At 44.6% G+C, this 138,520-nt stretch overlaps 3 protein-coding genes and 1 long non-coding RNA gene across 9 annotated transcripts in view; 3 read left to right on the top strand and 1 right to left on the bottom strand.

Annotated features, from left to right (window-relative positions):
* Positions 1 to 25,772: 25,772 nt before the first annotated feature.
* On the top strand, positions 25,773 to 26,668 carry LOC116482609 (CBY1-interacting BAR domain-containing protein 1). The gene is given in 2 exon segments (XM_032176233.3): positions 25,773 to 26,184; positions 26,187 to 26,668. Coding segments are annotated over 2 exon segments (864 nt in total). The 5' UTR covers positions 25,773 to 25,802.
* Positions 26,669 to 34,982: 8,314 nt separating this feature from the next.
* Positions 34,983 to 79,267, bottom strand: EXD1 (exonuclease 3'-5' domain containing 1). Of its 6 annotated transcripts, XM_058427885.1 has the most exons (13): positions 79,181 to 79,267; positions 78,978 to 79,093; positions 74,298 to 74,483; positions 72,139 to 72,207; positions 68,830 to 68,887; positions 68,401 to 68,528; positions 65,695 to 65,753; positions 61,623 to 61,709; positions 49,628 to 49,732; positions 49,470 to 49,550; positions 45,147 to 45,290; positions 43,329 to 43,520; positions 35,695 to 36,857 (listed from the first exon to the last, which is right to left on the bottom strand). In XM_058427885.1, exons 3-13 carry the CDS (start codon positions 74,428 to 74,430, stop codon positions 36,195 to 36,197), a joined length of 1,719 nt encoding a protein of 572 aa, XP_058283868.1. In that variant the 5' UTR covers positions 74,431 to 74,483; positions 78,978 to 79,093; positions 79,181 to 79,267; the 3' UTR covers positions 35,695 to 36,194. The 6 variants fall into 6 exon arrangements, with proteins under 6 accessions (XP_032032122.1, XP_058283869.1, XP_058283868.1 ...); XM_032176231.2 differs by having other exon boundaries at positions 34,983 to 36,857; positions 78,978 to 79,257; XM_058427886.1 differs by lacking the exon at positions 72,139 to 72,207 and having other exon boundaries at positions 34,983 to 36,857; positions 78,978 to 79,257.
* Positions 79,268 to 79,646: 379 nt separating this feature from the next.
* CHP1 (calcineurin like EF-hand protein 1) lies at positions 79,647 to 127,754 on the top strand. Its single transcript, XM_032175756.2, has 7 exons — positions 79,647 to 79,945; positions 92,216 to 92,288; positions 105,436 to 105,516; positions 111,224 to 111,351; positions 118,419 to 118,480; positions 126,639 to 126,761; positions 127,490 to 127,754. The coding sequence occupies exons 1-7, from the start codon at positions 79,879 to 79,881 to the stop codon at positions 127,541 to 127,543; spliced, it is 588 nt and encodes a 195-aa protein (XP_032031647.1). The 5' UTR covers positions 79,647 to 79,878; the 3' UTR covers positions 127,544 to 127,754.
* A 4,396-nt stretch (positions 127,755 to 132,150) lies between these two features.
* Positions 132,151 to 138,520, top strand: part of LOC116482376 (uncharacterized) — a 17,374-nt gene continuing 11,004 nt past the window's right edge. Inside the window, exons 1-3 of the long non-coding RNA XR_004251850.2 lie at positions 132,151 to 132,299; positions 133,415 to 133,554; positions 134,515 to 134,604. This is a non-coding gene — a long non-coding RNA (uncharacterized LOC116482376). The remainder of the gene's footprint in view (positions 132,300 to 133,414; positions 133,555 to 134,514; positions 134,605 to 138,520) is intronic.

Here is a 138,520-nt window from a genome sequence, read left to right as displayed (position 1 = left end):
CTTTTTTTTTTTTTTTTTTTTGAGATAGAGTCTCACCCTATTGCCCAGGCTGGATTGCAATGAATGGCACTATCTTGGCTCACTACAATCTCCGCCTCTTGGTTTAAGCAATTCTTCTGCCTCACCCTTCCGAGAAATTGGGATTACAGGCATGCGCCACCATGCTAGACTAATTTTGTATTTTGAGTACTCCCATTATGTATTTTTTTGTACGCTCAGTGGTGTCCAGTGAGTCTCTGAGGCTCTGTTCATTTTTCTGCATTCACTTTTCTGTCTGTTCCCTGGATTGCGTAAAACCTGTCAATCTATTTTCATGTCCGCTAACTCATTCTTCTGATAATTCATATCAAAAATTGAGTCCTACTAGTGACTTTTTCACTTCAGTTACTGTATTTTTCAATATTAGAATTCCTTTTTTCTGTTTTTTGTTTGTTTGTTTGTTTTTGAGACAGGGTCTAACTCTGTCATCCAAGCTGGAGTACAGTGGTGCAATCACAGCTCACTGCATCCTTGACCTTCTGGACTCAAGCGATCCTCCCACCTCAGCCTCCCAAGTAGCTGGGACAAGGGACATACACCACCATGCCCAGCTAGTTTTTGTATTTATGTTTTACCATGTTGTCCAGGCTGGTCTCAAACTCCTGGGCTCGAGACATCCACCTGCCTCAGCCTCCCAAGTGCTGGGATTATATAGGTGTGAGCCACCGAGCTCAGCCAACATCAGAATTTCTATGTAGTTTTTTTTTAGAATTTCTGTGTCTTCAGCCTGGTGCAGTGGCTCACGCCTGTAATCCCAGCACTTTGGGAGGCTGAGGCAGGCGTATCACCTGAGGTCAGGAGTTCGAGACCAGCCTGGCCAACGTGGCGAAATCCCGTCTCCACCAAAAATACAAAAATTAGCCGGGCATGGTGGCAGACGCCTATAATACCAGCTGCTCAGGAAGCTGAAGCAGAAGAATCACTTGAACCTGGGAGGCAGAGGTTGCAGTGATCGGAGATCATGCCACTGCACTTCAGCCTGGGCAACAGAGCGAGACTCTGTCTCAAAAAAAAAAAAGAATTTTTATGTCTTCATTGATAACAATCTCTATTTCATAAGGCATTGTTATCATACCTTCCTTCATAAACCATGTTTTCCTTTAGTTCTTTGAAAGTATTATAATGGGTACTATGAAGCCTTTTATTTTTTTTTTTATTTTTATTTTTTTTTTGCGATCTCGGCTCACTGCAAGCTCCGCCTCCCGGGTTCACGCCATTCTCCTGCCTCAGCCTCTCCGAGTAGCTGGGACTACAGGCGCCCGCCACCACGGCCGGCTAATTTTTTGTATTTTTAATAGAGACGGGGTTTCACCGTGGTCTCGATCTCCTGACCTCGTGATCCGCCCGCCTCGGCCTCCCAAAGTGCTGGGATTACAAGCGTGAGCCACCGCGCCCGGCCTATGAAGCCTTTTAAATGGAACATGCTTTCAATTGCAGGCAGTGTATGTTTCCTGCTTTTTTCCAGTGTATGGGTCATAGTTCCCTATTTTTTCATAAGTCTCATAATTTGTTTATGGGAAACTGGCATATTTAAAATAATTTATTAGGCCAAGTACAGTGGCACACACCTGTAATCCCAGAACTTTGGGAGGCTGAGGCGAGCAAGCTGCTTGAGCTCTGGAGTTCAAGACCAGTTTGGGCAACATGGTGAAACCCCATCTCTACGAAAAATATAAAAATTAGCTGGGCATGGTGGTGCATGCCTGTAGTCTCAGCTTCTTGGGAGGCTGAGGTGGGAGGATTGCTTGAGCCCAGGAGATCAAGGATACAGTGAGCCATGATCATGCCTTTGCACTCCAGCCTGGCCCACAGAGTGAGACCCTGTCAAAATAAATAAATAATAAATAAGTAATCTAGTAACTCTGGGTACTGATCTTCTATTAAAGGGCTGGTCCTGTTATTTGCTTGTTTGTTTAGTGACTAGGTGGAATGCTTTAGTGCAACCTATTCCCTACTCCCAACAGTTCTTTTTTTTTTTTTTTTTTGAGACAGAGTCTCACTCTGTTGCCCAGGCTGGGGTGCAGTGCCGCCGTCTTGCCTCACTGCAACCTCTGCCTCCAGGTTCAAGCGATTCTCCTGCCTCAGCCTGCCAAGTTACTGGGATTACAGGCACACACAACAATGCCCAGCTAATTTTTGTATTTTTAGTAGAGACAGGGTTCACCATGTTGGCCAGGCTGGACTTGAACTCCTGACCTCAGGTGATCTGCCCACCTCAGCCTCCCAAAGTGCTGGGATTATAGGCATGAGCCACTGCACCTGGCTTCCTACTCCCAACAGTTCTAAGCCTCTGATGTTGACTGCTCAGGACCATCCCACAATCTGGGATGACAGATTTTGGCAGGGATCTCTTTGACAGTGTCTTTTCCCTGAACACACCCAGTTATTAAATTCCATTCACTACTGATTGCTCTATTCCTTTCAATAATGCCCTTGGTCACAAATTGCTTCACAAAATAATCCAATCGAATTCAGGATCCTTTAAGGAGATGGTTGTCAAGGTCAATTTTTAAGATTCGAGATTTGTTGAGTCCCAAGGCAGGTTTCTCACAAATGTCTACCTTCCCGGTTCTCTTGGGCACATTAGCTAACCTACATTTTAGTCTATATATCCAATGACTCCTCCCAATTGCCTCATCACAACCTCCACTATTTTTGAGAGAACCCTTAGGCTCAAATTCTCCCACACTCTGTTGCAAATTAAGTCAGTTCTTCTGGGAAGAGATTAGGAGCTACTTGCTTTTTTTTTTTTTTTTTCATTTCTTCTAGGAGCTACTTGCTTTAAAACCCACTTCTCCTGCTGGGCAAAATCTCTAGGCCAAGTCTCTGGAGTGTGGGAGAGACAATGACATAATTCCCTCCAAATGATCTTTCTGCCTGGGAGCTGAGAGCTCAGCGGATGCGGTGTAGAAGCCACAGGTGTTGGTTTACCTCGGTGTGGAACCACCACCTTCAGAGCCACTACTAGAGCAGTGAATGGCTCAGTGTTCTCAGCACAGCCACACCCAAGGTACAGCTTCTGTCCCACAGCAGGGGCTAGGCAGAAGAAAGGATCCCTGCACATTTGCCCAGAATTTGGTGTCAGCAACAGGTAGCTGGGAGCTGGATGAGAACTGCTGACATCCTGCCTTTACCAGGAAGATGGCTCTCCAACTGGAAGCTGGGGAGAGAGGAAGCCTTGTGCTCTTGGCTGCACCACCCTGTAGTGGAGTCTCCACTTGATTAAACTGGAAGGGGAGAGGAGGGAAATGAATCCTGGTTCAAACACCACACTGTTCATTAAGTGGAAGTGGAGCATCATAAAGGTCTTCATCCTCATTGCCTTCACACTGAGTAGGCGGAGGAGGAGGAGGAAGAGAAGGGTCTTACTGTCTCAGGGGTGGCAGACCTGAAGAAAATTCGTAGATATGTGGATCTGTGCAGATCAAACCCGTGTTGGTCTCAACTGTGTACAAAAATCAATTATATTTTCATATAATAGAAACAAACAATTGAAAGTTAAAATATTGAAAATACAATTTATAATAACAAAAAAGCCATGAAATACTTTGGTTTGGATGTTTTTCCCTACCAAATCTCATGTTGAAATGTGACTCCCGCGGCCAGGCACGGTGGCTCATGCCTGTAATCCCAGCGCTTTGGGAGGCCAAGGAAGACGGATAACGAGGTCAGGAGATCGAGACCAGCTTGGCCAAGATGGCAAAACCCCATCTCTACTAAAAATACAAAAATTAGCTGGGTGTGGTGGCGGGCGCCTGTAATCCCAGCTACTTGGAAAGCTGAGGCAGGAGAATTGTTTGAACCCGGGAGTCGGAGGTTGCAGTGAGCCGAGATCATGCCACTGCACTCCTGCCTGGCAACAGAGCAAGACTCCATCTCAAAAAAAAAAAAAAGAAAAGAAATGTGAGTCCCAGTGTTGGAGGTGGGGCCTGATGAGAGGTGATTCGATCATGGGGGTGGATCCCTCACACATGGCATAGCACCATCCCCTTGGTGATAAGTGAGTTCCCCCTTTGAGTTCATATGCGATCTGGTTGTTTAAAACTGTATGGCACAGGCCAGGAACGGTGGCTCACGGCTGTAATCCCAGCACTTTGGGAGGCCAAGGTGGGCGGATCACTAGATCAAGAGATGAAGATCATCCCAGCCAACATGGTGAAATCCCATCTCTACTAAAAATACAAAAAATTAGCTGGGCGTAGTGGCACGCGACTGTAGTCCCAGCTACACAGGAGGCTGAGGCAGGAGGATGACTTGAACCTGGGAGGTGGAGGTTGCAGTGAGCCGAGATCATGCCATCGCACTCCAGCCTGGCCACAGAGCAAGACTCCGTCTTAAAAAAAAAAAAAAATAGCTGGGCGCAGTGGCTCACGCCTGTAATCCCAGCACTTTCGGAGGCCAAGGCGGGCAGTTCACCTGAGGTCAGGAGTTCAAGACCAGCCTGACCAACATAAAGAAACCCAGTCTCTACTAAAAATACAAAATTAGCCACGCATGGTGGCACGTGCCTGTAATCCCAGCTACTTGGGAGGCTGAGGCAGGAGAATCGCTTGAACCCAGGTGGCAGAGGTTGCTGTGAGCCGAGATTCTGCCATTGCACTCCAGCCTAAGCAACAAGAGCAAAACCCCATCTCAAAAAAAAAAAAAAAATTAATGAATAATGAATGAACGAATGATAGAGAAGAAAAATTCCTTTTTTTTTTTTTTGAGACAGAATCTAGCTCTGTCACCCAGGCTGGAGGGCAGTGGAGCGATCTCAGCTCGCTACAACCTCCACCTCCCGGGTTCAAGCGATTCTCCTGCCTCAGCCTCCCATGTAGCTGGGATTACAGGCATGCACCACCACGCCTAGCTATTTTTTTTGCATTTTTAGTAGAGACAAGGTTTCTCCTTGTTGGTAAGTCTGGTCTTGAACTCCTGACCTCAAGTAATTGGCCCGACTCGGCCTCCCAAAGTGCTGGGATTAAAGGCATGAGCCACTGCTCCTGGTCAGAAAGTTCTTTCAGGATAATGCAAAATAGTAAGTGAAGAAGGAATAATGGAATTGGAAAATCACCATTTGATAACCATCATAATAATTGATTCAGTTATCAATGCATCACTGTACACTGTACAATGCTAAAACTGTGAGTAAAAGTTTAAGGAGCAAGAGGATGTTTACACAATCTCAACTATCTGCCTGCAAGATACTTATTAACTATAAAAGGTAAAATAGTAACTTCACAGTGGAGAAGCCTGGCAAACATCACCTTTACCAAGTGATCAAAGCTAACAAAGTTAACATCACTGATAATGATATTAATTGATAACATGTGCTTTCTGATATGACGTACTGAAAAGAACTCGGCATCACTTCTGCGGAATTACTGCTAAATTAATCTAAACCAAATCTAATTATGAGGGATTATCAGAGAAACAAATTGAGATACACTAACTTGCAAAATAACAGGGTTTGGAGGAAGACACAGTAGACAAATTTTTCCCTAGTCCTCCCACTAAATACAACTAACACTCCTAGACATTATATTTAAATTCAACATAAGACTCTGAAAAGTAGAAAACAAAGAGACCAGCAAGGACCCTCAGGGCTCAAGGAACAACACTGTGGTGATCTCCTTGTGTTTCCTTTTTTTTTCTTTTTCTTTTCTTTTTTTTTTTTAAGACAGAGTTTCACTCTCGTTGCCCAGGCTGGAGTACAATGGCGCAATCTTGGTTCACTGCAACCTCTGCCTCCCGGGTTCAAGCTATTCTCCTGCCTCGGCCTCCTGAGTAGCTGGGATTATAGACGCCCACCACCATGCCCAGCTAATTTTTGAATTTTTTGTAGAGGCAGGTTTTCTCCATGTTGGTCAGGCTGGTCTCGATCTCCGGACCTCAGGTGATCCACCCACCTCGGCCTCCCAAAGTGCTGGGATTACAGGCGTGAGTCACCGCGCCTGGCCTTCGTTGTGTTTTCTTTTTGTCTCATATCTCAGAGTCGGATCTAAAGAAGTTAGCAACTATGGGTCAGGCACCATGGCTCACACCTGTAATCCCAGTACTTTGGGATGCTGAGGGGGGCAGATCACCTGAGGTCAGGAGTTCGAGACCAGCCTAGCTAACATTGTGAAACCCCATCTCTACTAAAAATACAAAAATTAGCCCACTGAAACCAATGCATATAACAAAAAGGCCCCAATGAAAGTCGGCTGTCTTGCCAAACAACCAGGAAAGGTGCAGCCTAGTAAGAAAGAACATTTTTACACAGTAACTACTTTACTCTAAATACCACAGTAAAAAGTGGCCCAGTCAATATTCTTGTCATCAAGGGCTGAGTGAGGAGCCTAGACTTCTACTATTGAAGACTATACCAAGGTGTCTAACACCCCTGCTAAGCAGGGAAAGGCCGAGGGAGCCAGAACTTTCATTAACATCTGGGTATAACAAGGGCCCCTACCCCATAGCATCAGTGAAGACCATGTGGTTATCTGGAACTCCAACCCTTGTGTCAATGTAGAGCAAGTGAGGAATCTGGACTTCTCCCTCTACATGGCAGTAGTGAGATTGTATCCTCCGCTTCCCTGGCTGGAATAGTGTCAGAGAAAGCCAACTAAAATAGATTTAAGACGGGCATGGTGGCTTACGCCTGTAATCCCAGCACTTTGGGAGGCCGAGGCAGGTGGATTACGAGGTCAGGAGTTCAAGACCAGCCTGGTCAATATGGTGAAACCCCATCTCTACTAAAAAATACCAAAATTAGCCTGGCGTGGTGATGGGTGCCTATAGTCCCAGCTACTCGGGAGGCTGAGGCAGGAGAATCTCTGGAACCCAGGAGCGGAGGTTGCAGTGAGCCAAAATCACACCACTGCACTCCAGCCTGGGTGACAGAGCGAGACTCTATCTCAAAAAAAAAAATGTAAATAAGACTAGAGTCTTATTTTAAGATATAATGTGAAAATATTCAAGTTTCCATGCAGAATCACCAAGAACCAGGAAAATCTTAAACTAAATGAAAAAAGAAATCACTAGAAGTCAACACCAAGAAGACAGATATAATACATTACTTATAGAAGAAAAACAATTCAAATGACAGTGAATTTCTTACCAGAAACCATAGAAGTCAGAAAAAAGTAGCAAAATATTTTTCTAGTGATGGAAGAACTGACAACTCAGAATCTTATACCCAGTGAAAATGTCCTTCAAGCGTAAATGGAAAATCACGATATTGTCAGATGAAGGAACACACTGTCTGATGAAGAGAGTTGATAGTCATCAAACCTATCTTGAAAGAACAGGCCAGGCACTGTGGCTTATGCCAGTAATCTCAGCACTTTGGGAGGCTGAGGCAGGTGGATCACTTGAGGTCAGAAGTTCAAGACCAACCTGGCCAACATAGTGAAACCCCATCTCTACTAAAAATACAAAAATTTGCTGGGCATGGTGGCAGGCACTTGTAATCTCAGCTACTTGGGAGGCTGAGGCGGGAGAATTCCTTGAACCCAGGAGGCAGAGTTTGCAGTGAGCCGAGATTACACCATTGCACGCCAGCCTGGGCAACTGAGTGAGACTCCCTCACAAAACGAAACAAAACAAAACAAAATCCCAGCAATTTGGCAGGCTGAGGTGGGTGGATAACATGAGGTCAGGAGTTTGAGACAAGCCTGGCCAACGTGGTAAAACCCAATCTCTACTAAAAATACAAAAATTAGCTGGGCATGGTGGTGCACACCTGTAACTACAGCTACTCAGGAGGGTGAGGCAGGAGAATCGCTTGAACCTGGTGGACAGAGGTTGCAGTTGTCAGGCCTCTGAGCCCAAGCTAAGCTATCATATCCCCTGTGACCTGCACGTATACATCCAGATGGCCTGAAGCAACTGAAGATCCACAAAAGAAGAGAAAATAGGCAGTTCCTGCCTTAACTGATGATATTCCAACATTGTGATTTGTTCCTGCCCCACCCTAACTGATCAGCTGACTTTGTGACAATACACCCTCCCTGCCCTTGCGATAATGTACTTTGTGATATTCCCCTGCCCTTTTTTTTTTTTTTTTTTTTTTTTTGAGACGGAGTCTCGCTCTATCACCCAGGCTGGAGTGCAGTGGCGCAATCTCGGCTCACTGCAAGCTCCGCCTCCCGGGTTCACGCCATTCTCCTGCCTCAGCCTCTCCGAGTAGCTGGGACTACAGGCGCCCGCCACCACGCCCGGCTAATTTTTTTTTGTATTTTTAGTAGAGACGGGGTTTCACCGTGGTCTCGATCTCCTGACCTCGTGATCCGCCCGCCTCGGCCTCCCAAAGTGCTGGGATTACAAGCGTGAGCCACCGCGCCCGGCTCCCCTGCCCTTGTGAATGTACTTTGTATGATACATCCTCCCCACCCTTAAGAAGGTACATCATAATATTCCCCTCTGCCCTTGAGAATGTACTTTGTAAGATCCAACCCCTGCCCACAAAAAAATTGCTCTGAACTCCACCGCCTATCCCAAACCTATAAGAACTAATGATAATCCACCACCCTTTGCTGACTCTCTTTTCAGACTCAGCCCATCTGCACTCAGTTGATTAAACAGCTTTATTCCTCACACAAAGCCTGTTTGGTCGTCTCTTCACACGGACTCACATGACATTTGGTGCCGAAGACCCGGGACAGGGGGAGTCCTTCAGGAGACTGGTCCCGTCCTCGCCCTCACTCCATGAGGAGCTCCACCTATGACCTTGGGTCCTCAGACCAACCAGCCCAAGGAACATTTAACATCTCACCAATTTCAAATCAGGTAAGCAGTCTTTTCACTCTCTTCTCCAACCTCTCTCACTATCCCTCCACCCTTCAATCTCTCCCTTCCTTAATTTCAGTTCCTTTCCCTTTCTGGTAGAGACAGAAGAGACACATTTTATCCGTGAACTCAAAACTCTGGTGCCAGTCACAGACTCAGGAAGACAGTCTTCCCTTGGTGTTTAATCACTGCAGGGACACCTGCCTGATTATTAACCCACATTTCAGAAGTTTCTGATCACCACAGGATGCCTGCCTTGATCCTTCACCTTGGTAGCAAGCACCACCTCCCCTGGGTGGCAAGTACCACCCCCTGCCTCTGGTGTCCCTACCCTCTCTTTCTTCTGGGCTTGCCTCCTTCACTATGGGCAACCTTCCACCCTCCATTCCTCCTTCTTCTCCTTTAGCCTATGTTCTCAAGAACTTAAAACCTCTTCAACTCTCGCCTGACCTAAAACCTAAGCATCTTACTTTCTTCTGCAACACCACTTGGCCCCACTACAAACTTGATAATGGCTCTAAATGGCCAGAAAATGGCACTTTCAATTCCTCCATCCTACAAGACCTAGATAATTTTTGTCAAAAAATGGGCAAATGGTCTGAGGTGCCTTACATCCAGGCATTTGTCACACTTCGTTCCCTCCCTAGTCTCTGTTCTTAATGCGACTCGTCCCAAATCCTCTTTCTTTCCCTCCCGCCTGTCCCTTCAGTCCCAACCCCAAGCGTCTCTGAGTCCTTTGAATCTTCCTTTTCAACTGATCCATCTGACCTCTCCTCTCCTCCCCAGACTACTCCCCCTCAGGTCACTCCCCACCAGGCTGAATCAGGCTCCAACTCTTCTTCAGCCTCCACTCCCCAACCCTATAACCCTCCCGTTACCTCCCCTCCTCACACCCGGTCTGGCTGACAGTTTTGTTCTGCAACTAGCTCTCCCCCACTTGCCCAACAATTTCCTCTAAGAGCAGTGGCTGGAGCTGAAGGCATAGTCAGGGTACATGTGCCTTTTTCTCTATCAGACCTTTCCCAAATCAGCCAGAGTTTAGGCTCTTTCTCGTCAGACCCCACTAAATATATACAGGAATTCCAATATCTAACTATGCCCTACAATTTAACCTGGAGAGACTTAAATGTCATCCTAACTTCTACCCTCTCCCCAGATGAATGGGGAAGAGTTTTTTCTCTAGCCCAATCTCACGTGGCCAACTGTCGGCTTCATGAGCCAGTACTCCAGGAAGGCATTAGAGCAGTTCCCTGAGAGGATCCCCAGTGGAACTATCAGGCAGATTCCCCAGGTATAGCTCAGTGAGATTACATGATTTCTTGCCTAGTTGAAGGGCTTTAAAAGGCAGCATACAAATCTGTTAATTATGACAAACTTGAAGAAACCACCCAAGGAAAGGTTGAAAACCCAGCCAGTTCATGGCTCATTTAGCAGCAACCCTGAGACGCTTTACAGCCTTGGACAGAGAAGGGCCAGAAGGCTGTCTTATTCTCAATATGCATTTTATCACTTAGTCTACTCCTGACATTTGAAAGAAACTCCAAAAGCTAGACTCCGGCCCTCAAACCCCACAAGAGGACTTGATTAAACTCACCTTCAAGGTGTACAATAATAGAGAAGAGGCAGCCAAGCGGCAACATATTTCTGAGTTGCAATTAGTTGCCTCCACTGTGAGAGAAACCCCAGCCACATCTCCAGCACACAAGAACTTCAAAATGCCTAAACTGCAGCAGCCAGGCATCCCTCCAGGGCCTCCTCCCCCAGGATTTTGCTTCAAGTGCCAGAAATCTGGCCACTGGGCCAAGGAATGCCCACAGCCCGGGATTCGTCCTAAGCTGTGTCCCATCTGTGCAGGACCCCACTGGAAATTGGACTGTCCAGCTTGCCTGGCAGCCACTCCCAGAGCCCCCAGAGCTCTGGCCCAAGGCTCTCTGACTGACTCCTTCCTAGATCTGCTTGGCTTAGCGGCTGAAGACTGATGCTGCCCAATCGCCTCAGGGGCCCCCTGGACCATCACAGACGCCGAGCTTCAGGTAACTCTCACAGTGGATGGTAAGTCCATCCTCTTTTTAATCAATACAGGGGCTACCCACTCCACATCATCTTCTTTTCAAGGGCCTGTTTCCCTTGCCCCCATAACTATTGTGGGTATTGACGACCAGTCTTCTAAACCTCTTAAAACTCCCAAACTTTGGTGCCAACTTGGACAATATTCTTTTCTGCATTCCTTTTTAGTTATCCCCACCTGCCCATTCCCTTATTAGGTCAAGACATAGTAACAGAATTATCCACTACCCTGACTATTCCTAGACTACAGCCACACCTCATTCTTGCCCTTTTCCCCAGTTCAAAGCCTCCTTTGAATCCTTCCCTTGTGTCTCCCTACCTTCATCCACAAGTATGGGACACCTCTACTCCCTCCTTAGTGACCGATCATGTACCCCTTATCATCCCATTAAAACCTAATCACCCTTACCCCCTTCAACGCCAATATCCCATCCCACAGCAGGCTTTAAAAAGGTTAAAGCCTGTTATCACCCGCCTGTTACAACATGGCCTCTTAAAGCCTACAAACTCTCCTTACAACTCTCCTATCCTACCTGTCCAAAAACTGGACAAGCCTTACAGGCTAATCCAAGATCTTCACCTTATCAACCAAATTGTCTTGTCTATCCAGCCAAACCCATATACTCTCCTATCCTCAATACCTCCCTCCACAACCCATTATTCTATTCTGGATCTCAAAAATGCTTTCTTTACTATTCCTTTACACCCTTCATCCCAGCCTCTCTTCGCTTTCACTTGGACTGACCCTGACACCCATCAGTCTCAGCAGCTTACCTGGGCTGCACTGCTGCAAGGCTTCAGGGACAGCCCCCATTACTTCAGTCAAGCCCTTTCTCATGATTTACTTTCTTTCCGTTCATCTGCTTCTCACCTTATTCAATATTTTGATGACATTCTACTTTATAACCTCCCTTACAAATCTTCTCAACGGGACACCCTCCTGCTCCTTCAACATCTAGTCTCAAAGGGATATCACGTATCCCCCTCCAAAGCCCAAATTTCTTCCTCATCCGTTACCTATCTCGGCATAATTCTTCATAAAAACACATGTGCTCTTGGGCCAGGCATGGTGGCTCACACCTGTAATTCCAGCACTTTGGGAGGCTGAAGCAGGTGGATCATGAGGTCAGGAGATCGAGACCATCCTGGCTAACATGGTGAAACCCCGTCTCTACGAAAAATAAAAATAAAAAAAAAATTAGCCAGTCATGGTGGCATGCGCCTGTAGTCCCAGCTACTCAGGAGGCTGAGGTAGGAGAATCCCTTGAACCCGGAGGCAGAGGTTGCAGTGAGCTGAGATCATGCCACTGCACTCCAGCCTGAGCAACAGAGCGAGACTCTGTCAAAACAAAACAAAACAACAACGAAAAAACACACGTGCTTTCCCTGCTGATCATGTCCGGCTAATCTCCCAAATTCCAACCCCTTCTACAAAGCAACAACTCCTTTCCTTCCTAGGCATGATTGAGTACTTTTGTCTCTGGATACCTGGTTTTGCCATCCTGACTAAACCATTATATATACTCACAAAAGCAAACCTAGCTGACCCCATAGATCCTAAATCCTTTCACCGCTTAGGATTCCATTCCTTAAAACCGCCCTAGAAGCTGCTCCCACACTAGCTCTCCCTAACTCATCCCAACACTTTTCATGACACACAGCGAAAGTACAGGGCTGTGCAGTCAGAATTCTTTTTTTTTTTTTTTTTTTTTTAGGCCGGGGGTTCCCCCCTGCCCCCCGGGCGGGGGCGGGGGGGCAATCTCGGGTCACTGCAAGCTCCGCCTCCCGGGTTCACGCCATTCTCCTGACTCAGCCTCTCCGAGTAGCTGGGACTACAGGCACCCGCCACCACGCCCGGCTAATTTTTTGTATTTTTAGTAGAGACGGGGTTTCACTGTGGTCTCGATCTCCTGACCTCGTGATCTGCCCGCCTCGGCCTCCCAAAGTGCTGGGATTACAAGCGTGAGCCACCGCGCCCGGCCACAGTCAGAATTCTTACACAAGAGCCGGGACCATGCCCTGTAGTCTTTGTGTTCAAACAACTTTACCTTACTGTTTTAGCCTAGCCCTCATGTCTGCATGCAGCAGCTGCCACTGCTTTAATATTTAGAGGCCCTGAAAATCACAAACTATGTTCAACTCACTCTACACTTCTCATAACTTCTAAAATCTATTTTCGTCCTCACACCTGACACATATACTTTCTGTCCCCCAGCTCCTTCAGCTATACTCACTCTTTGTTGAGTCTCCCACAATTACCATTGTTCCTGGCCGGGACTTCAATCTGGCCTCCCACATTATTCCTGATACCACACCTGACTCCCATGACTGTATCTCTCTGATCCACCTGACATTCACTCCATTTCCCCACGCTTCTTTTCTGTTCCTCACCCTAATTGCACTTGGTTTATTGACAGCAGTTCCACCAGGCCTAATTGCCACTCACCAGCAAAGGCAGGCTATGCTATAGTGGCTTCCACATCTATCCTTGAGGCTACCACTCTGCCCCCCTCCACTACCTCTAAGCAAGCCGAACTCATTGCCTTAACTTAGTCCCTCACTCTTGCAAAGGGACTATGCGTCAATATTTATACTGACTCTAAATATGCCTTCCATATCCTGCACCACCATGCTGTTATATGGGCAGAAAGAAATTTCCTCTGGCCGGGCGCGGTGGCTCACGCTTGTAATCCCAGCACTTTGGGAGGCCGAGGCGGGCAGATCACGAGGTCAGGAGATCGAGACCACAGTGAAACCCCGTCTCTACTAAAAATACAAAAAATTAGCGGGGCGTGGTGGCGGGCGCCTGTAGTCCCAGCTACTCGGAGAGGCTGAGGCAGGAGAATGGCGTGAACCCTGGAGGCGGAGCTTGCAGTGAGCCGAGATTGCGCCACTGCACTCCAGCCTGGGCGACAGAGCGAGACTCCGTCTCAAAAAAAAAAAAAAAAAAAAAAAGAAATCTCCTCACTACACAAGGGTTCTCCATCATTAATGCCTCCTTAATAAAAAGGAGGCATTAAAGCTGCTCAACTTCCAAGGAAGCTAGGGTCATTCACTGCAAGGGCCATCAAAAGGCATCAGATCCCATCGCTCAAGGCTATGCTTATGCTAATAAGGTAACTAAAGAAGTAGCTAGCCTTCCAGATTCTGTCCCTCATGGCCAGTTTTTCTCCTTCTCATCTTTTCACTTTACAATTCCAATTTTGCCTTACAAAAGGTCTCTTCTTCCTCTGTGGCTCCTCCACCTACATGTGTTTACCTGCTAATTGGACAGGCACATGCACACTAGTTTTCCTTCCTCCCAAAATTCAATTTGCAAATAGGACCGAACAGCTTCCTCTTCCCCTCATGACACCAACACTTCACCACTATTTTGTTTTATTTTTCTTATTAACATAAAAATACAGGAATAGGCCTTGAGTTACTGACTGCTGAAAAAGGAGGACTCTGTATATTTTTAAATGAAGAGTGTTGTTTTACCTAAATCAATCTGGCCTGGTATATGACAACATTAAAAAAAAAAAAAAAAACTCAAGGATAGAGCCCAAAAACTTGCCAACCAAACAGGTAATTACACTGAACCCCCTTGGGCACTCTCTAATTGAATGTCCTGGGTCCTCCCAATTCTTAGCCCTTTAATACCTGTTTTTCTCGTTCTCTTATTTGGACCTTGTGCCTTCCGCTTAGTTTCTCAATTCATACAAAAACGCATCCAGGCCATCACCAGTCATTCTACACGACAAATGCTCCTTCTAACAACCCCACAATATCACCCCCTACCCCAAAAGCTTTCCTCAGTTTAATCTCTCCCACTGTACGTTCCCACGCCACCCCTAATATCGCTTGAAGCAGCCCTGAGAAACATCGCCCATTATCTCTCCATATCACCCCCAAAAATTTTCACCACCCCAACACTTCACCACTTTAATATATTAATATAATATGAGAATCTTATATTAATATAAGAAGACAGGAATGTGAGGCCTCTGAGCCCAAGCTAAGCCATCATATCTCCTGTGACCTGCACGTATACATCCAGATGGCCTGAAGCAACTGAAGATCCACAAAAGAAGTGAAAATAGCCAGTTCCTGCCTTAACTGATGACATTACATCATTGTGATCTGTTCCTGCCCCACCCTAACTGATCAATTGACTTTGTGACACTACAGGTGTGTGCCACCATGCCCAGGTAATTTTTGTATTTTTAGTAGAGATGGGGTTTGGCCAGGCAGGTCTTGAACTCCTTTCCTCAAGTGATCTGCCCACCTCGGCTTCCCAAAGTGCTGGGATTACAAGCATGAGCAACCTCGCCTGGCCTATACCATTTAAGTTGTTCAAAAAACACTTATATATAAATCTAGCACATAGGAATTATTTGCTTAAAACCATAAAATATTGGTGAAGAAAATCAAAGAAGTTATAAGAGAGAGATATCCCATGATTATGGACTAGAAGATGCAACATAGTATAGATGTTAATTCTCCCCAAACTGCTATATACATTTATTTTTTCTAATATTTTTATTTTTTGAGACTGAGTATCACTCTATTGCCCAGGCTGGAGTGCAGTGGCTCAATCTCAGCTCACTGCAAACTCCGCCTCCTGGTTTCAGGTGATTCTTGTGCCTCAGCCTCCTCAGTAGCTAGGACTAGAGGCGCTTGCCACTACACCTGGCTAATTTTTGTATTTTTAGTAGAGATGGGGTTTCACCATGTTGGCCAGTTTGGTCTCGAACTCCTGACCTCAGGTGAGCGACCCACCTCGGCCTCCCAAAGTGCTGAGATTACAGGCTTGAGCCACCACGCCCAGCCTATTTATTATTATTTATTTATTTATTTATTTTTGAGATGAAGTTTCTCTCTTATTCCCCAGGCTGGTGTGCAATGGCAAGATCTCAGCTCACTGCAACCTCTGCCTTCCAGGTTCAAGCGATTCTCCTGCTTCGGCTTCCCAAGTAGCTGGGATTACAGGAATGTGCCACCACGCCTGGCTAATTTTTTGTAGAGACGGGCTTTCTCCATGCTGGTCAGGCTGGTCTTGAACTCCTGGCCTTAAGTGATCCACCTGCGTGGTCAGAATTTTGAGACCAGGGTGGCCAACATGGTAAAACCCTGTCTCTACTAAAAATATAAAAATTAGCCTGGGGTGGTGGCACACACCTGTACTCCCAGCTACTTGAGAGTCTGAGGCAAGAGAATCGCTTGAACCTGGGAGGTGGAGGTTGGGGTGAGCCAAAGTTGTACCACTGCACTCTGGCCTGGGTGACAGGGCAAGACTCTGTCTCAAAAGAAAAATAAAATAAAAATAAAAATTAAATTAAAATTAAAATTAAAAAACCAGCAAGATTTATATGATGATACAGGAAAACTTTTTCTAAAAGAAAAGCAAGGCAGGGCGCAGTGGCTCATGCCTGTAATCCCAGCACTTTTGGAAGCCGAGGCCAGCAGATCACTTGAGGTTAGGAATTTGAGACCAGCCTGGCCAACATGGTGAAATCCCGTCTCTACTAAAAGTACAAAAATTAGCCAGGCATGGTGGTGGGCGCCTGTAGTCCCAGCTACTCAGGAGGCTGAGGCAGGAGAATCTCTTGAACCCAGGAGGCAGAGGTTGAAGTGAGCTGAGATCGCACCACTGCACTCCAGCCTGGGAGACAAAACAAGACTCTGTTTCAAAAAAAAAAAATAAATAAATAAATAAAAGAAAAGCAAAGAAATTGTCAGAGGCATTTGAACAAGAGCGACTCCATCTTGAATACGGCCTGGATAAATAAGGCTGAGACCTGCTGGACTGCATTCCCAGGAGCTTAGGTGTTCTTAGTCACAGGATGAGATAGGAGGTTGGCACAAGATACAGGTCACAAAGGCTCTGCTGATAAAACAAGATGCGGTAAGGAAGCCAGCCAAAACCTGCCAAAACCAAGAGGGCTATGAAAGTAATCTTTGGGGGCCGGGAGCGGTGGCTTATGCCGTACTCCCAGCACTTTGGGAGGCCGAGGCGGGTGGATTACCTGAGGTCAGGAGTTCGAGGCCAGACTGGCCAAAGTAGTGAAACCCCCGTCTCCACTAACATTTTGTACTTTTAGTAAAGTACAAAAATTAGCCGGGCTTGGTGGCGGTCGCCCATAATCCCAGCTACTTGGGAGGCTGAGGCAGGAGAAACGCTTGAACCTGGGAGGTGGAGGTTGCAGTGAGCCGAGATCGCGCCATTGCACTCCAGCCTGGGAAACAAGAGCAAAACTCCATCTCAAAAAAAAAAAAAAAGTGACCTTTGGTTGTCGTCACTGCTCATTAAATACTAATTGTAACACAAGAGCATACTAAAGAACACTCCCACCAGCACCATGACAGTTTACAAATGCCATGGAAACACCCAGAAATTACCCTATATGGTCTAAAAAGGGGAGGAACCCCCAGTTGTGATTTCTGGGAAATCTCCTCCACCTGTTTTCCAGAAAAACTCATGAATAATCCACACCTTGTTTAGCATATAATCCAGAAATAACTATAAGTATACTCAGTTGAGCAGCCCATACATTGCTCCACCTATGGAGTAGCCACTCTTTATTTCTTTACTTTCTTTTTTTTTCACTTTGTAATATTTTTTTATTTTTTTATTTTTATTTATTTATTTTTTTTTGAGACGGAGTCTCGCTCTGTCACCCAGGCTGGAGTGCAGTGGCGCAATCTCGGCTCACTGCAAGCTCCGCCTCCCGGGTTCACGCCATTCTCCTGCCTCAGCCTCTCCAAGTAGCTGGGACTACAGGCGCCCGCCACCGCGCCCGGCTAATTTTTTGTATTTTTTTAGTAGAGACGGGGTTTCACCGTGGTCTCGATCTCCTGACCTCGTGATCCGCCCGCCTCGGCCTCCCAAAGTGCTGGGATTACAAGCGTGAGCCACCGCGCCCGGCCGTAATATTTTAATTTTTAACTTTTGTTGGCACATAGTAGGTGTATTATGTATTTATAGGGTACATGAGATTTTTTATTTTCACATTTAAGATATTAGAAATTAAAGGACACAGTGGCTCGTGCCTGTAATCCCAACACTTAGGGAGGCCAAGGTGGGTGGATCACCTAAAGTCACGAGTTTGAGACCAGCTTGGCCCACATGGTGAAACCCTGTTTCTACTAAAAATACAAAAATAAATGGGGCCTGGTGGCGGGCGCCTGTAATCCCAGCTACTAGGGAGGCTGAGGCAGGAGAATTGCTTGAACCCAGGAGGCAGAAGTTGCAGTGAGCCAAGTTTGCACCATTGCACTCCAGCCTGGGCAACAAGAGCAAAATTCCATTTAAAAAAAAAAAAAAAAAATTTTACAAGTTGATTTTGTGCTAAGAAAGATGAGCTTTAATTCTCTTGCCCTAACATTTTTTTCTCCTTTTTAAAAAAAATTTTTTTATTTCCATAGATTTTGGGGGAACAGTTAGTTACATGAGTAAGTTCTTTGGTGGAGATTTGTGAGATTTTGGTGCACTCATCACCCGAGCAGTATATGCCGAACTCAATTTGTAGTCTTTTATCCCTCAGCCCTTCCCTTTTTTTTTTTTTTTTTTTTTTTTTGAGATGGGATCTCTTGTGCAGTGGCACAATCTTGGCTCACTGAAACCTCGACCTCCTCGGATCAAGCGATTCTTCTGCCTCAGCCTCCCAAGTAGCTGGGATTACAAGCACACACCACCACACTCAGCTAATTTTTGTATTTTTAGTAGAGATGGGGTTTTGCCAAGTTGGCCAGGTTGTTCTCGAACTCCTGACCTCAGGTGATCTGCTTGCCTCAGCCTCCCAAAATGTGGGATTACAGGTGTGAAAAACCGCTCCCAGCCTCATACTAATAAAATTGCTTTTGCTTTTCTCTGTTGCCTTACCCCAAATTCTTTCTTGTGAGAGGTCCAAGAACTATCTCTTGGGGTCTGGATTGGGAACTGTTTCAGTAATAGAACTAGAATAGCTGAAACAATTTTGAAGATGCAGTATAAAGGGAGAGGAATCAGTCTATCTAATTTCAAAACTTACTAGATAGCTAAATGAATTAAGGCTGTATAGTATTGGTGGAGAGATAGACACACAGATCTTGAAACTGCCTTTCTAAATATTATAACAGTGAGAAAATGACCAGGGCTGGGCATGGTGGCTCACACCGGTAATCCCAGCAGTTTTGGACGCCAAGGTGGGTGGATCACCTGAGGTCAGGAGTTCGAGACCAGCCTGACAAATACGGTGAAACCCTTTCTCTACTAAAAATATAAAAATCAGCCAGCTGTGGTGGTGTGTGTCTGTAGTCCCAGCTACTGGGGAGGCTGAGACAGGAGAATTGCTTGAACCTGGGAGGCAGAGGTTACAGTGAGCCGAGATCACACCACTGCATGCCATGCCAGCCTGTGTGACAGAGCCAGACTCTGTCTCAAAAAAAAAAAAAAAGGAAGAAAGAAAATAATGACCCTGTAAGAGGTATGAACTAACCAACTCCCATCTTGCCTCTAAAGTCCAAACTGGGGGTTCTCTCTCTTGGCTTTGGAGTGCCCCCTCCCTCTGTCCCTGTACAAGGGAGTTTCTTCCTTCTTTCTTCCCCCTTCTATCTTGCCTATTAAATTCTCTGCCCCTTAAAAACACAAATAAATAAATAAAGTCCAAACTATGGCCAGGTACGGTGCCTCCCCTGGGCAGATCATGAGGTCAGGAGATGGAGACCATCCTGACCAACATGGTGAAACCCCATCTCTACTAAAAATACAAAAATTAGCTGGGCATGGTGGCGGGCGCCTGTAATCCCAGCTGCTCAGGAGGCTGACGTAGGAGAATCCCTTGAACCTGGGAGGCAGAGGTTGCAGTGAGCCGAGATCGTGCCACTGCATTCCAGCCTGAGCAACAGAGCGAGACTCCATCTCAAAAACAAAGCAAAAAAACCTACCAGGTTAGGAGGATGAGATGAATTTTACTAAGGTGTATAGATAAGTGATTACCAGCTATTATTCTGGAGATCACAAAATTTACAAGTTCCTCAATTACTCTTGCAGATAACATCACTATTACAGAACCTAAGACTGGCCTTTTGAGATATTTCTTTTAGGCTTTTGCATTTCTGAGGACCTGTAGCCCCACCCGGCTCTGTGACTCTTGACTTAACTTCTCCTGTGGCCTCACCCAGAAGCTGACTCACCACACAAGGACCGTTTTCCACACCCCTATGAATGCATCCACAACCAATCAGTAGTACCGATTCCCTTGCCTCCCAAACTATCCTTTAAAAACCCTAGCCTCAACCAGGCACAGTGGCTCACGCCTGTAATCCCAGCACTTTGGGAGGCCGAGGTGGGTGGATGGCTTGAGGCCTGGAGTTCCAGACAAGCCATGGTCAACATGGTGAAAACCCATCTCTACTAAAAATACAAAAATTAGCCAGGCCATGGTGGCACATGGCTGTAGTCCCATCTACTCAGGAGGCTGAGGATTGCTTGAACCCAGGAGGCAGAGGTTGCAGTGAGCTGGGATTGCGCAACTGCACTCCAGCCTGGGCAACAGAGCAAGATTCTGTCACAAAACAAAACACAACAAAAACCCCTAACCTCTGAATTTTCAGAGACTGATTTGATTAAGAATAAAGCTCTGGTCCCCCATTTAGCCAACTCTACGTGTATTAAACACTTTACTCCAACTCCCCTGCCTTTATAAATATACCTATGTGGCCGGGCGCGGTGGCTCACGCTTGTAATCCCAGCACTTTGGGAGGCCGAGGCGGGCGGATCATGAGGTCAGGAGATCGAGACCACGGTGAAACCCTGTCTCTACTGAAAATACAAAAAAATTAGCCGGGCGTGGTGGCGGGCGCCTGTAGTCCCAGCTACTCGGAGAGGCTGAGGCAGGAGAATGGCGTGATCCCGGGAGGCGGAGCTTGTAGTGAGCCGAGATCGCGCCACTGCACTCCAGCCTGGGCGACAGAGCGAGACTCCGTCTCAAAAAAAAAAAAAAAGGCCTGGCGAGGTGGCTTGTATCTTGACTCTTTATCAGTTTTATTGACATTTAATTCAGATAACAAAATCACCTTTTAGTGGTTTTTAGTAGATTCACATTTTAGAACATTTCATTACTCCAGAAAGACCACCCATAAAGCAAGAGCAAAACTCCATCTCAAAAAAAAAAAGAAAGAAAGAAACATCTAGGCCAGGCATAGTGGCTCACACCTGTATTCTAGCACATTGGGAGGCTGAGGTGGGCAGATCACCTGAGGTCAGGATGTTACCAGTAGAAGGTGTCCAGGGTCTTGGCATCTCAAACAAAGAATTGGACGAAACACACAAATAAAGCAAGGAAAGAATGAAGGGATTTATTGAAAATGAAAGTAGCTAGGCGAGGTGGCTTGAGCCTGTAATCCCAACACTTTAGGAGGCCAAGGCGGGGGGAACACTTGAGGCCAGGAGTTCAAGACCAGTCTGGCCAACAGGCTGAAACCCCATCTCTGCTAAAAATACAAAAATTAGCCAAACGTGGTGGGCATGCCTGAATCCCAGCTACTCGGGAGGCTGAAGCAGGAGAATGGCTTGAACCCAGGAGGTGGAGGTTGCAGTGAGTCGAGATCATGTCACTGCACTCCAGCCTGGATGATAAAGGAAGACTCTTCCTCAAAAAAAAAAAAAAAAAAAAAAGGAAAATGAAAGTACATTCTACAGTGTGGGAGGGGGCCTGAGCTTAGGGGTTCAAAGGCCCTGCTACAAAATTTTTAGGGAGTTTAAATACTCCCTAGAGGATTCCTTTGGTTATTTCAGGTACATCCTGTGTAAATGGAGAGGATGAAGTAAAGCTACAAAGTCATGTACAGCATAGGCCCTATGGAGAGGATATTTCCTGTTATAGCTGAAGTGTGAATTGGCCTTATGTTCTCTGCCTCCAGACCCTATTTTCCTGCCTCATCTCCCCGCTGAGAGATGTGATCCCCATAAATCTTTATGGGAGGCAGAGGGATCAATGGTTTTTTTGTTTGTTTGTTTGTTTTCCTCTGCTTCATGCTGGCTTGGGGCATAGTCCTTACCTATTGGGATCACAGAACTTTTGCCCTGTTCTTTCTAGTGAAGGCAGGGTAACTTCTTTTTTTTGAGACGGAGTCTCACTCTGTCGCCCAGGCTGGAGTGCAGTGGTGCAATCTCTGCTCACCACAACCTCTGCCTCCCGGGTTCAAGTGATTCTCCTGTCTCAGCCCTCCCGAGTAGCTGGGATTACAGGCACGCGATCCCACGCCCAGCTAATTTTTCTATTGTTAGTAGAGATGGGGTTTCACTATGTTGGTCAGGCTGGTTTTGAACTCCTGACCTCGTGATCCACCCGCTTCAGCCTTCCAAAGTGCTAGGATTACAGGCATGAGCCATTGTGTCAGGCCAGAAAATAATTTTTGTGTTTTTTTTTTGAGACCGAGTCTTGCCCTGTTGCCCAAGCTGGAGTGCAGTGGTGCAATTATAGCTCATTGCAGCCTCCATCCCCCCAGCTCAAGCAGTCCTCCCACCTTAGCCTCCCTACGACGTAGGACTTCAGGTGGATGCCACCACATCCGGCTAATTTTTTTAATTTAAATTTAAAATTTTAATTTTAGGCTGGGCACGGTGGCTCACACCTGTAATCCCAGCACTTTGGGAGGCTGAGGCTCCATCTCAAAAAAAATTATTTTATAATATTTAATTTTGTTTACAAAGTAATTGTATTTGCTATTCTGTTTATTTTCCTTATTATTAATTTATTTCTACTTAGACTGTATCCTCAAAAATGATTTTGACCCATACAAATTAAGTTATTTCTCTCTTCTGGCTGGGTGTGGTGCCTCACGCCTGTAATCATAGTACTTTCGGAGGCCAAGGTGGGTGGATCACCTGAGGCTAGTTCGAGACTAGCAGGGCCAATATGGTGAAACCCTGTCTCTAATAAAAATACAAAAATTAGCTGGGCGTGGTGGCACATGCCTGTAATCCCAGCTACTCAGGAGACTGAGGCAGGAGAATCGCTTGAACCTGGGAGGCGGAGGTTGCAGTGAGCCGAGATTGCACCACTGCACTCCAGCCTGGGCGACAGAGCAAGACTCCGTCTCGAAAAATAAGATAAAATAAAATAAAAAACAGTACGCCTAATGTTAGTGAGAATGTGGCATATTAGGTACTCTCATACACTGCTGTTGGGTATGTAAATCAGTAAACAGTTTGGCAGAAGGCAGCAAAGTTAAATGTATACATACGTAACAAATCCACTCCTGGAGAAATTCATGCATGTTTACACCAGGATACATATATAAGAAACCTCATAGCAACACTGTTTGCAATAACTAAACAAAGGGAACATCAATAGTGGTGGTAAGTGGTGGTAAAATGCACCCTCTTTCCTTTTTTTTTGAGACGGAGTCTCACTATGTCACTCAGGCTGGAGTGCAGTGGTGCAAAATCAGCTCACTGCAACCTCTGCCTCCTGGGTTCTAGTGATTCTCCTGCCTCAGCCTCATGAGTGCCTGGGATTACAGACATGTGCCACCACGGCTGGCTAATTTTTGTATTTTTAGTGGAGACAGGTTTCCCCATGTTCGCCAGGCTGGTCTTGAACTCCTGACCTCGGGATCCACCCATCTCAGCCTCCCAAAGTGCTGGGATTACAGGCGTGAGCCACCCTGCCTGGCCATATAATGTTTTATTTCTTGAACTGGATGTTCACTTTGGATTTTTCCGTAAACAGGACATTTTCATTTAGTTAACTTCTAAGTATATTTCACAATAAAAAAGTTTTTAAAATTTCCTGGCATTCCTCTCTTGTTCCTCTAAGTCTTCCTTGAAAGTTTCCAGTTACCACTCTCACCTGGAAATCACTACAAATTAGTTTCGTAATTGAGATTTCACACGATGCTAGATCAAAATGCTTTACCGATAGCCCAATTCTGAATATCTAACACTTCTCTTCTTCTCTCATTCCTGGAATTCTTAATCCAAAAATCCCCCAGAAAACCACTCATACCAATCTGACAAGGTCAACTATTTATAATTCATCACTGCTGTTGATTAGTCAGAATTCCTTCATCCTTTAGAGGCATACACATTTTTTCTTTTTAAATATTTATTTATTTTATTTAATTTTGAGATTAGAATCGCACTGTGGTGATTTCCAGAAACATTTTCTGAAATTCATGTATTCTTTCCTCATTCTTCCTGAATTCCTATTATTTATTCAGCACCTACAACATAAATCAGGGGGGCGGGGGGCGTAGGAATATCACAATGACACATCGTTGATATTTATAAAAATAACGGTAAATGAAAGATTTAATCTATGTCATACAATGAGAAACACAACTGATGGATGATACTTTGATTTCCCTGTTGTTTTTTAAACATTAGCAACGAGTCATACAATATTACTGGTATTTGCATTTCATCATCACCAGGCCTAATTTTTTTCTAACCGAAGGGAGGCTTTCAATATACAGTCAGCTTTTCATTCATCTGCCTGACCAAAATCTAATCCTCTGACATCTAATTCTTTCTTGGTTGTCAAGTTTCTTCTAATCTCATTTATAGGATATCACTCCAAACACCACTTCCTTTCCTACACTTATAACTCACTACTATACCATGTTCCAAAATATTATTGTAAGTTTTTTACCTCTAATTACAATGCACCTCTGAAAAGAGGGCTTTTCTCATTCCTCCAGGCATTATGTGGACAGCAGGACACAGATAAGACAACATAAATTCATGCAACATGATTTCTTGTCCCTGGAGAAATCACAGATGATTGCAGTAAGCACTACAGGTGTCCTCTTATGACATATATCTTCCTCAAAAATTATGTGGTATACCCCTGTATTTGTCAGACTCTAACCAGGAAAACAGGAAGCATTCTAAGTATTGGAAACAGAGGAAATTTAGTACAGGAAATAAATTGCATGGCTGATGGAGGAGATGAGAAGGTGAGGCAGTCTAGAGATTATCAACAGCGGGAAGACACTACTGTACCTTAGCTGAAGGAACGAAGCAAAGAAGTGGTATTACTAGGGCCTAGGAGCCAGAATGACCTTGTAGAAGCTGAAAGCATGGTAGGCCTGTCAGGCTGATAATGCTGCCATAGAGGAGATGTAGCCAGTGCTGGAAATACTGCCCAGGGCAGAATGAGGCAGGTACAATATCCTGGCGTCCTCCGGCTTCCCTCCTAGATTCCATCAGTGCTTTCCTTTAGCCAAATCCAGCTAAAAACCAACAGCAGCAGGAGAACAGGGCAAGGGCAAGAAATGAAGGGTTTGGGAAGAAAAGGAGATTTGAAGTCATGACACTCATCTCCAAGCAGTCAAAGGACTATCACTTGGGAGAGGGAATGGATTTATTCTCCATGTCACATCAAGAGATGGAAAAGTCGGCTGGGCATGGTGACTCACGCTTGCAATCCCAGCACTTTGGGAGGCCGAGGCAGGCAGATCAACGAGGTCAGGAGTTCGAGACCAGCCTGGCCAACATGGTAAAACCCCGTCTTTACTAAAAATACAAAAATTAGCCAGGTGTGGTGGTGGGCGCCTGTAATCCCAGCTACTCGGGAGCCTGAGGCAGGAGAATCACTTGAGCCCGGGAGGTGGAAGTTGCAGTGAGCCGACACCATGCCATTGCATTCCAGCCTGGGCAACAGAGCGAGACTCCGTTTCAAAAAAAAAAAAAAAAAGGCATAGAAAGATGTGAGTGGTAGAATCTAGGTAGTGGGTATGTGGGTGCTCACTGTGTAATCTTTTGACTTTATTGTATATTTTAAATGTCCAAAAAAAAAAAGAGTTAGAAAAACACCATCAAAGGCAGCAAGACACCTAGGACCACAAAGTGGGATCATCTGTTCACAGGTGCATTTGTTATCTATCACTGGGTAACAAATCACCCGAAATTTAGCAGCTTAAAGCAGCAAATACGGGGCCCCCGCAAGGTCCCCTGCCGTGAGCGAGGCAGCATGATGAGGTGCACCCTGGAAAACCGGAACGCTCAAACAAAACAACTGCAAACAGCTGTCTCAAATGTGGAGAAGCATTTTGGAGAACTGTGCCAAATATTTGCTGGCTATGTGCGGAAAACTGCCAGGCTGAGAGACAAAGCAGACCTCCTGGTGAATGAAATCAACGCGTATGCTGCTACAGAGACCCCACATTTAAAGCTGGGCCTGATGAACTTTGCTGATGAGTTTGCCAAACTTCAGGATTATCGACAAGCAGAGGTTGAAAGACTTGAAGCCAAAGTAGTTGAACCTTTGAAAGCTTATGGGACCATTGTGAAAATGAAACGGGATGATCTCGAAGCAACATTCACAGCAAGGAATCGAGAAGGTAAGCAATTAACTCAGAAAGAACACGTCAGCGAAACCCATCTGATCGACATGTTATTTCACAGGCAGAAAAGGAATTACAGAGAACCACAGTGGATGCTAGCCGAACAAGTCGTCATCTGGAGGAAACTATTAACAACTTTGAAAGGCAGAAAATGAAGGATATAAAGACTATATTTTCTGAATTTATCACAATCGAAATGTTATTTCACGGCAAAGCTTTAGAGGTCTACACTGCTGCCTACTGGACTATACAAAACATTGATGAAGATGAAGATTTAGAGGTTTTCCGAAATTCTCTGTATGCACCAGATTATTCATCTCGTTTAGATATTGTAAAAGCAAATTCAAAGTCACCTCTTCAGAGATCACTGTCAGCTAAGTGTGTATCTGGAACAGGACAGGTATCCACTTGTCGACTAAGAAAGGATCAACAAACAGAAGATGATGAGGATGAAGAGTTAGATGTTACAGAAGAAGAAAATTTTCTTGAGTAAACTACACATTTCCATTTTCATCATAAATGTACATAAAATCCACAATGACTAAATTGTAGAACTTTATACTCACTTTGATATGTTAAGCCTCAAAGTGAAGTCCAACTGGAAACAAAAATATTTAGAGGAAACTTATGCTGACCAAAAATGAAGGCTTTAAAAAATATTGCAAACCAGTCATTTCAGCATCCTGCCTAGTGTTACATGATTTTTGTGTAAGTGCCTTTTTTTAAAGACGGTGTATTTTAAAATATTTCATATTAATGTACTATATCTACTTGAAGTTCCAATAGTACATTATGACAGAAACAAAAAGATCTAAGAATTCTGCTTGGCTTTTTGGTTAAGACTCCATGCTTTCATTGCCAGAAAAGGGTCTTATGTAGTCATTCTGATTACATGTAATTCTATTCCATGAAGCCTTAAGAAAAAAAATTTTTTTTAACTTTCCCTAAAACTTTATCATTTGATAAGTAAATTTACTTTTCAAGAAGAGTATAATCAAAGAGTAAGGATAATGTGACACTAAGATATCAATGTTTTATGAATACACATAAGGCATAAATTTCAGCTGTAAAAAAGCCACATTCAATCTGACTCTGGTTTTAAAACAAAACTGCTGTCATAATTATACATGATACTGCAACTTTTGGAAGGCTAATTTGGTGGAATGTTGCCTCATCATAGAACACTATAGACCATTAAAATTCTATAAAAATTTTACCAAGCTACCATATAGTTAATAAAAGGGTATACAGTCACTTTTATTTCTGAAAATATAAAACATGGAGCCTTTCAGTGTATCTGATGCTTCTCTTTTGGTAAGGAATTATACTTTTATTTCATGGATCCCAGGCAGACATATAAAACTTACAGAATTTATAAAATCATTTGGGATAATTGGAAAATGCAATTATTCATAACAGAAAAATAAAGACTTTCTAGAAAGCAAAAAAAAAAAAAAAAAAAAAAAAGCAGCAAATACTTTTTATCTCCCAGTTTCTGGAGGGGCAGGAATGCAGGATCAGCTGAGCTGTGTGATTCTGGTTCACGGTCTCTTATAAGTTTGTGGTCAAGCTATAGGCTGGACTGTAGACACCTGAAGGCTTGACTGGGGAGGATCTACTGGAGAGGAACGACCACTGTTTGGTTGTGGGAGATGAAGACATAGTCCCTCACAGACTGTCGGCTGGAGTCCTTGGTTCTTTGTCGGGCCAAATCGTCCCAAGAGTATTCTCCCAACATGGCAACCAGAGCAAGTGATCTGACAGAGAGAGTGCACCCAAAATGGAAGCCATAGTATTAGGCCTTTTAGAAACAAGGAAAGTATATACCAAGATTCTGGGAAGATGGCAGGGTGGCATACTTTCTAGATCTTCTCAAATCCCCACATAAAAACAGAGTAATTAGAGGGCAAAACTCCAAACCCATGAACAATATTTACAACATACTGGGTGACGAAGTAACCCATAAACCTGAAATTGCAAAGAGGTGGGGACAACCCAAGAGATAATGACATCCATGTGGGAAAAACAGTAGAGGAAAGCAATAGGGTATCTGACAGACCTAAGAAGAAAATTGGTATTCACTAGAGAGTGCTAAGGGCCAATTTGAGAACAACAGCTGAAACCAAAAGGGGTTTTTTCACTCCAATAGCAATTGCATGTAAGGATCCCACAGTCTGAAGGTATACCCAGGCTTGAACAGTCTAGACCCTATAAACTGTGTATAATAACCAACCATGGATCCCTTCCAGGACAAGTTCACACACTGGGGAGAAACTTCTAGAGATGGAACAAAAACTGAGCAGGGTAGGGAAAACAGAAAGGAAAGAGAGATAAAAGTACTAGGGAAGAAGACAAAGCCAAGAAATCTCAGAAAGCAAACCACAGTGATTTTAACACTACACAAAAACACAAAATAGGAAGCTCTGTGAAGTTAAAAAATTAATTGAGCCTAGCCTGATGCGGTGGCTCACACCTGTAATGCCAGCACTTTGGGGAGCCAAGGCAGGAAAACTGATTGAAGCCAGGAGTTCTAGACCGCCTGGACAACATAGTGGGAACCTGTCTCCCCCCCGCCAAAATTTTTTTTTTTGAGACGAAGTCTAATTCTTTCACCCAGGCTGGAGTGCAGTGGTGTGATCTCAGCTCACTGCAAGCTCCACCTCCCGGGTTCATGCCATTCTCCTGCCTCAGCCTCTCCGAGTAGCTGGGACTACAGGCGCCCGCCACCACGCCCGGCTAATTTTTTGCATTTTTAGTAGAGACGGGGTTTCACCGTGGTCTCGATCTCCTAACCTCATGATCCGCCCGCCTCGGCCTCCCAAAGTGCTGGGATTACAAGCGTGAGCCACCGCGCCCGGCCATTTATGTATTTATTTATTCATTTATTTTTGAGATGGAGTCTCGCTCTGTCCCCCAGGCTGGAGTACAGTGGCACGATCTCAGCCCACTGCAAGCTCCACCTCCCAGGTTCACACCATTCTCCTATCTCAGCCTCCTGAGTAGCTGGGACTACAGGCGCCCGCCACCACACCTGGCTAATTTTTTGTATTTTTAGTAGAGATGGGATTTCACCGTGTTAGCCAGGATGGTCTCGATCTCCTGACCTCGTGATCTGCCCTCCTCGGCCTCCCAAAGTGCTAGGATTACAGGCATGAGCCACTGCACCCAGCCAATTTTTTAATTTTTAAATTTTGGATTCAGGGGGGTACATGTATAGGTTTGTTACCTGTTATATTACATAATGGTGAGGTTTGGGCTTCTATTGTACCCAACAAGTAATTTTTTTAACCCTTCTTCTCCCCTTTTGGAGGTCCCAGTGTCTATTATTTCCATCCTTATGTCCATGTGTACCTGCTGTTTAGCTCCCATTTTGAGTGAGAACATACAGTATTTGATTTTCTGTTATCTGAGTTATTTCACTTCGGAACAATGGCCTCCAGCTCCATGCATGTTGCTCCAAAGGACATTATTTCATTCAGAAAAAGAGCAAAACAAAATCGTATGTATTAAAAGCGGATGGTTCTAGGGAACAGGACTGTGGTTAGAAAAGGAGGAGCCAAGGGAACATCTACTTTCATTAATAAGCCGTTCTGTACCGTTTTTCTTTGTTTCTTTCTTTTTTTTTTTTTTTTGAGACAACGGAGTCTCGCTCTGTTGCCCAGGCTGGAGTGCAGTTGTACGATCTCGGCTCACTGCAAGCTCTGCCTCCGGGGTTCAAGCGATTCTTCTGCCTCAGCCTCCTGATTAGCTGGGACTGCAGGCACCCGCCACCACACCCAGCTAAGTTTTTGTATTTTTAGTAGAGAAGGAGTTTCGCCATGTCAGTCAGGCTGGTCTTGATCTCCTGACCTCAGGTGATCTGTCCACATCAGCCTCCCAAAGTGCTGGGATTACAGGCATGAGCCACTGCACTCAGCCTCTGTTTCTTTTATAATCATGCGAATGTATTACTGCTTCCTTTAAAATTATGTTTGAATTTTATCCAACTATAAGAGCAACACATATCTGCTCCTTCTGTTCATTGACATCATTTAACAAAAATATTGTAACCCTAATGATTATTTTCCTGACACCCACTAGACCAGCAGCTTCCAAATGTTTTTTTTTTTTTTTTTTTTTTTTTTTTTTTTTTTTTTTTGAGACGGAGTCTCGCTCTGTCGCCCAGGCTGGAGTGCAGTGGCGCAATCTCGGCTCACTGCAAGCTCCGCCTCCCGGGTTCACGCCATTCTCCTGCCTCAGCCTCTCCGAGTAGCTGGGACTACAGGCGCCCGCCACCACGCCCGGCTAATTTTTTGTATTTTTAGTAGAGACGGGGTTTCACCGTGGTCTCGATCTCCTGACCTCGTGATCCGCCCGCCTCGGCCTCCCAAAGTGCTGGGATTACAAGCGTGAGCCACCGCGCCCGGCCCCAAATGTTTTAAAGTTAATTTTCTGAGGCATAATTTACATACAATAAAAAGCACCAATTAAAGTATATTGTTCAATGAGTTTCAACAAATGTATACATCAGTGTAACTACCAGCATAATCAAGACATAGAACATTCATATCACCTGAGAAGGTTCCCATGTCCCCTTGTTACCGGAAAGGGGTCCCAATAGAGACACCAAGAAAGGGTTCTTGGACTTCGTGCAAAAAGGAATTTGGGGCGACTCCATACAGTAAAGTGAAAGCAAGTTTATTAAGAAAGTAAAGGAAGGCCGGGCGTGGTGGCTCACGCCTGTAATCCCAGCACTTTGGGAGGCCGAGGTGGGCGGATCACGAGGTCAGGAGATCGAGACCATCCTGGCTAACACGGTGAAACCCCGTTTCTACTAAAAATACAAAAATTAGCTGGGTGTGGTGGCAGGCATCTGTAATTCCAGTTACTTGGGAGGCTGTGGCAGTAGAATGGCATGAACCCGGGAGGCGGAGCTTGCAGTGAGCCGAGATCGCACCACTACACTCCAGCTCCAGCAACAGAGAGAGACTGTGTCTCAAAAAAGAAAAAAAAAAAGAAAGTAAAGGTATAAAAGAATGGCTACTCCACAGGCAGAGCAGCCCTGAGGGCTGCTGGCTACTTTTATAGTTGTTAATTATATGTATTATCCTTTTTATATATTTCAAGATGTTATTTTAAAATATTTTGTTGATGAATTTGGAGCCGGGTGCGGTGGTTCATGCGTGTAATCTCCGCACTTTGGGAGGCTGAGGCAGTTGGATCACTTGAGCCCAGGAGTTTGAGACCAGCCTGGGCAACATGGCAAAACCGTGTCTCTACAAAAAAATAGAAAAATTAGCTGGGCGTGGTGGCGGGCACCTGTAGTCCTAGCTACTCAGGAGGATGATATGGGAAGATCACCCGAGCACAGGGAGGTCGAGACTGTAGTAAGCTGTGATCACACCACTGCACTCCATCGCGACAAAGTGAGACCCAATCTCAAAAGAAAAAAAAAATGCATCTATGTTAATGAGGGATATTGGTCTATAGTTATCTTGCAATGTTGTTGTCTGGTTTTGATATCTGGGTAATGCTGGCGTCATAAACTCAGTCAGAAAATGCATCCCCTTTGTTTATTTCCTGGAAGGATTAGTATTTTTTGGTAATTTTTTGTTAAAAAAAAAAGTAATTTCTTTTTGAAACGGGGTCTCGCTCTGCCTCCCATGCTGGAGTGCAGTGGCACCATCTTGGCTCACAACAATCTCCGCTTCCTGGGCTCAAGTGATCCTCCTGCCTCAGCCTCTGGAGTAGCTGGGACCATAGGTGCGTGCCACCACACTCAGCTAATTTTTTTATATTTTTGGTGGAGGTGGGGTTTTGCCATGTTGCCCAACTGGTGTCGAACTGCTGAGCTCAAGCAATCTGCCCGACTTGGCCTCCAAAAATGCTGGGATTACAGGCAAGAGGCACCACGCCCAGCCAGGATTGGTATTATTTGTCTTAAATGTGTAATAGAAATTCACTGGTGAGGCCGGGCGTGGTGGCTCACGCTTGTAATCCCAGCACTTTGGGAGGCCGAGGCGGGCGGATCACGAGGTCGACAGATCGAGACCACGGTGAAACCCCGTCTCTACTGAAAATACAAAAAAATTAGCCGGGCGTGGTGGCGGGCGCCTGTAGTCCCAGCTACTCGGAGAGGCTGAGGCAGGAGAATGGCGTGAACCTGGGAGGCGGAGCTTGCAGTGAGCCGAGATTGCGCCACTGCACTCCAGCCTGGGCGACAGAGCAAGACTCCATCTCAAAAAACAACAACAACAACAACAACAACAACAAAAATGCCAGGAAGGATTGTATAAAGTAGGGTTGTAGTTTTTTTCTCTTATTTTCTAAATTTTCTGTAAGCTATTTGTGTTACTTTTAAAATAAATAGCCTTTTGACAAATTACCTGGCTGACTCATAGGGAGTCAGTTGCACCCAGGCACCCTAGTTTACCCCAGGCCTCATCTCGGCTTGCTGCTGGGGCATGCCTTGTCTCAAAATGATAAGATGCCTATAGGGAATTAAAGTTCTATTGTGCCATAATTTATCAAGCTCTTAGACAGACAGGGGCAAAGCCGCTGCAGTGACTTTTCATACTATAGTTGAAAGAACGCTGAATGGAACAAGAAGCCAAGAAACACTGGTTCCGTTTTCAGTGCTGCATTTTTGTCCAGGGTGGTCATTTAACCTCCTTTCCTTATTCCAATAGTAAAAGGGTCAGATTACTTGTGAGTCTCTAATTATAGGTTATGTATAGAAAAGTCAGCCGAGTAGAGGAGATATAGAAAATTAGTGGTAGACTAGAGCAAGACTCCAAGAGTTTGGGAAGCATGGTTTATGACCTCTCAGACCAGGAAAATACAGAGTAAGTAAAGAACTCAACCATGGTTGGAGACAAATATGCAGGATTTCCCAAAATGTAGACAAGAAATCTGGGTAATGGCGCACAGCACTAGCAACCGGTCTTGCATTAACAGGAATTTTTTTAGACTTTATCTAGCAAAGAACAGAAATTCATCATAAGGTGTAACCGCACACGTAGAATTTAGGTAGGCACTGCAGGCTAGAATTAAGACGTAGAGAAAAATGCTGTTTCAGGTATAGATGAGTGTTTCACTTGAGAGAATACTGTAATGAAGCCCCAACGGCTCATTTAGTTTGGGGAGTCAGTAGTTATCAAACACACTGTCAAGTAGAACTTTTTTTTTCTGAGATGTCATCTCGCTCTGTCGCCCAGGCTGGAGTCCAGTGGTGCAATGTTGGCTCACTGCAACCTCCGCCTCCCAGGTTCAAGCGATTCTCCTGCCTCCACCTCCTGAATAGCTGGGACTACAGGTGCGCGCCACCACGCTCGGCTAATTTTTTTTTTTTTTTAGATGGAGTTTCGCTCTTGTCACCCAGACTGGAGTGCAGTGGCATGATCTTGGCTCACTGCAACCTCCGCCTCCCTGGTTCAAATGATTCTCTCACCTCAGTTTCCCAAGTAGTTGGGATTACAGGCACCTGCCAGCATACCTGGCTAATTTTTGTATTTTTAGTAGACAGAGGGTTTCACCATATTGGCCAGGCTGGTCTCAAAGTCCTGACCTCAACTGATCCACCTGCCTCGGCCTCCCAAAGTGCTGGGATTACAGATGTGAGCCACTGCACCTGGCTTTTTTTTTTTTTTTTTTTTCAACAGAGTCTTACTCTGTTGCCCAGGCTGGAGTGCAGTGGTGCGATGTCAGCTCATTGCAACCTCCACCTCTCAGGTTCAAGTGATTCTCCTGCCTCAGCCTCCCAAGTAACTGGGATTACTTGTGTGCTATCACGCCTGACTAATTTTTGTATTTTTTGTAGAGACAGAGTTTCACCACGTTGGCCAGGCTGGTCTCCAACAGCTGACCTCAGGTGATTGGCCTGCCTCAGCCTCCCAAAGTGCTGGGATTACAGGCATTAGCCACCTTACCCGGCAGAAAAATCTTTTTTTTTTTTTTTTGAGATGGAGTCTCGTTCTGTCACCCAGGCTGGAGTGCAGTAAGCGTGATCTCGGCTCACTGCAACCTCTGCCTCCCGGGTTCAAGCGATTCTCCTGCCTTAGCCTCCCAAGTAGCTGGAATTACAGGCAGGTGCCACTACGTCCAGCTAATTTTTGTATTTTTAGTAGAGACAGGGTTTCACCGTCTTAGCCAGGCTGGTCTCAAACTCCTGACCTTGTGATCCACCTGCCTCGGCCTCCCAAAGTGCTGGGATTACAGGCGTGAGCCACCGCACCCAGCCTGAGGGGTACTACCTTGTACTTTCTTTTCTTTTAATTTTTTTTTTTTACATTGTACTTTATAGCATGTATGTATATATGTTATGAGTAGTAAGTGAATGGTCTTGCGGATCACCTGAGGTCAGGAGTTCAAGACCAGCAACTGAATGGTTCCATAAGAAGCTAAATGAAGTTCAAGAATTTTACAGGAATCCATGCCTTTTGCAGAGTAAACCTAGATTGACCATATTCTGGGCTCAATCTGAAGATGCATTCACCGAAGATGAACCAGTAACTACTTTGGCCCCAAGCGACTTTCTAAACTAAGTATAAGGTGAGACAAGGCAACTGCAGGGCTGAGCCGACTGCCTCAGGCCTGCCTTAATCTTAACCTCAGACTAGATCTGGGCTCTGGAGTTCGGAAAGGCAAAACAATTCTTTCAGTGGCAGTCAGAATCAACTAGTGCAGACAAGGATGTCCCTGATCTTAGATTGTTCCTAAGAGCAAAAAGAATAACAGAGTCGAATCACAGATTTAGAAACTGGACTCTGGACCTAGAAATCCAGACATTTCTTTCCATCCTGACCCAATTAAGAAAAGTGAGAGATTTTTTTTTTTAAGTAGAGTATGACAAAACAGGTTTATTGGTTATTTTACACAAAAGAATGTTAGCAATTTGCAAGCATTCAATATTTTAAAAGGCTCAATACAAGCTGCCTTCCTTTCACCCTAAGAAAGTATACTAACTCTGGGCAAATGGAATGGAGTCAGACTTCAAGTTTATATAACAGACAGACTAAAAAGAAACCCAGGGTCCCTGCTTTGTTAGGAAAATGGACAAAACTAGCTAAAAGTAAAGGAAATAAAAACAATTAAAATAAAGATATTGGCTGGGCACGGTGGCTCACCTGTAATCCCAGCATTTTGGAAGGCCAAGGCGGGTGGACCACAAGGTCAGTCAGGAGTTCGAGACCAGCCTGACGAACATGGTGAAACCCCATCTCTACTAAAAATACAAAAATTAACCGGTCGTGGTGGCAGGCACCTGTAATCCCAGCTACTCGGGAGGCTGAGGCAGGAGAATCTCTTGAACCCGGGAGGCGGAGGTTGCAGTGAGCAGAGATCACACCACTGCACTCCAGCCTGGGTGACAGAGTGAGACTCCATCAAAAAAACAAAAAACAAATAAAACAAAAATTAAATTATTGATTCCTATAACATTATTTGCCTAAGAGACAGATAAAACATTCAACATTCAAACATAAAGTTAACATTATATTTTAAAAAGGAAAAAAGTGGTTACTCTGGGCACACTGCCTATGGTGTAGCCCTGCTCCACAAGGAACGGTAAAAAAAAAAATATAAAACAAATAAATAAATAAATAGGAAAAAAATACTGGTAAAGTTATCAGGTACCAATTTTTAAAATAAATCGTTAATAGTTTTACCAGCTCTTTTCAAAGGAATCCAAAAGTCAAGAAGCAAAACAAAATTTGAAAATGATGGAGCCTTCCTGATACTAAGCCCAAGATTTTTCCTTTCTTCAAATCCTCTAAACCCAAATTATGAGAAATAACGCACTCTGGTCACTGAGGACATTTCTACACAGTGACATAATCAGAAATTATACTTCTTCCATTATTTAACTTATTCATTCTTATTCTCTGCATACCAGGAACACAGGAGTAAGCAAGAGGATATAATTTTTCCCTGTGACAGAAGCATTACTGCATTTACAACATGAGAAACCTGGGCACTGTGGAAGGCCCTGATGGCAAAGGAAATAAGCCACCTGCATGGCCTTAAGAACAAACTGCACATCTCTAGGGCAGATTTAGAAAAGGATTTATCCAGGAATCGATCTTCTCCAAGGCTGGACGGGGAGGGAGTGTGGAAACCACGGCCTTTCTGATAGGATAAAAAGTGTCACTTGGAGACACTCTGGTTTCCTGAGGAAAGGAAGACATTGAAACAGCCTGTTTTGTGCATTTTAAATCTTCCTTGTTTTCCACTATCAATAACTGTTCTATCTCCTCTTTCAAAGATAAACTTGCCTGAAACTCATGTTTGGGTGTCATAAAGTGTTCTTTCTGAGTTATTCTCTGGTCCTCTGACCCCTTTGACTCGGTGCAAATGAGTTTGTTACTGGAATCCTCACTGGTTTCCCCTTCCTCTACGGGAGGTAGATGCTGAGGCTTTGTAGCTTGTTTATTCAAAGATTCTTCTTTCAGTAAATTCACTTCCCCGTAAAAGTCTTGAGATGTAAAACTTGGAGCTTTATCTATCCTAAAATTTTTACCAAATAAGAAGCCTTTGACTTTCTCCTCTTTCCCTGCTGTCTCTATCACTAATTTCTTTGGCTGTAGCACTGTCCTTATTAGGAGTCCCTGTGCATTCATCCTATATTCTCTTGCAGCTTTCTCCCTGCGCTGCTTCTGGAAGTCCTTGAGTTGAAGCAGTTCCTCTGGCAGCTCCATACATGTAGGCTACAAAGAGAAAGCGAACACAAGTTTATTATAACTAAACTTCTGAATATGGTACTTAAAATCACTTTTTTTTTTTTTTTTGAGACGGAGTCTCGCTCTGTCGCCCAGGCTGAAGTGCAGTGGCACGATCTCGGCTCACTGCAAGCTCTGCCTCCTGGGTTCAGGCCATTCTCCTGCCTCAGCCTCCCAAGTAGCTGGGACTACAGGCGCCTGCCACCACGCCTGGCTAATTTTTTTTATATTTTTAGTAGAGATGGGGTTTCACAGCGTTAGCCAGGATGGTCTCGATCTCCTGACCTCGTGATCCACCTGCCTCGGCCTCCCAAAGTGCTGGGATTACAGGCGTGAGCCACTGCACCCGGCCATGCCCAGGTAATTTTTGTATTTTTAGTAGAGATAGGGTTTCAGCATGTTAGCAAGGATGGTCTTGATCTCCTGACCTTGTGATCAGCCTGCCTTGGCCTCCCAAAGTGCTGGGATTACAGTCGTGAGCCATCGTGCCCGGCCTGAAATCACTTCTATTGTACCAAATGGTAATTGGTAAATGAGAGTCTATTCAATTGTGTTCACATAGCACCCTCTGGTGTCTTCAATTATAGTAGTATCATTTTTCTAGTAATTTCAATATTTTGAAAAGGCGGCCGGGCGCGGTGGCTCACACTTGTAATCCCAGCACTTTGGGAGGCCGAGGCAGGCGGATCACGAGGTCAGGAGATCGAGACCACGGTGAAACCCCGTCTCTATTAAAAAAATACAAAAAATTAGCCGGGCGTGGTGGTGGGCGCCTGTAGTCCCAGCTACTCGGAGAGGCTGAGGCAGGAGAATGGCGTGAACCCGGGAGGCGGAGCTTGCAGTGAGCCGAGATCGCGCCACTGCACTCCAGCCTGGGCGACAGAGCAAGACTCCGTCTCAAAAAAAAAAAAAAAAAAAAAAAAGAAAAGGCAATGAATCCATAGGGCTGTGTGTCTGTGTGTGTATGCATGTATGTATAAAGATTATACAGGAAAGGCCTTAGCTGCCTTAGCAGGTACATCTTCTTAGAGCAGTTTCTTGTGTTATCTCCCAAAGGTAGTCTGTCTACTCATGTATGATCATATACATATTTTTTTCATTGGATTACATTTTTATTTTCCTCCAAATTTTTATTTTGTCAACTCTTTCAGGTTTTGGGAAGGTTTTTTTTTTTTTATTTTTAGACAGGGTCTTGCTCTGTTGCGTTGGCTGGAGTGCAATGGTGTGATCATGGCTCACTATAACCTGTAACTCCTGGCCTTTAGTGATCCTCCTGCCTCAGCCTCCTGAGCAGCTGGAAGCACAGGTGCATGCCACCACACCTTGCTAATTTTTGTGGGTTTTTTTTTTTTTTTGAGACAGGGCCTTGATCTGTCACCCAGGCTGAAGTACAGTGGTGTGATCATGGCTTACTGCAATATCCACCTCCTGGGCTCAAGCAATCCTCCCATGCCGGCCTCCCCCACTCACAGAAGCTACAACTTCAGGTGTGTGCCACCATGCCTGGCTAATGTTTAATTTCTTTGTAGAGACAGGGTCTCACTATGCTGGCCAGGCTGGTCTTGAACTCCCGGGCTCAAGTGATCCTCCCACCTCAGCCTCCCAAAGTGCTGGGATTATAGGCATGAGCCACTGCACCCGGCCTCCGATTATATTTTTTAGCTGCTTATATGGATATCAAAAATCTAGTAATTTTTACATTTGTACCCAGGCACTTTATAAATTGTCTTTTTGTTTGTGGTAGTCTTTTTCAGTTGTTTCTCTTCAGTTTTTAGTTGTATAACTGGCAAGTCATAATTCTGATTCCTTTTTTCAATTTCCATAGCTCATATTTTATTTTCTAATTTCACTGGCTAATAGCTTCAAAAATGCTAAAATAGTGGTGATAGTCACAATTTTTGTACTGTTCCTGATATTAGTGTTCTCAAACAAATATGTGGGCTTCTCTCTTGAGATACTTTCCATATCCATGGGTTCTGCATCCATGGATTCAACCAATTGTAGATTGCAATAGTCAGGAAAAAGTGGCTCACGCCTATAATCCCAGCACTTTGGGAGGCTGAGGGGGGTGGATCACTTGAGGTCAGGATTTCCAGACCAGCCTGAACAACATGGCCAAACCCCAACTCTACTAAAAATATAAAAATTAGCTGAGCGCGGTAGCACATGCTTTTAATCCCAGCTACCCAGGAGGCTGAGGGAGGAGAATCACTTGAACTCAGGAGGCGGAGGTTGCAATGAGCCAAGATTGCACCACTGCACTCCAGCCTGGGTGACAGAGCAAGACTCTGTCTCCAAAAAAAAAAAAAAAAAGAAATCAGAAAAAAAAAGAATGGTTGCATTTGAAATGATGATGTACAAACTTTTTTCCATGTCATTATTCCCTAAACAATGCAATATAACAACTATTTACATAGCATTCACTATGTATTAGCTATTATAAGTAATCTAAGAATGATTTAAAGTATAGGGGAGGATATGATAGTGAAAAATGAAAAAATGCTGCTGCACATTTCTGTATAACCTATACATATCCTCCACTATACTTTAAATCATCCTTAAATTTCATATAAGGGACATACATTTCATCCATAGATTTCTTTTTTTTTTTCTTTTTTTTTTTTTTGAGACGGAGTCTCGCTCTGCTGCCCAGGCTGGAGTGCAGTGGCGCAATCTCGGCTCACTGCAAGCTCCGTCTCCCAGGTTCACGCCATTCTCCTGCCTCAGCCTCTCCGAGTAGCTGGGACTACAGGCGCCCGCCACCACGCCCGGCTAATTTTTTGTATTTTTAGTAGAGACGGGGTTTCACCGTGGTCTCGATCTCCTGACCTCGTGATCCGCCCGCCTCGGCCTCCCAAAGTGCTGGGATTACAAGCGTGAGCCACCGCGCCCGGCTTTTTTTTCTTTTTTCTTTTTTTTTTTTAGGAGATGGAGTTTTGCTCTTGTCGCCCAGGCTGGAGTACAATGGTGCACTCTCGGCTCACTGCAACCTCCACCTCCTGGGTTCAAGCGATTCTTTTTTTTTTTTTTTTTGAGTAGCTGGGATTACAGGCATGCGCCACCATGCCCAGCTAATTTTGTATTTTTAGTAGAGACGGGGTTTTTCTATGTTGGTCAGGCTGGTATCGAACTCCTGGCCTCAGGTGATCCGCTTGCCTCGGCCTCCCAAAGTGCTGGGATTACAGGCGTGAGCCACCACACTCGGTCTGCTCAAGCAATTCTCCTGCCTCAGCCTCCCAAGTAGCTGGGATTACAGGCATGCACCACCATGCCCAGCTAAATTTTGTATTATTAGTAGAGACAGGGTTTCACCGTGTTGGCCAGGCTGGTCTTGAACTCCTGACCTCAGGTGAACCACCTGCCTTGGCCTCCCAAAGTGCTGGGATTACAGGCGTGAGCCAGCACACCGGTCTGTTCAAGTAATTCTCCTGCCTCAGCCTCCCAAGTAGCTGGGATTACGGGCATGCACCACCATGCCCAGCTAATTTTTGTATTATTAGTAGAGACGGTTTCACCATGTTGGCCAGGCTGGTCTTGAATTCCTGACCTCAGGTGAACCACCCACCGTGGCCTCCCAAAGTGCTGGGATTACAGGCGTAAGCCACCACGCCCGGCTCATCCATGCGTTTCATATAATCATCTATACATTTCACATAACGGACTTGAGCTTTATAGGTTTTGGTATCCATGGGGGGGGATCCTGGAACCAATCCCCCACAGATACTGAGAGATGACTGTATATGTTTTATTATATTAGAAAAGTTACCATCTATTCCAACTTTGACCAATAATGCATGTAGAATATTATAATTTTTTCAGCATTTATAAGATAATCATAAGACTTTCTTGGCTCTACTGAAATGTACGATTTTGTCACACTGAACCATGCTTGCAACTAGAATCCAATGACACATTAAAAATAATAACATATATAGGGTTCATATAAAAAACGCTAGTATTAGGCCGGGCACAGTGGCTCACGCCTTGTAATCCTAGCACTCTGGGAGGCTGAGGCGGGAGGATCACCTGAGGTCAGGAGTTCGAGACCAGCCTGACCAACATGGAGTAACCCCATCTCTACTAAAAATACAAAATTAGCCAGGCGTGATGGCGCATGCCTGTAATCCCAGCTAATCGCGAGGTTGAGGCAGGAGAATCGCTTGAACCCAGGAGGTGGAGGTTGTAGTGAGCTGGTATCACGTCACTTCACTCCAGCCTGGGCAACAAGAGCGAAACCCGTCTCAAAAAAAAAAAAAAAAAAAAAGCTAGTATTTTAAGATTTTATAACAATATTCATAAGTAAAATTGATTTATAACAGCAACTGGCAAACTTTTCCTGTAAAGAACAAAACAGCAAATATTTTAGGCTTTGTGAGCCACAGTCTCATATACTACTTCTACTACTTTTTTTTTTTTAACAATCCTTTAAAAATGTAAAAATTGTTCTTAGCTCATGAGCTGGAGAAAACAGTCTGCAGGCCAGATCTGGCCAGCGGGCTACAGTTTGCCAAATCCTGGTCTATAGTCTCCCTCCCCTCTTTTTCCTCCCTCTCCCTCCTCCTCCCCCTCCCCTTCTCCCCTCCACTCTCCTCCCCTCCCCTCCCCTTCCCTCTCATTTCTTTTCTTTTCTTTTCTTTTTCAGACAGAGTCTCTGCTGGTCACCCAGGCTGCAGTGCAGTGGCAGAATCTTGGCTCGCTGCAACCCCTACCTCCTGGGTTCAAACAATTCTCCTGCCTCAGCCTCCCAAGTAGCTGGGACTATACATGCCCGCCACCATGCCCAGCTAATTTTTGTATTTTTTGTAGAGCTGGGGTTTCACCACGTTTGCCAGGCTGATCTCAAACTCTTTTTTTTTTTTTTTTTTTTTTTTTGAGACGGAGTCTCGCTCTTTCACCCAGGCTGGAGTGCAGTGGCGCGATCTCGGCTCACTGCAAGCTCTCCACCTCCCGGGTTCACGCCATTCTCCTGCCTCAGCCTCTCCGAGTAGCTGGGACTACAGGCGCCCGCCACCACGCCCGGCTAATTTTTTTGTATTTTTAGTAGAGACGGGGTTTCACCGTGGTCTCGATCTCCTGACCTCGTGATCCGCCCGCCTCGGCCTCCCAAAGTGCTGGGATTACAAGCGTGAGCCACCGCGCCCGGCCTCAAACTCTTGACCTCAGGTGATCACCAGCCTCGGCCTCCCAAAGTGCTGGGATTACAGGTGTGAGACACCGTACCTGGCCCTGGCCCTTTTTTTTGAGACAGTCATTGTTAATATTCATAGTATGCTTCAAAAATGATTGAAATTCTCAGTTTAATAGTTTAAGCTTTTCCTTTTTTTTCTTTTCTTCTGTTTTTTTTTTTTTTTTTTGAGACAGAGTCTTGCTCTGTCACCCAGGCTGGAGTACAGTGGCGTGACCTCAGCTCACTGCAACCTCCACCTCCCGGGTTCAAGCTGTTCTCCTGCCTCAGCATCCTGAGTAGATGGGATTACAGGCATGTGCCACCACGCCTGGCTCATTTTTTGTATTTTTAGTAGAGATGGGGTTTCATCATGTTGGCCAGGCTGGTCTTGAACTCCTGACCTCAGGCCTATAGTTTTTTTATATCTCTCTGCTGCATAAGAATAAATATGGAGGCCAAGCATGGTGGCTTATGCCTGTAATCCCAGCACTTTGGGAGGCCAAGGCAGGCTAATCACCTAAGGTCAGAAGTTCAAGACCAGCCTGGCCAACATGGTAAAACCCCATCTCAACTAAAAATACAAAAATTAGCAGGGCATGGTGACAGGTGCCTGTAATCCCAGCTACTCGGGAGGCTGAGGCAGGAGAATTCCTTGAACCCAGGAGGCAGAGGCTACAGTGAGCTGAGATCATACCACTGCACTCCAGCCTGAGTGACAGAGCGAGACTCCATCTCAAAAAATAAAAATAGGCTGAGTGTGGTGGCTCATGCCTGTAATCCCAGCACTTTGGGAGGCCAAGGTGGGTGGATCACAAGGTCAGGAGTTTGAGACCAGCCTGGCCAACATGGTGAAACCCCATCTCTACTAAAAATACAAAAAATTAGCCAGGTGTGGTGGCACATGCCTGTAATCCCAGTTACTCAGGAGGCTGAGGCAGGAGAATTGCTGGAACCAGGAGGCAGAGTTTTCAGTGAGCTGAGATCACGTCATTGTACTCCAGCCTGGGTGACACAGTGAGACTCCGTCTCAAAAAAATAAACAAATAAAATAAAATAACAATATGGAAATATTAAACTTACCCATTCTTAGACAGAAGTATTTCTTGGATACCTAACTTAACATTATGAAAAGGTGAGGGGATGGGTCAGGCCCAAGCTGTTGCCCCTTCAAGAGTATTCATCCCCAAGTTGGCCCCGTGAAAACTATTGTAGCTATGAAGAAAGGGTATCACTGTGTGTGCCTTCCTTCAGAAGGCAGAAAGGAGGTCCTGAAGACAGACGGCTGCACTTACCTCAGTGCCTCCAAGCCGGTCTGCAGACCCTTCACGATATGTGTTCAGGTAACCATCCACCAGGGTGGTTAGGTCAGACATCATCTCATCTAGGAGTGCCAAGCGAAGGGGTAACAGGTAGATAGCTTCCAGGGCCAAAATTTTCAGTAAAGAGGGTGAAACAGGTCGGATGAACCATACCTCTGGATTTTCCTGGAGACAATAAAACAATTTCCTCTGAATAGTAGGCAAGACTTTAAAGAAAATAACCGTTTAAGGCCGGGCGCAGTGGCTCACGCCTGTAATCCCAGCACTTTGGGAGGCTGTGGCAGGCAGATCACAAGGTCAAGACATCGAGACCATCCTGGCCAACATGGTGAAACCCCATCTCTGCTAAAAATACAAAAATTGGCCGGGCGCGGTGGCTCACGCTTGTAATCCCAGCACTTTGGGAGGCCGAGGCGGGCGGATCACGAGGTCGGGAGATCGAGACCACGGTGAAACCCCGTCTCTACTAAAAATACAAAAAATTAGCCGGGCGTGGTGGCGGGCGCCTGTAGTCCCAGCTACTCGGAGAGGCTGAGGCAGGAGAATGGCGTGAACCCGGGAGGCGGAGCTTGCAGTGAGCCGAGATTGCGCCACTGCACTCCAGCCTGGGTGATAGAGCGAGACTCCGTCTCAAAAAAAAAAAAAAAAAAAAAAAAAAAAAAAAAAAAAAAAAAAATACAAAAATTAGCTGGGCATGGTGGCACACGCCTGTAGTCCCAGATACTCAGGAGGCTGAGGCAGGAGAATTGCTTGAACCCGGGAGGCAGAGCTTGCAGGGTTGCAGTAAGCTGAGATTGTGCCACTGCACTCCAGCCTGGTGACAGAGCGAGATTCCGTCTCAAAAAAAAAAAAAAAAAAAAGAAAAGAAAAGAACGTTTAAAGTGTTACTTAATTTAAGACACTATCATTTTCTTCTATTATTACCTTCTACTTTCACACTATTGATAGTCTTTGAGCATACACACGCTTGCACACATACTCCTACATTAACAGTGTGTGTAACAGAGAAAGACAGGGGTAGAGGTTGGTCAATCAAGACTTCTCAAAGCTAGAGGCAGAAAACGTGATTATGTGAACAGAATTGCAGCCAACACAATTATGACCTAAGTTTGCATGCAAGGATGTCAGAAGCTAAAGAAAATTTACTTTACTTTCGGAGAAATAACTAGGGTGATTTTGCTTCCATTGCCTTGATCAAAATTCTCACAAAAATTTCCCCCTTGTCCCAGCTAGAAAATGTATTTAAGAGTCCTTATTTATTTATTTATTATTTTTTGAGACGGAGTCTCACTCTGTTGCCCAGGCTGGAGTGTAGTGGCACGATCTCAGCTCACCACAATGTCCGCCGCCCCTGCTCCCAACTCTGGGTTCAAGCAATTCTCCTGCCTCAGCCTCCCGAGTAGCTGAGATTACAGACGCCTTGCCACCATGCCCAGCTAATTTTTGTATTTTTAGTAGAGGCGAGATTTCACCATGTTAGTCAGGCTGGTCTTGAACTCTTGACCTCAGGTGATCCGCCCACCTCAGCCTCCCAAAGTGTTGGGATTATAGGCGTGAGCCACCGAGCCCGGCCTAAGACTGCTTGTTAATTGATAACCAACAAATCTGGATCCTGGCTTTTATCCACTTGAGACCAGATATAAACCATTCCCATTTGGCACAGTTAAGATTTTGGCAATGTTCATATGATTACATGGCAGCTGTCATTTTTCTACATAATAGGCTGATAATACTGCTCAGAAAACACTTGAAAAGAAAATAATGTCATACAGGACATCCTTTAACACTCACCTGAATTAGTTTTTGTCTCTTTTCTAGAAAGGAGAGATATTTAGGGGCTACTTTAAGGTGTTTGATTAAACTCTCCTGCAAAGTAGTAATGCAGTTTGGAAGATAGCCACCCGTTTCCATGGAAAACTGAAGTACATCTGCTACCTGTGGTATTTTAAAAAGACAAACAGACCAGTTGAATATATACAGAGAGCTATCTCATGCCAGAAATATATTTAGAGAAATGTCTAAATAACATTTTCCCCAAGGACCCACATGATAGACCATGTCATCAGGAAATTTAAAGTTGTTCAGCCAACTTATTCTGAAAAATGAGAAAAAAAAAACGGAATAAAAGCTCAATTTTTTTTTTTTTTTTTGAGGTGGAGTCTCGCTCTGTTGCCCAGGCTGGAGTGCAGTGGCACGATCTCAGCTCACTGCAACCTCCACTTCCCAGGTTCAAGTAATTCCCCTGCCTCAGCCTCCCGAGTAGCTGGGACTACAGGTGCAGGCTACCACGCCTGGCTAATTTTCAACTTTTTTTTTTTAAGAGACAGGGTCTTGCTATGTTGTCCAGGCTGGAGTGCAGTGGCTATTCACAGGCAGGATTCCACTACTGATGAGCACGGGGGTTCTGACCTGTTCCATATCTGACCTGGGCTCGTTCACCCTCACTTAGGCAACCTGGTAGTTCTCCCCACTCCTGGGAGGCCACCACATTGATGCCAATCTCAGCACAGGCACCCAATCAGCACAGCACCCTACAGTCCAAAACTCCTTAGCTCAAGCAATCTTCCCACTACAGCCTCCATAGTAACCATGACTACAGGCACAAGCCATCACACCCAGCAACCCAACTTTACTGTTTCCTTAACTACTTTCTTTTTTCTTTTCTTTTCCTGAGACAGAGTCTTCCTCTGTCGCCCAGAGCTGGAGTGCAACGGTGTGATCTTGGCTCATTGCAACCTCCACCTCCCAGATTCAAGCAGTTACCCTGCCTCAGCCTCCCGAGTAGCTGTGATTTCAGGTGCATGCCACCATGCCTGGCTAATTTTCATATTTTTAGTACAGACAGGGTTTCACCATGTTGGCCAGGATAGTCTCAATCTCTTGACCTCATGATCCGCCCGCTTTGGGCTCCCAAAGTGTTGGGATTACAGGCGTGAACCACCGCGCTAGGCATTTTTTTTTTTTTCTTTTTTTTTGAGATAGGGTCTTGCTCTATCTCCCAGGTTGGAGTACAATGCCACAATCATGGCTCACTGCAGCCTCAATCTTCCAAGTTCATGGGATCTTCCTGCCTCAGCCTCGAGTAGCTAGGACTACAGACACATCCCACTATGCCTGGCTAGTATTCTTAAAATTTTTTTTTTTTGAGACGGAGTCTCGCTCTGTCATCCAGGCTGGAGAGCAGTGGTGCGATCTCGGCTCACTGCAAGCTCCGCCTCCCGGGTTCACGCCATTCTCCTGCCTCAGCCTCTCTGAGTAGCTGGGACTACGAGCGCCCGCCACCACGCCCGGCTAATTTTTTGTATTTTTAGTAGAGACAGGGTTTCACCGTGGTCTCGATCTCCTGACCTCGTGATCCACCCACCTTGGCCTCCCAAAGTGCTAGGATTAGAAGCGTGAGCCACCGCGCCCGGCCTCTCAAAATTTTTTTGTAGAGAACGGTGTCACGCTATGTTGTTCAGGCTGATCTCGAATTCCTGGGCTCAAGCAATCCTCCTGTCTCGGCCTCCCAAAGTGTTGGGATTATGGGCGTGAGCCACTGCACCTAATGTTTTTTTTTTCCTCCTTGTGTTACAATACCTACCTGCCTTATGGTTATTTATTAGTCTGTTACCCTTTAGGGAATCAAGAAAGGAAGATAAAATTCAAGAATTATTTTTAGTGGGCTGAGAATGCATTCCTATAGTCCCAGCTAGTTGGGAGCTGAACCAGCAGGATCTCTTGAGCTCAGGAGTTTGAGGCCAGCATGGCAACATAGTGAGACTCCGTTTCTGGGGGGGAAAAATGTGCCTGGCATGTTGGCTCACGCCTGTAATCCCAGCAATTTGGGAAGCCAAGGCTAGAAGACTGTTTGAGGTCGGAAGTTCAAGACCAGCCTGGACAACATAGAGAGATCCCATATCTTAAAAAAAATTTAAAAATCAGCCAGGCATGGTGGTGTGTGCCTGTAGTCCCAGCTACTTGGGAGGCTGAAGTGGGAGGACGGCTTGAGCCCAGGACTTCGAGGCCACACTAGCAGAGAGCTATGATCATGCCACTGCACTCCAGCCTGGGCAACAGAGCTAGACCTTGTCTCAAAAAAAAAAATTACTTTTATTATCTACTGGTAACCAACAAAATTTTGTAAGAAAAGCTAATAAAATAAATAATTAAAATTATTTATCTATGTGTGGTAGGCTGGCCAATGGCCCCCAAAGATAACTACTTCATAACCACAGGAACCTGTGAATGTTATCTTACGTGCAAAAGGGACTTTGCAGCTGTGATTAAGTTAAGGATTTTGAGATGAGATTATCCTGAGTTACCCAGGTAGGCCCTAAATGGAATGACAAGTGATTTTTTTTTTTTTTTTTTTTTTGGTGAGACGGAGTCTCGCTCTGTCTCCCAGGCTGGAGTGCAGTGGCGCAATCTCAGCTTACTGCAAGCTCTGACTCCCGGGTTCGTGCCATTCTCCTGCCTCAGCCTCCCGAGTAGCTGGGACTACAGGTGTCTGCCACCACCACGCCCGGCTAATTTTTTGTATTTTTAGTAGAGACAGGGTTTCACTGTGTTAGTCAGGATGGTCTCAATCTCCTGACCTCGTGATCCACCCACTTTGGCCTCCCACAGTGTTGGGATTACAGGCATGAGCCACCGTGCCCGGCCTGAAAAGTGATTTTTTAAAGAGCAAGGCAGATGGAGATTTTACCACAGTCAGAGGAGAAGGTGATGTGATGATGGAGGCAGGGATTACAGGGATGCACTTTGAAAATGGAGGAAGGGGCTACAAGCCAAGGAATACAAGTGGCTGCTAGAAGCTGAAAAAGGCAAGGAAACTCTCTCTTCAGAAGAGCCTCTAGAAGAAACCAGCCCTTCAAGACACCTTGACTTTAGCCTAGTGAAAATGATTCAAGACTTCTGACCCTAAAACAATAAAATAATAAATTTGTATTGTTTTAGGCCACTAAATTTGTGGTGATTTATTACAGCAGCAATAAGAAACTAATACAGTGTTATAGAAAAAGAAGTTGGTGAAAATTCTGCTTCTTGGACTATGTAACTCTAAAAAGAAAAACATGAACAGATATGCCAAGGTCTTCATTAGACAATACATATAAGATCTAATCAAGAAGCCTAGTGGCCTCAAGGAAACAAACAGCAATTATGTTAGATTTTGGAGTAAGCATAAAAGCAATCTCTACAAATGGCAGCAAATACATTATAAATAGATACATAAACAGAAAAAGTGAACCAAATATAGTAACATAAAATTGAACTTTTAGAGATTGCTGCTCAAAAATAATTGGCCAACTTTTTAGTTCAATTTCTCTCCAAAGGCTCTAAGCTTGTGTAATCAAGATTTCCCTTTTACTGTCATAAACCGAAAAGACTAGAAGAACCTGAAGAAAACATAATGAAACTAGTGGTTTTACTGCTCTCACAGCCAACCCAGAAACCCAGATCAGCTCTAAGAGCCAGTAGAGGTTCATGCCTTTACTTGCGTGGCTGAGGCAGGAGGATGGCTTGAGAGTAAGAGTTTGAGACTAGCCTGGGCAACACAGTAAGACTCCACTTCTAAATAATAACAACAACAACAATAATGCTAGTAGAATCTAGGGATTTCTCATTTCTCTAAGGTCCCCTAGAGGACAGACGAATTATATCACTTCAGGCTGTTTTGGGCCCACATAGATTTAGGGGGCATATGCAAGACGACCTGTACCCCTAAGCTAGATGTCAGCTTGCCTTAATTGTTACATATGTGGTAAAGGCAGATATGTGATTGTTCATCTCATGCTATGTCTCCCATGTCAGCCTTCTGAATGATCCCTAAATTGCTCAAATTTCTGAATGCTATGCCGTCTGAATCTTACTTCTTTATTTGACAAATTCTGGAGCAAAATGAGGAAAACATCTTTATAAATAATTTCAAGCAACTTTACTGCAGTGCTTTTATAGAACACCAAATGTTCTCACATATTGTACAAACATTTTACATGAAAAGTGAGCAGAAATGGAGCACCAAAAAAAAAAAAATTTTTTTAAAAGACTTTCACTCATCAGATGACCAGACGAGCCCTTTTATCTACAGGAGCTGTATACAATGGTTTGAATCCAGTGCTTCCCTTCATGTACCTGTGTGTCAAAGACATTAGTCAGCAAAATTCCATACTGATGAGAGAGGCAATCAGAAAGCCAACGACAATCATGGATAACCTAAGGAATCAGAAGGGAACAGTCATTAGAACCTGGCTGCTAATCTTAATAGCACAGGAATTGGTTTATATACTTACCTTCAAAATTCTCTTGTCTTCTAATATCATCTGAAGTCCATTGTTGAAAGCTCGACTTCCCAGAAGGAAAATGTCAAATAAGTAAACTCGGCAATTTGTGGCCACCTACAACAGACCATCCAGACACACATACCATAGGATAAGAAAGAACTGAGGAACAGAAATTTGAGGATGAAGAGAAAAAGACATGTGATAAAATATCTAACATCTTCACTTTATTTATTTATTTATTTAGAGACAAAGTTTCGCTCTGTTGCCCAGGCTGGAGTGCAGTGGCACAATCATGGCTGACTGCAACCTTGCCTCCTGAGTTCAAGCAATTCTCCTGCCTCGGCCTCCTGATAGCTGTGATTACAGGCATGCGGCACCACGCCCAGCTAACTTTTTTTTTTTTTTTTTTTTTTGAGACAGAGTCTTGCTCTGTCACCCGGGCTGGAATGCAGTGGTGCGATCTCGGCTCACTGCAGCCTCTGCCTCCTGCGTTCAAGCAATTCTCCTGTCTCAGCCTCCCAAGTAGCTGGGATGACAGGTGCACGCCACCACACCCAGCTAAGTTTTGTTATTTTTAGTACAGAAGGGGTTTCACCATGTTGGCCAGGATGGTCTCGATCTCTTGACCTCATGATCCACCCGCCTTGGCCTCTCAAAGTGCTGGGATTACATGCGTGAGCGTCCGTGTCCAGCAAGAAGGGGTTTCACCATATTGGCCAGGCTGGTCTCGAACTCCTGACCTCAGGTGATCTACCCACCTTGGCCTCCCAAAGTGCTGGGATTACAGGCATGAGCCACTGCACCTGGCCAATTTTTAAAATTTTTTTGTAGAGATGGGGTTTCACCATGTTGGCCAGGTTGGTCTCAAACTCCTGACCTCAAATGATCCACCCGTATCAGCCTCCCAAAACTTTATTTTTTTTGAGACAGGGCCTTGCTCTGTCGCCCAGGCTGGATAACAGTGGCGTGATCTTGGCTCACTGCAACCTCCACCACCCAGGCTCTTGTGATTCTCCCACCTCAGCCTCCCAAGTACCTGGATTACAGGTGCCCACCACCACAACCAGCTGATTTTTGTATTTTTTGTAGAGACTAGGCTTTGCCATGTTGCCCAGGCTGGTTTCAAACTCCTAGGCTAAAGCAATCTGCCTGCCTCGGCCTTCCAAAATGCTGGGATTATAGGCGTGAGCCACCACGCCCCACCACATCTTCACTTGTAAATGATAGGTACTTGATTCTTAGAGAAAAGAGGTATAATTTGTTCTTAAGTAAAAAAAGTAAGACACAATCACTGTGATTTTCTTTTCTTTTTTTTTTTTTTTTTTGAGACGGAGTCTCGCCCTGTCGCCCAGGCTGAAGTGCAGTGGCATGATCTCGGCTCACTGCAATCTCCGCCGCCCGGGTTCTCGCCATTCTCCTGCCTCAGCCTCCCGAGTAGCTGGGACTATAGGCACCCGCCACCATGCCCTGCTAATTTTTTTTTTTTTTTTGTATTTTTAGTAGAGATGAGATTTCACCGTGTTAGCCAGGATGGTCTCGATCTCCTGACCTCTCCTCGTCTCGGCCTCCCAAAGTGCTGGGATTACAGGCATAAGCCACCACGCCCGGCCAATGATAGGTACTTGATTCTTGGAGAAAACAGGTAAAATTTGTTCTTAAGTAAAAAAAGTAAGACACAATCACTGCGATTTTCAAAAGGAAAGAAAAGGACAAGCTGGTGAAAGAGACTTTCCCTTTCTTTTTTTTTTTTTGAGACAGTTTCACTCCTGTTGCCCAGGCTGGAGTGCAATGGCGTGATCTTGGCTCACTGCAACCTCTGCCTCCCAGGTTCAAGCGATTCTCTTGCCTCCTGAGTAGCTGGGATTACAGGGGCCTGCCACCACATCTGGCTAATTTTTTTGTATATTTTAGTAGAGATGGGGTTTCACTATGTTGGCTAGGCTGGTCTCGAACTCCTGACCTCAGGTGATCCACCCACCTTGGCCTCCCAAAGTGCTGGGATTACAGGCATGAGACACCGCGCCTGGCCTTTTTTTTTTTTTTTTTTTTAAGACAGGGTCTTGCTCTGTCACCCAGGCTAGAGTGGAGTGTAGTGGTGCAATCACCGCTCACTGCAGCCTCCGCCTCCCATGCTCAGGTGATCCTCTGGCCTCAGTCTACCAAGTAGCTGGGACCACAGGTGCATGTCACTATGTTTGGCTACTTTTATTTATTTATTTTGAGATGGAGTCTTGCTCTGTCGCCCAGGCTGGAGTGCAATGGCACAATCTGGGCTCACTGCACCCGCCTCCCGGGTTCAAGTGATTCTCCTACCCCAGCCGCCTGAGTAGCTGGGATTCCAGGCGCCCACCACTACGTCCAGCTCATTTTTGTATTATTAGTAGAGACGGGGTTTCACCATGTTGGCCAGGCTGATCTCAAACTACTGACCTCAGGTGATCTGCCTGCTTCCGCCTCCCAAAGTGTTGGGATTACAGGCCTGAGCCACCATGGCCGAGACTTTCACTTGTTACAGTTTCAACTTTAATATGTTGCCAGTCTCTGCTGGGACTCCGTGGCTCATGCCTGTAATCCCAGCACTTTGGGAGGCTGAGGCGGGTGGATCACCTGAGGTCAAGAGTTCTACACCAGCCTGGCCAACATGGTGAAACCCCGCCTCTACTAAAAATGCAAAAAAAAAAAAAAATTAGCCAGGTGTGGTGGCAGGAGCCTGTAATCCCAGCTACTTGGGAGGCCGAGGCAGGAGCATCGCTTGAACCCTGGAGGTGGAGGTTGCAATGAGCCGAGATCGTGCCATCGTACTCCAGCCTGGAGGACAAGAGTGAGACTTTGTCTCAAAAAAAAAATAAATAAATAAATAAAAAAAAAATAAATAAATAAATAAATAAATTTTACCAGTCTTATCTATGGCATTCTAATTGTGAATTAAATATTTGGTTTTCCTTCTGATTTCCTGAAATATAACTCCTAAAACCCTTAGAATCTTGAAAGTGAGTGATAAGAGTGTTTTTTGTGTATTAATGGGATGACTGTTGCCTGGGGGCTCTGAGATGCTCCCAGAGTTTCAGGACAGGCACTGGTCACAGGAAAGACAAATGCATGATTAGAGGGCTGGGACTTTCATCCCCACTACCCAACCTCCAGGGAGGAGAAAGGGGCTGAAGGTTAAGTTGATCATGAATGGCCAATGACTTAATCATTTATGCCTACATAATGAAGCCTCCATTAAAAACCCCAAAGGGAGGCTGGGCAAGGTGGCTCACGCCTGTAATCGTAAGCACTTTGGGAGGCCAAGTTAGGAGGATCTCTTGAACCCAGGAGTTCAAGACCACCTGGAAAACTTATGGAGACCCCATCTGTACAAAAAACTTAAAAATCAGCTGAGCATGGTGGTGCACCTGTGGTCCCAGCTACTCGGGAGGCTGAGGTGGGAGGATCACTTGAGCCTAGGAGCTCCAGGTTGCAGTGAGCCGTGTTTGCACCACTGCACTCTGGCCTAGGTGATAGAGATAGACTCTCTTTTTATTTTTTAATTAAAAAAAATTTTTTCTTTTTGAGACAGAGTTTCGTTCTTGTTGCCCAGGCTGGAGTGCAATGGTGCAATCTCGGCTCACCGAAACCTCTGCCTCCTGGGTTCAAGTGATTCTCCTACCTCAGCCTCCCAAGTAGCTGGGATTACAGGTGCCTGCCACCACCCCCGGGTAATTTGTTGCATTTTTAGTAGGGACTAGATTTGGTGATCCACTCGCCCAGGCCTCCCAAAGTACTGGGATTTACAGGCGTGAGCCACCACATCTGGCCTTTTTTCTTTTTTGGAGATGGAGTCTTAATCTGTTGCCCAGGCTGGAGTGCAATGGCGTGATCTCAGCTCACTGCAACCTCCACCTCCTAGGAGCAATTCTCCTGCCTCAGCCTCCCAAGTAGCTGGGATTACAGATGCACGCCAACACACCCAGCTAATTTTGTATTTTTAGTAGAGACGGGATTTCACCTTGTTGACCAGGCTGGTCATGAACTCCTGACCTCAGGTGATCTGCCTGCCTTGGCCTCCCTGGGATTACAGGCGTGAGCCACCACACCTGGCCAAAAATTTTTTTAAATATGGAGATGGGGTCTCCTTATGTTGCCAAGGCTGATATTGAATTCTTCGACACAAGTGATCCACCCGTCTCAGCCTCCCAAAGTGCTGGGATTATAGGCATGCACCACCATGTTGGGCCCCTTTTTTTTCTTTTATTAATTTTTAAGAGTCTGTCAAAAAAAAAAAAAAAAAAAAAGGCCTAAATTCACAGTGCCTCTGGATAGCTGAGCAGGTTCCTGGAGGGGGTGGGTGGTGCACCCCTTCCTCCATACCTTGCCCTATATATCTCTTCCATCTAAGAGTTTATCTGTATCCTTTGTTTTATATACATATATATATTTGTTTTAGATATACATATTTGTTTTAGATATATTATATATTATATATATTGTGTTAGGTGTTACATATATTATATGATATATATCACATATCATATATGACATGTGATATATATCATACATGACATATGACATATATGATATAGCATATATATGACGTGATATATCATACATGACATATATGACATATATGACATATATGATATATATCATATATATGTGTTTTTTTTGAGACAGAGTCTGGCTCCCAAAGTATTGGAATTACAGACATTAGCCACCACACCACAAAAATTAGCCAGGCCTGGTGGTGTGCACCTGTAGCCCCAGCTACTCAAGAGGCTGAGGCACAAGAATCGCTGGAACTCAGGAGGCAGAGGTTGCAGTTAGCTGAGATTGTGCCACTGCACTCCAGCCTAGGTGACAGAGCAAGACTCTGGCTCAAAAAAATAAATTAAAAAAATTAAAAAAAGTGAACCCCTGATGTTTTCCCCTGCTACTTTAATTATAAAAATTGAATAGACACAGTATAAAAGTTTGGAAAATAATTATCTGCTGTACTATAAACTATGGTGAAGATATCTGACGAGAGATAAAGATTAAATATTTAAATAATTCAAAGTTAAGAAATGCTGTGGGAAATACTGACAGAAAGAAAGCAGATTAGGCAAAACAAAACAGAATAAAAATAAAGGTTTAAGAATTAAAGGTTGGCCGGGTGCGCTGGCTCAAGCCTGTAATCCCAGCACTTTGGGAGGCCGAGGCGGGCGGATCACGAGGTCAGGAGATCGAGACCATCCTGGCTAACACGGTGAAACCCTGTCTCTACTAAAAATACAAAAAAAATTAGCCGGGCGTGGTGGCGGGCGCCTGTAGTCCCAGCTACTCGGGAGGCTGAGGCAGGAGAATGGCGTGAACCCGGGAGGCGGAGCTTGCAGTGAGCCGAGATTGCGCCACTGCACTCCAGCCTGGGCGACAGAGCGAGACTCCGTCTCAAAAAAAAAAAAAAAAAAAAAAGAATTAAAGGTGCCAGATACTAAGAAAAGTGAGGAGCTGGAAACAGGGGGATAGGCTGAAGGTTTACATGAGGAGATGTAACCCCCAAAGTAATCCTCCCCCATTCCTCTCCCACTAAGGACAGATCGTGTATTCTCTGGATAAATCTAACCAGAGAGGCTCTGGGGTTGAGAATGTTTAGACAGAAGAGGGTAGAAGTTCAGCAGTGGCCTGAAAAATGAAAATCTGCACACTGAATTGTGAGCTTCTAGCCCTCTTTCCTTTGTTAAGACTCAGAAAATAATGCCCCAAAGCAAAGGCCTCTGAAACAGCCTCAGAAGTAAAAGTTTTTCTCTGACCTTCAGCCCTGCTGTCTCTTGGTCCCATTATTTCCTGAAGCTAGCCATAGAAACTAGAATTGTTCTCCCTGAAGGCGATCAGAGAAACCAGAACCCAGTTTCCCTAAAGCCAGCCATAAAACCTAAAAATAGGCCAGGTAAGGCAGCTCACACCTGTAATCCTAGCACTTTGAGAGGCCGAGGCGGGTGGATCACCTGAGGTCAGGAGTTCGACACCAGCCTGGCCAACATGGTGAAACTCTGTCTCTATCAAAAATATAAACATTAGCCGGGTGTGGCAGCACACTCCTGTAATCCAAGCTACTTGGGAGCCTGAGACGGGAGAATCGCTTGAAACCAGGAGGCGGAGGCTGCAGTAAGCCAAGATCATGCCATTACACTCCAGCCTGGGCAAAAGAGCAACACTTCGTCTCAAAAACAAAACAAAACAAAACAAAAAAACCCTAAAAATATTACTCTAGGGCAGGTGCGGTGGCTCACACCTGTAATCTCAGCACTTTGGGAGGCCAAGGAAGGAGGATCACTTGAGCTCAGGAGTTCAAGACCAGCCTGGGCAATATAGCAAGACCTTGTCTCTATTAAAAATTAAGAAAGGTAGGGTACAGTAGCTCATGCCTGTAACCCTAGCACTCTGGGAGGCCGAGGCAGGCGGATTGCCTGAGCTCAGGAGTTTGAGACCAGCCTGGGCAACACGGTGAAACCCCATCTCTACTAAAATACAAAAAAAATTAGCCAGGCGTGGTGGCACGCACTTGTAGTCCCAGCTACTCGGGAGGCTGAGGCAGGAGAATTGCTTGAACCAGGGAGGCGGAGGTGCAGTGAGCCAAGATCACGCCACTGCACCCCAGCCTGGGCGACATAGCAAGACTCTGTCTCCCAAAAAAAAAAAAAAAAATCGGCCGGGCACGGTGGCCCATGCCTGTAATCCCAGCACTTTCGGAGGCCAGGGCAGGCGGATCACCTGAGGTTGGGAGTTCAAGACCAGCCTGGCCAACATGGTGAAACCCTGTCTCTACTAAAAATGCAAAAATTAGCCGGGCATGGTGGTGGGCACCTATAATCCCAGCTACTGGGAAGGCTGAGGCAGGAGAATCGCTGGAACCCAGGAGACGGAGGCTGCAGTGAGCCAAGATGGTGCCACTGCACTCCAGCCTCGGCAACAGAGCAAGATTCCATCTCAAAAACAAAAAACAAACAAAAATTAGCCAGGTGTGGTAGTATGCACCTACAGTCCCAAGTAGTCCAGCTACTTGGGAGGCTGGGACAGGAGGATCTCTTGAGCCCAGGAGTTCAAGGCTGAAGTGAGCTATGATGGAGCCACTATACTCCAGCCTGGGCAACAGAGACTCTATCTCAAAAAATGTATGTACTTGTATATATACATATACATATATATATACACATATACACATACACACACACATATATATAAAACTTTGCCTCTGTATGTAAAAAAGGGCCATAAAAAATGATCTGACCCACCTTATTTGACAGTAGGTCATAGATACCCATTCTAGAGAGGGTCCTGCTGCATACCAGGAAAGAAGAAATACATGCTATGAGAGCCAAGACGAATCTAGACCGACAGGCCTTGCTGGGTTTCCCAGTCTATTAACATTAGATCATATCCTTTTTGTTCAATCATATTTCTCCATAGCTGTCCATACTTTGTTGAACCTAAACATAAAAATGGACAATTACCCCTGTATCTTTGAGTCTTCGTTCTGAAGGTTCTCACGTATGCGTTAAATAAATTTGTTGTGTCTTTTCTCCTCTTAATCTGCCTTTTTATGAGTTAATTTTTCAGCAAACCTACAGAGGGCAAAGGGAAAATTTTCCCTTGGCCCCTACATCTTGCAGCTTCCAGGCTTGAGAAAACAGCCTGCACTGGAACAGTAGGGTAGAGGGCTCCAGGAGAGATGACTTTAAGACAAAAATGCAACATAGGTTAGCAGAACAGTGTTTTTGTTTGTTTGTTTGTTTGTTTGTTGAGACAGGGTCTCACTCTCACATGCATGAGAAACCATGCTTGGCCCTAGCCCACTAAATTTAAGCATGTGAAAAAATTGTATGCCATCCTTAAAGATATGGAACAGCTTAGTCACAGGTATAAAGAAAACAAAGTTGGTTGGGTGCAGTGGCTCATGCCTGTAATCCCAGCAATTTGGAAGGCTGAGCTGCGTAGATTGCTTGAGTCTGGGAGTTTGAGACCAGCCTGGGCAACATGGTGAAACCCTGTCTCCACAAAAAATACAAAAAGTTAGCTATCATGGTGGGATGTGCCTGTAGTCCCATTTGGGCAACAGAGTGAGACCCCGTCTCAAAAAAGTAAGGAAGGAGGGAAGGAGAGAAGGAGAGAAGGAAGGAAGGGAGAGAGGGAAGGAAGGAGGGAAAGGCAGAAGGGAGGGAGGGAGGGAGGGAGGAATAAAATGAGGCAGTTACTAACTATGTAAAATAAAAGTTGTTCAAGAAAAGAAACGATTCTCCTTGGCTCAGCAGAGAGTTATCATTACAGTCTTAATAGCATATAGACTAAATTTGGTCTTTTTTTTTTTTTTTTTTGAGATGGAGTCTCACTCGTCACCCAAGCTGGAGTGCAAGGGCACGATCTTGGCTCACTGCAACCTCCACTTCTGAAGTTCAAGTGATTCTCTTGCCTCAGCCTCCCATAAATTCTGAATTCTATCTTAGTAAAAAATTGTGACATAACTAAGTTAGAAAGACCTAGGGAAGAGTGGGTGCAATAAAGGAGCAAAATCTTTATTTATCATAATAAAATTGAATAGATTATTTGTAAAACTGATAAATCAAGAGAAAGCAATAAGCATGTTATTAGAAACAGGAAAATCCGAGCCAGGGGAGGTGGCTCAGGCCTGTAATCCCAGCACTTTGGGAGGCCAAGGCAGGCAGATCACTTGAGGTTAGAAGTTCGAGACCAGCCTGGCCACATGGTAAAATCCTGTCTCTACTAAAAATACAATAATTAGCCAGGCGTAGAGGTGAGTGCCTATAATTCCAGCTACCTGGGAGGCTGAGGCAGGAGAATACCTTGAACCTGAGAGGCAGAGATTCAGTACAGTGAGCCAAGAGATTGCACCACTGCACTCCAGCCTGGGCAACAGAGAGACCCTGTCTCGAAAAAAAAAAAAAGAAACAGGAAAACAGCAGAAACTACATTTCAATGTGTTAAAAGTAGTTGACTCCCCTAATGTTTGTCGAAGTATTTTGTAAATTGTAAAGTACTGCACAAATATAACAATCCTGTTATCCAATTCTTTTTTTTTTTTTTTTGAGAAGGAGTCTAGCTGTGTTGCCCAGGTTGGAGTGCAGTGGAACGATCGCGGCTCAATGAAACCTCCTCCTCCCGGGTCCAAGTGATCCGCCTGCCTCAGCACCATTAGTAGCTAGGATTACAGACATGCGCCACCATGCCCGGCTAATTTTTGTATTTTTAATAGAGACAGGGTTTCACCACGTTGGCCAGGCTAATCTCGAACTTCTGACCTTGTGATCTGCCCACCTCAGCCTCCCAAAGTGCTGGGATTACAGGTGTGAGCCACTGTGCCTGGCCTATTCAACTCTTTTTTTTTTTTTTTTTTTTTAAAGTAGTGCCTCTAAGCCAGGTGTGGTGGCTCACGCCCAGCACTTTGGGAGGCTGAGGTGGGCGGATCACGAGGTCAGGAGTTCGAGACCAGCCTGGCCAACGTGGTGAAACCCCGTCTCTACTAAAAATACAAAAATTAGCCGAGTGTGGTGGCGGGAGCCTGTAGTCCCAGCTACTCTGGAGGCTGAGGCAGGAGAATCTCTTGAACTTAGGAGGCAGAGGTTGCAGTGAGCCGAGATTGTGCCATTGCACTGTAGCCTGGGCGACAGTGCGAAACTCCATCTCAAAAAAAAGTAGTGCCTCTGGCAGGGTGTGGTGGCTCATGCCTGTGATCCCAGCACTATGGGAGGCCAAGGCGGGTGGATCACCTGAGGTCAGGAGTTCGAGACCAGCCTGACCAAAATGGAGAAACCCCGTCTCTACTAAAAATACATTAGCCGGGCGTGGTGGCACATGCCTGTAATCTCAGCTACTCGGGAGGGGCTGAGGCAGGAGAATTGCTTGAACTCGGGAGGCGGAGGTTGTGGTGAGCCGAGATCCTGCCACTACTCTCCAGCCTCCAGGCAACAAGAGCAAAATTCCATCTCAAAAAATAATAATAATAAAAAAATAAAAGTAGTGCCTCTGAAGTGGAGTGGAGATTTTTTTTCTCTTAAATTTGATTTTTTTCTTTTGCTTTTAATACAAGTGCACATGATGCTTTTAGTTAAAAAATTAAACACACAAGCCCAAGGATCTGGTTGGGGAAAACGTGTCCATTAATTTGCTTCCAGTTGCAGAAAGGACAGCTGTAGGCCAGGCACAGTGGCTCACACCTGTAATCCCAGCACTTTGGGAGGTTGAGGTGGGCAGATCACCTGAGGCCAGGAATTCAAGACCAGCCTGGTCAACATGGTGAAACCCCATATCTACTAAAAAGACAAAAATTAGCCAGGCATGTTGGCTCATGCCTGTAATCCCAGCTACTCAGGAGGCTGAGGCACAAGAATCACTTGAACCTGGGAGGCGGAGGTTGTAGTGAACCAAGATTGTGTCACTGCACTCCAGCCCATGCAACAGAGCGAGACCCTGCCTCAAAAAAAAAAAAAAAAAAAAAAAAAAAAGAAAAGAAAAGAAAAGAAAGAAAGAAAGAAAGAAAGAAAGAAAGAAAGAAAGAAAGAAAGAAAGAAAACAAAAAGAAAGGACAGCCGTAGCCAACTGCATGTTCCTCTGATACCCAGAAAACCAAAGGGGACAATTTAGGAAATAACCTAGAACTGCCCAGACCTGTGTTACCAGAAGTCTACTCTCTTTTGTTTTGGTAGATAGAAGTTTAGGGTTGTTTTAAGTAATTTGTATTTGTGCTGCTAATTCAAACCTAGTCATCTAAAAGCTAAGCTTGGCTAGCTGCAGTGGCTCATGCCTGTAACCCCAGCACTTTGCGGTTAGGCTGACTCAGAAGGATTGCTTGAGACCAGGAGTTTGAGACCAGCGTGGACAATATAGGGAGACCTCATCTCTGGAAAAAAAAAAAAAAAAAGTAAAGGAAGAGGGCCCCAAAAGCTATCCACCCTCTAGCTATTCTTCAAGGCTAACTACAAACTTTTAAAAAATATTGGCCAGGGGTGGTGGCTCACGCCTGTAATCCTAGCACTTTGGGAGGCCAAGGTGGGTGGATCACTTGAGATCAGGAGTTTGTGACCAGCCTGGCCAACATGGTGAAACCCCATCTCTACTAAAAACACAAAATTAGCCAGGTGTGGTGGCACGTGCCTGTAGTCCCAGCTACACAGGAGGCTGAGGCAGGAGAATCGCTTGAACCCAGGAGGCGGAGGTTGTGGTGAGCTGAGATCGCATCATTACACTCCAGCCTGGGCAACAAGGGCAAGACTTTGTCTCAAAATAATAATAATAATAATAGTAGTAATAATAGAGATCCTCATCTAGTATCTCCCAGGTCCAGGGAAACTAAAATGACATGGTGAGAAACCTGCTGTGGAAAGCTACCACCTCAGAATGAAAAGAGACGACACTATTCATAGAACTAAGGTGATAGAACAGAGCTGGGAAAGACCTCCGGCAGAGCCCGAGAGACAGCACTAATGGCTTTAACAGTGAACCTATTCTTGTTACTGAGCTTAAAAAAAAAAAAAGTGAATCTATAAAGAGACAGAAGCTCTCTCCTTTTGAAAAGAGTAAAGTGAGTACCAGGAGAAGGAAGAACATTCCAACAAGTTATGCAACAATGACACTAGGGTGACAGAAAGAAGACAATTAATAAATCTACCAGTGAGCCAGGTGCAGTGGCCTATCCCTGTAATCCTAGTGACTAGGGGGGCTAAGGCAAGAGGATTACATGAGGCGAGGAGTTTGAGATCAGCCTGGGCAACGCAACAAGACCCCATCTCAAAAAAACAAAGCTGGGTGTGGTGACACTCATCTGTAGTCCCAGCTACTCAGGAGGCTAAAGTGAGGATAGACAGCATGAGCCCAGGAGTTCAATGCTGCAGTGAGCTATGATCTGCACTGTGGCCTCAGTGACAGAGTGAGACCCCATCTCTAAAATACAGTTTTCAAAAAGAAAGAAAGAAAAAATCTACTAGTGGCTCTATAATTACTTCAAAATAAAAAGTTTTCAAAAATCTTTGACCTGCAGCCAGCACAGTTTGCCATGGCGACACATATTCGCTCCTTCTGCTGCCACACTCAGGACATTCTGCTTCTTGATATGGAGTATCTGGTAAGAAAAAGAAGGAAAGGAAAAACTTTCAGGGGATAAATGTTGGCATGATAACATCATGATTGGCACAAGTACAATGGTCAGCAGTAAACAAAGTGCATCATCTTTGTCAAACTTACAAAATTTGATTAATCCAAAACAGTCTGTTTTACACACACACATCAATCAGCACTGAATACTTCTGATTCTTTTTTTCTGTTTTAGCAAAAGTGTTCCACAGCTGGAAAATAAATCACTCAGACCCCAAATGACAATAAAAGTTGAAAACTCAGACACCTTTTGTTACCACTGATGCTACAGAGAAAGAATCATAATCTCTTTTTATTTTTTAAATTGAGACAGAGTTTCACTCTTGTTGCCAGGCTGGAGTGCAATGGCACGATCTTGACTCACTGCAACCTCCACCTCTCGGTGGATCAAGAGAATCAAGTGATTCTCTTCCCTCAACCTCCCAAGTAGCTGGGATTACAGGCATGCACCACCACGACCAGCTAATTTTGTATTTTTAGTAGTGACAGGGTGTCGCTATGTTGGTCAGGCTGGTCTCAAACTCCTGACCTCAAGTGATCTACCCGCCTTGGCCTCTCAAAATGCTGGGATTACGGGTGTGAGCTACCAAGCCTGGCCCTGAATTATAATCTTTAAGACAAGATTCCTTATGCAAACTATGGCATGCCCTAACACAGGGCAATTTACCACAACTGAAAGGAATATATGTGGTGGCTAAGTCTCAGAGTATCCACTGCTCAGAAAGACAGAAACAAGGACTCTTCAGGTCCCTTAAAGCCTCGGATTCACCGAATTACTCAAAACTGAAATAGCAGCCGGGCACCGTGGCTCATGCCTATAATCCCAGCACTTTGGGAGGCTGAGGAAGGAGGATCGCTTGAGCCCAAGGGTTTCAGACCAGACTGGGCAGAACAGTGTCTGTACAAAAAATACAAAAAATTATCCAGGCATGGTGGTGCACACCTGCAGTGTAGCCCCAGCTACTCAGGAGGCTAAAGTGGGAGGATCACTTGAGCCTGGGAGGCTGAGGCTGCAGTGAGCCATGGTGATGCACTTCAGCCTGTGTAAAAAAAAAAAAAAACACAAAAAAAACTGAAAGAGTGGTACCCCAGGTACAGACTCTTGTCCTTTGATTATCTATAATCTTACCCTATTTCATTATACAATTCTATAATCCTTAATCCATAATTCATAAAAATATTTGCATGATAAAAGATTCCCCCCATTTTATAGGTAGATAAATTATTCAATAACAGAAAGGCATAGTAATTTACACTAGCAACATATCTCCCTTTAGAGAGCATAAAGTGTTCTCAATTCTGAGTATCTTTCATCAATGATGAGAAAATGGCACTGAATTTCAGCTTCATTCCCAATCAGATGGCTGCAGAACTGGCAACAAAAGCTGCATTCTCTGTTGATGAGAATTCCTAATTACCTCTTCAAACTTCCAGAGCAAAAGCTTTTTTGTTGTTGTTTTTTTGTTTTGTTTTGTTTTTTTGAGACAGTCTCACGCTGTCCTTCAGGCTGGAGTGCAGATCATAGCTCACTGTGGCATGAACTCCTGGGCTCAAGCTATCCTCCTACTTTAGCTTCCTGCAGCCTCGACCTCCAGGGCTTAGCTGATCCTCTCATCTCAGCCTCCCGGGTAGCTGGAACTACAGACCTGTGCCACTATGCCCAGCTAATTTTTTGTATTTTTTGTAGAGGTGGGTTTGCCTTGTTGCCCAGGCTGGTCTGTAACTCCTGGGCTCAAGTGATCTGCCTGCCTTGGCCTCCAAAAGTGCTGTTATTCCAAGAGTGAGCCACCACTCCTGGCCACAAGTTCTTACCCTCATTTTGTTTTTATTGTTGTCACGGACCCTTTAAAGAATCTGTTGATACATAAATAATTCTTACAACTCAATGATAAAAATAATTATTTCAACTCAATTAAAAAATAGGAAAAGGTTTGGGCATGGTGGCTCATGCCTGTAATCCTAGCACTGAGGGAGGCTGAGGAGGACAGATTACTTGAGCCCAGGAGTTCGAGACCAGCCAGGGCAACATAGTGAGAAATTGTCTTTACACAAAATACAAAAATTAAGGCTGGGCGCAGTGGCTCACGCCTGTAATCCCAGTACTTTGGGAGGCCAAGGAAGACAGACTGCTTGAGTCCAGGAGTTCAAGACTAGCTTGGGGAACATAGCAAGACCTCATCTCTTAAAAAAAAAAAAGAGCTGGGCATGGTGGTACACGCTTATAGTCCAAGTTACTCAGGAGGCTGAGGTGGGAGGATTGCTAGAGATCCTAGGAGGTGGAGGTTGCAGTGAGCCAAGATCATGCCACTGCACTCCAGCCTGGGCTAACAAGCGAGACTCTGTCTTAAAAAATAAAAGGCAAAGGATCTAAATAGACATTTCTCCAAAGAAGTTATACAAACAGCTAGTAAGCTCATGGAAATGTTCAACATCATTAGCCATCACAGAAATGCAAATCAAAACCACAATAAGATACCACTTCATACCCACTAGGATGGCTATACTCAAAATTACAGATAAGTGTTGGCAAGGATGTAAAGAAATTGGAACGGCTGGGCGCGGTGGCTTACTTCTGTAGTCCCAGCATTTTGGGAGGCTGAGGCGGGCGGATCATGAGGTCAGGAGATCGAGACCACCCTGGCTAACACGGTGAAACCCCGTCTCTACTAGAAATATAAAAAAAAAAATAAGCCGGGCATGGTGGTGGGCGCCTGTAGTCCCAGCTACTCGGGAGGCTGAGGCAGGAGAATGGTGTGAACCTAGGAGGCGGAGCTTGCAGTGAGCTGAGATGGCGCCACTGCACTCCAGCCTGGGCGACAGAGTGAGACTCCCTCTCAAAAATAAATAAATAAATAAATAAATAAATAAATAAATAAATAAGAAATTGGAACCCTCACAGACTGCTGATATAAATGTAAAATAGTGTAACAGCTTTGGAAAAAAGTCTGGCCATTCCTCAAAAAAGTTAAACACAGAGTTACCATATGATCTAGCAATTTCACTCCTAGGTAACTATCCAAGAGAAATAAAATCATCCACACAGAAACTTGTCCATGAATGTTCATAGTAGCATTATTCACAATAACCACAAAGAAGAAACAACCCAAATGTCCATCAAATGGTGAATGGATAAATAAAATGTAGTATATCCATACAATAGAATATGATTTGGCGGCTAACTGTGGTGGCTTACACCTCTAATTCCAGCACTTTGGGAAGCCGAGGCAGGTGGATTGCTTGAGCCCAGTAGTTTGAGACCAGCCTAGGCAACATAACGAGATGTTGTCTCTACAAAAAATATAAAAGAATTAGCTAGGTGTTGTGGCACATGCTGTAGTCTCAACTACTTGGGAGGCTAAGGTGGGAGGATTGCTTGAGCCCAGGAGGTCCAGGCTGCAGTGAACTCTGATTGTGCCACTGCACTCCAATCTGGGTGACAGAGCAAGACCCCGTCTCAAAAAATTTTTTTTTAATTTATAAGGAATATTATTTGGCAATAAAAATAAGTGAAATACTGATAGAAGCTACAATGTGGATGAACCTTGAAAACATTATGCTAAGTAAACAAAGCCTGTCAAAAAAACTATGTATTGGCTGGGCGCGGTGGCTCACGCTTGTAATCCCAGCACTTTGGGAGGCCGAGGCGGGCGGATCACGAGGTCAGGAGATCGAGACCACAGTGAAACCCCGTCTCTACTAAAAATACAAAAAATTAGCCGGGCGTGGTGGCGGGCGCCTGTAGTCCCAGCTACACGGGAGGCTGAGGCAGGAGAAGGGTGTGAACCCAGGAGACGGAGCTTGCAGTGAGCCGAGATTGCTCCACTGCACTCCAGCCTGGGCGACAGAGTGAGACTCCATCTCAAAAAGAAAATAAATAAAGAAATAAATTTACGAGACACAGACATGATACCTACATACAGGCAATACTAGTAATGATTGAGGACAATACTTACCGCAGCACCAAACTTCTGCTGGAATTGATTAATGACTGTGTATGTCACCTCCTCTTTCTCTACAGGACAAGGATTGCATTAAATATATTTCTCTTCCTCAGCAACAGAATAGCCTTCCCACTAATTTTGGCCATACTTATATATTCCTACTGTATTGCAACTCAAATGTCTAATGTTATTTCATTATCACCTGCATTAGCCCATCAAACAGTGAACACTAATTAACATCTTCTTTGTCAAATGAAAATAAACAAAAGCCCCACCAATGACAATCTTATAAACTGAACTGTCTACATGTCCTGTGATAATCCAGTAATGTTTCCTCCTCATAGGTTTATATCTTGAATATTTCAAGGCATACACTTTTTTTTTTTTTTTTTTTTTTTAGACAGAGTTTTGCTCTCGTTGCCCAGGCTTGAGTACAATGGCACAATCTCGGCTCACTGCAACCTCTGTCTCCTGGTTTCAAGCAATTCTCCTGCCTCGGCCTCCTGAGTAGCTGGGATTACAGGCGCCCGCCACCAGGCCCGGCTAATGTTTGTATTTTTAGTAGAGACAGGGTTTTGCCATGTTAGCCAGGCTGGTCTCGAACTCCTGACCTCAGGCAATCCACCTGCCTCGACCTCCCAAAGTGCTGGGATTACAGGCGTGAGCCACGGCGCCTGGCCAAAATTTTTTAATATTTTATTTAAATTGAGATGGGGTTGCCGGGCGCGGTGGCTCACGCTTGTAATCCCAGCACTTTGGGAGGCCAAGGCGGGCGGATCACGAGGTCAAAAGATCGAGACCACGGTGAAACCCCGTCTCTACTAAAAATACAAAAAATTAGCCGGGCGTGGCGGCGGGCGCCTGTAGTCATGACTGAGCTTGCCCACTGCACTCACCTGGGGACAGACCGTCAAAAAAAAAAAAAAAAAAAAAAAATGGGGTTTCACCAACTTCTGGGCTCAGGCAGTCTGCACAATCCGCCCACCTGAGCCCCCTGAAGTGCTGGGATTACAGGCATGAGCCACCATGCCTGGCCTTATTTTATTTTTTTTTATAGAGATGGGGTTCCACTATTTTGCCCAGGCTGGTCTTGAACCCCTGGCCTCAAGCAATCCTCCCACCTTGGCCTCCCTAAGTGCTGGGATTACAGGCGTGAGCCACTGTGCCTGGCCTTGTTTTGTTTTTAATGAAAAAAAAAAAAAGAACCCCAAAACCCTACAACGGCTTCTCCTCTCATTTCAGAGTAAAAGTTTAAGTCCCAGTTGGTTGCAGTGGTTCATGCCTGTAATCCCAGCACTTTGGGATGCTGAGGCGGGCGGATCACAAGGTCAGGAGTTTGAGATCAGCCTGGCTAACATGGTGAAAACCCACCTCTACTAAAAATACAAAAATTAGCCAGGCGCAGTGGCACGCGCCTGTAGTCCCAGCTACTCAGGAGGATGAGGCAGGAGAATCATTTATACCTGGGAGGTGGAGGTTGCAGTGAGCCGAGATCGTGCCACTGCACTCCAGCCTGGGTGACAGAGCAAGACTCCATCTCAAAAAAAAAAAAAAAAAAAATTAGCCGGGCGTGGTGGCACATGCTTGTAATCCCAGCTACTCAGGAGGCTGAGGCAGGAGAATCACTTGAACCTGGGAGGTGGAGGTTGCAGTGAACCAAGATCATGCCACTGCACTCCAGCCTGGGGGATAGAGCGAGACTCTGTCTCCAGAAAAAAAAAGTTTTAAGTCCCCACAAAGCTCTACGAACTCCTCTTTGACTCACCGGTCCCATCTCATCTACTGCTTCTCTCCCTGCTCCAGCTGCTCTGATCTCCTTGCTGTTCCTTCAAGATCCTGGTACGTTCCTATCTCAGTAGTGTCTTTGTTTTTTGTTTTTTGTTTTTTTTCAGCCTAAAGCACATTTCCCCAAGATATCCTGAAAGCTTGATCCCTAACCTCCTTCAGGCCTTTACGCAAATGTTATTTCAGCAAGGCTTGTCTTGGATACCCTAAAACTGCAAAACCACCCTCCCTACATACTACTTCTCTTCCTTTTTTTTCCTCCTTAGCATTTGGCACTATTACAGTATATATTTTACTTATTTATCTTATTTAGCATCTGTTTGCTGCTCAGTAAGGGGAGGGATACCATACTTCAGAATCCCCAGTGAATGAGTGTGCCCCAATAATTATAAGTACACACACAGTATGTACTCAGTTATTAAATAAATGAATCACAATATTTTATCTTAATTCAGAACTCAGAAGCAATGGCTCAGCTTAGGATTCTGTAGAGCATCTTGATTCAGGGTTACATCAACTCTAAACAGTAAAGAGAGTCTAGTTGAATTTGACTGACTTGGTTCAAAAAAAAAAAAAGAGACAGCCTAGAAAATTCAGAGCCTCGGCTGGGCGCAGTGGCTCATGCCTGTAATCACGACACTTTTGGAGGCCAAGGCGGGTGGATCACCTGAGGTCGGGAGTTCGAGACCAGCCTGATCAACATGGAGAAACTCCATCTCTACTAAAAATACAAAATTAGCTGGGCGTGGTGGCGCATGCCTGTAATCGCAGCTACTATGGAGGCAGAGGCAGGATAATTGCTTGAACCCAGGAGGCGGAGGTTGCAGTGAGCCGAGATCACGCCATTGCACTGCAGCCTGGGCAACAAGAGCGAAACTCCATCTCAAAAAAAAAAAAGAAAAAAAAAAGAAAATTCAGAGCCCCTATATTCACCTGATGGGCTGTACTTGAGGTCATTCAGCAGAGAGGTAGTTGGTGTTTCAGGGGCAGGAGAAGCAGGCTTACATACACTTAGGTCTTCAACTTTCATTTTCTCCATCTGGGTTCTTTCTGCGTGTAGACTATCCTTACAAGAAACAACACTTGGGTGAACTTATTCTTTGTTGTTGACACCAAAAACAGATTTTGCCACTCATTAACGTTAAGGACAGTGGTCCTTCATCAACTAGAGGACCCATTCATCCACTGCTGACATTGACTTGAGGGCGCTATCTAACAATGGAAGAAAACACCTATATATTTCTTCTCATTTCTATTTCCTTATGCGAAGGAATTAAGTAGCTGGTGAATTAGAGTTAAGACTTTCTACCCTAATGTGCACATTTGGGAAACATCATAATTAAGAAAATTATTCCATCTTACCTAACAGAAGATGCTTTTGCTCTCACTGAGCCTTGTTCCACTTCATCTAGTAGTTCCACTGTAAAATAACCAAATGGCTTCCAACACAGTTTCCAATCAGAAGTCAATTAACTACTCCACTACCCACACACCCCTAGTTTAACCATGTACTGCAAACAATAATTGGAAATGACATGTTAGTCCATAGAGGCTTTTACTGGCCAGTAATAAATACAACAGAAGAGACCATCTAAAGTACCAAAGACTCTCAACATTCTATCCCTACAAAGCTTCTTGGTTATTTGGAAGGATTAGGAACCTTTCTATACAACCCCTTCACCCTTTTTGTTCTAGGGTACCTTTGTGGTCATTCAAGTTAGTTCTAGAGATTTCTTTCCCACTCATCCCAATCCTAATGCACCTTCCCTCACATGGGTGCTGTTTGAGGGTTTTCCTTTTTTTTTTTTTTTTTGTGAGATGAAGTCTCGCACTGTCGCCTAGGCTGGAGTGCAGGGGTGCGATCTCAGCTCACTGCAACCTCCACCTCCCAGGTTCAAGCAATACTCCTGCCTCAGCCTCCCAAATCCCATGCCTGGGACTACAGGCATGTACCACCACACACAGCTAACTTTTGTATTTTTAGTAGAGACGGGGTTTCACCATTGTGGCCAGGATGGTCTAGATCTCTTGACCTCTTGATCCGCTCACCTCAGCCTCCCTAAGTGCGGGGATTACAGGCATGAGCCACCACATCTGGCCTCGTTTAGGTACTTTTCAAGCAAAAAGCCCCTATGTTTCAAAAGTCTCTTTTCTCTGTACTATCTAGAAGTATTGAATCTGGAGCAGAGAAAAGGTAAAATTGACTGAAAAATGCTGATTACCCATTATTATCCTTCATCTTGACAATTCTTTTTTTTTTTTTTTTGAGACGGAGTCTTGCTCTGTTGCCCAGGCTGGAGTGCAGTGGCGCAGTCTCGGCTCACTGCAAGCTCCGCCTCCCAGATTCACGCCATTCTCCTGCCTCAGCCTCTCCAAGTAGCTGGGACTACAGGCGCCCGCCACCACACCCGGCTAATTTTTTTTTTTTTTGTATTTTTAGTAGAGACGGGGTTTCACTGTGGTCTCGATCTCCTGACCTCGTGATCTGCCCGCCTCGGCCTCCCAAAGTGCTGGGATTACAAGCGTGAGCCACTGCACCCGGCCATCTTGACAATTCTTACCCAAGGTACTTTTGGGGAAGACTCCTCCGTGGTTGATTGGGCCACAGGGCAAAGAAAGAAATGACTATCCTTTACGCTTAAAAATTATGAACAAAGCTTATAATCCCAGCATTCTGGGAAGCTGAGGCAGGCAGATCACCTGAGGTCAGGAGTTCGAGACCAGCCTGGCCAACATGGCGAAACTCTGTGTCTCTACCAAAAAAATACAAAAATTGGGCTGGGTGCAGTGGCTCACGCCTGTAATCCCAGCACTTTGGGAGGCCGAGGGGGGCGAATCATTTGAGGTCAGGAGTTTGAGACCAACCTAGCCAACATGGTGAAACCCCGTTTCTACTAAAAATACAAAAAAATTAGCTGGGTGTGGTGGCACACACCTGTAATCCCAGCTCCTGGGGAGGATGAGGCAGGAGAATTGCTTGAAACCCAAAGGCAAAGGTTGCAGTGAGACAAGATCGTACCACTGCACTCCAGCCTTAGCGACAGAGTGAGAATCCGTATCAAAAAAAAAAATTATGAACGAAGGACAAATCCTGGAGAAGAATTTAGGAGTCGATGAACTCCGTGCGTACAGATCACAAAGCCGGTCAGCCATCAGCCTCCTGAGTTGGGGAGATGATAGCAGTGATTCCTTCACTTCTCTCTACAAACCCATTCACAGCCTAGCTTTCTCCAATCCAGAGCTCTGTTTCACTTCAAAGGCTGATAGTGAAAACACAATTAAGAATTCCAACTACCACCACTATCCCTGCCATTATAAAAGAATATTCAAGGGACAGAGTGTTCATGACAGCGTACTCAATGAGAAAGAAATAGGTAGCTGTCCAGACTTGTATTCCCTGAAGTGGCTCTGGATTGGCAGTCATTAATTTGGTGAGATTTTCATTTCCTCCTAAATGCTCGTTTTCTCACAAAGCAAAGCAATCTTTCAAGCAGTAGTAAACTCTCATTCCTTTCTTCAGATCTGCCCCAGAGTGAGAGATGCACAGTCCTAAGAGGTCCCAGAGCTCTCATTCCTCCAGCCCTTCTATCCAGCTCCTGATCTGTACTCCTCCTTAAAGGGCAGAAGCAGAAAGTTCCTGAGTCCTTCTTGCTTTCTCTTATCCTACTTGATATGTATGAAGCACACTGATGAGCTTCTACAGCTACTCTTTCAGGCAAACAATTGTACTTACTCTTGCTAAATGGTTTGTGCTAGCAGAAATAAAAAATAAGGCTGCTTCCTGCCATTCCAAAATCCGAAAAGCTCTGAAAACCAAGATTTTGTTGTAACTCTTGGTGAAAAAGCTTGACCAGATATGCTATTTATGGTCCGATTTTATTCCACTTAGTATGACTGTCCACCCATTTTTCTGGAGAAATGTGTTGTATTATAGAGTACTGCCCAGACTTTCTGGAGGTGTTATGTAATATGAACAGTATATACTCCGTTACATTTTCCAAAATTCCAGAACAATTCTTGATTCTGAGACATTTGGCCCCAAGGTTTTGGATGAGGAATTGTGAATGGACTGTGAATTTTAAGGAGCTTGCTTAGCAAGACAATCCCTTCCTGTTCACATTCCTAACTGCCTGCTGGTCCGAGTCCCTAGTGATAAGCACCAGCAGACCTGACATTATAAAACCAAAATGATGGCCGGGCGCGGTGGCTCACGCTTGTAATCCCAGCACTTTGGGAGGCCGAGGCGGGCGGATCACGAGGTCAGGGGATCGAGACCACGGTGAAACCCCGTCTCTACTAAAAATACAAAAAAAAATAGCCGGGCGTGGTGGCGGGCGCCTGTAGTCCCAGCTACTCGGAGAGGCTGAGGCAGGAGAATGGCGTGAACCCGGGAGGTGGAGCTTGCAGTGAGCCGAGATTGCGCCACTGCACTCCAGCCTGGGCGACAGAGCGAGACTCCGTCTCAAAAAAAAAAAAAATAAAAAATAAAACCAAAATGATTATAATTCTATAAGACTATTTTACTCATAGAGTACCCACAGAAGCAGTAAGAAGGATCAATTCTCAAATACCAACTTTAAGAATCCATAAGTGCAACATTAAGGCAAGACAATTTCAAATATTGGAATGAAATCTCAGTACTAGCATTTTCAAGGAACATGGGGGTCTCACCATTCACAATCTCATGCCCAAAAAACAACTTCACTCCTGGGACACTTCGACCTGTCTCCACATTCTTCACTGTTACAGAAAACAATTCATTCAGTTAATTAAAATATTTTCCTAAAACTCTAAGAAAATATGATGCCTCTCAAAATTTCCCAAGTCTGAGTTGTATTTAAGAAAAAACAAAACTCCAAAAAAATCTCCAAATCTTCCCCCAAGGAATGAAGAGTCAATAATAAATGACAAAGCTATGACCTTTAAACAAGTAGTATAAAAAAACAAGGGAAACCCCATTAAGGTCCAGGAGAAACTAAAAAGGATAGTACACTGAATTTAAAATTCTCCTGAGAATATTCTAAGGCCTTTGGGGTTAAGAACTGTCTATTAATTATATTTCTATTTATTTTTACTCCACTTAACTCCAGAAAAAAAATTTAAGGCAGCCTGCAACTTTTTTTTTTTTTTTTTTTTTTTTTTTTTTGAGATGGAGTCTCGTTCTGTCGTGCAGGCTGCAGTGCTGTAGTGCGATCTCGGCTCACTGCAACTTCCGCCTCCCAGGTTCAAGCGATTCTCCTGCCTCAGCCTCCCGAGTAGCTCAGACTATAGGCACGAGCCACCATGTTTTATATTTTAGTAGAGATGGGGTTTCACCGTGTTAGCCAGGATGGGCTCGATCTCCTGACCTCGTGATCCGCTTGCCTCGGCCTCCCAAAGTGCTGGGATTACAGATGTGAGCCACTGCACCTGGCCAAGGCAGCCCACAACTTCTAGTGTCCACACCCTGCTTCATGTCATGCTACACACTCAAAAGTACTATCAAGGACAACGATCCAAATCCTGGCTCTCCTATGAGGAGATAAGGGAGTTAGGAGAAGGTGAGATGCCATGTCCACAATGTTCTGCCGTTTTCCTAGATGGAAGTGTTCATAGCAGCTGTCTTTTTCCACACCTCTCAGCAATCCAAATAATTGAGTTCCATCCTCACTATTCCACTGAATATATTCCTACCAGGGTCAAAGATCACCAACTACTTATTTGTCACATCCAAAAAAATGTTTTGCAACCTTATCTTCCTTGACTTTTCTGCAACCTTTGACAATACTGTTCTCTCACTTCTTTTTAACTCCTGGCCTCAAGTGATCCTCCCACCTCAGCCTCCCAAAGTACTGGGATTACAGGTGTGAGTCACCATGCCCAGCCTTCTCTTCTTTCTTTAGTTATAGGACATCATGTTTAGTTCTTTTCCTACTAATTACCTAGAGCTACCATATTGAGCACCCACTCTGAGCCAGGCATCATGCTATTTCCCTACGCTTAATTTTCCAGTAACGCCGGGCGCGGTGGCTCACGCTTGTAATCCCAGCACTTTGGGAGGCCGAGGCGGGCGGATCACGAGGTCAGGAGATCGAGACCACAGTGAAACCCCGTCTCTACTAAAAATACAAAAAAATTACCCAGGCGTGGTGGCGGGCGCTTGTAGTCCCAGCTCCTCGGAGAGGCTGAGAGGCAGAAGAATGGCATGAACCCGGAAGGCAGAGCTTGCAGTGAGCCGAGATTGCACCACTGCACTCCAGCCTGGGCGACAGAGCGAGACTCCATCTCAAAAAAAAAAAAAAAAAAGAAAATTCCTGCTATCATGTCAAAAGAAAATTCCTGCTATCATGTCAAAATTCCTGCTATCATGACAAACCAGGCCCAGCATGGTGGCTCACGCCTGTAATCCCAGCACTTTGGGAGGCCGAGGCAGGCAGATCACAAGGCCAGGAGATCAAGACCATCCTGGCTAACACGGTGGAACCCCATCTCTACTAAAAATACAAAAAAATTAGTCGGGCGTGGTGGCGGGCACATGTAGTCCCAGCTACTCGGAGAGGCTGAGGCAGGAGAATGGTGTGAACCCGGGAGGTGGAGCTTGCAGTGAGCCATGATCGCGTCACTGCACTCCAGCCTGGACGACAGAGCGAGACTCCGTCTCAAAAAAAAAAGTAGGGACAAACCAGCATATGCAGTCACATTGTTCTGTTTGGGAAAACAATATTCTAACCTTCCTCCCACACTTTCCCTAAAATAGGAATAATGCCACCCTCCCAATCACTAATGGAGCCCAGTGAAACTCAATCACTAATCTCTTAAAAGGCTGAACATTATGAGAAATAGAACAAGACCTTTCTTCAGGACAACAGTCTTATTAGGGTCAACATGCTGAAGCACACCCTCGAAGACGCCACAGAGCAATGTGAGTTTCACCCTCTTCCACAAAATCTGGCTGAGGAAATGGTAGTCACTGCTGGGGTCCATGCTAATTGATTCCAAAAGCCGTCTTCAAATAATCTTCTTTAAGCATCCAAACACTTGAAAATTAATAAAGAGATCTATGAATTTTAAAGGATTTTTTGGGAGTAAAGTTATTTTCCCTTTCCCTGTATCTGTAATGGACAAGAATAAAATCTGAATAATTCAGTTTTGTTCATCTTTTTGGAACGATGAGAAAAGGATCATTGCAAGCACCAACTCTCATACATAGGAAACTGAAAACTATAAGAAATTGGGCAAATTAGGCTTGGCTTCTTTGTTTATAAAATGGGCATGATATCATCTTTCCTTCCTTAGCTAAATGGAAGAAGCAGAACATTTAGAGGCTTTTTAACGGCACATTTATACATCATTATAACAAAAAAATGAAAAGAGCAAATAAAAAAAATGGACATACATAGAAATATGTGCCAATACATGTTGCAATAAATTGTTTAGGGCAGCATAACTACCTGAGCTCCTATTTTTTATAATTGTGGTTGAGAATTTAAGGGCATGGTAATTTTTACCAAAACTGAAGCTGATAATTTTAAGTAAAGCAACTAAATTTACCCTTTACTTAGGAATTAAAGGAAATCAAGGCAAGTAGGACAATAGTGGTACATTGGGAAAAGAACTTTTCTTTCAACTTGTATTGAATGAATTGAATTTTAGAGACTGTTTCCCATAACTTGGGTCTATGCTATCCTATTAATTTTTATGTCTAGGTAGTTGAAATGTTCCACTTTTTAAAAATTTTCTGTCCTATGACAGTTCAATGCTAAAGGTATTTTAAAATAAAAGCCAAATTGGCCGGGCGCGGTGGCTCATGCCTGTAATCCCACCACTTTGGGAGGCCGAGGCGGGCGGATCATCTGAGGTTGGGAGTTCAAGACCAGCCTGACCAACATGGAGAAACCCCATCTTTACTAAAAATACAAAATTAGCCGGGCGTGGTGGCACATGCCTGTAATCCCAGCTATTCAGGAAGGCTGAGGCAGGAGAATCACTTGAACCTGGGAGGCAGAGGTTGCAGTGAGCCAAGATTTAGAGATCGTGCCACTGCACTCTAGCCTAGGCGGCAGAGCAACACTCTGTCTCAAAAAAAAAAAAACAAAAAAAAACATTACAACCATATAGAAATGTACAAAGTAAAGAAAAAATGTACTAAGAAATATTATTCATAGTGGGTACTCACCACTGGGTTCAGTGGCTCATGCCAGTAATCCTAGCACTTTGGGAGGCCAAGACGGGCAGATCATCTGAGGTCAGGAGTTCGAGACCAGCCTGACCAACATGATGAAACCCCGTCTCTATTAAAAACACAAAAATTAGCCAGCTGTAGTGACGTACGCCTGTAATCCTAGCTACTCAGGAGGCTGAGGCAGGAGAATCACTTGAACCCAGGAGGTGGAGGTTGCAGTGAGCCAAGATCGTGCCATTGCACTCCAGCCTGGGAGACAAGAGTGAAACTGTCTCAAAAAACAAAACAAAACAAAACAAAAGAAGCAGGTACTCTTACATTCTTTACCATAATACAGTAATTTTTTTAAAGTTATTTTAGAACTATTCCGTTATTTAGATGTCCTTGTATTTAGAAACTTAGAGAAATATTCCATAGATTTTTAAATTTATTTATTTATTTATTTATTTATTTATTTATTTATTTATTTATTTTTGAGACAGAGTCTCGCTGTGTCACCCGGGCACCCAGGCTGGAGTGCAGTGGCGCAATCTCGGCTCACTGCAAGCTCCGCCTCCCGGGTTCACGCCATTCTCCTGCCTCAGCCTCTCCGAGTAGCTGGGACTACAGGCGCCCGCCACCACGCCCGGCTAATTTTTTTGTATTTTTAGTAGAGACGGGGTTTCACAGTGGTCTCGATCTCCTGACCTCGTGATCCACCCGCCTCGGCCTCCCAAAGTGCTGGGATTACAAGCGTGAGCCACCGCGCCCGGCCTAGATTTTTAAATTTAAAAGCTGCATACTTTTGCCACACTAGGAAAATTCAACCAGTGAATTTTGCAATTTAACCATAAAAACACTGATGAAATAACTAGAGCCTAAGTCAACTAGGAAGAAGGTGAGATGTTATATACAATTTTCAGTCAAATAAATAACCTACATTTTTACATTTTAAGGTCTATCAAGTGCTTAAACAAATATTACTTGATACAACAACCATAACCTAATTTACAAATGAAGAAACTGAAGTTTAGAAGGTTAAGACACCTGCCCAAAGTCACACAGCTAGAAGGTAATGCAATCTGAACTAAGACCAGGCCTCTAGGGTAGGATGTTTGTAGTTTAGTGCAAGACCAAGTGTTACGCATCCAGACAGAACATAAAACAAGTCATCAGAGAGTCTAAGAAAAACCATTCTTTTTTTTTCTTTTTTTTTTTTTTTTTTAGACGGAGTCTTGCTCTGTCCCCCAGGCTGCTGGAGTGCAGTGGCGCGATCTCGGCTCACTGCAAGCTCCGCCTCCCGGGTTCACGCCATTCTCCTGCCTCAGCCTCCCGAGTAGCTGGGACTACAGGCGCCTGCCAACACGCCCGGCCAATTTTTTGTATTTTTAGTAGAGACGGGGTTTCACCGTGTTCGCCAGGATGGTCTCGATCTCCTGACCTCGTGATCCGCCCGCCTCGGCCTCCCAAAGTGCTGGGATTACAGGCTTGAGCCACCGTGCCCGGCCAAGAAAAACCATTCTTTAAGTTAATCCAACAAGCAAAAGGAGATTTTTTTAAAGAAAAATACATAAAACTGAAAAAAAAAACAGCCCTTAATAGAGGCAAACATTATTTTTATTTTATTTTTGAGATGGAGCCTCACTCTGTCGCCAGGCTGGAGTGCAGTAGCTCTATCTCGGCTCACTGCAACCTCTGCCTCCCGGGTTCAAGCAATTTATACTTTTAAGAGGTACCCAAGAAAGAAAAATTTGTGAAACGCCTGGAAAATAAGAGAATTAGAGAAACATTAAAGAAAAAAAAATTAAAGTCAGAAAAAAACACTAACATGAAGCAAAGAAAGCTTTGACTGGAGACAGCTGCAAACGGTAAGATTCAAGATTAGGAAGGAAAAAAGTAAGGTCAGCATCAAGAGATGGGCTTCAAGGCTGACTGAGAAAAGGGACATTCATGGGGCTGACAAAATTTTCCTATCACACCCATATTCCAACATACAAAGCAGCTCCAGTGATTTAGCTCTTACATGGGCATATCCAAAATGTTACTGAATATAAACGACAACATCACTAGGTTAGACAAGTGCACACCAATCATAAAAATAACTCTAAGGCCGGGCACGGTGACTCACACCTGTAATCCCAACACTTTGGGAGGCCGAGGCAGGTGGATCACCTGAGTTCTGGAGTTTGAGACCCGCCTAGCCAATATGGTGAAACCCTGTCTCTACCAAAAATACAAAAATTAGCTGGGCGTGGTGGCACGCGCCTGTAATCCCAGCTACTCAGGAGGCTGAGGCATGATAATTCCTTGAACCCGCCTGGAGATTCCAGTGAGCCGAAATTGCACAGTGATCAGGCCATTGCACTCCAGCCCGGGACTCTGTCGCAAAAAAAAAAACAAGCCAGGTGCGGTGGCTCACGCCTGTAATCACAGCACTTTGGGAGGCCGAAGCGGGCGGATCTCCTGAGTTGGAGACCAGCCTGACCAACATGGAGAAGCCCTGTCTCTACTAAAAATACAAAATTAGCTGGACCTGGTGACGCATAGGCCTGTAACCCCAGTTACTCGGGAGGCTGAGGCAGGAGAATTGCTTGAAACCGGGAGGCGTTAGTTTCGGTGAGCTGAGATGGTGCCTTTGCACTTCAGCCTGGGCAACAAGAGCAAAAACTCCGTCTCAAACAAACAAAACTCTAGTTCTTCAAACCAGAACCTCAGCTTGCAAGGAACGTGTGGGGCCTCAGGCTAAGCTGTAAAGCCTTAGGTAACATTTAAAACTAGTAACCTAAGTTGACCTGGGAAAGCTTGCTCAGACAAAAATATCCTGGTACTTAGGTACTAACAGCGGTCAGAATTCGGTTCTTCCATATCTTATATGTGTTCTAACCAAACAGGTGTGAAGGGGTAAGGCAGGTGAAGCAGTAAGAACTGATTCGCCTGAAAGTAGGCACTAATTTAATGGGTGGCTTTTACTTTTTTTTTTTTTTTCTTTTTTTGAGACGGAGTCCTGCTCTGTCACCCAGGCTGGAGAGCAATGCCGCGATCTCGGCTCACTGCAACCTCCGCCTCCTGGGTTCAAGCGATTCTCCTGCCTCAGCCTCCCGAGTAGCTGGGATTACAGGCATGTGCCACCACACCCGGCTAATTTTGTATTTTTAGTAGAGAAGGGGTTTCTCCGTATTGGTCAGGCTGGTCTCGAACTCCCGACCTCAGGTGATCTGCCCGCCTCGGCCTCCCAAAGTGCTGGGATTACAGGTGTGAGCCACTACGCCCGGCCTACCTTTTTAATCAAAACAAACAATACACCATGAGAATAAAATGCAAAATTTCTCATTTTTAAGACAAAATAAGGAACTTCAAATAAATGGCGGACCATAAGCTAGGAATTCACTGTCCTCCATCGTTAGGGCTTTTTCCTCCGAAGCAAGTTTGGGAAATCTGGATCCTAATTTCAGCCAAGTGGTGAGTTCCTCCAACTTCAGTCTAGAACTAAAAGAAGAGGGGCTGCAATGAAGGAAGAAGTCTCGGGACGCTCCACGCCACCCGGCGGCGGTTATCAAATCACAGGCTGAAAACCTGGAGAAACGTCCGCGACGCCGGGAACCCACGTCGCAGAGGCAACGCCCGCCTGGCCCAACGTCCAGTCTCGTCTGTTTCCCGAGGAGCCAATCAGCACGCGGCCCCGAGGCCGGCTCCCCAGCGCCCCCTGCGGCCGGGAGGGGGACGGCAGCCAGGAAAGATGAGCGCGTGCAGTCCCCGAGGGGCACACCCTAGGGTTCCCCCCTACGCGAAGTTTCTCTCCGCAATCCGTGCCACCTATCGAGTAGGATTCCTAGTGTTCTATTCCTGTGAGAAAACGTAGGCTACGCTGCCTGCCGCAGGTTAGTTTGTTGTAAAACTGTTGGTCAATGAAGTTGCCCTTTTAATTGCGTCGTTAGCGACCGAGTGGCATCGCCCCTTTAAGGCCGGTGGCAGTTGCGGTTCCGGGGGCGGGGTCCGTCTTCAGCAGGACTTGGGCTGGAGCTGGGCTGATTCATTCGGGGCTGGAACTCGAACGCTGACGTCTGCTTCTGAGCCGGGCGCTGCCTCGCGCCTGATTGGCGGGTCCTCGGGGCCGCCCTCCCCAGCGCACCACCCCTGCGTTCCCTCCCGGGTCCGCAGTGGAAACACTGCCCTCTCCCTTCTTGACCCCTAGCCCTTCCTTCCCTCCCTCCTTCCCTCCTGTCGCCGTCTCTTCTGGCGCCGCTGCTCCCGGAGGAGCTCCCGGCACGGCGATGGGTTCTCGGGCCTCCACGTTACTGCGGGACGAAGAGCTCGAGGAGATCAAGAAGGAGACCGGCTGTGAGTTCGGGTTGGGGGTGGGAACGCCGGGCGCCTCAGGCTGGCCTCAGAACAGAGGGCGGCTGTCGCTAAGGTCTGGAGCTCGGGTGCCTGTGAGGTTGGGGGGTCCTGGGCAGCCTCCAGGTTTGGGGACCGAGAGCTAGAAGACCTGTTCTTCCCGCTGCAGCTTCCTGGAGCGGGGCTTTAGCTACTGTGGGGCTGTCCTTCCCTTCAAAATCGGGAGTCTTGATCACTCGTAGAGCGTCGACGCCCCCCTTTTCTGCCCCCTGCCCATCAAAGTCCCCGAACTCCTTTCCTTTCTGTTGCCTCGCACCACCCTTCCCTATGAAGAGGAATCCTGAACAGTAGGTAAAGCCCGAGAAGCAAACTCAGGAACTCGAGATGGATTCTGTAGAAAATCCGTTTCTGGGCAAGGACCTAAAACCTCTGACAACTATGGGAAATTACAAACAAGTTCTTGTCACAAATTGGGAAAACCACCCAGAAAGCAAGACCGTGTAGTAAGGCTTTGGGAGACATGACCCGATGCCTGGAGACCTTTAAACAATCAGGGGTCTCGGATTGTGAGACTTCTTTCAATCTGAACTTTTAGGGAAAAAAACACAGATACTGTGACCGCCAGTTTACTTACACTAGGATACTTGCTCTCCTAATCTCATATATATATTCATTTCTACTATGCTGGTGTACTTTTTTATTCGCTATTGAAATTGGATGTGCTCCAAAAATCTCCGTGTGAATTTGTACTAGGAACGGATTTTTTTTTTTGAAACGGAGTCTCCCTCTGTCGCCCAGGCTGGAGTGCAGTGGCGTGATCTCAGCACACTGCAACTTCCGCCTCCCAGGTTCAAGCAATTCTCCTGCCTCAGCCTCCCAAGTAGCTGGGAGTACAGGTGCCTGCCACCACGCTTGGCTAATTTTTGTATTTTTGGTAGAGACGGGGGTTTCACTATGTTGGCCCGGCTGGCCTCGAACTCCTGACCTCAAGTGATCCACCTGCCTGGGCCTCCCAAAGTGCTGGGATTACAGGTGTGAGCCACCGTGCCCTGCAGAACTGATTTTTTTTTTTTTTTATAGTCCAGTCTCTTCCTCATCAGTCTGAACAAAGGAGCAAAAGGACTTGGGATTCTGAAGCTCTGTAAAATACCATCATAACTTTGAATAGTCCTTGATAATGCAATGTATGATACAACTGTATTGATGCATACAATATTTTATCTTTTCAGTAAACCTTTATGATTCTTGTTGAGTTAATGAGTGATGTAGCACCTGAGCTCTGTCTCTTCATCATACCTGTCTTTGATAATGACATGACCAGTAACTCACTCAGGGGCCCATATGCAGATAGTACTGAGGAGTGCTATGGGGAACTATAGAATTTTTCAGGCCTGTTTAAGTGCTGTTCTCTGCTTTGTGACAAGTTCAACTTTCTGGAGTTTTCAAGTTGGAAGGGATGTTACCTAGCTAGCCCCATCCCTTTCTGGACTGGTTTGCTTCTTTCAGCCTCTCCTAAAATATGGCCCTTAAGCCTCTCTGTAAAGACCTTTAATGATGATAACCTCTCCACCTACCAAGGCAGTCCTTTTCACGATTTTGAATGACCCAAAGGAGTTAGCTCTTTATAATTTGCAGTACTTGTTTGGCCACTGACTTACTCCGACCTTAGGAGTGGAGATGCAAGCAGTTTGGATTCAGCAAGCATTTTACTACATTTTGTGGCCATAACTTCTGGCCACATTTGTAATTAGAACTACTTTAGGTCTAGGGTGACACCGAATTAAAGTATTTGTGTTAAAGAGTCACATGGAGAAATAAGCAGAATCAAAGAGAAATAAATAGAGTCACGTAATGAGAAAGTGTAAACCATAGTGAAGATGCAAAAAGCCATTTTTGCTTCAGAATGAAGAAAGCAGTAATCCCATTCTGGTTTATATACATTTGACCAAATGGAAATGGCCTGGATGGGATATTTTTACCATGTGGCTTGTGGACAAACAACTAAGTGCTCATGGAAAAGCTGTTTTCCCCATTGCCAAAGAGTGAGTCACTTGTGCGGGAGATTCTCTCCACAACCAGTGCAAATGTATGTATTGAGCCAGAATGCTTAGTGAAACAAGTGCTTAGTGACTTTTTACAGTGTCTGTTCAGTACTGTGCTAGGTACTCAGAGCAGATGGTGACAAAAAACACCCACAACCTGGTTGGGGAGATAAGCCCAAGAGAGTTAAGATTAGCATCATGACATAAGAAAGCTGAGATTGTGTGGCATCCACCTTCAGAAATTAGGGAAGAGAGAGTCCTTGTGGGCTGTCCTCTTGGAGGACAGGAATTGGGCCTTGATACATGGATGGAGTAGATTTGGATAGATTAACCTAGAGCATTTTGGGTGACTTCCAGGAGACATCCCCCCTGAGCCTGCTACAAAGTCATTCCTCTGCCCTGGGAACCATCAGTTTATCCAAATAGTGTCCATCATCCGAGTTGTTTTTCTTTTTCTTTATTTTAGAGACAGGGTCTTTGCTCTGTCGCCCAGGCTGGACTGCAGTGGCTTGAGCATAGCTCACTGCAAGCCTTGAACTCCTGGGCTTAAGTCATCCTCCCACTTCAGCGTCCCAAGTAGCTAGGACTACAGGCACATACCACCATGCTTAGCTGATTTTTATTTTTATCTTTTGTAGAGATGGAGTCTTGTTATTTTGTCAAGGCTGGTCATGAACTCCTGGCCTCAAGTGATTCTTAGGCCACTTCAGCCTCCCAAAGCACTGGGATTACAGGTGTGAGCCACTGCGCCAGGCCCAGAGTTGTTTTTTCAAGGAGTAATTTGGTATGATGCAAAAGATTTTGAAGAATAAAAACAGATATCTGGAGTGGGTAGAGAGGTGGAATTTGTCCCATTTTCATCTGCCTTTTCTTCTATGAAGAATTTGGAAAACTATCTATCAGAAGCACTTTAAGAACAATTATAAGACATTTTACTACTTCCTTTGCCAGTACAAAATGTAACATAATTGAGGAATACTAACTTTATATTCAGTGCAAAAGCTATGCATTGGAATTTGATGATTATATTTAACCATATTTTTTGTAAATTTAAAGAGATTAGAATTTATACATGACTAGATTAGCTGGTATTTGATATTTAATGAATAACAGTAAGTGTTTGGAAAAGTAATTCTGGATAAGAATTACCTGTGAGCCTCAGTTTCATCATCTGTAAAATTAGAATAATAGTAGTGCCTACTTTACAGGATTCTTACGACAATTAAATGAGATGAATTATGTAAACTACTTAGAATAGTGTCTGGTATAATAAACTTCATGTGAGTGTTATTATTTTGAACCATAGTTAACAATCATCTTATTGGGAAAATACCATTTGCATGTACTAGTTATAAAAACTATGTGTAGGGCTATATCACTGGGGAGGTGACAGCATTTTATACTTCTTTTTGTAGTGGACATTTGATTAGGAATTAAGTACAGATGTTTTGCCAATTCTAAGGAAATAAAATTTTTAAAGGAGTTTTTAACAGTTTATGAAACTGTTATCATGTTGTAACAGGAATTGTCTAAGAAATGCTTTCTATTGGCATAAGATATTTGCTAAATTGTCTTTGTTCTACTGCCTTCTTTCAGACTTCTGCATTTTCATAAAGCTTATTTGAAAAAAAAGGTGTAATTGGGGATGAAGCCACAAATGTCTTAGGAGTTTCTGTAATCTTCACCCTTAATTCACTTAATTGTAGCAATAAGCTGGCTGTGAATTACTTAAAACTTTATGAGGCCAGGTGCAGTGGCTCACACCTGTAGTTCCAGCACTTTGGGACGCCAAGGTGGGCAGATCGCTTGAGCCCAGGAGTTCAAGACCAGCCTGGGCAACATAGGGAAACACCATCTCTACAAAAAAATAAATTTTTAAAAAATTAGCTGGACATGATGAAGCGTGCCTGCAGTCCCAGCTACTCAGGAGGCTGAGGTGGGAGGATTGCTTAGGCAGGAGGTCAAGGCTGCAGTGAGCCATGTTCGTGCCACTGCACTCTGGCCTGGGAGAAACAGACCCTGTCTCAAAAAAACAAAAACAAACAACAACAACAAAAACACCTTGATAAACAATTCATGCCATTCAAGTAGTAATGAATGCAGATTATTTTTAGTCTCTACCTTTTGGTATGTGTCATGTGGTACAGGAAGGGTGTTGAACAGGTTTAGGAAGTAAGTTGCACAGGTTGGTAAGGTTTTGTTTGTTTGAAAGAGTGTAGTAATGATAGAGTTCTAACAGAGTACAAGCCTGGCAAAAGCAATTGCTTGAGAACAATTTCATGGCTAGAATGTAAGTAGAAATTCAACTTCAGGTTTCTCATGCCTCCAAATGTAGGACCCTTCACAGCCCTCACCAGCCTGAAGGTTCTGTCACTTCAGAAAACCGGGCTGTCATTTGCCTCCTATTGAAATGGAAATGCACAGATAACTAACACCTTTAACTGGTTTTGGGTTAAGTGATTTGTAAAGCTTTGTACTTTTTGAGTTCTAGTGCAAAGTTTTATTCTCATTTGTTGCCATAAAGGGGTAAGAAGCAACTATTTGTCAGTTAGAGAGGGCATTATGGGAAAGAGACCCTAAGAACTTTTTTTTTTTTGAGACAGGGTCTCACTCTATTGCCCAGGCTGGAGTGCAGTGGTGCAGTCATAGCTCATTGCAGCCTCAAACTCCTGGCCTCAAATGATCCTTCCACCCTAGCCTTTCAAAGTACTGGGATTATAGATGTGAGCCACTGTGCCCAGCAACTACCTGATTTTTAATTTTTGTTTATTTACTTTTTTCAGACAGGGTCTTGCTCTGTCATCCAGGCTGGAGTGCAATGGCATGATCACGGCTCACTGCAACCTCAAGCTCCTGGGCTCAAGCAATCCTCCCAGCTCAGCCTCCTGAGTAGCTGGGACTACAGGCACATGCCACCATGCCTGGCTAATTTTTTAATTTTTTGTAGAGATAGAGTTTCACCATGTTCCCCAGGCTGGTCTCGAACTCCTGAGTTCAGGTGGTCTGCTCATTCCGGTCCCCCAAAGTGCTGCAATTGCAGAGGTGAGCCACTGGCCAGGAACTTTTTTGCGGGGGCAAGGAGGGGATGGTTGTCCAGAGCATAGAGTAGTTGGAGGTTTATTCATTCAGAAGATAATTGACCCCAGCAGCAGCTGCAAAGATATAAGCTTTATTTTTGTAAATTTCTGGATAAACCATTTGAAAGTTGCAGGTATTGGAACTCTTCACCCCTTCATACTTCTGCATGTATCCCTTAAGTATTGGGATGGTTTTTACGTAACCACGATACTATTATCACAGCTAAGAAAGTTGATAATACTTCTTAATATTATCTTTTTTTTTTTTTTTTTTTTTGAGATAGAGTCTTGCTCTTGTTGCCTAGGCTGGAGTGCAGTGACTCGATCTTAGCTCACTGCAACCTCTGCCTCCCGGGTTCAAGCAATTCTCTTGCCTCAGCTTTCCAAGTAGCTGGGATTACAGGTGCCTGCCACCAGGCCCGGCTAATTTTTTGTATTTTTAGTAGAGACGGGGTTTCGCCATGTTGGCCAGGCTGGTCTCGAACTCCTGACCTCAGGTGATCCACCCACTTCAGCCTCCCAAAGTGCTGGGATTACAGGCGTGAGCCACCGCACCCAGTCCCTTTTTTTCTTTTTCTTTTTCTTTTTCTTTGGGATTCACCCGTTAGCCAGGATGGTCTCGATCTCCTGACCTTGATCCGCCCACCTCGGCCTCCAAAGTGTGGTTACAGGTTGACCATTGAGATGGAGTTTCACTTTTGTCGCCCAGGCTGGAGTGCAGTGGTGCGATCTCAGCTTACTGCAACCTCTGCCTCCTGGCTTCAAGTGATTCTCCTGCCTCAGCTTCCCAAGTAGCTGGGATTACAGGCATGTGCCACCACGCCTGGCTAATTGTTTTTATTTTTAGTAGAGACTAAAGGTTTCACCATGTTGGCCAGGCTGGTCTCGAACTCCTAACCTCAGATGATCTGCCCGCCTCAGCCTTCCAAACGGCTAGGATTATAGGCGTGAGCCACCTTAATATTATCTATCATTCACTTCCTATTCAAATTTCTCCAATTATAAGAAGGTAGATTTTGTTTTATATAATGTTTTAAAATCTCTCTTAATCCCTAAGAGACTAGTCCATGGCTTGAAGTCTTCACGTCAGGGCGGAATGTTAAGGTGTAGTGTGTTCCGGGAAGTGCAGGCTTCAACTTTCCTTTATGTAGAGCTACCTTTAGCTGTACTTGTAATCTTAACGTAGGTTATCAGTCTGTTCTTCTGCATTAAGATTTGGAATAAAGGCAAGGACAAAATAAGTTTTTCTTTTCTTTTTTTTTGAGATGGAGTCTCGTTCTGTCGCCAGGCTGGAGTGCAGTGGCGCAATCCTGCCTCCCGGGTTCAAGGGATTCTCCTGCCTCAGCCTCCAGAGTAGCTGGGACTATAGGCGTGTGCCACCATGCCCAGCTAATTTTTGTATTTTTAGTAGAGATGGGTTTTCCCCATGTTGGCCAGGATGGTCTTGATCTCTTGACCTCGTAATCCACCCACCTCCCAAAAGTGCCGGGATTACAGGCGTGAGCCACCATGCCTGGCCCTCCAAAATAACTTTTTCTGACTCCCTTTTTGTTTTTATTCTTTCCTCTGCCACTTCTGCTTCGCACTTCTCTGAAATGCCTTCCTCCTCTTTGCACAATGCAGTGATGATAGAAAAATTTCAGCAAGGTTAACAGGGTCTTTTTTTTGTTTTTTTTGGTGTGTGTTTTTTTTTGAGACAGGGTCTTATTCTGTCACCCAGGTTGGAGTGGAAGGGTGTGATCATAGTTCACTGCAACCTTGAACTCCTGGGCTGAAACAGTCCTTCTGCCTCTGCCTCCTAAGTAGCTGGGCGTACAGGAATGCGCCACCATGCCCAGCTAATGATTGATTGATTGATTGTAGAGACGAGGTCTTGCTTTGTTGCCCAGGCTAGTTTTGAACTGGCCTTTCGTCAAGGGATCCTCCCACTTTAGCCTCCCAAAGTGCTAGGGTTACAGGCATGAGCCACTGCCCTCAGCCAAACAGGGTCTTTTAAATAATCTTTTAACAATTTAAAATGATTATATACCCATACCAGTGGAGAAAAAATACAGCTTCATTCAAGACATGTTTATAGCAGGGCACAGTGGCTCACGCCTGTAATCCCAGCACTATAGGGTGGCTGAGGCGGGTGGATCACGAGGTCAGGAGATCAAGATCATCCTGGCTAATGCGGTGAAACCCCGTCTCTACTAAAAATACAAAAAAAAAAAAAAAAAAAATTAGCCAGGCGTGGTGGCAGGCGCCTGTAGTCGCAGCTACTCAGGAGGCTGAGGCAGGAGAATGGCCTGAACCTGGGAGGCAGAGTTTGCAGTGAGCCAAGATCGCGCCACTGCACTCCATCCTGGGTAACAAAGGGAGTCTCCATCTCAAAAAAAAAAAAGACACGTTTATATGCACGGCCTTCTCTGAAAATAACTGAACTCCTGATATTTCCTTTGGGTTACCAAGAATTGTGCAGGTTTTGGGCACCTATCTGACTAGCTTAGAGCCTTCTGGGGAACATACTTCACTGGAAACATGATCTGCCTTCATTCACACCAGTTCCAATACCTTTCTACACATGGATGCTGTAGCTCCTTTATAGGTAGATTGGGATTGTTCTGAGATTGCTTTATATTCTTTGTCACAATGAATTTAGCACCTAAATTAAAGCCTTCTCGCCTTCTTTCTGTTAACAAAATTACTTGTAACCATATCATTATGGTTCTAAAATTTTGGAGATAAGTTTAGATATGACCATATTGATTAATATTAAAAGTTGACATTTGGTTGTATGTTTCTCCACTGACTCCCATATAACCCAGTTCGTCCTGGAAGACGGCAGTTTTTTTTTTTTAATGTTTTGGCTACTTATTTACATTATTTATTTTTAACATATTAGTACTTTTTTTGTTATTGTTTGTTTTGTTTTGTTTTGTTTTGAGGCGGAGTCTCACTCTGTCACCCAGGCTGGAGTGCAGTGGTGAGATTTCAGCTCACTAAAACCTTCGCCTCCAAGGATCAAGCGATTCTCCTGCCTCAGCCTCCCAAGTAGCTGGGATTACACCACCACACCTGGCTAATTTTTGTATTTTTAGTAGAGACAGGGTTTTACCATGTTGGCCAGGCTGGTCTTGAACTCTTGGCCTCAGGTGATCTGCCCACCCTCAGCCTCCCAAAGTGCTGGGATTGCAGGCTTGAGCCACTAGGCCTTGCCACATTTTGAATTTAAGCAGCCATAAACTGGTGTTAACATACTATAGGAGGTTTCAGTGCCCAGCTATTTTATTTGTTTTTTATTTATTTATTTTTTTGAGACGGAGTCTCCTCTCTGTCACCCAGGCTGGAGTGCAGTGGCGTGATCTCGGCTCACTGCAAGCTCCGCCTCCCGGGTTCACGCCATTCTCCTGCCTCAGCCTCCCGAGTAGCTGGGACTACAGGTGCCCGCCACCACGCCTGGCTAATTTTTTGTATTTTTAGTAGAGATGGGGTTTCACCGTGTTAGCCAGGATGGTCTCGATCTCCTGACCTTGTGATCCGCCCGCCTCGGCCTCCCAAAGTCCTGGATTACAGGCGTGAACCACCATGCCCAGCCTCAGTGCCCAGTTATTTAGATGATGTAGATTAGAAAGATGTTTAATGGCTCATTTGTGGATTTTTTTTTGGTTTAAAATAATTTTATTTTTTATTTTTATTTTTATTTTGTTCCCCAGCCTGGTCTTGAACTCCTGGCCTCAAATCATTGTCCTGCCTCTGCCTCTGAAAGTGCTGGGATTATAGGTGCCAGCCATCATGCCTGGCTCTCATTTGTTCATTGAAGGAGTCGGATTAGATAACATTTCTTCCAATTTTAAAATTATATAAATTGGATTAAGAAGGACTCCAAAGCAATATAGAAAATGTGTGAATTACTAAATGAAAAGCAAGCTGTTACAACTTTGTAAAGTACACAAGTAACTGATATTAGATGATATATGAAGAGCTGGGCGCAGTGGCTCATGCCTGTAATCCCAGCACTTTGGGAGGCCAAGGTGGGTGGATGGCCTGACCAAGATGGAGAAAACCCCGTCTCTACTAAAAATACAAAATTAGCTGGGTGTGGTGGCGCATGCCTGTAATTCCAGCTACTCGGGAGGCTGAGGCTGGAGAATTGCTTGAACCCGGGAGGCAGAGGTTGTGGTGAGCCGAGATCGTGCCATTGCGCTCCAGCCTGGGCAACAAGAGCGAAACTCTATCTCAAAAAAAAAAAAAAAAAAAGATATCTGAAGAAATGAAAATGGCAGTGTTGGGATTGTGAACAAATTTTGTTTTTTTCAAAAAATCTTTTGGGAAACTTAGTAACTCTTTTTTTTTTTTTTTGAAACTGAGTCTTGTTCTGTCAACAGTCTGGAGTGCAGTGACGTGATCTCTGCTCACTGCAACCTTCGCCTCCCTGGTTCAAGTGATTCTCCTGCCTCAGCTTCCCAAGTAGCTGGGACTACAGGCACACACCACCACACCCAGCAAGTTTTTGTATTTTTAGTAGAGACGAGGTTTTGCCATGTTGGCCAGGATGGTCTCCATCTCTTTTCCTCATGATCCTCCCGCCTTGGCCTCCCAAAGTGCTGGGATTACAGGCGTGAGCCACTGCGCCCAGCCCAAAATTTAGTAATTCTTTAACTGACTTATTTTTGCTAAACTAAAGGGAACTTTAGTACAAGAGTAGCCTTTGATGCCTGAGGCCAGAACTGGGATAGACTGGTCAAGTTCTTAAAGAAAAGGGTTGTAACTGGCAAAGTCAGGAGGGAAATGGAGAGTAATTAGTGCAGCAGTAATACTTGTGCCTTCAGGCTCAGGATGTAAGCATGATGCTGATAATAGCTAACCTGGAGTGGTTGCCATGTGCCAGGCACTTTGCCAAGCATTTTCCTTGCATTGACTGGTGAGTTCGCTCTACAATCCCATTCACTGACCCCTCTCTAGTAAGCCGTGGTGCTAGGAATGGAATCAGAATCTGTCTGCCTAACCCTCACAAGTGTGTATACTTTACAGTGAGCCATTTATACCTGCCTGGCTGGCAAAACAGTCCACAACTGTCTCCTTAGTGGCTGGATCCCTGCTGGCTCTGCCCTGATGGAAATGCTTTTGCCTTCTCTGCTCAGTGATCACCTTAGAGCACTAGGACAGAACAGAGCCCAGTTTCGAGCGTGAAACCTGATGCTGAAGAATTCACAGCCACACATAGTGTGTCCTCTTATCCCAGCTCTGGGCCACTCACTACCTGCTTGTCCCTGTTTACTTTGTCCCATTGTTCCCAACACTACAAGTACATTTTTGTTTCATGAGCTGAGGGAGGAGGACACCTTATCGGAACGAGTTTGGCCACCCCTTTAAACCTCTGAAGGTACAGCCTCGGACAAAGTCCACACTTGTCACACCCTTTTTGGCTATTGTCTTTTCTCCTCCGATAACTCTGTTTGTTTCCCCTCTCTTACTTCCAATCTATCAGGAGACTAAACTATTTCCCAGAAAGGCCTTTTGAGTTTTTAGTGTTATTGTGTACCTGCCATTATTGCCTCATTTTAATTGTCAACTTGTATCTTGAGTTTATGGACTAAATCCAAAATGAGGAGCAAAATAACTTTCTGGTAGATGTTGTCATGACCATTTTACGAATTTGCCTAATTTGCTTCCTTGGAGCCAGTTCCCTTCCTGGGAACTCAGTGAAGCTCATGCAATCACAGAAAAGAGGCTGATCTTTTACCCAAAGGTCCATCCCGAGGGAAAAGATAAAGCCTCTAATGCTTGGTGTAGGAGTAAACCAGAGTTTTAAAATAGAATCTGTTTGATGTACCCCAGTCAAACATTCTACACACAACACCTACCTAGCAGTACACATACCTACCTAGCAGTACAGCCTGAAACAGCAAACTGATCATAGATACTTTTTCAATCAAAACACGCATTTTTAGCTGGGAACTGTGGCTTATGCCTGTAATCCCAGCTACTTGGGAGACTGAGGCACGAGAACCGCTTGGACCCAGGAGATGGCGGTTACAGTGAGCTGAGATTGCACCACTGCGCTCCAGCCTGGGCGACAAAGTGAGACTCTGTCCCCCCAAAATAAAATAAAATAAAATTTAAAAAATAAGTAAAATAGGCTGGGCATGGTGGCTCATGCCTGTAATCCCAGCACTTTGGGAGGCTGAGGCAGGTGGATCACCTGAGGTCAGGAGTTCAAGACCACCCTGGTCAACATGGCAAAACCCTGTCTGTACTAAAAATACAAAATTAGCTGGGCATGGTGGTGGGTGCCTGTAATCCCAGCTACTTGGGAGGCTGAGGCAGGAGAATTGCTTGAACCTGAGAGGTGGAGGTTGCAGTGAGCCAAGATCGTGCCATTGCACTCCAGCCTGGGCAACGAGAGTGAAACCTCATCTCAGGAAAAAAAAAAAAAAAAAAAAGGAAAAAAAGAAAAAGAAAAAAGTAAAAAAATATATAGTAAAAACATACATTTTTTTAGCCTCTCAGTCAGGGCATTGAAACTTGAAAGTTTCACAGCTTCCTTTTAAACTAAATTTGGACTGGGCATGGTGGCTCACGCCTATAATCCCAGCAGTTTGGGAGGCTGAGGCGAGTGGATCACCTGAGGTCAGGAGTTCAAGACCAGCCTAGCCAACATGGCGAAACCCCGTCTCTACTAAAAATACAAAAAATTAGCTGGGTGTGGTGGCGAGAGCCTGTAATCCCAGCTACTCGGGAGGCTGAGGCAGGAGAATCGCTTGAACCCAGGAGGCAGAGGTGGCAGTGAGCTGAGATCACGCCACTGCACTCCAGCCTGGGTGACAAGAGCAAAACTTTGTCTCAATAAAATAGGATGGGATAGGATAGGACAGGACAGGACAGGACAAAATTTGCCTTTGTTTTGTTAAATGTTAACCATCTGATATTCATCACAGTCTTCATTAAGCCTAGACTTCATTCCTGGGATTGAATTTTGATTGCCCTTGATTTAGTTTATTCTCTAACTCCTTTCATTCTTTAGCTTTTAAACTTTCTGCTTTAACATTCTAGAGATAAGAGTTTCGACATCCCCGTCCTACTGAATTTTGAAACATTTGACAGCAAGGGGTGGGTTCAGTGTGAATGAGGGCTACTCCCCACCGAGTTGGGACTAATTTTGTGCTCTTTAGTTTCCCACAGTCAAATCACTCGCCTCTACAGCCGGTTCACCAGCCTGGACAAAGGAGAGAATGGGACTCTCAGGTAGGCAGTGTTTTTCTTTATTTTCCTCACAGAAACCAGAAACCCTCTGGCAGTGTCCGAATAGCTGCCTTTATCCCTAGGGTAGACATGATAGGCATCCAGCATGCAGATAGCAAGGACCATTTCTCTACTGGTCTTTGAGCATCATTGGTCCACAGGAGAATTAAATCAGCAGAACAGGCTGGGCATGGTGGCTCACGCCTGTAATCCCAGCACTTTGGGAGGTGAAGGCGGGAGGATCATGAGGCCAGGAGGTCAAGACCAGCCTGACCAACATGGTGAAACCCCGTCTATACTAAAAATACAAAAATTAGCTCGGTGTGGTGGTAGGCGCCTGTAATCCCAGCCACTCAGGAGGCTGAGGTAGGAGAATTGCTTGAACCCGGGAGGCAGAGGTTGCAGTGAGCGAAGATCACGCCACTGCACTCCAGCCTGGGCAACAGAGCAAGAATCCATCTAAAAAAAAAAAAAATCAGCCGAACTATGACAATTAAATGCATTATCAGGTGTGTGTTGCTTTATTCCAACTCCCTTTAATTTAGGTGGCCATTGTTCTGATCCTAGGAATGTATTTTCAAGATTTCAGCTCTCTCTGCTTACATTTTCCCATAATCCTTTCCCAAACATTGGCTTTTAGGAAGTTGACCCATAGCAATCCCAGGTGGTCTAGGTTGTTTTGTCTTCTGTCATTTACCAACCCATAACCCTGAGGTACATCACTTTATGTATATTAACGTTGGACAAAATGTTCAGTATTTTAGTCTAGAGCAGTGGTTCTCATCTGAGGGCCATTTTGCCACCTGGGGCAAAATGTCTGGAAACATTTTTAATTGCCATGACTGGAGAATGCTACTAGTGCCTAGTAGGTTGTGGCCAGAGATGCTGCTAAACATCCTACAGTGCACAGGACAGCCCCCATGACAAAGAATTATTCTGGTCTAGATGTCGGCAGTGCCAAAATTGAGAAACTCTGGTCTAGGTAAGTATATGATATCAGAGTGATGTAATGCTATATTGTTTTATGTTTGTAATTGTCTTACCATAGTCAAATGAAATATTCTTTACCATTATCTCCCACACTAACTCTTAATAGCAACCTTTCTTATACTGTGGTTCTTCATCTTTGATTGGCATGTAATGAAGCTGTTGCCCTTCCTTTTGGCTGGCATGAAGCAGCTTAGGACTTCTTTAGAAAGTTTCTAGCACAGGTGTTAGATGTAGCATAAAGGGGGAAGGAATACAGTTGCTAAGCCTTTGGACATAATCATCACCCCAAATGGAAATCCCATACTCATTAAGCATGGGGTTAAGCATACCTATTAAGCATACCTATTTCCCCCCTTCTCTCATCCCCTGGCAATCATAAATCTCCCTTCTTTTTCTCTCTGGACAATTCATAGAAATGGAATTATATGGCCTTCTCATAATTGACTTCTTCTGGCTGGACACGTGGTGGCTCATGCCTGTAATCCCAGCACTTTGGGAGGCCAAGGCGGGCGGATCACCTGAGGTCAGGAGTTCAAGACCAGGCTGGCCAACATGGGGAAACCCCGTCTCTATTAAAAATACAAAAATTAGCTGGGTGTGGTGGTGGGCACCTGTAATCTAAGCTACTCAGGAGGCTGAGGCAGGAGAATTGCTTAAACTTGGGAGGTGGAGGTTGCAGTGAGCCCAGATCGTGCCGTTGTATTCCAGCCTGGGCGACAGAGAGAGACTTTGTCTCAAACAAACAAACAAACAAACAAACAAACTGACTTCTACTTAACATGATGTTTTTAAGGTTCATCCATGATGTAGCATATGCCAGTACTTCATTCCTTTTTATGGCTGAATAAATAGTCCGTCATATGGATATGCCACATTTGTGTATCTATTCAGCAGTTAGTAAACATTTGAGTTTACACCTTTTGAGTATTGCAAATAGTGTTGCTTTGAACATTTTTGGGTGCACATATGTTTTAATTTCTCTTGGACATATACCTAGGAGTGGAATTGTGGGTCATATGGATTGTCTTTTCACTCTCTTTGTAGTGTTCTTTAAAGCACAAAAGTTTTTAATTTTGATGAAGTACAGTTTCTTTAATATTTCTTTCAGTGCTTGTGCTTTTGGTCTCATATATAAGAAACCATTGCCAAATCCAATGTCCCAAAGACTTGTCCTATATCTTCTTGTAAAGGCTTTATAATTTTAGTTCTTATATTAAAGTCTTTTGATTTGTTTTGAGTTGGTTTTGTATATGGTGTCAGAGAAGAGTCCAACATCATTTTTTTTTGCATGTGGATATCCAGTTGTCCCAGCACCATTTGTTGAAGACACTGTTAAAACTATGTGAATTTATACTCGAAAAATAACTAGACTAGAAATCCCTATTTGCAATTTTAGCTCCAATACTTAAAAATTCCTTTGAGTTTATACTTTCCTCATAAATTCGGACTTAACCACCCAGTAAAGACCTAAAATTTATATTAGTTCTGAGTTCTTTTCTTCTTTGTAGAAAGTGGGTGGTTTCTAAATGTGTGTGTTTTTATCATGTTTGCTGTATGCTGGAAAATAATCGAAAAGTTTTTTTTTTAATGAGCTATTTCTTTTTTTTTAAGATGGAGTTTCGCTCTTGTTGCCCAGGCTGGAGTGCAATGGCGCGATCTCGGCTCACTGCAACCTCTGCCTCCCGGGTTCAAGTGATTCTCCTGCCTCAGCCTCCTGAGTAGCTAGGATTACAGGCGCGTGACACTACGCCCTGCTAATTTTTGTATTTTTAGTAGAAACGGGGTTTCACCATCTTGGCCAGGCTGGTCTCGAACTCCTGACCTCGTGATCCACCCACCTTGGCCTCCCAAAGTGCTGGGATTAAAGGTGCGAGCCACCGTGCCTGGCCAAAATGAGCTATTTTTTTTTTTCTTTTTTTTTGAGGCAGAGTCTCGCTCTGTAGCCCATGGTCTCGATCTCCTGACCTCGTGATGTGCCTGCCTGGCTAACACAGTGAAACCCCGTCTCTATTAAAAATACAAAAAATTAGCCAGGCGTGGTGGCGGGCGCCTGTAGTCCCAGCTACTCGAGAGGCTGAGGTAGGAGAATCACTTGAACCTGGGAGGCGAGATCACGCTACTGCACTCCAGCCTGGGAGACAGAGCTAGACTCCATCTCAAAAAATTTTTAAAAAGGCCGGGTGCGGTGGCTCACCTGTAATCCCAGCACTTTGGGAGGCCGAGGCGGACGGATCACGAGGTCAGGAGATCGAGACCATGGGCTACAGAGCAAGACTCTGTCTCAAAAAAAAAAAAAAAAAAAATGTTGAAAACTTTCCAGGCGTCAGTGTAGCCTGCTCCTTAAAATATAAGTAAGGTCCAAGCACGGTGGCTTACACCTGGCTGTAATCCAGCACTTTGGGAGGCCGAGGCAGGTGGATCACTTGAGGCCAGGAGTTTGAGACCAGCCTGGCCGACATGGTGAAATACCATTTTTATGAAAAATACAAAAATTAGCTGGGTGTGGTGGCGCATGACTGTAATTCCAGGTACTTGGGAGGTTGAGGCAGGAAAATTGCTTGAACCCAGGAGGCGGAGGTTGTAGTGAACCAAGATTGCAGCACTGCCTTGTACCCTGGGCAACACAGTGAGATCCTTTCTTTTAAAAAAAAAAAAATTCTGCCTGGTTGTGGTGGCCCCTGTAATCCCAGCACTTTGGGAGGCTGAGATGGGTGGATCACCTGAGGTCAGGAGTTCGAGACCAGGCTGGCCAACATGGTGAAACCCCGTCTCTACTAAAAATACAAAAATTAACCAGGTGTGGTGGCGCACGCCTGTAATCCCAGCTACTTGGGAGGCTGAGGCAGGAGAATCACTTGAACCCGGGAGGTGGAGGTTGCAGTGAGCCGAGATTGTGTCACTGCACTCCAGCCTAGGCAGCAGAGCAAGATTCCATCTTAAAATAAATAAATAAATAGGGCTGGGCGTGGTGGCTGACGCCTGTAATCCCAGCACTTTGGGACGCCGAGGCGGGCGGATCATGAGGTCAGGAGAAGACCAACCTGGCTAACACGGTGAAACCCCGTCTCTACTAAAAATACAAAAAATTAGCAGGGCGTGGTGGTGGGCGCCTGTAGTCCCAGCTACTCGGGAGGCTGAGGCAGGGCTATGGTGTGAACCCGGAGGCAGAGCTTGCAGTGAGCCGAGATCGCGCCACTGTACTCCGGCCCGGGCGACAGAGCGAGACTCTGTCTCAAATAAAAAAATTAAAAAAAAATAAAAAAAAAAATAGATAAATAAGTATCTAAGTAAGATTTGCTCAGTCCGTAAGATACCATTTCACAGCCTGTGGAAAACCAGCGGACTAGCTCACTCATTTGGTAGGTATTTACTGAGTATCTATGATGTGCCAGACACTGTTCTCCATGCTGGCACTATTTTTTGTTTTGTTTTGTTTTTGTTTTTGTTTTTTTTTTTGGGTAAGAGGGTCTCACTCTGTCTCCCAGGCTGGAGTGTAATGGCACCATCACAGCTCACTGCAACCTCAACCTCCTGGGCTCAGACAGTTCTCCCACCTCAGCCGCCCAAGTAGCCAGGACTACAGGCATGCACCACTATGCCTGGCTAATTTTTTTTTCTTTTTACTTCTAGCAAAAAAGCAAAAACGTGCACATTATGTGGTACAATGGAATAGTTTCTTCTAGGTATTCAAGGTAGCTTGGTGCTTCTCCCATTATTTTTATTTTATTTTCATTTTTTGTGAAGACACGGTCTTACCTTGTTGCCCAGGCTGGTCTCAAACTCCTGGGCTCCATCAGTCCTCCTGCCATGGCCTCCCAAAGTACTGGGATTACAAGCATAAGCCACTGTACCTGGCCAAAAGCTCTAGGTCTTAAACCTGTTCTTTGATCTCTATCATGGTGTGGATTGAAATATAAGAAAGGTTGGGCGAGGAGACTCATATCTGTAATCCCAGCGCTTTGGGAGGCTGAGGTGAGAGGATTCCTTGAGGCCAGGTGTCCCAAGACCAGCCTGAGCAACATAGTGAAACCCCGTCTCTACAAAAAATAAAAATAAATGAGAGAGGCACCAAGCTACCTTGAATACCTGGAAGAAATTAGCCAATTGTACCACATAATGTGCCACATAGTAAACGAGTAATACATTTTATGTAAACCGTTTTGTCAGACCCACCAACTACTGGGATTTCACTCTGGCTGTGTCTCCTGACAATTATCTTCTTAGCCTGTGGCCATCCGATTAAATTGTCTTCCCCTTCTCTCTACCCTCTCCTCTTCTACCCCCTCTAGCCTTAGAAATGAGTGGGCCTAACTCGGAACTCTTCTCTAGTAGAGAGTGATCCAATTCTCTCCAGCCTTTGTTGCCAAACTCAGCTTAAGGCCTGTCTTGATCTTTCGAGGACCCATCAGAGTGCTCATCTGAATACAAGTGGCTTCCAATCTTTTGTTACCTGGAACAGCCTCCACCTTCTTTTTTTGGTTTTTGTTTTTGAGACAGGGTCTCACTCCATTGCCCAGGCTGGATTGCAGTGGCACCATCACGGCTCACTGTAGCCTCCCACCTCAGCCTCCTGAGTAGCTGGGACTACATGCACATGTCACTCTGCCTGGCAAACTTTTGTATTTTTTGTAGAGAGGAGGTCTTGCCATGTTCCCCATGATTGGTCTCGAACTCCTGAACTCAAACCATCCGCCTGCCTCAGTCTCCCAAAGTGCTGGGACTACAGATGTGTGCCACCATGCCCGGCTTTCACCTTCTTTTTTTTTTTTTTGGAGATGGAGTCTCGCTCTGTCGTCCAGGCTGGAGTGCAGTGGCGCAATCTCGGCTCACTGCAACCTCCGCCTCCCGAGTTCACACCATTCTCATGCCTCAGCCAACCGAGTAGCTGGGACTACAGGCGCCCGCCACCATGTCCAGCTAATTTTTTGTATTTTTAGTAGAGATGGGGTTTCACTGTGTTAGCCAGGATGGTCTTGATCTCCTGACCTCGTGATCCACCTGCCTTGGCCTCCCAAAGTGCTGAGATTACAGGCGTGAGCCACTGTGCCTGGCCTCGCCTTCACCTTCTTAAGAAGGCAGTTGTAGTTATTAGGAGAAAGATTTTCCCTTCAACAATTTTTTTTTTTTTTAACTTTCCTCTTCCAAGGTGCTCCATGTCTGGGGCCTGAAGCCAAATTCTGCAGAGTGAGAGGCTACAGTGTACAGTCTGGGGCATTCTGCATTCCTTTGTAGTGATCAGTTCCAGTGGAACATAAGGCAGAATCTGTGGAAGGCTTTGGTTAGAATGGAGCTTCTTCAGAGTGCTTTCAGAGACTCACTCCAAAGTATGCTTTATAGAACAATCATTCCTTGGTCTATCAATAGGTGTTGTGTTAAAAAAAAAAAAAAAAAGTTATTGACTAAAATTTGTGAAAAGCTTGGTCAACAAGGTTAAATAGGCTTCCTAATTACTAGATTTCACCACATCTTTAATATGCTTGGGTGAATTGGGAATATTCAAGGGAGAAGTGTTTGCCAAATTGATTTGCAATTTCTGTCTCTGCCTTTTTACATGGACCATCTCTTCAGATTGATATTTCATGGAATATAAATATATACTGTAACCTTATAAACCTTACTTTCTTCAGATGCCATTATTTTAGGTGAGATATTTCTACCATTGCCATATAAATTGTTTTTTCTAAAAAGGCAGCTTAGGTTGGGCGCAGTGGCTCATGCCTGTAATCCCAGCACTTTGGGAGGCCGAGGCAGGAGAATCGCTTGAACCCGGGAGGTGGAGGTTGCAGTGAGCCAAGATCGTGCCATTGCACTCCAGCCTGGGCAGTAAGAGTGAAACTCCATCTCAAAAATAAATAAATAATAAATAAATAAATAATAAAGAGGAGGAGAAGAAATAATTTTTAAAATAGGAACAAAATCCAGGTGAGGTTTCTTACAAAAAAAGGAACAGAAGCAAACTTCCCAGCTAAAGGACCCATTTTTAGTCTAAGAAGGTTCACCTAATGCTGAACAATGAATAATAAAGAATACTTCACAATAAGACATATATAGATGAAATTTCAGAATATCAAGAGGAGATATTTAAGACTTTCTTTCTTTTTTTTTTTTTTTGAGACGGAGTCTCGCTTTGTCACCAGGCTGGAGTGCAGAGGCACAATCTCGGCTCACTGCAACCGAGTTCACCGCTTCCGGGTTCAAGTGATTCTCCTGCCTCAGCCTCCAGAGTAGCTGGAACTATAGGCGTGCACCACCACGCCCAGTGAATTTTTTTATTTTTAGTAGAGACGGGTTTCACCGTGTTGGCCAGGATGGTCTTGATCTCTTGACCTTGTGATCCACCCATCTCAGCCTCCCAAAGTGCTAGGATTACAGGTGTGAGCCACCGCGCCTGGCCCAGAGGATGGTTTTAAAGCAAACTTTATTGAAGTATAACATACAGAAAAGTGCACAAATCAAAAGCATTGGGCATGATAAATTTTCACCAAGGGAAGACTATCCAGCCTCCAGATGAAGAACTGATTGTTACCAATACCCGGAAGCTTCCCTTATGCTCCTTTTGTCTTTAACTGCTTCCCTCCCCAAAGGGTAATCATTATCCTGCCTTGTAACTCCATAGATTACATCAGAACAAAGGATATTTAAAGAAGAGAAACCATCTTTGTGTTCAGATACTGACCAGGCTCTTACCTTAACCTGACCTGCAAAAGACCACTTTAGGACCCCTGGGGTCCCCAACCTCTGGGTTGCAGACCAGTACCAGTCTGTGGCCAGTTAGGAACCAGGCTACACAGCAGGAGGTGAACAGAATGCAAGTGAGCATTATCACCTGAGCACCACCTCCCATCAGATCAGTGGGGGCACTAGATTCTCATAGGAACAGAAACCCTATTGTGAACTGCGCATGTGAGGGATCTAGACTGAGTGTTCCTTATGAGAATCTAATGCCTGCTGATCTCAGGTTGAACAGTTTCGTCTTGAAACTATCCCACCTACCCCCAGGAGAAAAATTATTTTCCATAAAACTGGTCCCTGGTCCCAAAAAGGCTGGGGATCACTGCCAGCTGCCTTTTTTTTTTTTTTTTTTTTTTTTTTTAATTTGAGACAGGGTTTCCCTATGTTGCCCAGGCTGGTCTCGGACTCCTGGGTTGGGATTACAGGCATGTGCCACTACACCTGGCTTATTTTGTATTTTTAATAGAGACAGGGTTTCTCCATATTGATCAGGCTGGTCTCAAACTCCTGACCTCAGGCGATCTGCCCACCTTGGCCTCCCAAAGTGCTAGGATTACAGGCGTGAACCACCACACCTGGCCATCTTATCCATTTAATTTAAAAATACTGATTAAGTGCTTTAGCTAATGGAAATTTTTGTCATTTCAGTGTTAACAAATATGTTATACTATATGATTAACTTCTCATACTACTTAAATATAGAAAGCTGTATTTTATTTTATTTTATTATTTTTTTTTTTTTTGAGACAGAGTCTCGCTCTGTTGCCCAGGCTGGAGTGGTGCATTCTTGGCTGACTGCAACCTCCGCCTCCCGGGTTCAAGCAGTTCTCTGCCTCAGCCTCCCAAGTAGCTGGAATTACAGGCACCCGCCACCACGCCCGTCTGATTTTTGTATTTTTAGTAGAGACGGGGTTTTACCATCTTGGCCAGGCTGGTGTCGAACTCCTGACCTCATGATCCACCCGCCTTGGCCTCCCAAAGTGCTGGAATTACAGGCGTGAGCCACCACACCTGGCCTGGAAAGCTGTGTTTTCTAATTGAATGTGTGTTCCAGTGGGTATGTCCTATTAACAGATTTTAATGTCCTCATTATGTACAAGTCAACTAAAGCAACAACCTGTGGGTGCTTGAGAGAGAAGTTACCTGTGAGGCTGAATCTTTCTGTAAGAGAAGGGACTTACACAGTGAAGGTGAGCAGTGTAGAGGGATGGCATGTCTGGTTACTAACAGTCTAAAAACTCTGGTTTTTCTAAGCATCCCTGTGCCCTTGAATGTCTGGAAAACCACTCCCCATTGGAAATTTCTTGGCCACAAAGAATGCCATCGTACATGGCTCTGTTCTCAGAATTGACTACTACCAGTGATACTGTCTTTTTCTCAAAAAATCTTCAAGAAGGTTTTCCTAGGTATACCATGAGGCAGAACATAATGTTGGTATGTTTTTCAGTGAATCCACACAAATCTGTATTTCAGATGGATTTTTTTTTTTTTTTTGAGATGGAGTCTAGCTCTGTCACCAGGCTGGAGTGCAGTGGCGCAATCTTGGCTCACTACAACCTCCACCTCCCAGGTTCAAGCGATTCTCCTTTCTCAGCCTCCAGAGTAGCTGGGACTACAGGCGCGTGCCACCATGCCCAGCTAATTTTTGTATTTTTAGTAGAGATGGGGTTTCACCATGTTGGCCAGGATGGTCTTGATCTCTTGACCTCGTGATCCACCTGCCTCGGCCTCCCAAAGTGCTGGGATTACAGGTGTGAGCCACTGCGCCCAGCCTTTAGATGGATCTTATGCTTGTGGTGTTTAGGCCACTTTGGAGCATTTATTTTTTTCTATTAGGTTTATGTTGATGGGTAAATTTCAGAATCTAAGTTTTAGAGAAACTGCCCAGATCTCCATTCTACTATAGAGCAACCAGTAATAATAACTTGTTTGTATATTGTTTATTTAACAGTTGACAAATTATTTATTTATTTATTTATTTATTTTGAGACGGAGTCTTGCTCTGTCGTCCAGGCTGGAGTACAGTGGCGTGATCTTGGCTCACTGCAAGCTCTGCCTCCCAGGTTCACGCCATTCTCCTGCCTCAGTCTCCCAAGTAGCTGGGACTACAGGCGCCCACCACCACGCCCAGCTAATTTTTGGTTTTTTTTTTTTAGTAGACACAGGGTTTCACCATGTTAGCCAGGTTGGTCTTCATCTCTTGACCTCGTGATCCTCCCACCTCGGCCTCCCAAAGTGCTGGGATTACAGGCGTGAGCCACTGCACCCGGCTGACAAATTATTTTTTATACTCTGTTTTGTTTTGTTTTTTCTGTTTTGAAACAGAGTCTCACTGTGTCACCCAGGCTAGAGGGCAGTGATGTTACCATGGCCCCTTGCAGCCTTGACCTCAAACAATCCTCCCGCTTCAGCTTCCCAAGTAGCTGGGACTATAGGCACGTGCCACCATGCCCGGCTAATTTTTTTTTTTTTTTTTAACTTTTTAGAGATGTGGTCTTGCTCTGTTGCCCAGGCTGGTCTCGAACTCCTAGCCTCAAGCAGTTCTTCCGCCTTGGCCTCCAAAAGTGCTGGGATTATAGGCTGAGCTGCCATGCCCAGCCCTCTTTCTTTTTAACTTTAATACTTTTAGCAATATTCTCCTTGATCTGGGTGACTGGAACTACATTATATATACAATCTAAATTCTAAGAGTAGAGTTAGATAGTATCAAAGGACAGGTCCTTATTGACATTGGAAGGCCAAGTGTACACCTCCTTATTGAGACTGAAGTTCAGGCTAGGTTGTGCATCACCACTTGTTACTAGACTTGGTATTTAAACTGCCTCTTCTCAGCTAAAGTTTCTTAAGCTTGTTAGACATTAAACTGAGGTATGTAGCCATGCAATTCAAATCAGCCTTAGTCTTAATTTAAAAGTGAGTAGTTATTGTTTCTTGACCTCTGTCAGACAAGAGGAGCTACATTTTGATGACAGTGTAGACTTTGTATTACAGAACAAATTATGTAATAAAAGCTTAGTACATGTTTGTTGAATTAAATAATCAGGACCTCGGTAATTTTCTCTTTCATCATCTTAAGCAATCCAGTTATCTTATGAATGACTTCTTCTGGTTCATTCATTGATATAAAATTATTACACTAAATGGTCAAGAAAGACTAGAATCCAGGATGATTGTTCCAGAGCTTTGTGTTCAGTCCACTAGGTCAGTTTCTACCTGTGTCACCAAATGTGGTGGAGAAGAGCTTGCTGAGTTAATTAAGCACCATGTAAACGTTAAACTACAAGAGGAAAAGAGCCTGAAGTCTCCTGGGTACAGTAGGAGTATTTTATTATCTTCCATCTTTGCTAGCATATATTACAAAGAGGGTGGAGGTATATACATTTTATCTGTCTGTAAGTAAACTTCTTGAAGGCAGGAGTAAAATCTATTCAAGTTTATAATCTTTTTTTTAACTTTTTATCTGGAAATAATTTTAAACTTGAAGAAAAGTTACAAGAACAATACAAGATAACTTTTATTCTGATACCCAGATTCACCAATTGTTAACATTTTGTCACATACTTCACTGTTTATTTCCTATAAAAAGGACATTCTCAGAGCAAAATCAAGAAAGTTACATTTTGAAACAGTACCATTATGTAATATTCCACATTTTATATGGTCCATGCTTCATTTTCACATATTATCCAATAATGTCCTTTATAGCAGTTTTTTTCCTACTCCGGGATCATGTGTTGGGTTTTGTTGTATGTCTCTTTAGCCCCCCTTGATCTGGAACAATCCTCTGCTTTTCTTTGTCCTCCATGACATTGATATTTTTGAAGACTACAGCACAGTTAAGTTGTAGACAGCTTTATATTCTTGGCCCAGGAACCAACCAAAGAAAGTTTTTAAAAAATACTTATTGAAAAATTTGGTGGCTGGGTGCAGTGGCTCACGCCTGTAATCCCAGGAGTTTGGGAGGCTGAGATGGGTGGATCACCTGAGGTCAGGAGTTCAAGACCAGCCTGGCCAACATGGTGAAACCCCACCTCTACTAAAAATACAAAAATTGGCCGGGCATGGTGGCGCCCGCTTATAATGCTAGCTACTTGGGAGACTGAAGCAGTAGAATCGCTTGAACCCAGGAGGAGGAGGTTGCAGTGAGCCCAGAGATCAAGCCACTGCACTCCAGCCTGGGAGCGAAACTCCATCTCAAAAAAATAAAAATTTCGGGGAGAGTAACTTTCATTCAAAAGGTTCAATATTAGGGCTGGGCACCGTGGCTCACGCCTGTAATCCCACCCAGCACTTTGGGAGGCCGAGGCTGGCAGATCACCTAAGTTCAGGAGTTCAAGACCAGCCTGGCCAACATGGTGAAACTCCGTCTCTACTAAATGTACAAAAAACTAGCCAGGCGTGGTGGTGGGTGCCTGTAATCCCAGCTGCTTGGGAAGCTGAGGCAGGAGAATCACTTGAACCTGGGAAGTGGAGGTGGCAGTGAGCCAAGACCATGCCATTGCATTCCAGCCTGGGCGACTGAGCAAGACTGTCTCAAGAAAAAGTTCAATATAGGAAAGAAATACGGTTTTTAGAAAAAGGACACATACTTCGACTTACAGACTTAGATTTAAATCACAGTTCTGCCACTTAGGAGTAGTGTGGCTTTGGGCAAGTTACTTCATCTTCCTGACTCTCAATTTCCTCAGCTCTAAAAGGCTATGCATAAAACATTGGCGTGAAGAAATGAGAATAATGTATGTAAACAGAGCAGCACGTGATATATATGCAATGAATGGTAACTGACAATACTCGCTTTGGTATAACCTCACCTAAGTCATGTGAGGATGACTGCTCATGTCATGTTTGAGGGTTAAATACTTCTGTACCCCTAGTCCACAGAACATGGAAATGGAGAAAAAGCCAGAGTCAGAACAAGGAAGTCAATTAGTTGTCACATTCTTTCCTTGCATGTAAATAGCACCTAAGAATTCCTTGCATTTTATAAGTGCCTAAAAATCTTAACAAGGATATGGAGACCCCTCTAAGTGTTTGTCCCCATATTCAAGTTCTGCAGTATTTGATACTTTCCATTTGCTGTTCACTTTCCAAACTTAATAACTAGGTACGCAATGCTAATGTTCAAGGAATCATTTACCAAGGGACATCTTAGTATTTGTCCATCAGTTGGCTTATTGATGTAACCTGTGTGCTGAATTCACTGGAATGTGGCATAGTCAAATCTGGCTCCTTCCACTACTGAGTTGGTGCAAGAAACACTTGGCAGCTATTAAAGTGCTATTCTTTGCAGTTATTTGGTATAATTTGCCACGGAAGTAAATTCCAGGAGGTAATATTCTTGCTAGGTTACACCCTGTTACCTCCTGACTTAAGGAGTTCATGCTAAGGGCAATGATCTCTATCTAACTCAAGGTGATTCTCTTGGCAGCCGGGAAGATTTCCAGAGGATTCCAGAACTTGCCATCAACCCATTGGGGGACCGGATCATCAATGCCTTCTTTCCAGAGGGGTGAGTCAGTACAGTTGTTGGACTTCCTTCCTGAGGCTTTCACAACCTAAATTATTTGCTAATCTGGAATAATGATATTGGTTGTGCCATCTCAGACTGTGATACCCCCTGATTATATTGAGCATTTCTAATTTTGTCATTTCTAGAATATCTCTTCTGTTCTACCCTCCTGTGTGTTTTAAACTTCAAATAGGTATATGAGCCTATCTTCAAAATTCTTACGCTTATCATTGATGTAAAACTAGACTTTTAAAAAATGTTTATTTGGAAATAATTTCAAATTTACAAAAAAGTTGCAAAAGTTAAAAGTAATTCGGAGAATACTTGTATATCTATTGCCCTGATGCATCTACTGTTATATTAACATTTTGCCTCATTTGTGTGCTCTCTCTCTTAGTAGTAGCCAATAAAAATAGAATGCAAGCCACATATGTAATTTCACATTTTCTAGTAACCACATTTAAAAAGTAAAAATAAGTTAACTTTGGTAATATGTATTTCATTTAATATATTTAAAATATTATTTCAGTATATAATCAATATTAAAAATAACTGAGATCCTTTTTTCGTTTGTTTGTTTTGAGACAGAGTCTTGCTCGGTCACCCAGGCTGGAGTGCAGTGGTGCCATCTCGGCTCACTGCAACCTCCGCCTGCCAGGTTCAAGCGATTCTCCCACCTCAGCCTCCGAGGTAGCTGGGATTACAGCCACATGCCACCATACCCGGCTAATTTTTGTATTTTTAGTAGAGACAGGGTTTCACCATGTTGGCCAGGCTGGTCTTGAGCTCCTGACCTCAGGTGATCCGCCTGCCTCAGCCTCCCAAAGTGCTGGGATTACTGGCATGCGCCACCATGCCCAGCCTACATTTTTTCATAATAAGTCTTTGAAATCCAGTGTGTAATTTACACTTAAACACATATCAAGTCAGACTGACCATGTTTCCAGTGCACATAACCAGATGTGACAAGTGACTGCAGTATTGAACAGCGCAGCTTGTACACCCGTGCTTACTCTACTTACCCTCTCTTGCAGACACTTTTTCCCTCTCTTTCCCCTCTCTCTCTACCTACACACACTCTATGTGTGCGTGTATATACATACACACATACATGCCTACATGTACGTACATACGTACACATATATACATGTATGTATATACACATACATATACTTATGTAATTTTTTTGTGTATGTGTGTTCACATAATTGTATTTCTGAACTATTTCAGGGTAAGTTGCATAGTTATGACCCTTTACCTCTGAAAGCACCAGTGTGTGTTTGCTAAGAATAGGGACATTCTTTTATATATCCATAGTATAGTTATCTACTTCAGCAAACTTAACATTGATACAATCCTCTTATCTAATCTATTACTCTGTTTTATTAACATATTATCTAGTTTATTCTAATTTATATTCATACTCCAATTTTGTCATCCAATAATCTGTTTTATAGCACTTCCCCGCCTCCGGTACAGGATCTAGTCTGGGTCAGTTGTCATGTCTCTTTAGCCTCCTTTAATCTGGAACATTTCCCCAGCCTTTATTTTACTTTTGTGATATTGAATAAACATAGTTCTCATGACACACACTTTGTCAAGTAGATTGTTCTTAATGTGGGTTTTTCTAATATGAAACTAGTCTTTTGATATGCTTTACTACCTAATACACTGCCTTCACAGTAGTGAGTAAATATTTACTGATTTGATTAGGTACCTTTTCATCAATAAAGCTTACATATAAGCTTGTTTTAAGTAATTTCCTAAACAATCTATTCCTGGTTCATATGGATAGTCTATGACCCACAGGACTTCAGAATATTATATGGGTGCCAGTTTTTAATAATGAGACTGTCAATGAGGACACTGTCAGATAAAATGCCTGGAGAGGAAATTTTAGAACTCTAAATTGAGAGCAAAGGAATTTGCTAGTTGAGAGGGTTGGACACTCAGTAAATGTGACTGAAAGTCAGAAGGGGAATTAGGTCGGGCAGTTAGTTCGTGTAAAGACGGGAATCAAATCACATTGACTATGAGGAATCTTATGCCCTCTTTCATTTTTTCTTTTCTCCTTGAACTACCCTGTTTGTTTCAGGTGTGGTTTTTATGCTGAATTCTTCCTTTTTTCTACTTCCTCTTTTACCCCTGCAAAGCATTGAACCCTATCCAGAGATAACTTTCACAGCTATGCTTTGTATCCAAACCTTTTGCAATGAAAAGTAAACCCAGGAGAGTCACTTTGCCAACTTTTTTTCAGAATTCCTTAGTCACCATTGATTACTTGAAGAAGCAGCTTGTGGGAAGCTGTTTTGTAAGGCTAAACTACATTTGCTGTGACTGCAATATCACCTGTCATTCTGTCCACCAATCTACTGCTAAGGAAATGGGACAGAGTGCATATGAGGAAGTGGAGGGCTCCACTGGGCTGCACTGCTTAGCTCTTAGCAAGCTGCAACTCTGCTTCTTGCTCTAATCAGATAGATATATTTGGCTTCTGGGTTTTTCTTTCTTCCCTAGGCATATGCACATGGGGGTGTTTTTTTTTTTTTTTTTTTTTTTAAATGAGATTTGAAAGTGGACCATGGTTATTTAATTCCCTTTTACCCAGAAACTTTATGCTGGCAATAATCATTAATGTGTTTTTTCTAGCATATGATTTAAACTTTACTCCACATTACTTGATTCCTCAGATCTGACATTTTTGACTAGATACTGGTCCATTAGCAGTATAGATACATTGAAGAACTAAAAGGTCATTCTTTTGTTTTGTTTTTTGTTTTTTTGAGACGGAGTCTCCCTCTGTCGCCCAGGCTGGCATGCAGTGGCGTGATCTTGGCTCACTGCAACTTCTGCCTTTTGGGTTCAAGCGATTCTCCTGCCTCAGCGTCCCCAAGTAGCTGAGACTACAGGCTCACGCCACCACGCCCAGCTAAGGTTTCACCACGTTGGCCAGGCTGGTTTTGAACTCTTGACCTCAGGTGATCCGCCCACCCCAGCCTCCCAAAGTGCTGAGATTATGGGTGTAAGCCACTGCGCCCAGTCAAGGTCATTCTTTTGCGTACAGATGGCTCACAGGCTAGCCTTTGAACTCTGCCTTTAGAAGGGCTATGAACTGTGTGTCTATAGAGCACAGAAGGGACCCTACATACCTCAGCTATTCGGTGGGGCACAGAAAGACTGGGGTTTTTTTTTTTTTTTTTTAGGTAACCACAGGAACCAGGCCATCTGCCTTAGATAAATAAATTATATTATGTCACATGGGGCATTCTTTTTTAATATTAAAGAACATTCTTCATTCAAGTTTTGAGAATTATTTCTTACAGGGTTATTGATTAGCCTGTGGCAGAATGAAAAGATTTTCTCCAAGCTTAAGTACCAAAAAGGCTTTATACACAAGAGGTCTTTCAAAACTTTTTTTTTTTTTTTTTGAGATGGAGTCTCCCTCTGTCACCCAGGCTGGAGTGCAGTGGTGCACTCTTGACTCATTGCAACCTCCATCTTTGGGGTTCAAGCGATTCTGGTTCCTCAGGCTCTCAAGTAGCTGGGATTACAGGCATGCACCACCAGGCCCAGCTAATTTTTGTATTTTTAGTAGAGATGGGGTTTCACCATGTTGGCCAGGCTGGTCTTGAACTCCTGACCTCAGGTGATCCACCCACCTTGGCCTCTCGAAGTGCTGGGATTATAGACGTAAGCCACTGTGCCTGGCCTAAAAGATTATATAGAGAAAAATTATCCAATTATGACAGAATAATAAAATCATGATGTGTCCACAGAATTATGCATATGTTTTAAATGTTTCAAAGTATTTATACTGATTGGAGAAATGCTTAAAAGTTAAAAAAAGGCAGGATACTAATACAGTTATCTGAAAAGCATAGAAAAGTTCCTAGAAGAAAATGCATTCATATATATATGGGGGAGTCTTGCACCATCACCTGGGCTGGAGTGCAGTGGCGCAGTCTCGGCTCATGCAACCTCTGCCTCCTGTGTGTTCAAGTGATTCTCCCACCTCAGCCTCCCAAATAACTGGGAGTATAAGCGTGAGCCACCACGCCTGGCTGATTGATTGATTGATTGATTCATTCCTTCCTTCCTTTCTTTCCTCCCTCCCACCTTTCCTTCCTTTTCCTTCCTTTTCCTTTTCCTTCCTTTTCCTTTCCCTTTCCTTTCCTTTTCTTTTTTTTTTTGACATAGTCTTGCTCTGTCACCCAGGCTGGAGTGCAGTGGTTCAATGTAGGCTCACCGCAGCCTCCACCTCCCAGTTTCAAGCGATTCTCCTGCCTCACCCTCCCGAGTAGCTGGGATTACAGGCGCCCACTACCACGTGCAGCTAATTTTTTTTGTATTTTTAGTAGAGACAGGGTTTTACCATGTTGGTCAGGCTGGTCTCAACTCCTGGCCTCAAGTGATCTGCCTGCCTCAGCCTCCCAAAGTATTAGGATGATGGGCATGAACCACCGTGCCCAGCCAGAGAACATATTTATATTAACTATGGTTGTAATTGGTAGAACTCGGATCACTATTTTTCTATCTACTTTTCTTTTTTCCACATTTTCAAATATATGTTTGCTTTTATAATTAAATAAACTTGGCTGGGCATGGTGACTCATGCCTCTAATCCCAGCACTTTGGGAGGCCGAGGTGGGCAGATCACGAGGTCAGGAGATTGAGACGATCCTGGCTAACACGGTGAAACCCTGTCTCTACCAAAAATAACAAAAAATTAGGCTGGGTGCAGTGGCTCACATCTGTAATCCCACCACTTTGGGAGGCCGAGGCAGGCGGATCACCTGAGGTCGGCAGTTCGAGACTAGCCTGACCAACGTGGAGAAACCCCGTCTCTACTAAAAATACAAAATTAGCCGAGCGTGGTGGCGCATGCCTGTAATCCTAGCTACTCCGGAGGCTGGGGCAGGAGAATCGCTTGAACCAGGGAGGCGGAGGTTGCAATGAACTGAGATCGCGCCATTGCATTCCAGCCTGGGCAACAAGAGCGAAACTCGTCTCAAAAAAAAAAAAAAAAAGAATTAGCCGGGCGTGGTGGCGGGCGTCTTAGTCCCAGCCACTCAGGAGGCTAAGGCAGGAGAATTGCTTGAACCCAGGAGGCGGAGGTTGCAGTGAGCCGAGATAGTGCCACTGCATTCCAGCCTGGGCGACAGAGCAAGACTCTGTCTCAAAATAAATAAATAAGAAAATTAAAAATTAAATAAACTGTATTTTAAAAGCGCTTTTCCATAATGTGCCTTAATTTTTAAATATCCCTTGGTGTACGTTACTGCAGGGCAGATGGGGGAGATGTGGGAGGTGGCTGAGGAGTCATTGGGCTGCCTGTGGCTCGCTGCAGAGTTCAAAGCAATGAGTTCAAGTTCTGGCTGTCTTGTATAGTGCTGGCACTACTCTACATTCATTTTTTGGAAAAGAGATGCAAGTAAATTCAATAGATAACTCTAGCCCTGGTAAGTCCTGTTACCTAAGTCTGGTTAAATCATTTATAAAGTGAGAGTAATAGCACCTGCCTTACAAGGTTGGGGTGAGGCTTAAATGATATGGTACTGTGAGTCCCAAAGTACCATGCATATGCAAAGAAACCTCATTAAATGAACTTTCAGGCTACTGTAGCCAAAGCTGTTGCCAGTATATTTAATTCATAAGAAATAATCACTGTGATTGACATGGTGTTGTGTTTGTTATATTTCACAATCAGAGAGGACCAGGTAAACTTCCGTGGATTCATGCGAACTTTGGCTCATTTCCGCCCCATTGAGGATAATGAAAAGAGCAAAGATGTGAATGGACCCGAACCACTCAACAGCCGAAGCAACAAACTGCACTGTAAGGAGCTAAAGTCTTCTGGCTTAAAATACTTGCTTTTCATTTCTTAAAAGTCATGTATTTACTCACTCATTATTTGAACAAGCATTTACAATAGCGTACTGGTTAAGACCTCAGACTCTGGAGCTAAACTGGCCAAGATTAAATACTAGTCTACCCTTTTTTGGCCGTGTGACTTTGGGCAAGGTACTTAACCTCTTTGGGCTTCAGTTTTCTCTTCCGTAAAATAGGATACTAAGGGGTTCCAGATTGGATTGTTGTGAGGATTAAATGAGTTAATAAATGTCAAGTGCTTCAAATAGTGCCTGGCATATACTAGGTACTTAATAAATGTTAGCTGGTATCATTATAATTCATTGAGCACCTACCGTGTGCCAGGCACTGTGTTAAGTGCTAGCATGGCAATAGTGAACAAGACGCAGGCCCCACCTTTAAGGAATAATGGCAATCCTCAGCTCATCTTAGAATTTGATAGATACTGGATGTGACTTAAGTAGTGGGGAACAGCTGGATATAGTGCAAGATTTAATTTTTATACCCATGTCTCATGCCTCTTTTCCTTTAATACTTGTTTGCTTTCCCTTCTGCCCTTATTGATTCATGTATAATATTGCCCAATCCCTTACAACACTTCTCCAGGAAATTGAAATTAAATTTCTCTTTTTATTCAATGCAAGTTGAAATTGCAATTGTATTAAAACTGACTGAAGGCTGGGCGCAGTGGCTCATGCCTGTAATCCCAGCACTTTGGGAGGCCAAGGTAGGTAGATCACTTGATCCCAGGAGTCTGAGACAGCCTGGGTAACATGGTGAAACACTGTCTCTAATAAAAATACAAAAATTAGCCAGGTGTGGTGGCAGGCACCTGTGGTACCAGGTACTTGGGAGGCTGAGGTGGGAGAATTGCTTGAGCCTGAGAGGTCGAGGCTGCAGTGAGCCATGATGGCACCACTGCACTTCAGCCCAGGTGACAGAAACTCTGTCTCAACAAAGAAAAGAAAACAAAACAAAATCTTCCAAATAGCACTAGTGGATTTGGGCGTTACTTGGTGTCTTAGGATGCCTTTAGCTGACTCAGCTGGCTTAAACAATAAGGAACTATATTAGCTCACTTTACAAGTCAGATTAGGCTGGCAGGAGGGTTGATTCTGTTTCAGGAACTAGGGATTTTTCTCTTTACTCTGCCATCCTCATAGTCTGTTTTATCCTAAGGTATTATGGTCACATGACAGCTCTCAGTTGTTAACAGGGCTTTTTTTTTTTCTTGTTCACATCTGGCAGTAGAGGAAGAGAGATATATATAGAGAGAGATCGAGACTGAAATTGAGCAACACTCCTCCCAAGCATGGAATGTAAGTCCTTCCCCTCACTTTGATAAGTCAGTTTAGGTCAGGAGAGTGCGAGTGCCGAGGAGATTAGGCTAATGAGATTCCCCTCCTGATGCTGTGGTTGGGGTTCTGCTAAGGAAGAAGGTTGGAATGCCACAGAAATGGCAAACTTCAGGATGAGACAGAATAATAACAAAGTGCTATGCAGGTTATGCTTGGTTTTATTTTGTTTTTGCTTAATTTCTTGAGATAAGGTCTCACTCTGTCACCCAGGCTGAGTGCAGTGGCATGATTACAGCTCACTATGGCCTTGACTTTCCTGGCTCAAGGGATCTTTTTGCCTCAGCCTCTCAAGTTGCTGGGACCGTAGGCGTGTGCACTACACCCAGCTAATTTTTTATTTTCTAATTTTTTGTAGGGACAGGGTCTCACTGTTGCCCAGACTGATCTTGAAATCTTGGACACAAGCAATCATCCCACCTTGGCCTCCCAAAGTGCTGGGATTACAGGCATGAGCCTCCATACCCAGCCTGTTTTTTTCATTACATACTTTAGTCTTGGCTGTTGGATTAACTTTTATAGGAAGCTAAAAATTAATTAGAATTCTGTTGCAGTCTATGTATAGGGATCACATTCATGTAATTAGACCAGTAAAACCGAAGCTATTCTAATGCCAAAGAAAAGACTAGAAGAGTCCGAGAAGTCCTCAATTTCTGTCTAAATGTGTTGCTTCTCTTTGAAGTTCCCACAGGGCTATATAAGCGGTATCATGGTTCCTCTTACTGTAGACTGAGAGCAATTGAATGTCATATACCTAGCAACACATTTGCCACTGAGACACATTTACCTTAGAGAAAGGGGATGTGGGCCAGGTGTGGTGGCTCACGCCTGTAATCCTAGCACTTTGGGAGGCTGAGGCAGGCGGATCACCTGAGGTCAGGAGTTCGAGACAAGTCTGGCCAACATAGTGAAACCCCATTTCTACAAAAATACAAAAAAAATTAGCCAGGCATAATGGCGGGTACCTGTAATCCCAGCTACTCAGGAGGCTGAGGCGGGAGAATTGCTTGAACCCGGGAGGCGGAGGCTGCAGTGAGCCGAGATCATGCCATTGCACTCCAGCCTGGGTGATAGAGCGAGACTCTGTCTCAAAAAAAAAAAAAAAAAAATAGAGAAAGGGGATGTGTTACTTAGAAATGTGGTTTACAGGCCAGGCATGATGGCTCACGCCTGTAATCCCAGAACTTTGGGAGGCCAAGGCGGGTGGATCACTTGAGATCAGGAGTTCAAGAAGAGCCTGGCCAACATGGTGAAACCCCGTCTGTACTAAAAATACAAAAAATTAGCTGGGTTGGTGGTGGGCGCCTGTAATCCCAGTTACTCGGGAGGCTGAGACAGGAGAATAGTTTGAACCTGGGGGGCAGAGGTTGCAGTTAGCCGAGATTGCACCATTACTCTCCAGCCTGGGCAACAGAGCAAGACTCCATCTCAAAAAAAAAAAAAGAAATGTGTGTTTACAGAGGAGTGGAACCAAATTTTATTATAGGTTATCCTTTGCATAGAATACTGTCTTCAGGAACTCTGAGAACACACTTTGTTCTATTTCTTTTCTAAGCCACGGTGAGAGAATTTTAATCACAATCAGCAAGGCTGAACTATGCCCATGTAGGCACAGGCCCAAGCACACATAGTGCCACTCTGCTCTTCTGTTTGTCTCCTGGAAGTGGTACCTTGTATAATGCTTTCCTCTTTGGATTGGTGAGGTTATAATAATGCTTTCTGTAGGCCAGGCGCGGTGGCTCATGCCTGTAATCCCAGCACTTTGGGAGGCCAAGGCGGGTGGATTACCTGAGGTCAGGAGTTCGAGACCAGCCTGACCACCATGGTGAAACCATGTCTCTTCTAAAAATACAAAATTAGCCAGGCATGGTGGTGCATGCCTGTAATTCCAGCTACTCAGGAGGCTGAGGCAGGAGAATTGCTTGAACCTGGGAGGCGGATGTTACAGTGAGCCGAGATCACGCTATTGCACTCCAGACTGGGCAATAAGAGTGAAACTCCATCTCAAAGAATAATAATAATAATAATAGTGCTTTGTGTAAAAGGTACAACCCTATCTACAGGTGGATAGTGTTAAAAAAAAAAAAAAGTGAAAGGTATAATTCATCTTAGAATGCCCAGGGCATGGTAAGTAAGAGAGAATTCTAGAGGTCTACAGGTTTTCCTTCCCACATTCTAATTGTCTTCTTAAATGGTTTAAATTTTTATAACACATAATGTGTGGAAAGTAAAGATTCTACATTAGAATATTTTTCTTGTGTGTTGAGGAGTATAGGCAGAGTAGAGCTTGGGAGAGTAGCCAGGAAGAAATAGCAGCATTATTCATAGAATCCAAAAGGTAGAAGCAATCCTAGTGTCCATCGACAGATCAATGGATAAATAAAATGTTGTGTACACATACAATGGAATATTAGTCTGTATTAAAAAAGAAAATTCTGAGGCCGGGAGTGGTGGCTCACACCTGTAATCCCAGCATTTTGGGAGGCCGAGGTGGGTGGATCACGAGATCAGAAGTTCGAGACTAGCCTGGCCAATGTGGTGAAATCCCATCTCTACTCAAAATACAAAAATTAGCCTGGCACAGTGGTGCATACCTGTAATCCCAGCTACTCGGGAGGCTGAGGCAGGAGAATTGCTTGAACCTGGGAGGTGGAGGTTGCAGTGAGCTGAGATCACGCCACTGCACTCTAGCTTGGGTGACAAAGCAAGACTCCATCTCAAAAAAAAAGGAAATTCTGGCACATGGTACAACATGGATGAATCTTGAAGACATTATGCTGAGTGAAATAAAGTGGATATAAAGGACAAATATTGTATGATTCCTCTTATGTGAGGTTTCCAGAGTGGTCAAATTTGTAGAGACAGAAAGTAGAACGGTGGTTGCCCAGGGCTGGGGCATGGTGGTGGTGATGGTAATGGAGTTATTGTTAAAAGGGTACATTTTCCGGCCGGGCGCGGTGGCTCACGCCTGTAATCCCAGCACTTTGGGAGGCCTAGGCGGGCGGATCGCCTGAGGTCGGGAGTTCGAGACCAGCCTGACCAACATGGAGAAACACCGTCTCTACTAAAAATAAAAAATTAGCCAGGCGTGGTGGCACATGCCTATAATCCCAGCTACTAGGGAGGCTGAGGCAGGAGAATTGCTTCAACCTAGGAGGTGGAGGTTGTGGTGAGCCGAGATCGTGCCGTTGCACTCCAGCCTGGGCAACAAGAGTGAAACTCCGTCAAAAAAAAAAAAAAAAAAAGGGTACATTTTCCGCTAGTGAAGATGCAGAAGTTATGGGGAGATGGATGGTGGTGATGCTTGCACAACAGTGTGAAAGTACTTAATGCCACAGAACTGTACCTGTAGAAAAGGTTTAAATGATAAATTTTATGTATATTTTACCACAATAAAAAAAAAGAAGCAGCCGGGCATGGTGGCTCATTCCTGTAATCCCAGCACTTTGGGAGGCTGAGGCAGGAGGATTGCTTGAGCCCAGGTGTTCAAGACCAGCTGTCTGGGCTTGGTGGCTCATGCCTGTAATCCCAGGACTTTGGCAGGCTGAGGCGGGTAGATCACAAGGTCAAGAGATCGAGACCATCCTGGCCAACATGGTGAAACCCCATCTCTACTAAAAATACAAAAATTAGCTGGGCGTGGTGGCACATGCCTGTAATCCCACTACTTGGGAGGCTGAGGCAGGAGAATTGCTTGAACCCGGGAGGTGGAGGTTACAGTGAACCGAGATCATGCCACTGCACTCCAGCCTGGGTGACAGAGCAAGACCCATCTCAAAAAAAAAAAAAAAAACAGTTTAGGCCAGGCGCGGTGGCTCACGCCTGTAATCCCAGCACTTTGGGAGGCCGAGGCGGGCGGATCACGAGGTTAGAAGATCGAGACCATCCTGGCTAACACGGTGAAACCCCGTCTCTACTAAAAACACACACAAAAAATTAGCCGGGCGTGGTGGCGGGCGCCTGTAGTCCCAGCTACTCGGAGAGGCTGAGGCAGGAGAATGGCGTGAACCCGGGAGGCGGAGCTTGCAGTGAGCCGAGATCGCGCCACTGCACTCCAGCCTGGGTAACAGAACAAGACTCTTTCTCAACAACAACAACAACAAAAACAATTTATCTAGACGAAGACCTTGCACCTTTCATCAGCCTGGGCAACATAGTGAGACCTTAATTCTACACAAATTTTTAAAAATTAGCCAGGTGTGGTGTCTGTGGTCCCAACTATTCTGGAGGCTGAGGTGAGAGGATCTTTTGAGCCTGGGAGGTTGAGGCTGTAGTGAGTCATGATTGTGCTACTGCACTCCAGCCTGGGAGACAGAGCAGGACCCTGTCTGAAAAAAATAAAATAAGCCAAACAAATTAAACAAATAAAAATATATATATATATATATATATATATATATATATATAAAGATCTTGGAATTCTGATATATACCTTACAAGGAGTAAATTAGATTTTTAAATTACTTTTATGTCATCTTTTAGTGGACTCACCCTTTTATTTTGGAGGGGAGTGATATTTAAACCTATAGATATTAATCCATGTTCTTATGCCTTTGTGCCTAATAATAGCTCTGCCTGGAATGACCACCCCTTGTCACATTTCTGTTTGTCTTTCAAAGCCTTGTTCAAATGTTACCTCTCCTTGATATTTCCCCAGCTCCACCAGAAAGCCACATCTGCCATGCGCTTTGTTCCCCCAGCATTTTGGATATGTTGTAGTGCTTAGGATGTATTTGAGAGTCGTGTATCTTGCTCTCTTCTACTAGATAGTGAGTTCCTAAGGACAGAGTCTAAATCTGTGGATCTTAATAGCTCTAGAGCAGTGGATTTGGGCCTTTTAGTATTTGCGGCACTCTATTTAAGACCCTCAATCTTAGTGGCATTCTTGAAGTGATTCAAAACCTAAAAACCACGCTAAATTCAGTTGTAGGACAAGACATTCACATTCTCAGGCTGGTGATTTGTCACGGCACCTATAAAATCACCCAGTGTTATCACCCTATTCTGTTGGTAGCCCTTTAGCAACATGGCAGAAATCTAATGATTTTGCTTTTCTGATTTCTAGCTCATGGACCCAAGCAAAGTTCTCCTATATCCTAGTTACTAGAAGGCTTAAAGAGAAAGAAACATGATAAGGCCAGGAGACCATCTGAGCCATCATATTTATTTGAAACTCAATTTCTTTACCTCCAGGACTGCCAAGTAGTAGAGAATTACTTGAAATTTGAGACAACTTTGCCCAGGAGGCTGTATTCCCAAAGCGGTACTTTGTGTGGTCAGCTCTCATGGTGTCTGTGTGGTGCCTATTGTTGGTTTTCCCTGAGTGGTACCTGGTAGATTTGATGTTTGTGTGAGGTGACCTAATTTACAGAACCACGTAAGGGGTGTTTTGGGGGGCTGTTTAACATTCTAGGTTAAGAAAAAGGACATTTGGCTTTCTTTGTATGCAGTTTTCTGATTTATTGGAAGAGGGACCATACTTCTTCTAATCTAAGAACTCATCAATTCTCAATTCTTCAATGTTACAACTTTTTAAAAGCCCTACAAGTGATGGCAATTGTTCTTGGAAAATCGATTAATTGGCTGTCAGTTTTCTGTCTAGTGTCTTATATATTTAGTTCCTTGAGAAGGGGCAACACACTACAGAATTTTGACTAACTTTGTGTTTTTCCCTTACAGTTGCTTTTCGACTATATGATTTGGATAAAGATGAAAAGATCTCCCGTGATGAGCTGTTACAGGTATGTGGAGAGCTCCTGGAGAACTTGTGCTTGGACTCTGCCTGCTTATTATTGTGGGCAGGAACTATTCTTTCCTTTAGTAAGCATTTATTTAATACCTGCTATGTGCAGAGTCCTGTCCCGGTTATAAGGCAAAGGAGATGACCTGGGAAAACTTGAAATGGCTCATTGTGTTTTCATAGACAGATGTCTCCACTATTTAAAAGCTAACTAGGCTGGGCATGGTGGCTCACGCCTGTAAACCCAGCATTTTGGGATGCCAAGGCAGGCAGATCACCTGAGGTCAGGAGTTCAAGGGCAGCCTGGCCAACATGGTAAAAACCCGTCTCTAGTAAAAATACAAAAATTAGCTGTTGGCCGGGCGCTTTGGCTCACGCCTGTAATCCTAGCACTTTAGGAGGCCGAGGCAGGTAGATCACGAGGTCAGGAGATCGAGACCATCCTGCCTAACACGGTGAAACCCTGTCTCTACTAAAAATACAAAAAATTAGCCGGGCGTGGTGGCGGGCGCCTGTAGTCCCAGCTACTCCGGAGGCTGAGGCAGGAGAATGGCATGAACCCGGGAGGCGGAGCTTGCAGTGAGCAGAGATCACGCCACTGTACTCCAGCCTGGGTGACAGAGCAAGACTCCGTCTCAAAAAAAAAAAAAAAAAATTAGTCGTCCATGGTGGTGGGTGCCTGTAATCCCAGCTACTCGGGAGGCTGAGGCAGTAGAATCGCTTGAACCCAGGAGGTGGAGGCTGCAGTGAGCCAAGATCGCGCCACTGCACTCCAGCCTGAGCGACAAGAGCGAAACTCCATCTCAAAAAAAAAAATAAGTAAATAAATAAAAGCTAACTAAATGGCTTTTAGGTACTGTCTGAGATTTACATCAGATAATTCAGTTATTGCCAAATCAGATTATTGGCAGCCAGGTAATTCTGATGATACTTAGTTAAATGCTGTTATTTAGTCTGTCCTTAGGGTTGACTGAGAGTCAAGGAGCTGCTGCTGTGCTGGTGTGCCCTGAGCTAACTGCCACTGTTCTTTGTTGCTCCTAGGGATAATTCCCTGTTTTCCTACTAGCAGTGACTGGCATTTCATCCTAGGATGAAATTACTCAGGGAAGATTCAGGAGCAACCCAATGTATTCTTACATTTCTATGAGCAAAAACCAAAACAGTCTGCAGGTCAGTGTTAGTGTCCCTTGCTTTTGAGTTGGGAATTTCTTCAGCGAGAAGCGTTTATTTTCTTGAAAGTTGCTACATACGGGCTTCTGCGTTCTGAAGAAAAAAAGACAGTGGCAGTCACTCTATAGTTGTATGTGTTTATGCTCTGGCCCAGATCTGACCTCAGGTGATCCACCCGCCTTGGCCTCTCAAAGTGTTGGGATTACAGGCGTGAGCCACCGCGCCAGGTCCATGTTTTCTTAATATGATTCTTGTGAAAGTCCTGGTTGAACTTTTGGAGGTCATTATCTTGATTGTGAGGATGGTGCCATGGGTGGGTACATATGTTAAACCTTATCCAATTGTACATTTTATGTATTTATTTATTTATTTTGTATTTTTAGTAGAGACGGGGTTTCATCATATTGGCCAGGCTGGTCTCGAACTCCTAACCTCAAGTGATCCGCCCACCTCGGCCTCCCAAAGTGCTGGGAGTACAAGCATGAGCCATCATGCCCGGCCCCAGCTGTCCATTTTAAATATGTACAGCTTATTGTATATTATTTATAGTTCAATAAAGTTAGTTACTCTTCTCCCCAACTTATTTTATGAGGCTAGTGTAACTTTTGCCTGACAATTGTTTTTTTTTGTTTTGTTTTTTGAGACAGAGTCTCACTTTGTTGCCCAGGCTGGAGTGAATATCACCATCTCAGCTCACTGTACCCTCCGCCACCCAGGTTCAAGCGATTCTCGTGCCTCAGCCTCCTAAGTAACTGGGATTGCAGACATGCGCCACCACACCCGGCTAATTTTTGTGTTTTTAGTAGAGATGGGGTTTCGCCATGTTGACCAGGCTGGTCTCGAACTCTTGGGCTCAAGCAGTTCGCCCATCTCAGCCTCCCAAAGTGCTGGGATTACAGGCGTGAGCCAGTGAACCCAGCCACACCTGTCAATCTTATAAAAGACAACGTAAGAAAAGAAAATTAGGGGCCAGGCACAGTGGCTCATGCCTGTAATCCCAACACTTTCAGAGGCCGAGGCAAGTGGATCCCGAGGTTAGGAGATCGAGACCATCCTGGCTAACATGGTGAAACCCCGTCTCCCCCGTCTCTACTAAAAATACAAAAAAATTAGCCGGGCATGGTGGTGGACACCTGTAGTCCCAGTTACTCGGGAGGCTGAGGCAGGAGAATGGTGTGAACCCGGGAGGTGGAGCTTGCAGTGAGCTGAGATCACGCTACTACACTCCAGCCTGGGCAACAGAGCGAGACCCCATCTCAAAAAAAAAAAAAAAAAAGAAAGAAAAGAAAAGAAAATTATAGCCCAATCTCTTTTACTCACATAGTTGTAAAAATCCTAAACAAAATATTAACACACTGAATCCAGCAATATAAAATACAATATATATATATATTAAAGCCAAGGATGTATCATAGCCAAGGTGCAATTATACTAGAAATTCAAAGTTGGTTTAACATTAGAAAATCAACCAATATATTTCACCCACACCAACACTTTAAAGAAGAAAAATTGAGTGGTCTTTTCCATAGAAAAATGTAATTGATGAAATGCATCATCCATTCATTTTATTTTATTTACTTATTTATCTTTTTTTTTTGAGACTGTGTTTCACTCTTGTCGCCCAGGCTAGAGAGCAGTGGCGCGATCTCAGCTCACTGTAACATCCACCTCCCAGGTTCAAGCGATTCTCCTGACTCAGCCTCCCATGTAGGTGGGATTATAGGCATGCACCACCACACACAGCTAATTTTGTATTTTTAGTAGAGACAGGGTTTCACCATGTTGGTCAGGGTGGTGTCGATCTCCTGACTTAAGGTGATCCACCTGCCTCGGCCTCCCAAAATGTGTGAGCCAGCTTGCCTGGCCTCACCATCCATTCATGATTAAAAAAAAAAAAGAAGTCTTAGAAAATCAGAAGTAGAGGGAACCTTTCTTAAATCGATAAAGAATATATATATAAACCCTCACCAAACATTAAAAATAATAGTAGGCTGGGTGTGCTGTTTCACCCCTGTAATTCCAGCTACTGGGGAGGCTGAAGTAGGAGAATTGCTTGAAACCAGGAGGTGGAGGTTGCAGTGAGCTGAGGTCATGCCACTGCTCTCCAGCCTGGGCGACAGAGCAAAACTCTGTCTTAATAATAATAATTCACTAATAAACTTCTTTTTTTTTTTTTTTTGAGACGGAGTCTTGCTGTGTCGCTCAGGCTGGAGTGCAGTGGCATGTTCTCAGCTCACTGCAACTTCCGCCTCCCGGGTTCAAGCGATTCTCCTGCCTCAGCCTCCCGAGTAGCTGGGACTATAGGCACCAGCCACCACGCCTGGCTAATTTTTGTATTTTTAGTAGAGACGGGGTTTCACCATATTGGCCAGGCTGGTCTTGAACTCCTGACCTTGTGATCAGCCCACCTTGGCCTCCCAAAGTGCTGGGATTACAGGCATGAGCCACCACGCCTGGCCTAATAAACTTTTGACTGGAACAATAAGTGGCAACATGGACAGGTAGAGGGAGCACTGAGCTGGGAATGGAGGCCTGGGCAGATAGCTCATGCCACTGGTTCCTGGGATCTGAGTCAAGCCACCTCTGGGCTGTTTCATGTCCTCATTAACAGATCGGATGAGATGACCTTTTTTTCTTTTTTGAGACAGTCTCGCTACATTTCCCAGGCTGGCTTGAACGCTTAGGCTCAAGTGATCCTCTGGCCTTAGCCTTCCAAGTAGGTGGGTCCAGTAGCTGGGACTACATGCATGTGTCACTGCACCCGGTGAAATGATGTTAAAGACACCACTACTTCTATCCCCACCCTCCGACTCACACTATAGATACCCGTACATAATCCCGTTTTCTAATTCTACAAATAAAACACCTCAGAAAAATTTGGTCTGTGATCTGAAGAAGCTGTTGTTTGAGGTTGGATTCATCTGCTTGGCGACACACAGGGAATATGGCAAATGGATTGTCTATTGATTATCTTTGCTAGCATTGTCTTTGTTTTTTTTTTTTTTTTTTTTGAGATGGAGTCTTGCTCTGTTGCCCAGGCTAGAGTGCAGTGGCGTGATCTCAGCTCACTGCAACCTCCACCTCCCGGGTTCAAGTGATTGTACTGCCACAGCCTCCTGAGTAGCTGGGATTATAGGCGCGCACTACCACGCCCGGCTAATTTTTGTATTCTTAGTAGAGATGGGTTTTACCATGTTGGTCAGGCTGGTCTCGAACTTCTAACCTCATCATCCACCTGCTCAGCCTCCCAAAGTCCTGGGATTACAGGCGTGAGCCACCGCACCTGGCGCATTGTCTCTTTTTATTAATTCTTCTATTTGTGTACATTTGTACCTAAAATGTACAACTTCCAATTTTCTTTCTTTCTTTCTTTTTTTTGGAGAGGGAGGGTCTTTCTTGTCGCCTAGGCTGGAATGCAGTGGCGTGATCTCGGCTCACTGCAACCTCCACCTTCTGGGTTCAAGCGATTCTGCCACAGCCTCCCAAGTAGCTGGGATTACAGGTGCCCCGCCACCATGCCTAGCTAATTTTTGTATTTGTAGTAGAGATGGGGTTTCACCATGTTGACTAGGCTGGTGTCGAACTCCTGATCTCAGATGATCTGCCTACCTCAGCCTCCCAAACTTTTGGGATTACAGGTGTGAGCCACCACCCCCGGCCAAAACTTCCAATTTTCAAGAATTGGTTTATTTAAAAAATAATCAGTTTGGATACAAATCAGTATTTCAGCTTTTTTTCTTTTTAGAAAATCATGTAATTTACTATTGATGGAATGGTTGATTGACTGATAGGGTCTCCTTCTGCTGCCTACTCTGGAGTGCAGCAACTATTCACAGGCATGATCATAGCACACTGCAGCCTTGAACTCCTGGGCTCAGTCCATCCTCCTGCCTCAGCCGCCTGAGTAGCTGGAACTATAGGCACGCACTACCACACCTGGCTTGTAATTTCACTCTTGTTGCCCAGCCTGGAGTGCAATGGTGCGACTTCGGCTCACCACAACCTCTGCCTCCCGGGTTGAAGCGATTCTCATGCCTCAGCCTCCCGAGTAGCTGGGATTACAGGTATGCACCACCACGCCCAGCTAATTTTGTATTTTTAGTAGAGATGGGGTTTCTCCACCATGCGTGGCCCATGAAATCGATTTTTAAAAAGTAAATTACAGGCTGGGCGCAGTGGCTCACACCTGTAATCCCAGCACTTTGGGAGGCCGAGGCGGGCGGATCACCTGGTCAGGAGTTTGAGACCAGCCTGACCAACATGGCAAAATCCCATCTCTACTAAAAATACAAAAATTAGCCAGGCATGCTGTTGGACACCTGTAATCCCAACTACTCGAGAGGCTGAGGCAGGAGAATCGCCTGAACCTGGGAGGTGGAGGTTGCGGTAAGCTGAGATTGTGCCATTGCATTCCAGCCTGGGCGATAGAGTGAGACTCCATCTCAAAAAAAAAAAAAAAAAAATCTATTTCATGAGATTGTAGAAGGAAGTAAAGGAGTGGAGGAAAGGAAGCCTATGAACCACTGGGCTAGAGGCCCTTTCCTTCCTGTGGAAAAGCTCAGTTCTTACCATCTGAAGACAGAGGTGGCTGACTGCAGTAATAATATAAGGAGTCAGAAAGGTACCCTGTCTCCCATTTCATATTGCCTAAGAACCAGCCTTTCCATATTGCCTGACAGTCAAATTGTTAAAGTTGCTTATTTTGTTTAAGGAAGCAATTTTCAAAGTATGTTCACACCCTAAAGATGTTAATAGAATTCCCAGGGGCCCAAGAATTGGTTAAGTTTAAGACAGATTTGGTGAAACAGTGTTAAATTCTCTTACTCAATTCTCGCAGCCTTTTAATTGTGCTTGTTATTTTTCTCAGAAGGGGATTTAGCATTTAACTCTTCAAGGATTTTTATGTTTTCTTGGGCCATACTTTAGGAATAGTTGGCTTAATGCAGCAATTCAAAGAGAACTACATTTTGGGTGGGATTTCAGAAAGCCCCACCAAACTGATTTAAATCAATAAGGAACTAGTTAGGCTCACGCAACAAGAATGTTTGGCATAGATTGTCCAGGCTGGTACAGTACCTAACTGATGTCCAGGAACCAGGCTTATTCTGTGTTATTTGCCCTGGCATCCATAGCTCATATTACTCACCTCATGGCTCCAGGGTGGCTGCAGTGCCACCAGACAGCGTATCTGTATTCTGGGTAAGAAGAATGAGGAAGGGCAAAATGCAAAGGACTCTCCCTTAGTCCTTGTCTTCTTATCCAGTCGCCTAGATAAGGTCTGCTTACATCACTGCCTAGATGAGAAGATAAGGGTTTCTGCCTTTTAGCTGTTGTTTAGTCACATGATGGTAAAGATGGGGATACATTCTGAGATATGCAATGTTAGGCAATTTTGTAGTTGTAGGAACATCATAGAATGTACCTACATGAACCTAGATGGTATAGCCTACTACACACCTAGGCTATATGGTATAGCCTATTGTTCCTAGACTACAAACCTGTGCAGCACGTTACTGTTCTGACTACTATATGCAGTTGTAACATAATGGTAAGTATTTGTGTATCTAAACATATCTGTGGCTGGTCATGGTGGCTCACACCTATAATCTCAGCACTTTGGGAGGTGGCAGAGGGAGAATTGCTTGAGCCCAGGAGTTGAAGGACTGCCTGGGCAACACAGTGAGACCTCATTGCTACAAAAAATTTTGAAAAATTAGCCAAGTGGCTGGGCCCAGTGCCTCACACCTGTAATCTCAGCACTTTGGGAGGTGGAGGCGGGCAGATCATGAGGTCAGGAGTTCGAGACCAGCCTGGCCAACATGGCGAAACCCCATCTCTAATAAAAATACAAAAATTAGCTGGGTGTGGTGGCACATCCCTGTAATCCCAGCTACTCGGGAGGCTGAGGCAGGAGAATCGCTTGAACCCGGGAGGCAGAGGTTGCAGTGAGCCGAGATCATGCCATTGCACTCCAGCCTGGGCAACAAGAGTGAAACTCTGCCTCAGGAAAAAAAAAAAAAATTAGGCATGGTTGCAAGCACCTGTAGTGTAGTACCAGTTCCTTGGGAGGCTGAGGTGAGAGGATCACTTGAGCTTGGGAGGTGAGGCTGCAGTGAGCCACATTTGCACTCCAGCACTCCAGCTTGGGCAACAGAGCGAGACCCTGTCTCAAAAAAAAACCCAAAAACAAATACATACATCTAAACATGGAAAAGGTACAGTAAAAATATGGTATTGTAATCTTTTTTAAAAAATTTTTTGGCCGGGCGCAGTGGCTCATGCCTGTAATCCCAGCACTTTGGGAGGCTGAGGTGGGCAGGCAGATCACAAGGTCAGGAGATCGAGACCATCCTGGCTAACACGGTGAAACCCCATCTCTACTAAAAATTCAAAAAATTAGCCTAGCTGGGTGCGGTGGCAGGCGCCTGTAATCCTAGCTATGCGGGAGGCTGAGACAGGAGAATGGCGTGAACCCAGGAGGCGGAGCTTGCAGTGAGCTGAGATTGCGCCACTGCCCTCCAGCCTAGGCGACAGAGTGAGACTGCATCTCAAAAAAAAAAAAAAAAAAAAAAGGAAAAAAATTTAACTTTTAGGTTCAAGGCTACATATGCAGGTTAGTTATGTAGGTAAACTGTTGTCATGGGGGTTTGATGTACAGATTATTTTGCCACCTGGGTACTAAGCCTAGTAAACCCAATAGTTATTTTTTCTGTTTCTCTCTCACCTCTTACTCCACCGTCTGGTAGGCCCCAGTGTCTGTTGTTCCCCTTTTTGTGTCCATGTGTTCCCATCAAAATACAGTATTACAATCTTATAGCACCACCATTATATATGCAGTTGGTCATTAACCAAAACATTATTATACAGTGCATGACTGCATTTGAGGGCATCAAAGGAAAAGGAGGATGGTGATAGCTTTATTTTTAATCTTAGTAAAGAGTCCCTCTGATTCCCAAGGCCTTTGTAATTCCTGGCCCTTGGTCTTCCAGGTGCTACGCATGATGGTCGGGGTAAATATCTCAGATGAGCAGCTGGGCAGCATCGCAGACAGGACCATTCAGGAGGCTGATCAGGATGGGGACAGTGCCATATCTTTCACAGAATTTGTTAAGGTTGGTCACTTACCTCTTTGTTTGAAAAAGTTACGTTTTAGTGGCCAGGAGCGGTGGCTCACGCCTGTAATCCCAGCACTTTGGGAGGCCAAGGCAGGCAGATCACGAGGTTAGGAGTTCAAGACCAGCCTGGCTAACATGGTGAAACCCCATCTGTACTAAAAATACAAAAATTAGCCAGGCGTGGTGGCACGTGCCTGTAATCCCAGCTACTTGGGAGGCTGAGACAGGAGAATCGCTTGAACCCAGGAGGCAGAGGTTGCAGTGAGCCGAGACCGCATCACTCTGGCAACAGAGTGAGACTCTGTCTCAAAAAAAAAAAAAAAAGGCCGGGCGCGGTGGCTCACGCTTGTAATCCCAGCACTTTGGGAGGCCGAGGCGGGTGGATCACGAGGTCAGCAGATCGAGACCATGGTGAAACCCCGTCTCTACTAAAAATACAAAAAATTATCCGGGCATGGTGGCGGGCGCCTGTAGTCCCAGCTACTCGGAGAGGCTGAGGCAGGAGAATGGCGTGAACCCGGGAGGCGGAGCTTGCAGTGAGCCGAGATTGCGCCACTGCACTCCAGCCTGGGCGACAGAGCAAGACTCCGTCTCAAAAAAAAAAAAAAAAAAAAAAGTTACATTTTACTGCACAGGAGGAAGGGGGGAAAACATTACTCAGATAAGAGCTTGGGAGTGTTGTAACCTTCATAACCTTTGTAACTGTTACTGGTTTTCTCCCCCAGGTTTTGGAGAAGGTGGATGTAGAACAGAAAATGAGCATCCGATTTCTTCACTAAAGGAGACCAAACTGTTCCTTGCGGTCTAGTATTTAAGAACTGGAACTTGAAAGTCCTCCTTCCACCAACTCCACCTCCACCCCTCATTCCCCTTCTCCCAAAGTACTACTGCTGTTGCATGACAACCCCAAATATGTTCTGTCAACACAAACCTGCCTTTGGTGTATAAACAGGGCATTACAGAATGGTACACCCTATATATTTCTGTTCAGTATCCATTCACTAGTTCTTCATTTATAAATATCATCTTCCCCATTCTGCTGCTGAATGCCACACATCCATCCAGTCTGAGAAAGTGAGAGAGGCAATCATGCCGAGAACAAGCCAGCAAAGCTCTTTCACCAGATGTAGACTGTAGCCCTGCTGCCTTCCCTCCAGCGAGTCTGCCAGCATGCTTCTTCATCCTTTTTATATGTTCTTTGCTTCCTACTTCCCTGTCATCCAACATACTGTTCACTTACTCTGGCAGTCTTTCTGCTTTTCATTAAGCCTCAAAATCTCCTCTGTTCTACTTGACACCACAAGCTATGCCCTATACATGTATTTCTGACTTGGCAGGATCGTTCAGGGGTCTGGCAGTTTTTATTTACCTTCATTATTAAATGGGCCTCTGGGATGTTGCCTCTCCAGGAGCTTTTTGGTAACCAACACTTCTCTGAGAAGTATGAGACCATCCTCTGCACTCTGCTCTGTCATCAAAGGCTGCTGGGTGGAGATACCCTTTTTGAAAGGTGGCCTTGGTGAGAGGTATGGAGTCAAGTCTTCTAGGTTGCTTGCCCACATCACTCTACCTCTGGCCTCTGATTCTCAACTTTGTACCTATGTGGCTCCTCTTGTTAGTGCAATGTTGACTGTTCAAAAAACAGCAGTATGCTTACAGGTTTGCTTAGTTTGGGGACACCGTTACCACCAGAATGGCTGCTCTGACAATATGCCTAGGGACTTTCTCATGGGTTTTTTTAACAAGGAGGCTGGACACCCTATAAAGCCTCATGCATTCACACCTTTGCAGCATGGTTTATGCCTCAGTGTTATGTGCACTGGAATGTTTTCCACTTCACATTTCCAAGTAGAAAGATTAGTGTTACAGAAGTGCCTAATATCCCAGTCCAAATATATATATATATATATATATTTTTGAGACAGAGTCTTGCTCTGTCACCCAGGCTGGAGTGCAATGGTGTGATCGCTCACTGCAACCTCAGCCTCCTGGGTTTAAGCGATTCTCCTGCCTCAGCCTCCCAAGTAGCTGGGATTACAGGTGTGCACCACCATGCCCGGCTGATTTTTTGTATTTTTAGTGGAGACAGGGTTTCACCATGTTGGCTAGGCTGGTCTCAAACTCCTGATCTCGTGATCCGCCCGCCTCAGCCTCCCAAAGTGCTGGGATTACAGGTGTGAGCCACCACGCCTGGCCCCAGTCCAAAATATTTAAAGATTGTTTGTTTCCTTAGTGTCTTGAAATTTTGCACAAAATTCTTTTTTTTTTTTGAGGTGGAGTCTCACTATGTCGCCCAGGCTGGAGTGCAGTGGCGTGATCTTGGCTCACTGCAACCTCTGCCTCCTGGGCTCAAGCAATTCTTCCACCTCAGCCTCCCAAGTAGCTGGGATTACAGACTTGTGCCACCATACCTGGGTAATTTTTGCATTTTTAGTAGAGAGGGAGTTTCACCATGTTGGCCAGGTTGGTCTTGAACTCCTGACCTCAGGTGATCCTCCTGCCTCGGACTCCCAACGTGCTGGGATTACAGGCATGAGCCACCGTGCTCAGCCACAAAATTCTTTATGAATTTTACACTTGGCAAATGTTAATGATGGAAGCCATAGTCTGCTCCAAATACATGTCCAAAGCATTGACTGTTGTATCATTAGCTGCCTGGTTATATTAGCTCCCTGGCTCCTTGTTTAGACCACTGCTAATCCCATAAAAACAAGAGGTCTGGCACTAGGAGCACAACCTAAGGTGGCATTACAGGTCTTTGAGTGAGCCACAGCAACTTTTCTGCCAAGTCAGCTTAGTTTAGACTTAAGTGAATCAGGCTATTGCTATCCTAATGTATGTCTCTATGAGTGTATTTATCCACACATCTGCCCTTGGCTGACTTTCTGACTCATTGCTTGCTTCTTGTTTCCTTGCTTCGGAAAACTATTGAAGACGTGTGTAGGTAATTCTTTAGGAAGGAGATTGCTAAAAAATACCACTGCAAAGTGATGGAAAAGGGTAGAGAACAGGGGAGTAGCCAGGCTGGATGGCTCAAATATAAATGAATGAGGAATTCTTTATGAAGTATCAGTCAGACTTTATGATTAAGTGATGTAATATAGGAATTATGTAAAAGGGAAGAATGTCTGATACTGATCTATTAGAGAGGTACTTTAGAGGCTTCTTGATTGGCATAAAGTTCCTAAGGTTATAGCTTTTCCCCCCTTTTGGCTGTATAGCAAAGTGTTTTAATCCACGGTTGTGCCTTACTGTTCCATTAAAATTGTATCTTCGATCCATCAGTAAATACTTGTGGTTGAAACAAAATAACTTTTGTCTATTTTACGAGAATTTTATGTAACTTAGTCCCTTCAAGTTTGAAATCACAGTGTCTCCCTTACTCAAGTTTATGTCTGTACTGTCAGCTGCAGTCTACTCTGCTGCTGCCTGGACATATGAGGTGGAAACATTCATTGAGGGGCCAGCACTTTTGGCCTCAACACGGTTTTGTCAGCCGTGGCCACTTCCCATTCATTCCAGCTAAGACACAATTTCTATTCTTGACTCCCTGACTCCTTAAATATAGAAAAAGCCTAAAATCCAGTATATGTCCATTCCTTAAGTTGCCCACCTCCTCATTCATGTGCAGCCTCAACGGTGACATACTCTGGTTTTACATGGCTTTTTCTTTTCGTTTCTTTTTTGAGATCAAGTCTCACTTTTGCCCAGGCTGGAGTGTAATGGCATGGTCTTGGCTCACTGCAACCTCCGCCTCCCAGGTTCAAGCAATTCTCCTGCCTCAGCCTCCTGAGTAGCTGGGATTACAGGCACGTGCCACCACACCTGGCTAATGTTTGTATTTTTGGTAGAGATGGGGGTTTCACCATGTTGGCCAGGCTGGTCTTGAACTCCTGACCTCAGCGGATCCACCCGCCTCAGCCTCCAAAAGTGCTGGGATTACAGCCGTGTGCCACCGCGCGAGGCCAGGAATCTGCATTTCTAAGAATCCACCCAGATGACAGCCCTCTCAGTGTTTGGCAAGCACGGTGAACCTACACTGCCTACGCTGGACCCCACTTGTCATAACCCTAAAGAGGAGCCACCCTATGTATACCCTCCCTGCTGTCTCACGCGCCCATGTGAAGAGACCATCAAACAGGCTTTGTGTGAGCAGCAAGGCTGTTTATTTCACCTGGGCGCAGGCAGGCTGAGTCCGAAAAGACAATCAGCAAAGGGTGGTGGGATTATCATTAGTTCTTACAGGTTTGGGGATAGGTGGTGGAGTTAGGAGCAATGTTTTGCGGGCAGGGGGTGGATCTCACTAAGTACATTCTCAAGGGTAGGGAGAATTACAAAGAACCTTCTTAAGGGTGGGGAGATTACAAAGTACATTGATCAGTTAGGGTGGGGCAGAAACAAATCACAATGGTGGAATGTCATCAGTTAAGGCTATTTTCACTTCTTTGTGGATCTTCAGTTGCTTCAGGCCATCTAGATGTACACCTGCAGGTCACAGGGGATATGGCGGCTTAGCTTGGGCTCAGAGGTCTTGACACCTGCACCTCTGGGAAATGATGCATTAGGAAGGATGCCCTACAGTTGGGTGTAGCAAACAACAAAACTGCCAGTTATAGCAGGTTTCCTCTATGCAGGAGGGCCCTCAGAAAAGTAACGAATCCTTCTCTCCTGTATTGACCAAAGCTGTAAACAGCTGGACAACGTTTGGGCCCTTTAAGAGTCAAAGACAGAGACAAACTGGAACCATTAAATATTTTCCCTAGGTGTTGTGCTACCCCAGAATTAAAAGCCTGGGCGCGGTGGCTCATGCCTGTAATCCCAGCACTTCGGGAGACCGAGGCGGGCGGATCACCTGAGGTCAGGAGTTCGAGACCAGTCTGGCCAACGTAATGAAATCTCGTCTCTACTAAAAATACAAAAATTAGCTGGGCATGGTAGCATGCGCCTGTAGTCCCAGCTACTTGAGGGGCTGAGGCAGGAGAATCGTTTAAACCTGGGAGGCGGAGGTTGCAGTGAGTCAATATCGCGCCACTGCACTCCAGCCTGGGCGACAGTGAGGCTGTCTCAAAAAACAAAAAAAAAAAACCCTCGGGCCTGAGAATGAAATTATTAGTACTACAGTTTAACCTAACAGTGGCTTAAAATAGTCACGCGGCCCAGCCACACTATCTTACTACGTGGTACAGCTTCTACGGCGGAAATTTTACATTCTTAATAATTGAATTACAAAAGCATTTCTCCGTGTTACCTCAATTCTGGGACCCAATCCGGATCGAAAGAGTAGGGCGAGTGCTATTGATTGACGTGCATTCCAACTAACCTACGACGCAAGGAGAGCGCGCGCGAGCAAAACGATGCCCAATCAGCACTGAGCCGCAGCGGCGGGGGCGGGGCTTGTGGGAACGGTTCACCGCAGGGTTGGCCGCCTTGAGAAGCTGCGAAGATGGCGGAGTAAGGCGTGCCGCTGTAAACTGGCCTTTGGGCCGGGGGCGGGCAGCCCCCGGAAGGTCGAATGCATCTGTTGGACCGTGCGAGGTGAGCCGAGAAGGCCAGTGACGGTGGGAAGAGCAGGCGCCGAGGAGGTAGCGTGGCCCAGCCGGGCCCGGTACGGAAGCGCGCAGGAACCTGCGAGTTGCAGGCAGCCGGCCTTGGCCTCGGCCGGGCGGGGGTTCCAACTTTGGCGGCTCCAGGGCGGCCGGCACCCGTCTTCTGGGTGTGTTGCACGGCCCACCCCTCAGCCCGCCTCGGTCCTTCCCAGTGCCGTGCCTTTAGCCACCTTTGTGCTTTCTGCTTGCACCCACACGGGGCTGTATCTGGCAGCCGCTGCTTCTGCCATCGATTTATTTTTCGAAGAATATCTTTGTTTTATTGATTTACTTATACCTCGCTTTAGGAATTCGTGCCCCCTCTTTGCCCGTCAGCGGTATCAGTTGAGGCCTGTTGTGGCTCTGAGTATTTTGTGTCCCCCGCCCGTTGACCTTGAGACTTGTAACAGGTTCCCCTTGGGAATTGCATTCGCGTGTGTTTATCGCGGACATCCTGGTGCAACTTTTACTAAATCCGTCCGCTCCCACTCCCACCTCCCAAACTTTTATGATCTGAGTAAGCGGTTCTGGCACTGTTGCCCTGATAACATTCTAATGGCGCATTAATTTTGGCTGATGCCAGGGTCTTGATAGAATTCACCGTTTTTGGTTTCCGACCCAGAAGTACAGGAGTTCAGTGTACACTATTGTTTTTATAGAGACAGAATGATAGGGAAATGTTATTAGAACGTCGTTTGTGTAAAGTGGTGGGGTTGCACAGTGTCAACACTGTGAGGCATTTGGTATTCGGTTCTCCTTTGACTAAACGGGTTGCCTCTTTTTGTAATTTGGATTGTTGTAACCCCTCATCCGGTCTCTCAGTTAAAATTATAGGAAAGTTCCTGTTACTAGGTTTCTAAATTGGTGTGGCCTGTTTAAAACTGGCACATTAGTTAAGTTCAGTTCCAGTGGACACACCATTAGACCAATGAATGTTTTTGGGTATGTTCTTTGTTGACCCTGGATTTGCTAGAGCTGAAAAATAACACAGAAGGACTTTTATATGAGACCTTTTTTGTCGCTCTGTCAGTTTATTTTTTGTTTTTTTGTCTTTGTCTCATCCAGGAGAAGAAAAAAAAGAGATCGGCCAGAGGAAGGAACTAACCGAACATTCTTCCTCCCTACCTTACAGAAGGGAGTGGTCATCTACACTAAAGCCAAGTGTCACGCGCGTCCGTGCGAAGAGACCACCAAACAGGCTTTGTGTGAGTATTAAATCTATTTATTTCACCTGGGTGCAGGCCGGCTGAGTCCAAAAAGGAGTCAGCAAAGGGAGTTAGGGGTGGGCAGTTTTATAGGATTTGGGTAGGTAGTGGAAAATTACAATCAAAGGGGGTTGTGCTCTTGCGGGCAGGGGTGGGGGTCACAGGTTCTCAGTGGGGGTGCTTCTGAGCCAGGAGATGGAGTTTCACAAGGTAATGTCATCAGTTAAGGCAGGAACCGGCCATTTTCACTTCTTTTGTGATTATTCTGTTGCTTCAGACCATCTGGATATATACGTGCAGGCTTGGGCTCAGAGGCCTGACACAAAGGTCTTAAGTAGGGGTCCATAAACTACTGGAAATTTTATGCACAATTATACATTTTTGTGGGAAGAAGAAGGTCCATAGTATCAGATTCTCAAAGAGGACAGTGTTCCATAAAAGCTTGAGAATCACTGCTCCAAGACTTGACATCTTTTTTTTTTTTTTTTTTTTTTGAAACGGAGTCTCGCTGTCGCCCAGGCTGGAGTGCAGTGGCGCGATCTCGGCTCACTGCAAGCTCCGCCCCCCAGGGTTCACGCCATTCTCCTGCCTCAGCCTCCCGCGTAGCTGGGACTATAGGCGCCCGCCACCTCGCCCGGCTAATTTTTTTTTTGTATTTTTAGTAGAGACGGGGTTTCACTGTGTCAGCCAGGATGGTCTCGATCTCCTGACCTCGTGATCCGCCCGCCTCGGCCTCCCAAAGTGCTGGGATTACAGGCGTGAGCCACCGCGCCCGGCCTGACATCTTTTTAAAATTAATGCCAGTGCAGGTAGAGAGTAACTGCTTTCTTACTGTTCCTTTTGAATACTTTAATGATACTGATTTTTTTTTAACAATAGCTTGTCTGTTTGAGTAATATTGTATACTAAAATTACTAGCACCAGTGAGGGCTATATCCTTAATGTTCTTTTTCTTTTTAGGTTCCTTATCACAGGAAGAAAATTTTCCTTGACCTTTAGGTGCTTTTATATTCGTCTCAAAAACAAAATTCTGAACTCAGGACTTGGCAAGTAAGTAATTGTGGGCTAATCGTTCCAAATACTGTTTAAGCAGCTTGAAAACAGGTATGTAGAAGTGGAACAATAAGCCGTTAGCTTCAGCAGAAGATGAACATGAAAAATGCCTGTAAGCTATTGAAATTTAAGTTAAATTTTTTCTTTTTCTTTTTTTTTTTTTTTTTGAGAGGGAGTCTTGCTCTGTTGCCCAGGCTGGAGTGCAGTGGCGCGATCTCCGTTCACTGCAAGCTCCGCCTCCTGGGTTCACATCATTCTCCTGCCTCAGCCTCCCAAGTAGCTGGGACTACAGGCACCCACCACGATGCCTGGCTAATGTTTTGTATTTTTTAGTAGAGACGGGGTTTTACCGTGTTAGCCGGGATGGTCTGGATCTCCTGACCTCGTGATCCACCCGCCTGGGCCTCCCAAAGTGCTGGGATTACAGGCGTGAGCCACCGTGCCCGGCCAAATCTTTTATTTTTCAACAAAAGAAATGAATTAAATAAAAAGGAGTAATCTTAATCATTTGCTCAAACTACCAATAATTTTTACTGTCTAAAGAAAACAGACACATACTTAATTAGATTGAGGGAAATCAAATGATTAAAAAATAGGCCTGGCCCGGTGGCTCAAGCCTGTAATCCCAGCAGTTTGGGAGGCCGAGGTGGGCAGATCACTTGAGGTCAGGAGTTTGAGACCAGCCTGGGCCACATGGGGGAACCCCATCTCTACAAAAAATATAAAAATTAAGCAGGTGTGGTGGCACGCGCCTGTAATCCCAGCTACTTGGGAGACTGAGGCAGGAGAATTGCTTGAACTTGGGAGGCGGAGGCTGCAGCAAGCCGAGATTGTGCCACTGCGCTCCAGCCTGGGCGACAGAGACAGACTCCATCTCAAACAAAAATAACAATTAAAAAAAAAAATAAATGTTACTGGGTGGTTTTATTTAAATAAATTTTGTGTATTTTTCAGGTATACAACATGATATTATGGGATACATATAGATAGTAAAAAGGTTTCTACAGTGAAATAAATTAACATCCGATGTCTCACATAGTTATTTTGTTTTTGTGGCAACAGCTAAAATCTCATTTAGCATGGATCCTGTTGACAGTACGATTTTATTACCTATAGTTGTCAGGTTGTACATTAGATCGTTAGACTTGTTCAGCCTACATAACTGTTCCTTTGTATCCTCTGACCTATATCTCTTCCTTTACTAACTCCCCCATCACTGTTTTTCTCTAACTGTATATTTGATTTTTTAAAAAAATTTCACATGTAAATGAGACTGTGCAGTGTTTTTCTTTCAGTCCTCCTGACTCATCTATGCTGTGACAAATGGCAAAAATTTTTTTTTTTTTTTTTTTTTTTTTTTGACACAGTCTTGCTGTCTCAGCACTTGCTCTGTCACTGCACTCAGGCCAGAGTGCAGTGGTGCTATCTCGGCTCACTGCAACCTCTGCCTCCCTAATTCAAGTGATTCTTTTGCCTCTGCCTCCCAAGTAGCCAGGATTAAAGGTGTGTGCCACCACGCTGGTTAATTTTTGTATTTTTTTAGTAGAGACAGGATTTCACCATGTTGGCCAGGCGGGTCTCAAACTCCTGACTTCATCCCAAAGTGCTGGTATTACAGGCATATGCCACTGCGCCTGGCCAAGATCTCATTCTTTTTTAGGGCTGAGTAACATATTCCATCATATGTACGCACTGTAGTTTCTACAGTTTATCCATTCATCCATTGATGATGGACAGTTAGGTTGTTTCCGTATCTTGGCTATTGTGAATAATGTTCCACTGAACATAGGAGTGCAGACATCTTTATGAAATGATTTCATGTTTTTTGGTTATATGCCCAGAAGAGGGAGTGCTGGGTTATGTAGTGGTTCCATTTTTAATTTCTTTAGAAACTTCCCAGCTGGGCACAGTGGCTCATGCCTGTAATCCTGGCTACTCAGGAGGCTGTGGCAGGACAATCCCTTGCACCTAGGAGGCGGAGGTTGCCATGAGCCGAGATCGCGCCACTGCACTCCAGCCTGGGCTACAGAGTGAGACTCCATCTCAAAAAAAAAATTTCCATACTGTTTTTCCATAGTGGCTGTTCCGATCTACACTCCCACGAACAGTGAATAATAATTCATTTTTCTCTTAAACCAGGCAAATTTTAGAATATATATATATATATTTTTTTGAGACAGAGTTTTGCTCTTGTTGCCCAGGCTGAAGTGCAATGGCGCAATCTCGGCTCACTGCAATCTCTGCCTCCTGGGTTCAAGCGATTCTCCTGCCTCAGCCTCCTGAGTAGCTGGCATTATAGGCACCTGCCACCACACCCAGCTAATTTTTGTATTTTTAGTACAGATGGGGTTTCACCATATCGGGCAGGCCCGTCTTGAACTCCTGACCTCGTGATCCACCCACCTCGGCCTCCCAAAGTGCTGAGATTGGAGGTGTGAGCCACCCCGCCTGGCCAGTATGTCCTTTCTTAATTGACAGTGACATTATATCTGCAAAATAGGCTTCATACCTACTGTGTTAGTTTTCGTTTCCTAGGCCTGCTGTAACAAAGCACCACAAACTGGGTAGCTTAGAATAACAGAAATTGTTTCATAGTTCTAAATAAAGGTCACATGTCTAAAACCAAAGTGTTGGCAGGGCCATCCCTCTGAATGCACTGAAAAAAAAAAAAAAAAAAATGTCCAGTCCTTCTAATTTCTTGTGGTTCCTTAACTTGTGGCAGCATAACTCCAGTCTTCACATGAAGTTCTTCCTGTGTGTGTATCTGAGTCCTAATACAAGGACACTAGTCATATTGGATTGGGGTCCCTCCTGCTCTGTTATGACCTCATCTTAGCTGCTGACATCTGCAATGACTCTATTACCAAATAAGGTCACAGTATGAGGTAGTAGGGGCTAGGACTTTTAACATACGAATATTGGGAGGACACAGTTCATCCCATTAACACCTACTTATACCTTGATTATTTATGTGAAAACCATTCAGTGTACAACTGCTTCAAGGATTGAAACCTTGTATGTAGTCCCAGCTACTCTGGAAACTGAGATAGTAGGATTGCTTGAGGCCAGAAGTTCAAGGCTGCAGTACACTGATTGTGCCTGTGAATAGCCACTGCACCCCAGCTTGGGCAGCATCAGAATTACAGAGACAGAAAGTAGAATGATGGTTGCCAGGGGTTGCAGGAAGGGCAGCGAGAGGGAATTACTGTGTAATGTGTACAAGGTTTCAGTTTGGGAAGAAGAAATGAGTCCTGGAGATGGATTACGGTGATGGTTGCACAGCAGTATGAATGTACTTAATACTACTGAATTGTATACTTGAAAGGGTTAATATGATGAATTTTATGTGTATTTTATCACAATAAAAACATTGAAAAATAAAACAATCTTTGTATGTATATGTATATATGTGTGTGTATATATGATTATATGATTGATATATATATATATATATCAGTAGTAAGAAAGGGAATAAAAACTGATGAGACAAAATGCCCTTTAGAGTGAAGAAGGCCTTACCACTTGGATTTACAGCTTTAAGTCCAAGTAGACAGTAATAGAAGCTTGACATTGGTATAGCACAATATTTATGGTAATCTAAATATCCATCTGTAGGCTGGGTGTGTTAGCTCACACCTGTAATCCCAGCACTTTGGGAGGCCGAGGCGGGTGGGTTCTTTGAGGTCAGGAGTTGAAGATGAGCCTGGCCAACATTGTGAAACCGTGTCTTTACTAAAAATACAAAAATTAGCCGGGCATAGTGGTGCATGCCTGTATTCTCAGCTACTCTGGAGGCTGAGGCAGGAGAATTGCTTGGACCTGGGAGGTGGAGGTTGCAGTGAACTGAGATTGCACCACTGCCTGGGCGACAAAGCAACACTCTGTCTCAGGAAAAATATATATAGTGTAGAGA

The sequence above is a fragment of the Hylobates moloch genome, unplaced genomic scaffold (genome assembly GCF_009828535.3).
Source record: "Hylobates moloch isolate HMO894 unplaced genomic scaffold, HMol_V3 SCAFFOLD_14, whole genome shotgun sequence".
Lineage (NCBI taxonomy): Eukaryota > Metazoa > Chordata > Mammalia > Primates > Hylobatidae > Hylobates > Hylobates moloch.
The sequence above is the reverse complement of the archived record's forward strand: the minus strand, read 5'-3'. Positions and strand labels throughout refer to the sequence as shown.

Bases quoted from the DNA above. Each gene is read 5' to 3' on its own strand.
- EXD1 (XM_058427885.1), bottom strand. From the start codon at position 74,430: ATGGACCCCAGCAGTGACTACCATTTCCTCAGCCAGATTTTGTGGAAG. The intron at 68,888-72,138 runs GTGAGACCCCCA...GTTATTTTACAG, and splicing joins TGGGCATGAGATTGTGAATG to TGGAACTACTAGATGAAGTG. The intron at 65,754-68,400 runs GTGAATATAGGG...CTTGTCCTGTAG, and splicing joins CCTCAAGTACAGCCCATCAG to AGAAAGAGGAGGTGACATAC.
- CHP1 (XM_032175756.2), top strand. From the start codon at position 79,879: ATGGGTTCTCGGGCCTCCACGTTACTGCGGGACGAAGAGCTCGAGGAG. The intron at 79,946-92,215 runs GTGAGTTCGGGT...TGTGCTCTTTAG, and splicing joins GATCAAGAAGGAGACCGGCT to TTTCCCACAGTCAAATCACT. The intron at 111,352-118,418 runs GTAAGGAGCTAA...TTTCCCTTACAG, and splicing joins CCGAAGCAACAAACTGCACT to TTGCTTTTCGACTATATGAT.